Here is a 126,714-nt window from a genome sequence, read left to right as displayed (position 1 = left end):
CCATCCTGTAAAAGTCAGAAGCGAGCTTGATCTGGAAATAAATGGTAATGTATAAAAATACAATAATGAATATTATGTAATCAAAAAGTTAAATTTACCTTCATTTCGTTTCTCTTTTTTTTTTTTATAATATTTCCTAGCCAATTCATTATCGGATGGCTTCATAAATCAGACGCACTTGACGACGTATGTATTTAATTGAGCTTAATTATATAATAAGTAATCGAATAAAAATATTATTACGACTTTTACCTTGCCGATTGCGGTTAGATCTTCTTGGCCTGTCCTGCTTCTACTTTTACTATTGTCAACTAACTCACTTCGATCTCGACCGTCTATTTCTATCTCTACTATATTTTCTCATGACTCGCTTCTTTCGATAAGTTTCTCCGACCTTCGACCGATAACCTTCGTTTCTTTGATCACGTTCAGTAATCGGGTAAGAGTTATTGTATTTACGAGCTTATAATAAGTTGATTAAAGTTATAAGGTATTTAGTAACTAACTTTTTTCGGTGCCTAAAAGTCGGTCTTTATAACTTTCTCGAAAAAGCATAATCAGAAAAAGATACTTTTTGGCGTGAGTATCTTCTGCTTGCATTAAATTTAAATTTAATAAGCTACAAAATAAGCTCTTTACGTATATACATTTAAATAAAAAATATTAAAAAATCATTAAAAAAAAAATTTCTTATTAAAGTCCAATGGACTATATATACTTCTAGCGCGCAGTAACACAACGTAAATGCTCTCGCCCGGCGCGATGTCGACGTATCAATGTATTATCCTATCTTCCGATGATAAATTTAATTTTTTATTAACTATATCAATTCGATCTATTTCTAACGTCACGCGCGATCTTAATTGTGAAAATGATTGTTAATATTATTCGAACGATATAATCATAATTGGAACAATAGCCCATAATTACTGAAATTGGAACACAATTCCAAATATCAATAAATTTTATAATTAATTTGAATTTGCTAAGTATCTACAATTGAAGTATATTTTTTTAAAAAATATCTAATCAACGAAAATCTAGAAAGTTAAAAGACGTACAGCTTCATTTGCCCAGTACTAGTTCTTTGCAAATTACGTAATGGCTAAAAATTCAATGGGAGTCCCTAAAACTGGTAAGGCTTATATAAATTGGCAGAAAATCCCTTCAAGACTTCAATTACTAAAATAATGGTGCGGAAAGAAATTAAGCAATGGAGGAAAAAATTCGTCATCAAACCCAAAGAATCATCCTGAATCTGCTTCAGCTTAAAATTCGATCGAACGTATCCCCGACGTATGTCGAACTTTCCTCAAGATCTTCACTGGTAATGACAAGATGCAACAATAATTCGATCAAAGAATCAACATGGCGAAAATGCCGGTTAGATTATTAAAAAAGCGAAAGTAAGATATAATCGATTTCAATTTCGTGGAAATCGATGCGATTTCATTCCTTCGACGAAGCAACCAGTAATCAACAAGTTTCGATTCATCTGGCGACGGCTAAGTGTTCCCGGCAGATTTTAAGCTGAATTTAATTTGATTTAAGCTGAATTTAGCGTAAACAAGACATTTAACTTAACTGTTTTTGTTTACGATTATTGATTGGAATTAGTTTATTTGCAAGTATCCTCGCTTCTAATTATGATTGCGGATTCAAATCCGGGCAACAAGTACGGATGATGCGTGGATGATTTATGGATTCTTCTTCGGATCTTTAAATTCCAAGAAAGTGTTCCAGTATAATCTGATTGCCTCAGCAATCGATACGTCGATTGGCTTTGCTTGTTTTAAAAGATGCCTAATTCACATCGGTTTAAAAAATTTCCTCCAACTGTTGCATGACGGCGCTATTATATATCAAGAAAAATCAAAACCTTTGCCATTTCGTACCGGATTGTTGTAAGCTAAATTATTTATTAATGTAGCATCAATAATTCCAGTAAATTCAAACGCAGTAATAAATTCAGGCATTTAAATGTATTTGTACGTCGGGAATTTCTTCCCAAAACATCCAATGCAAAAATATCGTGAATGCTGTGGATCCGAATTACTTATGAAGGTCCCGGTAAATAATGGATACATTTGGCGTCCAAAGATGTTGTATCCATTATCATGTCTTAAGTCACAACTATCTAATGATGTACCCAAAGACGAGGATTCGAGAGAACTTTTAAAAAAATGGATTAATCGGTATAATGTGAATTGTTCGGATATTTACTGATGGAAATTTGGAAGAATTTTCCATCACGAATTGAGATATTCGGATCCTCCAAAATTCTTTACATCCTGAAACGCGGAATCAAATCTAGGAATTATGATTAACCCTAAACCGGTTCCAACCTTCGATTCATCGATATATAGTTGTGCAGCGATATATGGGGTTATATGCAACTTACCCCAATGTGGAAGCAAGGTTTAAAAGGAAAATATATTAACATTAGGTGCCTGGCATATGTCCGCCACGCGAGTTAAAATTGCATCAAATCAATCATTATCTTGCGCCGATAGTATAGAGACGAACATTATTAGAACTGCGTAATGGTTTTACTTTTGCCACCAACTTGATAAATATCCAAGTCAGTAGTTAAAATTCAACTAACAGTAATATTGTCAAGCTCATGCGAGCATCAGCCATGAAAACTGCATGAAATCATTGATATATCCTGCATTAGCGGATTGCATAGATGTTATATAAAAGAGCAAGTTGCCGTATAATAATGCCAAAGAAACAAAACTTCGGAAAATTCGACGATCATGGCAGAATTGGCTTTGGGGTAATCGAAAAGATCTGGGTAATGAGTATTTGCAATAATTGTCCACGTTTCAAGCATCAAAACGAAAGTTAAGTTCTTGGGTTTACTGACCACGTTAGCAAAACACATATTCGCTTCTGGTCGGAATTATTACGTGCCTAGTTCTACTAATCCGATAAGATTCTTAGGGCGTCGATCCACCATGACTTATCAAATTTATTTGGATCAGTCTTTCTCATTGGATCGTAAAAAGATGATCGATAAGCCATTCTAATCTGACTTTGAATCAATGGAAATTGTGACGATGAATCAAACCACCTGCCGACCCTGAGGTCAGTATTCCATGTAATTTAATTTGTACTGGAATGCTTTTTCTGGCATTCATTAACCGATCAGGCGTTAAATTATTTATTACGATTATACCCAACTTCCGATCATGTAGGATCTTTTGTATAAGGACAATTTGATCGTTATGGTTTCGTCTGCATAAGGCTGCCACTATTCGTCGATCTTCCAAATTATCGATGAAGAAAATTAAAGTGAAGCCATAACTCCGAATTGTTAAAAGTTGCTCGCTTAATAGAAAACAATTATGGACCTGGAATAGGTAACACCAAATATCCATTTGTCCTTCTTCACTTATCTGAGTGTCCGTTAAGATGACAGGTCCCAGTATATTCGTTCTGTGTTATTTTTTTTCGAACGAACGAATGAGATATTAGGTAATTTATTTATTATCAAATAATAAATTTAAGTACGAATTCTAAGAATTTTCTAACTATATTTAATCGATCACTTCCGAACCTTGACCGTCGCTGATTGAACCGGAATTGTTATGCATTATTATGCAAAACTGGCGGTTAAATGAACTGATATCCTGTCATTACATAACCCTATGCTTTGAATCACATAGGATTGATCAAGTCCTCGCCAATCAACGGGAAGTTTTTTAAGCGGCAAAGATTGATTAAACTTTCAATAATGCATTTGAAATTGCACCGGCTTATGCTTACTTTATAATCTTCGGTTGAAGATATTATAACGGTATGTCGAACAATTCCCTGGAAATTGATGATTACTCCAAGAAATAACTTCAAGTAATTCTATCCAAACCGAAATATATAAACTTCTGGTAGATTACTATAATAACGCCATTGCGAATTAGAATTTATTACTATAGCCGGATCTGACGGTTATAGCAATCTAAACCAGTTGTTATCTGGCCTTAGCAAGTAAATCCAGTTCGGCGTATTCGAATCGGAGCAGAGATATTCGGATCGATTTGAATACACCCTCGCCTACTTAAAAAATTTGTTATTCTTGCAAAGTTCGTGCGCAAAATGATTCAATAGAAATATACCGGCCAAGCTTTCAGATATTACTTTCGAACACGAGCCAAGATAGGAAGGAAAAAAAGGTAATACATAAATTGGTTTTCGTAAAATGGTTCATACCGGCTCCAAATCATCAAACGAGATTTCATTTTCAAGTTGACGATATCGAAGCCTATAATGCAGAAATCTGGACAAATAATTTTTTTGAAATCGATGTAGCACTCGTAATAATTCCGGCAGCAACAATATACTTGGCCGATTTTATACGTGGGTATATAAAATCGGAAAAAGAAATCCTAAGTAGTTTATATATGGTCTGTTCTTCCTATAGGAAGAAAATTTAACATATAATATTATTAATATTATTATAATGTAAATTATACAAAATCGTTAGTTATTTTTGTTAAAAATTTATTAAATCTGGATTGTACAGTTGACGACCAACATAATATTTAGCAATAAACATCAATCAAGCAAAATCCAGTCGCTAATTTTAATTTAAATTGCCAAATAATCTCGAATCAACTGTTTTATTTAAGCAATAAACATCAATAGGCAACCGTTCGCTACTTATTTTACTTTAATTGCCAAATAATTTCGAATCAATTGTTTGAAAAATCTTAGTACAAATAAATACCAATCGTTATTTAGATTTTGACAATAAATATCAATAGGAAATTTTTCCGATTCCATCTAATTAATTGCGATGAATACTAGCTACGCTTAATATTATATCATATTATACCATCGAACGACTACGGATTGACAAATATACTCCAATCGGCACGATTGCCAGTTGGACAGCATTTGCCGGTGCGATAAGTTACTGAAAATAAACTTAGGCCGGAAGGAGTTTATTTTTTTTCAGAAATGTTAATCGCAAATAAAAACTTGTTGCTGATAAAAAAATTCAACGTGAACTCATAATTTCAATATTACCCGTGATTGATGTGTTCGATAAATTGCAGATTTTTTAATTGCAGTCTTCGTTGATCATTATATTTTATTGCGTAACGTATATGAATTTTATATATGTACAGTTTTATTAATTAGATTCATTATTGTGTAACAAACAAGTTGTCCCCCTCCACCCCTTGCCAGTGTATAACTTTATTTTTCTCGAAAATAATCTAAGTCCCACAATCTCTCCTCGACCTAGGTCTATATATGTATTTTACTGCGCCTTATCACGTGACTTATGCTTTTCTCTGGTAACATCAATTACAATTCTCTTATTAACATCATTTTCTTTATTATAATAAATAATCTTATATTTCTTCAGTAACTGTTAATATCATTAAATTTTCTTTTCTTTCAGTAACCCATATCTACCGGGTTGCCTTTTTACTTTCATTCATCAAGTACGGCAGTTTACGGGTTTATCTACTAACAACTCCTTTGTTTCATTTATTCTTTTTATTCACGTCCGAATTAAATAACAGCTAATCTTTTTATATTTCCTTTGTTCTTTTTATTCGAAGCTGACGGATAACAGCTAATCTTCTCTTTTTATCTCATTTGTTCTTTTTATTCGTAAGGGCCAAGAATTAACAGCTTCTTCTTTATTCTATTTCCGATTCCTTTATTCCAACTGCGGAATCTTTACAGTCTTTTATAACTTATTATAATATGTTGAAATTCTCTCTTATAATAAGTTTCATATTTCTTATTTTTCTCAGGGGTCTTTACATAACAATACTAAATCTGTTTATCATTTTCATTTCTTTAGTAACTCGCAAATAACCTACGCATCTTTAAAATAATCAACTACTTCTTATACATTAGTTTCATGTATAAGGTTCTTGTCTAAAGATAATGTTTTATTGACATATTCGCTGGCGATTGAACCGCTTATCACATCTTTTGATAAACCTTACTCAACCCTGTTCTCTTTTATTTCTTATGGATCTTTCCTATACCATATTTCAATTAATAACTTGTTTTCTTGGTTTATAGTACACAGACATCTCTCCTATAAACCCTACTCGATCCATATTTCATTCATTTTCTCATTGTACTTTTAATAACTTTTCTTTTATATACTTGAGTCCAGATTCTCAGGAATACCACACAGGTACCCGACTATATGAAGATAGCCAGAATGATGACACACAGTCAATCATTTCCTTTCTCGGAAGCATTGCATTAAATTGTCACCGATACCTGCCACATATCAGTAGACTAAACTCATACTCAGTTCAATGTTATGCTTGGTTTAGATTTTATAATTGTCTTAACTTCTCGCTCTCTTTCATTCATATCTCTTACATTCTCATAATTTCTCTTACAAACTGCGAGAGTTCTCTTAACTTCTTATTACAATTCATATAATCATCAAACTGGGATAATTTCCCTTACTTTACTTCTCTGGACCTATAATATAATATTAATTAATTCTCAAACGTACAATGAGCATATTCATATTTGAATAACTTTTAATAATTAATATTTTAACATTATTTTATTTGAACCAAAAATTGACTGCAGAATTCCTATCGAATCCCACCTATATTTATACATTTTTAAGAAAATTATTTTTACTATTTCTAACACTTTTCTAACTTTTCTACTAATAAAAATTTAAGAATAATAAGAAAATAAAGATGTATTATCATATGACTATCTCGTGACTAAACTAAACTAAACTATAAATATTATTTCATCGGTTAATTATTTATCCTTCGGCTAATTATTTATCTGTATTATATTTTCAGTTAACTAATTATCACTATCTAACATTAATTTCTGTGTAATCTATCCCATATCTTCAGTTACACCAGGACAAGAAAATAATAAACTGAACGTTGGACAACGTCCAGTATATAAAAAATATTAGTTTCGAAGTTTTACCTTCGAAATAGTAGCCAGAACTGGTCTTTGGCGCTCTGGACTTACAAAAAAAAAAATAAAACGAACTTTAGCTAATGTTTCGTTAAATTTTTTTTTAAAATGGAAGTCAGGGACGTACCTTTTGTGTTCTGGATTAATAAAATGAACATTTTCTAATGTTCGTTAAATAATATTAATATCAAAGTTTGAAATAGAATACCTTCGGCGTTCTGTAAAATGTATTTTTTGAAGGAGATAAAGGAGTCCGACATCTTTTTAGTTCGAATCTCCTGCATGTTGCAGATTATATGCCGAATGTTGGACGAATTTGCCTTAAAGACTCCGAACCTTGCAAATAAATTTTTTTTTTAAAAAAAAAAATTTCTCTGATAAGTTTCAAAGCTTAAAAAACTATAATAGAAATATTTTTTCTTTGAAATCTTTAACAGATTATTTCCTAAAAGGTGTTGTAAAAAAAATTATTTCACAAAGTTTTTTCTTTAGTAATAAGTGTTGTAGAAAAATTATTTTTTAAAGTCTTGTAAAATTTTTTTTTTAAAGAGTATTGTAGAAAAAATCATTTAGGTATTAAATCAAATTAGAGTTAATTAAAGTTTAAATGATGAAATTGCAGATCGAACTGATATTTTAATGAAAAAAAAGCAAATATCTGCAAAATTGCAGACTTCCGCAAAAATTTCACATAAAAAAAAGCAGAAATTCGCAAAATCGCAGACTTTCTGTAGAAATGCATACATAAAAAATCAGAAACATGCAAAATTGCAAATTATTGCATAACTTTGTAAAAAATAAAAAGTGAAAATCTGCAAAATTGCAGACTTCCGCATAAATTCACAAAAAAAATGCGGAGATCTGCTAATTTTACAGATCTCCGCAGTTCTGCATCTTAAAAAATTTCCCGATAGAGAGGATCTAACCCATATTTTTTCAGGGCCATTTCTCGGAAATTCTGAAATATATCGGCTAGTAGGAGGACGTCAGTTTTGAGATAAATGTTATGATAATCTTGTATTGTTTTACATCCTGCTTTTTCTCATACATACTGTGCATATTCGTATTCTTTATCACTAATGTGGGTTTCATTAAGTTTGCTATAGAATGTTCCTTTAGGTGGTAAACTAGTTTTCTCGAACTTTTTCCAGTCATCCATATATTCATACAGGTAGACATCTTTCTTAAGATAAATCTCGAGTAATTCAGGTGGTATTTGACTTCGTGTTATCTTAAAGTTTTCGGGATGTGCAAAGCATCTACCTGCATCAATTCGCCATAAGTGTTATGGATTACTACATTCTTTGCGTCTACATTTTTTCTGCACCTGTATGATGCTAATTTGTCAAGACTTGATTTCATGAATTGTAGGTGTCTATAAATCGAAGTAACCTAACTTGAATGCCATATACTTTTCCACGTTATAATGGGATAGGATCAATATCATCCTCACATTCTATTGCACCAATTTCTTGCATAATTATTGTGCCCTCCATCATATCCTGATAAATTGCGAAAGATTGCTGGTAATATGCATTTCGCGAGGTTTTATGGATGAAGTCGTATTGCATCCTTTAGTGCTGCATCTCGATACCTCCCTGTAATATGGCAGTAGTCTCTTACTTTATTTCCATCTAAGGGGTTACGACATATCCAGCAGTTTATTGCATTATCATAACTTACTTGCTTTTGGGTTGTTAATAGCATCATTTCCATTGGATTTCTGAATTCATTACGAATTGCTTCAGCCTCATCATATCTTACCTTAATATACGAGTATGAGCAGGGGATTTGCTCTTGTACTTTCTTGGTTTTCTTATCTTTGTCTTCATCTGTGGGTGGTATATTCATTACTAGGGCTTCAAAGTCTGCAACAAAGTAATATGAGACTTGCATGCGGCGTTTCCAGTTCTTGAATTCATATATATCATTTCCTTTCTTTACTGATGGCATGCGGTCTGCTTGTGGAGTTTTCTTTAATCCTCAACATATTGCTACATGTTTATCATAGATTTCTTGTTGATGTGTGAAGTGGGAGATACACCATCAGCAGACAAATGTTGCATGTCCATCTTTTGTACGTTTATTTACTAAACGGCTCATATTCTTAATCCAGCAATAGTGCTGCTTTTTCCCGTTACTGATAAGTACTAAATCTATTATTTTACGTCTCTCTACTTCATCCCTATTAGTAACATATATTGGCATAGGCGGTGGTCACGCCATTCACAGATGCAGAGGGCAATAGTTGGATTCTGTCACTCAAATCTTCTTAGAATTACCTCATCAGCTTGTACTGGAAACTTGATACCTTCAAAGTTTAACTCGTTTATATACTCCTTATACTTGAAAATTCTTTTTGCATTCTTTTCTACTGGATGTAATGCTACTAGGATTGCTCACTAGAAGCATTTGTCATCATCATTAGCTGGATTTACTACTCCCTTTTTCATGGCAAGATCTTTTGGGAGTGATATGTGTCCTGCTCCTGTGGGTGGTTGGAATTGCGAGATTTCTATGAATATTTTTTCTACACGATAGAATTCCCAACCTGATCCGTAATTTACATAGTCTTCTACTTTCTGCATGATTCTTGCTAATGCAAAGTTAAATGTACCATTAATATCTGTTGATGGTAGGATTGGCATATTGCGAGTTTTAAATGGTATATTATATCTGTAGATATACTCTACTCTATCATCTTCACTAAAGTTACTATCTCCGAATAATCCTCAAGGTAAGAATCTAAACGTCTTATTGTCAGTAATATTCCAATTCTTACCTTTATTGATCCCAATCGATTTCATTCATCCCAAAGAATATTCTGGATTGTTTGACTGTGTGCTGTGAGAAATGAAGCATAGTCATGCTCTCCAGGTGTTCCTATAGCAATATCGCCATAAAGTTTGAATCTGTTAACTCTTTTCCTATGCGTACTTGATCACGACGTTCAAAGACTACCTCATAATGTGGGTCTGAGTCGATTTGCATCATGCGGGTTATTTCTTTATTGGTTACCACCGCTTGTGCTTCACGGATTTGGCGAATCTCATCCTCATATCACTGGTCGAAATAGTCCAAATCGGCTAAAAATCGGATGTCCAATTTTAGGCTGAATTTGGTGATAAAGATGGCCGATTTATTAATTTAGGCAAAGTTCCGATTGGCAGGCCGATCGATGCTGATCAGAATATCCAAATTGTATCTGAATTGCTTAGTATTTTTAATCCGAATTGTTTAAAAAAATATATTCATAAATTTACTGAATTGCAGTGAATTTATTCTAAATTATGATAAATTTTGATAAATTGCGATAAATTTTAATCTGAATTGCAGTAAATTTTAATCTGAATTGCAGTAAATTTTAATCTGAATTGCGGTAAATTTTCTATTCTGAATTGTGGTAAATTTATTCTGAATTGCGGTAAATTTTAATCTGAATTGCAGTAAATTTTCTATTCTGAATAAGGTTGCTTGCCGAAACCTAGGGGTTTAGGCAAGATGATGTTTCGCCGAAAAGTGAAATTCTGCCGAAACTATATTAAAGTTATATTAAAAAACTGGCAAAACTTTGGAGAAAGGCGAAACTGCTGAAACTTTGCCGAAACTATAATAAATCTATAGTAAAATTTTGACGAAACCAATTGTAGGATTTTGAAGAAGTTTAGACAAGCAACCTTAATTCTGAATTGCGGTAAATTTAATCTGAATTGTGGTAAATTTCTATTCTGAATTGCGGTAAATTTATTCTAAATTGTGGTAAATTTTATTCTGAATTGCAGTTAATTTTATTCTGAATTGCATTTGAATTGCAGTAAATTTTATTCTGAATTGTATCGCAAATTACAGTAAATTTTATTCTGAAATTTAAAATATTACATATACATATAAAACAATTTCGCCCAAAAATCAATATTCCAGTTGCCTGAAAACTTGAAAGGTGAAGTAGCTGTTTAAAATCACCTTACTGAATTTCCATGCGTCTAAAAGACCCAGAATAATGTTAAAAATGTTTAATTGCGTAAATAATAAAATACTTTTTTATAAAAGTTTCAAATTTTTTGTTTCGAAACTAACCTGGGAATCCGGTATATGTTAAATTCCTTAATTCCCAGAAAATCAAAACGTTACCTGTAGGATGGCAAATCGGAGCTGATTTTCCTACAAAAAAAATAATAAAAATAATAAAAAAACGTTAAATTAAATGTTTTTTATTAAGTTTCGTCAAAAAGTTTCAAAAATAGAAACTTTACTTGCGGGATTCCGGTATCCAAATTGGAGCCGATTTCCCTGCAAAAAAAAATCAATAAAATATAATAAAAAACGTTAATGTTTTTATTAAGTTTCGTCAAAAAGTTTTAAAAATTGAAACTTTACTTGCGGGATTCCAGTATCCAAATTGGAGCTGATTTCCCTGCAAAAAAAAAATAAAAAATAATTAAAAAACGTTAAAATAAACGTTTTTTTATTAAGTTTCAAAAATTCGAAACTTTACCTATAAGATTGGCCAAATCAGAGCCGATTTCCTATAAAAAATATAAAAAACGTTAAAAATAAACGTTTTTTATGAAAGTTTCGAAGGAAGAAACTTCAAAACTTTACCTATAGGATTGGCCAAATTGGAGCCCTGCACTTTGGTGTTTTGGACCTACAAAATTAAGAACGAACGTTAGTTAACGTTCATTAAAATAAAATAAAAAAAAATTTTTTTTTGAAGTTTCACCTTCAAAATGCCGCCCAGGAAGCAGAAAACCTAAAAAAAAAAGAAAACCGAAACGTTAGTAACGTTTCATTTAAATAAAATAAAAAAAAATATTAGTTTCGTAACGAAAAGTTCGTTACGAAACTTACCATGTTGAAATCCAGACGAGCCGAAAATCTAAAAAAAAAGAATAAAAGAACGTTAAAAAAACGTTCTTTAACCTTTATAAAATTAAAAAATATATATATAAAGTTTCGCAACGAGACGTTGCGAAACTTACTATTTTCGTTTCGGGAATCTTTGGAGTACCGAAACTACAAAAAAGAATAAAGAACATTAGAAACGTTCTTTTATAAAATAAAAAAAAAACTAAGCTTCATAACGAAAAAATTCGTTACGAAACTTACCATTTAGTTTTGGATTCGAGTATCAGAATCTACAAAAATAAATAAGAAACATTAGTCAATGTTTCTTAAAAAAACGAAAAAAAAATTAAAGTTTCATAATGAAAATTCGTTACGAAACTTACCCTCTCTTAGTATCCAAGAAAAAAAAAATTCGAAGTCTTTCGGCTTCCTTCACCTAAAAATAAAAAGAAGTACGAATGTTAATTAACGTTCACCAAATTATTATTAAAAAATAAAATTTTCGAAGGTTTTACCTTCGATATGGAAGTCCGGAACTAGTTTCCGGCTTTCTTTACCTAAAAAAAAATGAAATACGAACGTTAGTTAACGTTCGTTAATAAATTAATTAAAAAAAAAAATAATTTCGAAGGTTTTACCTTCAAATGGGTCCGGAACATACCTTCGGCGTTCTGGACCTAAAAAAAATAAAATAACGAAACGTTAGTAGAACGTTCATTAAAGAAAATTAAAAATAAAGAACTTTGAAGTGCTATTATCTTCGAAGTTCTTCCAAGTTCTCCAAATGGAAGTCCGGAACCTAAAAATAATAAAAAATGAACATTAGTAGAACGTTCATTAAAACTAAAAATAAAGAACTTCGAAGTGTTATTACCTTCGAAGTTCTTTCAAATGGGAGCCAGGACCTAAAAATAAAAGAATAGCGAACGTTAGTAGAACGTTCGTTAAAGAAAAAAACCACAAAAATATAAAGATTTTTGAAGGTTTACCTTCAAATTCTTTTGTCCAAGATCCGGAGAACCAAAACCCTACAAAAAAAACAAACTGTTACTAATAAACGTTTTATTAAATTAAAACCAAAGAATTTCAAAGTTTTACCTTCGAAAAAGTTTTCAGAAGTCATGGACCCACAAAAGTAAAAAATCAAAATGTTAATAAGAACATTTCGTTAACAATAACAAAAAAAAATACAAGGTAGTAAATACCTTTAAATTTTTGCTCAGGAACCCATCTGGAAGGCCATAGGTCTACAAAAAAGAAAAAAACAAAAATGTTAGCAAACATTTCGTTTAAGAAGAAATAAAATAAAATTCGAAGTTTACCTTCGAATTGGGATTCCAATCGGCTTTCTGTACCTAAAAAGATAAAGAACGTTAGCAAACGTTCATTAAACAAAAAAAAAATAAAAGAAAATAAAATTAATAATTTCAAAGTTTTTTTTTTACCTTCGAAATTCCGTCCAGTCTTCTATGAATGGCCAACTTTTTTACACAATTCAAAAGTGGCAAGGTAAAAACAGCATCCGGAAAATTAATTTTTCGAAGGTAAATACCTTTGAAGTTCCACCCAGGAAACTGCCAGAAAGACAAAAATCTAAAAAAAAAGTGAAACGTTAATAAACGTTTCATTAAATAAACGAAAAAAAAGAAACAATTTCAAAGTTTTACCTTCGAAATTCGTCTAGAAAGCACCGGAACCCTACAAAAAAATTCGAAAAAAAAAATCAGAACGTTAATAAATGTTCCGATAAAAGAATTTTAAAAAAATCAAAACGTTAAAAACAGTTCGATATAAAGAAAAATTTAAAAAAAAATTTCAGAACGTTAAAAACGTTTCGTTTAAAAATTAAACTAAAAATTGAAACATTTTTTAACGTTTCGATATAAAGAAAATTAAGAAAATTAAAAAAAATAATTGAAACATTTTTAACGTTTTGTTTGAAAATTAAGAATAAAATCAAAACGTTTTTAACATTTCGTTTGAAAATTAAGAATAAAATCAAAACGTTAAAAACGTTTCGTTTGAAAATTAAGAATAAAATTGAAACATTAAAAATGTTTTGTTTGAAAATTAAGAATAAAATCGAAACGTTAAAAACGTTTCATTTAAAAATTAAAATAAAAAATGAATCGAACCATTTTTAACGTTTCGATATAAAGAAAAATAAAATTTCAAAACATTAAAATACATTTTGATAAAAAAATCAAAAATCGGAACATTTTTTAACGTTCCGATAAAATTTTTTAAAATAAAATTTCGAAATGTTAAAATCGTTTCGTTAAAAATAAAAATAATAAAATTATTGAAACGTTAACAAACGTTTCGATAAAAGTAATTAAATTAAAAACAATATATTTCAAAATGTTTAGAAACGTTTCGTTTAGAAGTAAATGAAAAAAAAGTAAAATTTTGAACTTACCTTCGAAATTTTAAAAAAACTTCAAAGTTGGACGAAATTACTAATTTCGTTCATCCTGTACTTCGAAACTTTCAGAAACTTCGTAGGGCTGGTGTCCTACGAAAATTAATTTTTTTTAAAAAAAATTTCGAATTTTAGCTTCGATACTTTTTAAAAGAAAAAAGATCAAGTTTTTTCTTTTAGTTTCAAAACTTTTCAAAAGGAAAAAGATTAAGTTTCAAAACTTTATCAAGTTTAAAGTTTAAATAAATGTCAAAGTCTAAATTCGGCTAGTAACTGATCATCCCATATGACCAATCAGTGCAATTCTTTTTCTAATGTACACTGGAATTACCGAATTGCGAAGAACTGCTCCATAAAAAATTTCGCAATATTGCTATTTTGCAGAACTTCGCAAGTCTGGCTTGTTTTAAATTTTCTGTTGAATGAAATTCTGCAAAATTGCAGAATTTCGCTGATTTTATAGATAAAAATATTCAATTATCTGCGAAGTTGCAGAACTTCGCAGAAATACACAAAAAATGACAAAAAAAAGCTAATTTTGCAGATCTCCGCAGTTTTGTACCTCAAAAACTTTCCCGATGTACTTTTATTAATATAATATGCGTCGCGTCTTATTATAATTGATCAGCAAATAGTAAATGTTATAATAGTTTAATTTTGATTGATATCCAATTGAAAAATGAGCAAATTTCTAACTATTAAATAAATCAGGTGGCAGATTATGATTTAGACTATTATATAGTTTAAATCATCCAACAATAATATTAGGGACCGTTCATGCAATTTTTAATAAGGATAACCGAATATTTATTATTTATTATAAATTACATATATCAATAATATGAAAAGATTCAACCATAAATCATTAACCAGTATGCCACAAATCAGAAGTGCCAATTTGTAATTTTAACCAATATTGGGGCAAATTTTAGGCTGATTTGCCATTTGTCTGATTTTTTTGATTTTTAACTAGCATCAATCAGCCGTCAATCAAATATGATAATTTTTTTGCCGAATTTTTATCAAATTTTTATCAAATTTTTATTGAATTGTCAATTTTCCATAAATCTGAAGTATCATATTTGAATATTGGGTAAATTTTAGGTTGATTTGCCATTTTGTCCGATTTTTTTTTTTGATTTCAACCAGCATCAATCAGCCGTCAATCAAATATGATGATTTTTTTGCCAAATTTTTATCAAATTTTTATTGAATTTTTATTGAATTGTTAATTTTCCATAAATCTGAAGTATCATATTTGAATATCGGGTAAATTTTAGGTTGATTTGCCATTTGTCTGATTTTTTTTTGATTTCAACTAGCATCAATCAGCCGTCAATCAAATATGATGATTTTTTTCTGGATTTTCATTAAATTGTCTGATTGGCATCAATCAGATGTGCCGATTTGTAATGTCAGTCGATTTTGGTCTGATTTTTAGCTGATTTTCCATATGTCCGATTTTTTTGATTTCGACCAGTGTATTCCTGCAATTTTGCATTTGAGCGGGAATATGGGATGGACTTGACAGGTACCTGCTTGAGTTCAGCTAGAACTGATCGGATGACTTGTCTGTGTTGAGCACTTCTTGCTTGATATGTTGACATCTTGTAAACTTTTTAGGTTCCTCTTTTATTCAATTACATTTTTTCTGAAATAAAAATTAATTGTCCGCCTACCCTATGAGAGTAAAAAAGAGGGAGACAGATTAGTACTGTCTTCCTAAACTATTCCTCACCATCTGAGTCACCAGGGTCGTCATCTGCGTCACTGAACTCACCAGAAGTATCTCTATCCCTAAGTAACTTATAGTTGTAAGTAAAGCTCCGAACGGTTCAGGCTAAACCGGGGAACTGATCCGAAACCGGCTCAAAATTCGGTTCGGTTCAGTTCGGGTATTAGAACCGAAAAACCAGCGGTTCGGTTCAGTTTAATCTGATTTTTTATAAAAATGCAAAAAATCAAATAGCCGGCCATCTAGTAATCGTATAAAGTCGAGCCATATATCATTGGATTCGTCTCGACGAGACGCGTCGAATGGTGCTAAGATCATGTCTCTAGCACCGATAGATAGCTTGCTAATTCCAATTATTGATAAATTATTTAGCGTGGGTTAACGTGTGATCTATCGATGCTAGAGACATGATCTCACCACCATTCGACTCGTCTTATCGAGACGAATCTAATGAGTCCTAATTCATATTTGTATGACCATTGGACGACGAATAAATTCATGTATCGGAATTTTTAATTTTTAACGCTCGAAAATTTTAAAAAAATGCGAAACTTGATATTATTCGCCATCTAGTGGTCGTACACGAACGAATTTATATTCATTGGATTCGTCTCACTGAGACGCATCGAATGGTGCTAAGATCATGTCTCTAGCACCGATAGATAGCTTGCTAATTCCAATTATTGATAAATTATTTAGCGTGGGTTAACGTGTGATCTATCGATGCTAGAGACATGATCTTACCACCATTCGACGCGTCTCGTCGAGACGAATCCAATGATATATGGCTCGACTTTATACGATCATTAGATGGCCGGCTATTCGATTTTTCGCATTTTTATAAAAATCGGATTAAACCGAACCGAACCGCCGGTTTTTCGGTTCGGTTCTTACGGATTTCGGCTCTAATCCGAACCGTCTATAATCTGGACCAAACTGACCCATTCGGAGCTTTAGTTGTAAGCCACAACAGAGAATAGCTTCCCTTATCATAATATGCTCTATTGCGGCATTTGTTCTCTCTTTACAAGCCTTTTGATACGCCTTCCATTCAAGTTCACGGAGGTCACGATTTCTATTACCCTCCTCCTCCAATGATCAACCAAGAGCATCATTTGCTTTTTTCTTCTTTTCTACTGCCCTGTTGTATGTCTCCTCAGCTTCTTTATGCCGCTTCTAGAGTACTCATTCAGCTTCGGCTTTCCAGATTGGGCTGACTTCTAGAAGATGCAGTCTGAAATTGCTACTTGGAATGCATTCCAGGATATGGCCTACAAGTTCAGGGATTACTGATACTGCGTGCGGAATTTGGTGGCTTTTTAGGATCTTTCTATTGATAGCTATAAGATCGGAAACTGTGCAGCCAAAGATTGTTACCAGCTTTTTAGCGGTATATGCCATGTTATGTACTGTTTATCTATATAGTTACTTGGTACCTACCTTTTATTCAATTACATTTTTTCTTGGTATAAGGGTAATTGCTTGCCTTGCTATTTCCGCTCTATTGACTCCATGGCTGGTTTTCTGGATGGGTTAATACTTTCTTACCTTTTTTGGCTCTGTTGGCTTTGAAATCCTATTTCTTGTTCGGTTAGTAGTAAGTAGGTGAAAATATAAATAGGTGATTTAAATTATGAAATAAGTAGGATATAAGTGAATTAGATTATGAGATAAGTAGAATATAAGTAAGTAAAAATATAAATTGATGATTTAGGTTATAAAAAAAGTAGGATATAAGTAGGTGAAAATATTAATAAACGATTTAGATTATGAGATAAGTAAGTGAGCCAGAATTGGGGTTTTCATACTACTGTTACATATCTTATTTGTAACATCCTTTTTTTTATTTTTTTTTAATAATAAATTTAATATGTATTTCACAAATAAAATTTTTATATTCAAAATTTAATTTGAAAAACTTTTACTTAATGTATTTAAGACAGTTTCATAGACAAAATTTTAAGTTATAAGCAGTTTCTTGAAATTTTTTAAAAAATTCTTTTGTCTTAGTTACATGACTGATCTTTTGTTTTTATTTACATTATGCCTGATCTTAAATTTTAATTGGATAAAATTGGGAGTTGTTACAAATAAGATGCGTAACAGACTGTTACAATTAGATTTATCCTTTAAAAAAAATGTTTTGCAACATTTTTTTTTTTAATATTTTAATAAAATTTTGAAAATTTTCAGATTTCAGTTTAAGTCAGGTCAAATAAATAATCTGATATAATAGGATTTCACTTATTCCTAATAGAGATCTCTAGGAAAAATTTCAAATTTACTAGTAATTTTACCAGCAATCTTATTAGTTAATTGATCTAAAAAGGAAAAAAATCAGAATAACTTAGTGTAATATTTCTTTTTTTAGGTGTAATTTATTTATATATAGTAGGATCTTTAAAAATTCTCAATTATAAATTTTACTTTAGGTTTCTAATGATCTATCTTATAAGTAAATGGAATCGATCCTGATATAACCTAATCTGATCTGACTCACTCCTATCACTCTTCTTCATTTCCATTACTTCTTTTGTCTTTCATTACTTTTTTTTATCTCTTATCACTTCCTTTTGTCTTCTATTACTCCTTTTTGTTTTCTATTACTTTTCTTCATCTTTTATTACTCCTTTTCATCTCTTATTACTCCTTTTTACTCCTAAAGATGATTATTAGTTCTATCAGTTCTACTCAGTTTTAGACCAGTCAGTTCCAGGACTTGTAGGACCAAATTATTTTTTTTTGGCACAGTAAGCAATGGTCGAAATAAAAACTTTCGGTCATGTGACAAATCGGCTGATCTGTCACACATTTCGGCCAAATTTCGGAAATTATTAAAAATCAGCCAAATTTCGACATATATGATTTATGGTCGATTTATTGAATTATTTAATCAAACGTTACGCATTATGCATTACGCGTATTAAAAGTTTAAAAAGGATCATCCTTTTTTAAACTTTTTTTTAATTTTTTTCTTCCCCTACCCTTTCCTTTCCTTCGTTCCCCTTCCCTATTTCCCCTTCTTTCCCTTTCCATTCCTTCCTTTTTTCTTCCTTCCCCTTCCCTCTTTCACTTTTTTTTTTATAGGTTCGGCTTTCAGGTGGACTTCCGAAGTACAAAAACTCCAAAGATTCGTAAGTACGAATACTTTGGAGTTTATTTTATTTTTTTTAATACGAACGGTTACTAACCGTTCTTTTTTCTTTCTTTTTTTTTAAGTTCGGCCGTTCGGGTGGGCTTCCGAAATACAGAAACTCCAAAGATTCATAAGTACGAATACCTTGGAGTTTATTTTATTTTTTTTTTAATATGAACAGTTACTAACCATTCTTTCTTTTTTCTTTTTTTTAGGTTCGGCCATTCGGGTGACTTCCGAAGAATGGAAAAAACCAAGTTTCGTAAATTAAAACTTGGTTTATTTTTTTTTAATATTATGAACGGTTATTAACCGTTCTTTTTCTTTTATTTTTTATAGGTTCAGCGTCTCAGGTAGGGCTTCCGAGTTCCGAAGAATGAAAAAAACCAAGATTCGTAAGTAATCTTAGTTTTAATTTTTTTGTTTTTTTTAATTTTATTAATGAACGGTTACTAATAACTGTTCCTTTCTTTATTTTTTAGGTTCGGGTGGGCTTTCAAAGAACAAAAACCCAAAGATAAAGATTCGCAAGTACAAATCTTTTTTTTATAATTTTTTTTTTTGTTTTTTTCTTTATTACGAACTAAGCATAATAACCGTTCTTTTCTTTTATTTTTGTGGTTCTAGTGGACTTCCGAAAAACGAACCCAAAGGTAAAGATTAGTACGAATCTTTACTTTATAATTTTTTTTTGTTTTTCTTTATTACGAACGGTTACTAAAACCGTTTTTTTCTTTATTTTTTAGGTTCGGGTAGGCTTCCGAAGAACGAAAACCCAAAGGTAAAGATTCGTAAGTACGAATCTTTACTTTATAATTTTTTTTTTGTTTTTTCTTTATTACGAATGGTTACTAATAACCGTTTTTTTCTTTATTTTTAGATTCAGGTGGGCTTCCGAAGAATGAAAACCCAAAGGTAAAGATTCATAAGTACGAATCTTTACTTTATAATTTTTTTTTAATTTTATTAATAAACTGTTACTAATAACCGTTCTTTTCTTTTTTATATTTGGGTGAACTTCGAAGAACGGAAGAAGGAGATCTTTAAGATTCGTAAGTAATATACTTACGAATCTTTTTTATCGTTATGAACGAAACATTAACCGTTCCTTTGATTTTTTTTATAGGTTCGGGTGGATTTCCGTCTTTCCAAGGAACGGAAAAAACTAAAGATTCAATATGAATCTATTTTTTTATTTTTGTTTATTATTACGAACGGTTTCTAACCGTTCTTTTTCTTTTTTTTTAGGTCAGTGTCTTCTGAAGAATGGAAAAAACCAAGATTCGTAAGTATGAATCTTGGTTTTATTTTTATTTTTTTTTTATAATATTAACGAACGGTTACTGATAACTGTTCTTATTTTATTTTTTTAGTTCAGTGGGCTTCTGAAGAACAACAGAAAACCAAGATTCGTAAGTAAGTACGAATCTTGGTTCTTTTTTTTATTTTTTATTTTTATTTTTTATTACTACGAACGGTTTACTAATAACCGTTCTTTTCTTTGTAGGTTTCGGGATCTTTAGAAAAAGTGGGACCAAGATTCGTAAATACGAGTACGAATCTTGGTTTATTTTTTATTTTTTTAATATTATTATGAACGGTTATTAATAACCGCTCTTTTTTTCTTTTTATAGGTTTGGTGTCTCAAGTGGATTCCGATAAACAGAAAAAACCAAAGATTCGTAAGTAGAATCTTGGGTTTTTTTGCTTTTTTTTAATATTATGGAATGGTTACTAACCGTTCTTTTCTTTTTTATAGTTTTGGTGGATTTCCAAAAGATCAAGATTCGTAAGTATATACGAATACATGAATAATGTGATTGTGGAATTGTAGATTAGCAATACTTATTTGTAATATGCATTTATAAATAAAGTTGTGATTTTATTGCGAATATCAAATAAAATGAGTTGTGGCTGAATATTAGTAAATAAATTTAGTACAAATTTGCAATATAAATTAAGTAACATTTGGAAAACTATTCACCAAAATTTGCTATCTGAAATTGTTCCGAATGTTAACTGAATTTTGGCCAAAATTTCAAGCCGAACTTTAGGCGAGTGGCAGTGAATTGCAGCCAAAAAATCTGCTAAAGTTCGACCAGCATTAGACCATAAATCAGCCTAAAATCGGCTGGCTGAATTTTGGCCGATTTGGACTATTTTGACCAGTGAAGACTGATCTTGAAACTAATTTGATCTTTATATCAGTCTTTATATATAAGTTATTACATGCATATTAAAACTTTACCTTATTTCTAGAAAAGATTATCTCCAAGAAAAAAAAAAATTAACATTAATAAAGTATAATAAATCCATTTTTATATATAATATTTACTTATAATATATGTTTAGAATGGTTCCTATAAATTTATACAATTAGTGTTCATTTAGTAAAATAATAGAAAAAATTTTTTATTTACAGAAAAAAAAAAAGACTGATCAGTCTTAAAAAGATTGCAGTCCTTAAAAAAAACTATTAATTTTATTGTATGTATTACAGGGCTGAAAGACTGTGGTCCTATACTAAGATGGACCAGTCTATCTTTTTAAGGTGTAGAACTGTGAGACCGTGATCTTTTAGGACTGATGACCATTTTTAATCACTCCTTTTTGTCTTCCATCACTCCTTTTCATCTCTTTATTTCTCCTTTTTGTTTCCTATTACTTCTTATTACTCTTTTTTACTCCTTTCTTTGCTAAAAATAGCTATTTTTTTTGAAATACTTTTGATCTAGCTATAATATTATTTTTATATAGTTTTAAATTTTAATGCATTTCATGTGCATTTCATCAACCATAAAAGTATATTACCATAAAATCGCAAAAATAAGCACCCCTCGAAAATAAGCACCTCTTTATTTTGCACGATCTCATGCAGCAATAAAACATAAGAATATATATAAAAAAATATCACAAAAATAAGCACCTCCCCAAACTTTTTATCCAGAACCCTTGCAAAAAAGGGGTGCTTATTTTTGCGATTTTACGGTATCTAGACTTATAATTTCATTGCAAAATAACGTGAAATAGTTCTGCAATTATTTTTAATTATTTTGCAATAGTTTTAAAATAGCTTATAATTTATTATAATGAATTTATAGTGAATTTATAATACAATTTTAATATATTTTCAATTGATTTTCAATTAATTTTTAATTGTTTTACAAAATTAATGTTAATACAAATACTATAACACTATAGTAAAATTTATCCTAATCCAATGGTTAAATTCGTGTATCTGCTGATCGTAATTTCCCCAGTACACGTTCAAATTATTTGATCAAATTTTCTTGCATTTATGATTTACAATTTCACTTTTTTAAATAGTAATATCATCTTAGCTAAAATATCCATCTTAGTAATTTTTTTCATCCCCTATTAACTTTTGTATATTAGTATATTATATTAGATGTTATATAATGCATTATTAGATAATACCAAATTTACTCAAAAAATAAGCAATTGTAACATATGACTTTTCAAAAATTCTAGCAAAACTTGAAGAGATATTATAATTTTTCACATAATTTATAATAGTACATGTTGTTCCATGATTACCAGTATTAATTATTCTGATCTAAATCTATTTTATTTTTGTTCATCATCTTTAATAAATTTTTCATATATTTTGTTGCAAGAGATGAAAGATGGTACTAGAGAAATGAAGAAAGGAAAGTTATTACATTGATATTTATGACACGCAACGCTTTTTAAAGATTTACTTACTTCATGTTCAGAATTGTGATCGTCGACAAATTTATGTGCTAATTCATGACAGATCATCATGTACCAATATGTTATGGCGTCGATTGTGGATTCATTTTTGTACAAGTCAAGATAAATTTTGAAATTAAAGAATAGTACACGATCCTTATTGAATGCCATTAAATTAGAATTATCATAAAAGACACAAATAATTTTTGGTGCACATTCAAAAACTTCAGTTAGATATTTTAATATATTGACAAAACGGTCTAATGAATCTTGATGTTTTGGAAATATCTCAGATTTATTGATATTTTCTGGAATATGAAATTCCATACCATCTATAAGTTTCTCAAATTGTAATGAATAACCTGAATAATAATAAAATAATTCAAATATATTAGAGTTAATATATGTATGATAATATTCTTAAGTTACAATATAATCGCTATCATTACCATTGACGTCAATATTTTCACAGTAAATTGTTTGGTTTTTCAAATAACTTCCTAGATTGGGCCGAAATATTTGAATTATATTCATAAAAGTTTTTCCAATTTCTGCAGTAACCGGTGGATCATACGGATTAACAGGAGTTTTAATCTTTGGGTAATTTCCTTCCATCAGATGATTTTCAACATTGATTAATTTATCCTCTTCTGCTTGCTCCAGACATTGATAGATATAATCATGTTTACAATCTGGAAACATTGCGTGTAATGGATTAAATAAATGTTCTAAATTAGGATAATTTTGCGTTTGATATTGATTTATCCTGATTTTATCAATTTCATGTTGTAAATTTACTTGTTTAGAGTCATTTTTAGAATAACCTGAATTCGTTTGTAAAATCATAGTTAGATGATTAATGTCCATAGGTTTATGTGATTTGTAAATATACTTGACTAAACAATTTGAAATTTCAAGATAATTTAGTTTTGTCATGTTGATATAGAGAGTAACTTCTCCGTCATCTTCAAGAATATATGCGGTTACAGAATTTGTTTTGTTTCTATTTTTGGTTTTCAAAGAATATTTTACTTCAATTTTGCCTGTCTCTTTTACTATGAGTTTTTTAAGCCATTCTTCACTTCTTTTAATGACATGTTTAGGATAATCACGGTAGAATAAATGAGCTTTTTCATTGATATTTTTTTGTAAATCTGGAAAATTTTTTGATTCTCGAGTATTCCCCAATAATTTTGCCTCTTCTTCGATGGAATCACTTAATCGTTTACATTCCAAACACTGAATTTAAAAATTATTATGATTAATACTTTCTTTTTTTTAAAAAAAAAAATATATAATAAAATAAAAATGACAATTATAATAACATACTTCATATAGAAATTTGGGATAATCCTCTGGAACTATCAATAGATCAGAAAATATTTTCATATACGTTGCATTATCATTTATGTAAATATTTTTAGCAGAATCCAAAGTTTTTTTATTTCCTTCGGATACGCCCAATAAAATAGGTTCTTTTGTCATCCTTATAAATAAGTTTGGATCTTTATGTTTTACGGTATTAAAATCCTCAGCAATTTTTTGTAAAATAAATCTATAATTTTCATATTTTTTTTCATCATTTTTGAACGAATCCCAAACTTTATATGACGATTCCACTAGTAATTCAGCGATTTTTATGGCTGGTGGTTCGTTTTTGACACCACACTTTCGTAAAAATCTATTGGCTGCCTCTCCAAAATCTATAAATGAAAAGAATTCACCAAAACTGAATCAAAAAGAAAAAGCATTAATTTGGGATGTATTTTAAATAAGCGCAACTTTTTTGAATAAAATAATTATAAATTCATACACTTCTTCCGTTTTTCCTTGTGAATTTTTAAAGAAACATTCATGCGGGTTCTTTTGAATGATATTGTGCTCTTTGTTATAAATAGGGATAAACTCGGATTTACTTAGGGAATTCCATTGTGACTCAATAAATGCATCTCGTGTTTCTAAATATTCAAAAGTGACTCTTGCCTCATTTTCAGTCTTTAGTTTATTCTCAATTAAACGTTCAAAAAGCTTTTCACTGTTAGGATGATGATGCACACCAAGTTTTTCAACTTTATCTCTATAATCTTTGTCTATAACATTAAATCCCATTATTTCGCAATCAGGATTTATAAAACATTCTGATGGTTTAGCATATACACCTGATTTGGAACAAGGCAGGAATTCAATCTCTATTGTAGCTGCATAATACTTATCAGAATATTTATCCTCAAAATTCTTAATAAAATATTCTAAAGCATTATTACGAATTCCCTTTTCAGTTGGTGGTGCAGATAACTCTAGAATTTTTGAAAGGGTCGGATATTTTAGTAAGCCCAATTCAAACAACAACTTGGCTAAAAAATTCAAATTTATAAGTATATTTAAAATAAATATTAATAGTAAATTTGTATAAATTTGTATAAATTAATGAACAATAAAAATACCCTCTTTAGTATCATGATCCCATTTTTCTGCCCATTCGATAACGGGTAAACAAAATTCACGATATGAACCTAATGGTACAAATAATTCTCTCGCCGCAAATTTTTGCCTAATATCATCAATTTTATCATCCCTCGAAGTTACCGGCTTTTCTTTAGACCAGATTTTTGCTTTTTTTAATATTTCCCATTCATCGTCTTGGAGATTATCCGACATTGAGCCAAGATATCTTGCAAGCTGCATATAATCGAAATTCTCACCTGAAGCACACTCCAAAATAAGATCTATTTTAATAACCTGTCAATAAGTTATAAATTAAAATTAATTATAATTTAGTTTAATAATCAAATCACTTAGAATAATCAACTTATAAATATTACTAAAAAATTCTTACTTCGTTAACACCAAGAATTTTCATTAAATTCTGGAAATCAAAGAATTCTTGAAATTGAATCACCGGTAGGTTAGGAAATAAATTGACATCTTGGAAATAAGTTTCATCGGGCTTCTTCATGCCACGTGTCGTTGGAATACATTCCTTACAAATAAATAGATCATGTATTTCATTCTTGTCATTTTGAGAAGTATCATTCATATTTTTTGCTAAAATTTTATGAACACTTTCAGCAAAAGTAGGAGTAACTTCTGAATCAAATTGCTTAACAATAAATCTTGCCCAATTAACCAAAGGTAACTTATTCCACTTAAAGTATTTTTTCATATCGGAATTTTTAAAATTTTTGGAAATTTTATATGGCAAAACGTCATCAGGAACCAAGGTTTCTGTTTCCGATGTAACAAAACTCGCGTCTAGAATGTAATGAATCGTATCCAAAGCTTTGAGCTCATTTATGAAGCGAATAGTAGCCGATTGCATAAATTGCGTGAATTTGTCCAAATTAGTGTTATCCTCCACAGATATCCACCATTCTAAGAGTGCAATTATTTCAATTTCTTCAGACAATGACCGTTTACTTAATTCAAGCAAAACATCTTGAAAAGATAGCTCTTTTATAAGTCCCATTTCATTTGCTTTCTTAAAAAAAGATTTACAGTCTTCTAATACCATTTTTGGAACAATTGGAACTTTTTTTATGAATGGTTCCATTTTTGGATTAGGAATTCGAACATCAGTTATTGGAAGAACCCCCTGCGTTGAGAGAATCGGCAATTTTTGGTCTAAGCGTTCAAAAAATTGTTGTTCGATGATTTTACCAACAAAATCATTCGGAGTACTTTTATTAAACGTGAAATGCCTTAGAACATATGCAGCACGTTTTTCAAACTGGTCCATATTTTCGACATTAAAGCCTTCGTCTATTTTGTTCATCTCGTTCTCATATAAAATACTGCACAATATCCCCGCTGAATTTAATATTTCTTTATTAAAATCTTTCAAAGTATTGTTTACCAAATCGACTGATTCACGCTCTACACTAGGAATTACATGAGCTGACAAATTCAAGCAACATCCTATCGTTTGTTGAGTTGGAAAACCAACATACATTCTTCCTTGTTCCGGATACGGGAGTAATTTTCTAAAAATTGATGGAACTTGTTTACTAAGGTCTTTAAATTCAGGGAATATCATGTGTATTTTTGTATCTTCTGGTAGGTCTTTTTTAGTAATTCGCTTCATCTCATTAGAGAACTCCTTTTTAGCTGTAATTTTCAAAATTCCATCGGCTACTTTAAAAACTATAGAAATTTCTTCTTCTTGATAATCAGTGATTAGTGATTGTCGTTCGGAGCCATTTTTTAGAACCAGTAATCTTTTGACGTTCATTTGAATATATTTAATATTTAGTGAGGTAAGCTGAAGCTGAAAAATCTTATCCGGAGAATAGGTATTAAATTCTGATTTAATATCTATCGATTTTGTCGCTTGCTGTACCTCCTCCTTTGACAATTTTATTATTTGTGTATTATTAAAATATACAGTTATTTCTTGAATTTTGCTCGTAAATGCCTATTTATATGTAAGATATTATAAAAAATGCTAATAAAAATATCATTTTCAAAATTTCATAAAAACTTACTAATGAATCAGACAAGAATAGTGTAAATTCTTCGACATCTGGAAACTGATTGATATAAAATTCAAGTATTAATTAATAAATAAATACGTACAAATAATATATACGGCATATCATTTTGGTAGCTACTTTATCAGGTTCTCTTAGACGCATAGCGAACGTTGTCCAATTTCGATCTTCTTGATCTCCGCCATCAATTTCACCATACACCGTAAGTAACTGGTCGTGGTCCCAAATGAAATTCATCCCTTTTCCGTTAGATATTACGCTAATAATAACAAAATTTTATTAAATTCAAACGATTTATTAATTAGACAAGATTTAAACCGCTCTTACAATGGTTCTTCACAAATTGAAAACAATGAATAAAAACCAACGCCGAAAGCTCCTATCTATAAAGAAGAATCGGGAAAATGAATAAATTAACAAACAAACAAACAATAAACAGGCAAGCTAATTTTAATACCGTACTTTTTGTTCCCCAGGATTTCCTACTGCGATTTCTTGGATCCTATCCCAGTCTTCTTTTTTAAAAGCGAGTCCGTTATTCTTGTATATAATTGTCTCAATTTTGTCATTCAGTATATTTTTATCTGTGCTTGGATTCTTAGTTTCAAATATAATCTTGACCTTTGATGAATTAGCATCATCTTTACAAAAATATATATATATAAAATTAATTTATCTAATAAATTATAAATTGAAAAAGACTATTAATTAAAAATTTATTACCAGAATTTTGCATTAGCTCTCGATATATTACGAATTTAGTAGAATATCTATAAAATATGATGTTAAAAAGTGCACATATCCTTTTCTATTTTAAACAGCTAAGAACTTACCGAGCCAAAATTTTATCAATCAAATATCTTTGATTGACCATAATATTTCCCTTACTTGGATTTAAAAAAATGGATTTTTTGAAAGCGTTTTTAGACATTTTTGGAAGATACAGTATAAAAATTAAAAAAAATTCACCGTCTACATATTTATTTGTTATTTTCTTTTTGTCCAATTCGGCAAATCCATCGTCGTAAAAAAAGAATTGATTTGCAATTTATGTAATATGCAGTGTATAATAACAAAGTACAAAAAGAATAATAAAATGAATGATACGAATTGTAAAATCGATTTTAAATGTCTGCTAAGTTGACTAAAAAAAAAAAAGAAGGAACCGAGAAGGTCGACGTAGCTGTTTGTCTATCGGCGGAGAAGTATATTATTCCACTGAGACTTGAGGATAGTTTAACAAAAGTTCGTGAAGAACTTGTGAAAATAAGTGAAATTAATATGAATGAAAAATTATTTGATAATGGTATTGGTATTATACCATTCAAAATGGAAGATACTTTCAAATTAAAAGGAATTGTTAGAAAAACGAAGTCATACGAGTTATTATTAAAAGTAAACTTATGGAAACATTTGAACGAAACACTTAAATTTAAATTAGATTATGGATTTAAAATGACTTTAAAGAAGGCGAGCGAGAGAGCATTTGCAATGAGTGATTGTAATGTTTTTCCACTTGCCACAAGACAACTGACTGTTAAGAATGAAAGTAATGATGATCAAACGGCAGGAAAAGAATTATCTTTTAACTCGGATCTTGATACAGCTGGTATACCATTATCATTTGGAATATCAGGAAATAAGAGCAGTGTAACTGGAACAAATTCATCTGATGAGACCACTTATTATTATAAAAATCGTTTAGAATTTAAAGAATATTTAGAGCCAACTGAAAACTTCCTTGCAGAAGTGAAGAATGCCATGAATTTAAATGATCCTGATCCTAGAAAATTTAAAAAAATTGTTGAAAGGTATGGCCAAATTATTCCAACAGAGATCATTATGGGTGGAAAAGATTATAAAAAGGAATTTGGAACGTCAAAAGATAAATCTCAAGGTTTTATGGCAAATATTAAAATACCGTGTGTTGAAGGGAGAATCTCTTCAAGTGATTCAAAAAAAAGTTCATCATTACATACAGAAGAATCAGAACAAGACTGGGTATGCATAGAATATAACAATTGTATTAATATTTTTCAACTTTTAGTTGACTATCTAAAACGCGAAGATTTACGCGAAGATATATGCAAAGTTTTAGACGAAGATTTACGCAAAAATTTACGCGAAAGAATATTTTCTATTATTGGGGAAAGAATACTTCATTCAGGTATTGAAACGTGCATTTGTACATTCAATGGAGGAGGTTCATTCATTGAAGAATTTAAGACTATACCAAAAAAGATTTTAGATATGATAAGTGAGGAAGCTGATATTAGTATTTTTGCGGTAGTTTTTGATACTAAAGATAAAAAAAAGAGTTTTCTTAACGTTAAGTTTAAGGCGTTTTCAAAAGATAAAGATGACGATTTTTTTAATTGTCAAATCATTTGTCATCAGGGTCAAAAGCCAAAATATGTTATATGTTGTAATCAAAAAGATTCCGAATTAAGCGGATGTGATTTAAAAATCAAATATATGATTGTTGGAAAATATACGAATTTTAATTCTATTGATTATGACGAATTGGATTCCGATATTCAATTAAAAGTCATAAAGAATGATATTAATCAAAAATTTAATAAAAGTATATTACCGGGGGATTCATCAGATCACTTTATTGGAACTCCTGTTTTAAAAGATTCAAAAGGTTTAAAAGGTTTAAATCAAGGTTCTATTGTCGGTCATTATTTTTATACAGAACAAGATAACGTTGGAGTATTTACATTTAATTATTGTCCGAGACAAAAAAAGTATGTTGATTTACCTACTTTTAGCTTTTATACTCTTAAAATTTCTAACATTTATGGTACAAGTAATGGATTTAATTATAAGTATAAATCTGAAATTTATAAGGAAATTGATCATCCAAAATATTTTAGCCTATACTCAAAAAATAATTTTCGTCCAATTTTTTTTAAATATGCGATCAACGAAATTGGATTAAAAAAAATTAGCTGCAAGTGTAATAATTGCAATGTTTGCAACGATAGTTCAAAATTTTCTAAAGAAAATTTTGATTTTAAATATTTTTATTTGCCTAACTATGAAAAAATTTAAATTAATATATTTTATTTTATTTTATAAGATTTAATAAATGTATTTAAAAAAAAGTCGTGTTACAAAGAGATTTCCTAATAATACATTTGGATTCTTATTCCAAAACTCGCAAAAATATTCCAAATATTTGTCTTATAATCTTTCGAAATAAAAAATCAAACCTTCCCAATTAAAAAAAATGTTTTTTTAGGAGTTTCGCAAGACATTTTATGTTTCTTAAAACCATCATATTTCGGATAATTAAGCATTCCTATTGGATTAGACAAAAAAATCTTTATTGCTATATCACGTGCACTATTAAACTCAAATTCTGCGGAAAATCATTCACAAAATTGCCAATGTAACATAGCACAATTCAAAATTTATATATTACTTCGATATATATATAAATTAAATTTTGAATAATTTTAAATTCACGCTGATGCGACTCTTGAACTGATTCTAAATTTGGACCCGACATTGTTCTCTGACCCTAAGTACTATTGTCTTCACAAATGTGGTAGCCGGATAAATTTTGCCGTCGTTTCTATCGCCTATTTTGTATACTTAGAATTTTTCGATTTTCTAAGATATACGAGATAAGGTTGTTGATTTCAGCCAGAATGCATGAGTCGATCCTCCTTAATTAAGGAATTCTGATTCATCACACAAACGTTCTCGTCACACCATCTCTACATAATTATAAATATGTTATCAGTTATAAGATTAAAAAGATACCGTCTGCTTCGAAATATTTTAAAATGGCAAATTCAAGCTATATAAGTGATCTCGATTATGATGAATTTCAGAATATAATCGAAATTGGTAAAGGGAAGAATAGCGTCATTCGTAGAGCAGATTGGACTAAACATAATAATAGAATCGCGTTGAAAAATTTAAATTCTAAAGAGGAGTTTATTCAAGAGGTAAAAGTAAATACTTTATGCTAAATATTCTGAATTTATTAGTAATAATACATTTATTTATATTAGATTAAACAACTTTGTAAAGTGAATTATCATCCAAATATCAATCATCTTCTTGGAACGACAAAAGGTTTCATTTATATATTTAACTACTTTGAAAAAGATTAGTTACGCTAAAGTATTGATTTTTTTGATTTAAAAATAGATACATTTGGAAATGATATTATGGTATTAGAATATGCAAATGAAGGAAGCTTGAGAGATTATTTAAAGAATCAATTTTCTACACTAAATTGGAGTCAAAAGATTGAAATGGCGTTAGACGTTACTCGAGGGTTGATGTGTTTACACTCCGAGAATATAATTCATAGGAGCTTGGTAAGTAATACTACAATTAATCGTATTATTGCGCCATTTAGTACCTTATTAATTATACTGTTATTTTTTAAAAAGCACGCAGAAAATGTATTAGTTAATGATGGTAAATTAAAGATCTCTGACCTTGCACATTCTGCACAACAGTTTGAAGATTTAACATTATCAAAAGTGCATGTGATGGTAGAATACGCTGATCCAAAATATCTTTTTGATCCCGTGAATTATAAACTTAGTATGAAATCCGATATTTATAGCTTAAGTATTCTTTTGTGGGAATTATCAAGTGGACGTCCTCCGTACTCGAAAGTTCAAAAATCTCATAACAAATTAAGACACGATATTCTTAACGGCCTGAGAGAAATACCTGTTGAAAATACACCCATAAAGTATCAACAGCTTTATCAAAAGTGTTGGAAAGAAAGTCTTAACCAAAGATCAAATATTTTTGAAGTTTTTGAAGTTTTAAGTCAATTAAAGTTTGAGAATATAGGTATGTAAACTAATTTATTCATTAATTAATTAATTATTTATTTTTTACATTTGTTAACTTTAAAAAATATGTCCATTTGCAGGTGAGGCCATTGTAGAAAATGTAGACGATGTAGAAGATGAGTCAACTGATCAGGAAATAATTCAAAAATTGAAGTTAAACCATGGATTATTCTTGAATGATTACACTGTGCAACCTAGCGAACAAGCTATTTATGATGATAATGGTGAATTAGATGTAGATTTATATGATGAACCTTTAGTATATACGGACATCAATTTATCTTTTGATGATAATTTTGATAATAATTTCGAAACTTCCTTTCAACCTTATGATGCTTGTATCAATTTTCCATTTGCTAAAGTCTCTTTTAATGGGGATTTATTAGGTACCTTTTTGAATTATGAGAATACGGATGGAAAATTGAATGATTATTATGGTCATTTTTTTTCAAAAAAAGTTTTAGTTGGCGGTCAATTATTTATTAAAGATTTGAATACAGCTACTACAACACAAATTCATCTTTTAAAGATGCATTTAAACTGGGCATATAATTTGGTTAAACGCGAAGATCAAAATCAATTATACAATATTAACGTGCAACTTGAACCTACAATAGAAACTTTGGATGGAAAAGAAATAACAACTACCGAAGAGTTGGTTAATTGGATGAAAAATTTGTATCAAGAGAATATGATTGATGTAATTTCTTATATTAATCCTATTCCTATTCTTAAATTAAAAGATGATCCTCAACTTGTAGATAATATTCAAGGTTTTGATGAAAAAATAATCAAAGTTGCTAATTATAAAGATAGATTGAATTTTGGCGAATGGGTAAAAGATTCAATATATGTCAATCTACCTGAATGGATCGATAGCTTCAATCTTTTTCAAGGCTTAATCATCAATAAAAATTCTGAAGTAGAGATTGCCCACAAAGCTTTTATTGATTTAATTAAAAAATATCCTTATTTGGAGTCAAAAGATAATTTTCATTTGAAATTCAAAAAGCCAACAAATGAATTAGAAATTTCCTCAAATAAGTTAGAGATTTCTTCAGTTAAAAAAATAAAGTCACATATTTTTAATAGTGTATTTGATGATGTGAATGGTGAAAAATTGAAAAATTATGAAAATAATATTTGTTTTATAATCAATTATGAGCAATATGAGATTTTTTTACCTCGGGATAATATTACACTTTCAAAAGGGTTTAGACAAGATATAGGAAATGCAATTAAAGATATGAGGCCACGTGAAGCTTTACAAGATGTATTTAATAAATACGGTTATCTATTTCCACAGAAAATCGTTTTAGGGAAATCTTTTAATTATATTTCAACAAGATTTTCTCCAAAATTTGATCGAGTATCTTCAAAAATATCAACAATTGAGTCGTTAAAATCTTATTTGAAACATCTTGAAATGCCGGATTTAACTCAAAAAGAAAAGATCGAAATTGAAATTCCATATTTATTAACTAAAGAAGAAAAGATTGAAATTGATGAATTGCCAGATTTTATTCGAGAGAATAAAGATGATTTGGAAATTATTGAATATGATAATATCATTAATTTGTATGATATGCTTCAATATGAACAACAAAAGCAAATTGACATCATTTTTGATGAAGGTTACAAAGTTATAATGGTTGGAAGAAATGATTTAAAAGATTTAAATGATGATAATACTGAAAATTATAAATATATAAGTATTAATTTATCATTAAAGGATCAAGATTATGAAGTTTTTGGTTCAATAGTATCAGATGATATATTAGAAAAATCAGGAGAATTTTCTGTAAAATTTAAATTTTATGATTTTAAAGGATTTACTGCAATTATAAAAAACCTAGAAGATTTAAAAAATCGACATCTTAAAATTACAAAATGTTATATTTTATGGGTAATTGTTGGAAAACCTTCAAAATTATCAGTATTTAGTCCAAAAAATCGAATATGTCAAATTGATTGTATTAATGAATCAATTTTATTACAACCAGATAAATCTTATTATGAAATTAAAACTCCTTTTCAATTATCTCAAGGATGTGTAATTTCCATTAATACATATCATCCACCAATAAATAATGAACCTGCAGATTTAATTAAATTTGTTAAATGGTCACATAATTCTATTATTTTCCATTCCAATCCAATTTTAAGAGCTTTAAATGTGAATGAAAATAATTATATTGATTATGAAGTTGATGTTTTAGTAGAGAATTTTTCCATAGAATTACATATTTGTATCTTTACTGATTTTAAGAAATTAAAGATTGATAATGAAGAAAATGAATTTTCTTTGAATTTGATTGGAAATATTTTAACAAAAGAAAATTTTATTATTGATAAATATAATGATGCTAATGAATTTAATATTAATGAAAGTAATATTAATGAAAATAATATTAATTATGATAATTTAAACAATATTGTTAATCAAATAATAGATTTTCTTATAAATGAAAAATATTTTACTTTTGATGAAAGCAAACGAATTCAAGTAATAATTGAAAAGTTTTTTACCAATGATATAGATTTAAAGAAAATGCTTAACTGGTTATTAAGCAATCAAGATAATTTAAATAATTTGTTTTTACTTGGTTATTTTTATTATTTTATTATTAAAACAAATGAAGTTTATAAAAAAGCATTTAATTTATTTTATAATGTGATTAATAGTAAACATATAACTTTTTATGAAAATGCAAGTTATTTAGCAAAGTATTATACTGGAATTTGTTATTTAAATGGAAAAGGAATAGAAAAAAATGATGTTAAAGCATTTAAATATTTTAAACAATTATTTAAAAATAATAAAAATTATAATAATGAAGTAGTAATATTAGGATACTGTTATATGAATGGAATAGGAACTAAAGTTAATAAGAAAAAAGCATTTGAATTTTATGAAAAAGCTGCTAATAAGGAAAATATTTATGCACAAAATAAACTTGGATTATTATATAAAAGTGGAATTGGAATAGAAAAAAACTCAGATAAGGCAATATTTTGGATTGAAAAATTAGCAGAAAAAAGTACTGAAGGAAAGAATATGCTTAATACATTGCATGTATATAACATAAATGTAAAAAGTAATATAAAAGATTTATTTCATCAAGTTGAAAAAGCAGCAAAAAATGGAAATGAAAAAGAAATTTATAATTTGGGTAAATATTATGAATATGGAATAGGTTGTAAAGTAAATAAATATAAAGCATTTGAATATTATAAACAAGCTGCTAAGAAAAAGTATTTAGAAGCAATATTTAAGGTTGGAAATTGTTATTATAATGAAATAGGAATTACTGTTAATAAAAAAGAAGCATTTAAATATTATAATGAAGCTGCAAATAAAAAACATAAAATTGCACAAAATAATCTTGGAATATTATATGAAAATGGTGATGGTATAGAAAAAAATTTAGAAAAAGCTATTGATTGGTATAAAAAATCAGCAAAAAATGAATATAAAGATGGATATTATAATTTAGGTTTATATTTTGAATTTAAAGAAAATAATAAGAAATTTGCATTTGAATTTTATAAAAAGGCAGCAGAATATGAACATTTAGATGCATTATTTAAACTTGGATATTTTTATTCAAAAGGAATAGAAGTTACAGTTAATAATAAAGAAGCATTTGGATTTTATAAAGAAGCTGCAATAAAAGGACATAGAATTGCACAAAATAATCTTGGAATGCTATATGAAAATAGTAAAAAAACAGAAAAAAATGTAAAAGCCTTTTATTGGTATAAAAAATCTGCTGATAATAAATATAATCTTGCATATTATAATGTAGGTAGATGTTATGAAAATAAAATAGGAATTGAATTAAATGAAAGTAAAGCATTTAAATTTTATAAAAAAGCAGCTAAAAATAATCATTTACTTGCAATATTTAAAGTTGCAACATATTATTCAAATGGAATAGGAATAGAAAAAAATTTAAAAGAAGCTTTTAATTGGTATCAAAAAGCAGTAGAAAATAATAATATTAATGCAATGTATAATTTAGCTGAATGTTATAAAAATGGTGAAGGAATAGAAAAAAATTTAATAAAAGCTTTTAATTGGTATCAAAAAGCAGTAGAAAACAATAATATTAATGCAATGTATAATTTAGCTGAATGTTATAAAAATGGTGAAGGAACAGAAAAAAATTTAGAAAAAGCTTTTAATTGGTATCAAAAAGCAGTAAAAAATAATAATACTAATGCAATGTATAATTTAGCTGAATGTTATAAAAATGGTGAAGGAACAGAAAAAAATTTACAAAAAGCCTTTAATTGGTATCAAAAAGCAATAGAAAACAATAATATTAATGCAATGTATAATTTAGCTGAATGTTATAAAAATGGTGAAGGAACAGAAAAAAATTTAGAAAAAGCTTTTAATTGGTATCAAAAAGCAGTAGAAAATAATAATATTAATGCAATGTATAATTTAGCTGAATGTTATAAAAATGGTGAAGGAACAGAAAAAAATTTAGAAAAAGCTTTTAATTGGTATCAAAAAATAGCAGAAAATAATAATATTAATGCAATGTATAATTTAGCTGAATGTTATAAAAATGGTGAAGGAACAGAAAAAAATTTAGAAAAAGCTTTTAATTGGTATCAAAAAGCAGCAGAAAATAATAATATTAATGCAATGTATAATTTAGCTGAATGTTATAAAAATGGTAAAGGAATAGAAAAAAATTTAGAAAAAGCTTTTAATTGGTATCAAAAAACAGCAGAAAATAATAATATTAATGCAATGTATAATTTAGCTGAATGTTATAAAAATGGTGAAGGAATAGAAAAGAATTTAGAAAAAGCCTTTTACTGGTATCAAAAAGTAGCAGAAAATGGACATATTGAAGCACAAAATAATATTGGTTGTTTATATGAAAAAGGTGAAGGAACAGAAAAAAATTTAAAAAAAGCCTTTTACTGGTATCAAAAAGCAGTAGAAAATGGACATATTGAAGCACAAAATAATATTGGTTGTTTATATGAAAAAGGTGAAGGAACAGAAAAAAATTTAAAAAAAGCCTTTTACTGGTATCAAAAAGCAGCAGAAAATGAACATAAAAATGCAATGTATAATTTAGCTATATGCTATCAAAATGGTAAAGGGATAGAAATAAATTTAAAGAAAGCCCTTGATTGGTATAAAAAAGCAGTAAAAAATGGACATACTGAAGCACAAAATAACATTGATTATTTATATAAAAAAGGTAAAGAAAATTTTACTATTGTTATAATATTTACATATAATTTAAACTAATTAATTTCTTTATTTAAAAATTATTTTGTAATTTTTTTTAGTTGGTAAGTTATTTATTTAATTTTATTATTATTTATTGTTATAATATTTACATATAATTTAAACTAACTAATTTTTTTATTTAATAGATCGTAAGTTATAATTTATTTATTTAATTATGTTTTATTATTACTTATTGTTATAATATTTATATAAATTTAAACTAACTGATTTTTTTTATATTAAAGAAAAAGCTGAAAATTTTACAAAAAATAATCCACCTATAGAAGAATTACCACCTCCAGAACATATTGCTGAGATACAAAATATTGGAGGAGTAAAAGCATGGCAATGGATTAATGATGAATCAGATCAATTAGTTTCAATTCAAGGAGAAGGAGAAATTATTGAATTTTTAGATAATATGGATATTAGTATACAAACCAATTATCCTTGTTTTATACCTATTTTTGAAAAAGGTGAAGGAGTTATTGTAGAAGGTGAACAAATTAGATATTCTGAAACGATGTTTGTACAACCTCAAAAAACACCACATAGAAAATTACATTATTATGAAATAACAGTAATAAAATATATGGATCCTTACAATACTAATATTGCTATTGGTTTAGCCACTAAACCTTACCCTCATTTTAGATTACCTGGTTTAAATTTATATTCTGTTGGTTATCATTCTATAAATGGTCAAAAATTTAATAATGATAGTATTGGTATTGAATACGGACCTGATTGGACAAAAGTTGAGGACACTATTGGTTGTGGGTATTATTCTGATAGTGGAGATGTTTTCTTCACTAAAAATGGAAAATTTTTGGGTTGCGCTTTTACCAATATAAAGCATATTTGGTTTCCTACAATTGGTGCTAATAGTCCTTGTACAATTGAAATTAATTTTGGAGATAATCCTGATAATGAATTTAAATATAAAGAAGCCATAGGTTATGGTCCTGGTGGATCTATTCTATTAAGTAAAAGAAGAAGTTTAAAAAGTCGTAATAATATTAAAGGTTCATCTAGTGAAAGCAAAACATAAATAGAAAATCAGTAATAGATCATGTGACATTTTTTTCAAAGTTTGATAATTTAATAAAATTACTTTATTTTTATATTATTATTTTATATGTATTTGCAGTATATTACAATTTTTATTAAATAAAGTTACATTTATAATATTTATATTGTATATTTATAATAAATATTAACATATGAATTTTTCTTAATTTTTTTTGTTTTATTTTAAATTTTATTGATTAAAAAAATAAAAAAATCTGATTTACTGATTTCTTTTTTTTTTCATTATTTCTTATTTTTTTATGATAACCTATTTTATCACCTGGCTACTAATTGGTATTTAGGATTTTTTCTGCCAGTTATAAACTGGCGAACCAATTAGTATATCTAGGATGATAAAAAAGTTATTTATTGATTTAGTTTAGTATATAAATGGATCATTATTCTTTAGATGATAATCCATTTATATACTATTAGATTAGTAAATAACTAATATATAACCAGATATGTAATTTGTATAAATACTATTCAAATAATTTTGGGTATAATTAAAATCATTTTTAGAAGTAAAATAATATATTGGAAAATTATAATATGATAAATTATATGGTGTTATAATAGGAGAAGAATAATATAATGAAGTAATAGAATTTGAATTATAATTTTTGGTATCATTTTCATCAGCTTTAATTTTATTTTTTATTTTATCAGCTTTATTTCTTTTTTTTATTCTGTAGTATTTTCAAATTTTACATCCAATCATAAATAAAATAATTATTGGTACTAATGCAACTATAAGAATACATAAATTATCACAAAAACATTATTTATTTCTACCAGAATAAAAAAATATTCATGAATAGTGATACAAGTGAAATTATTTTTTGTAATCTAAAACATTTTAGATTTTTTTTTAAAAAACTAATTTCATTTTATAATTGAAATCTTTTCCAAAACTTAAATTTATATTTGAAATCTAAACTTATATTCAAAATAAATTATGCATTTAAATTAACCAAAATTAATTAGATTTTATAAATAATATATTACAGTAATTACACAAAATGAACAAAATATGCAAATATTTGTAATAGACGTAACATTAATAATAAATTAACAATTTTATATTTTTATTTTATTGCACTTTATAATCATATTATATTATTTTTTATTTGAAATGTCAAAGTGTTCTTAAATTTCAAATTTATCTAAATCATTATCTAGTAAATGTTGTTAAGTTAATTCATCAATATTGTCATTATCATTATCATTTTTACTATTATCGTTACTAGTATTATTATTTGAACTTTCATTATTAATATTATTATCATTGCTATCAATTTTATTATCAGTATTATTATTTTTTAAACCTTTCACCACATCTTTTAGATCAATTATCTTTTTAATAATTAAAACCTGAATTATGTTAGGAATATCTGAAACAGCTACATTTTTTATTGTGTTTCATTAATAATTTTGTTATCCTTTTTTTCAAATTGTAAAAGTATTGAATTATTAATCATTTCATATAACTCTTTTTCTGTATATCATTAACTAATATAAGTAAGTTTATTGTTAATATTAGATACATAAAATAAATGAATTTTTGCTATAACTTCAACTTTTGAAAGTTCTAAACATTGGCCTTATTTACCATATACCCAATCAAGTGTAGAAAATATTTTCTCACAACTTGCGTTATATGAAGTAATAGAAATATCATAATAGCTAATTCATAAAAATATTTATATTTATTCTTAATTGAAAGCTACTAACTTATTAGTGTTTTAAGATCGCTATTAAATTCTTCATGATATGGACTATGTTTTGAATCATAATTGCAAATTTGTATTAATAGTCAATTATGTGATTTTTAACTGAAACTATTATTTATCCAAATTTGACTAGTAGTATCATACTGGTTAGAATATTCCATTTCATTCAAATTTTAAATTGACAAATGTTGGACGAAAGTTGGTTTAAATTTGGCTAATCATTACCAAAAAAATCATCAAAATTATTATGGACGATTTGCACAGTTCACCTCATCAGAAAATTTGTTTAGGCGTAATTTAATGTAATATTTTGGAGGTAGTGTAAAATTTTGAAATATTACACTAAAAACGTAATATTACAAAAGTTTATGCTGTTAACCGATTCAGTACGTTGAATAGATTAACTATGATTTGCAGTCAGAAAGATTAAGTTCGTTTAACTATAACTGAAATCCAATTAAATAAAACACGCTTAAAATAGTAAGTTCGTTTATTGTGTAAAAGGTTATAGAACTTTATAATTATAAGAACTTAATATGAACTAATCATAACTAAAGAACTAAACTTATAACGAAGAAAAATACCAACGTTATTTATATAAAAGTTACTACATATAAAGATATAATAAATATAATAAATATAACTAATATAAGAAATATAACTAATATAATAAATATAATAAATAAATTAAATAATATAATAAATAAAATAATTATATCATTTATATTAAATATAATTAATATAATAAATATAATAAGCTAAATAGGCTGTGGCCTGTGGCTAGGTCGACTTGACACATTTGGGCATAATAGATTCTAATTTTCTACATGATTTTTTGGCGACTAAGGGTAATAGATTCCTCCTTTAATTTGCAGCTTCTGCAAAAATCAATAAATTATTTCTAAGTCTTCTTATCTGAGATCTGGTAATTTTTCTAATAGTCTGGATATCTAGTTTCTTCATTCTTAAGATTTGTTCTGAAAAAAACTCAAAAATATTAAAAGTCTTTTTTATAATTGTTGCATAATGTAATGACATTTTATGCTTGTATCTTAATTGTTCACTAGAAGTTGATAGTTGGTCTAGAAGTTGTTCCAAATAAAAAGAGTTAATCATTGCCAATTGTGTGTTTTTTAAACAGATTGACTTTGTTATACTTTTTAACGTTGCAGAAAATTTAATTTGGAAATCTTCTTCTTCCAAATAGGGTGGTGGTGAAAAATTAATTTCTTCTGAAGTAGTTTGTTGAATATCTTTTAATATTTCTGAAAAATCCATTTTTCTTCAAACGGTTAAACTCTTTTGTCAACTTATTTACATCTATATATATATTTTAAATTTTTGTAGATCATTTTACTGATTAGATTTTTATTTATTTTAGATGAGATTTATGTATTACTTGTCATATTTTACCACATCTATCAGTTATTTTTAGCGCTTAAATTATTTAACCGTATTTTTCTAATTTAAGATTATTTTTCCTTGTTCTAAAAATATCTTTACATTTTCCTCTAGAAAGAAATATTTCCATAAGAAATTTTACACATCTTACATGTCCAAATTTTTCATGTAATTTCTACTTTTTTGTGATTTTTTGCATCGTGATTTTTCATAATATTTTTGTTGTGCCTGATCTTAACATGTTTTTGCGTCATGCCTATTTCTTATATAAAATCTAAATTTTCCTTTTCTCTTTTTCTTATCTTCACATAAAATCTTCAAATTTTTTCAAAAATTTTTTTCATCAACCTATCTATCTATTTATCAATTTATCTGACCTATTGTTATTCTAACATCTCATGTCAGAAATCTTGAGCAAGATTTCAAAAACTCAAAGAAGTGTACAAGATAAAAGTTTATCAACTTAAAGGTAGGTATCGTACACAAGGTTTTTAAAATGTTTCTTAAATGGTATAATTGCCTGTAAATAGGGTTTCGACTTTATATCCAGTTCTTGAAAGGTTGATTTTGCACAGCTTGTAAACAGGGTACTTGTACTTTTAGGATATCTAAGTCTTGAAAGGCCTCTACCTGTGAAATTCTTTTGTGCTATTGACCTTATCTACTTAATTTTTAACTAATTTGGAGTGACCATAAATCTCTATTTTTATTTTTAATAGAGAACCTTACAAAAGTTAAGAAAGAAAATGAAGATCTTTAAAAAAAATTTGAAAGTTTGCTAGAACTTGGGATCCACAAAAATCTTGTTACTAAGTTTCATAATAAAATCTGAGCCGAAAAGCAATGAAAATTATGGGAGGCCCAAAAATTAATCATCGATCAGCAACAAACAATAGAAGGTCTTGAAGAGGAAATATGTAGTTTGCTTGAATATAATATGAACTTGAAAAGTAGTAAAGGTCATGCTAAAGCAGTTTATAAAGAGGCGAAGGAAGTGCTTGGCTTTTTGAACAATGTAATATAATTTTGACGAACATTTCTATTTTTTGTTCTAGTTTTGAAGAACTTGATTAAATAAAATTTTCCTCTTTTTGATTTTCTCTAAAAATTTTTTAATGTATTTTATAACAAATTTTCATTAAGTTTTTCGCAATAAAATTTTTAAAATTTTTCATCTTTTTAATAAATTTTTCTAGGGCATTGAGTTGCAAATTCATTTTGATCATCTGTAACACTTGTAAATTGTACTAAGTAAAATTAACTTTTTGCCATGAGTTGTAGATCTTAATCATAACTAATTATACTACAATTATTAGTTTTTAATTTTATCGATCATGATACAATTTTAATAAACTTCTATTTACAGGAGTTCGTAAGACTTTTCTATCTATAGTTCATAATTTGTACGCTCCTTTTTTTTTAACTTAATGAATATAGTATAGTCCTTTCCATTTTGGATTTAATTTTCCAGTCCATTGCTTTTCTTTTGCTGCATCATAATATAAGACTTTTTTTCTAATAGAAAATTTTATTTGATGACATAATTTTCTATCATGTCATTCCTTTTGTTTTTGTTAGGATATTTCAATATTTGTCTTAGCTATTTCAATTTCTTGAGGTAGTTGGTCCACTAAATTTTCTATATGATTTATTAAAGTTGGAGTTTTATTATTTTCTAATGAATCAGTTAGTAGTTTAGCATTTCGTCCATATAATAAAAGAAAGGTGCAATTTTGTAGTTGAATATTTTGTAGTACAATAGGCAAATAAAATTGGTGCAATATAATTATCCCAATTATCAATATGATCTGTTAATAATTTTGCTAAAGATTTTGATAAAATACGATTAAATCTTTCTATAAGTCCATTTGTTTGAGAATGGTAGGACGTTGAACATAAATGTTTTATTTGAAATTTTTTTATCAATTTTTCAATTATTTGATTTCTAAAATGAGTTCCTTGGTCTGATAATATTTTTGTTGAACATCTATGTCAACAAATTATATCTTCATAAATAAAAAGTGCAGCTTGTTCTGCAGTAGCTTTTTTGACAGATTGTGCTTCTGGCCATTTCGTTAAATAATCTATTGCTGTAATTATATATTTGTTTCTATTTATATTTATAGTAAAGGTTAGAGCTCTGAATGGGTCAGGTTGGGTCAGGTAATTGACCTGACCTGACCCATTTCATTTTTTTGGGTCAGGTCAAATGTCAACCTGATTATAAAAAGTTTTAACCTGACCCAACCCATGGGTTAATATTTTAGATCAGGTCAGATACACTACAGCCAATCTGTAAGTTAAAAATTATAATATATTTATATTTTTTTAATTGATTTTATAATTTACACATCAAATAACATACACTACCCTCCCAAAAGTATCCGGTCAACCAATAAAGATCATATTTTATTAATAATAATTAATATTTAGTTGACCATCCATTGTTTATAATGCATGCTTCAATTCGGCGTGGCATGCTCTCAATTAAATTAATGTAAGTTTTGGATGGAATTCTTTCTCACTCTTCTTTTAGCCGTTAATCCAGTATTAAAATTTTTGTATCGAACAATCATGTCTGTAACGGTACTTTTTGGAAATTTTAGGACACGACTGATAGCTTCATAAGTTCTCATCCTTTCCAAAGGCTAATAATTTTCTCACGCTCACTCAATTCACGAGTTTTTCACATTTTAAAAGTAACCGAATGGCACAGTAACAAAAAAAAGCAAAGATCGGCGTTGGCAAAATTGAGGTGTTATTATTTGTTTTATTTCTAAATCTGGTACAAGCATCATAACACAATAAAAATACATTCATTTTAATCGTTAGAACCAGGGGAATTGTTTTTTTTAAAAAAAAATAATACTTTATATATTCAATCTTGAGAAAATCAAGTTGAGCTTGGCCAGATACTTTTGGGAGGGTAGTGTATATAAATTTATAATAAATTTAAGAATTAAAATTCACAGTTTGATTTTATTTGTCTTGTATTGGCTATTACATAATAATTAATAAATTTAAAAAAATAGAAAGAAATTACTAATTTAAATTAATGTTATAAAAGAAAAAATATGAATAGAAAATTTTCTGAAAGATTATAATTATAATAATTAATAAAATTTTAAAAAGTGATCAGCTCAGTTATCTCCATTTGTTAATTTATCAAAGATATTTTATCCAATTTTTTAAGCACATGTACATCTGAATAGTTTCTAGTTTCAAGTTAGAGCGTCTTTTTATTATTAAATCAGATCTACCAGAAAATATTCGTTCAACTGGTATACTAGTCCCTATTATTAAAAATTATAAAAGTTATAACTTAGAAAAAGTTAAATAAAAAATTCAAATAAATACTTACCTGGGATCGTTAAATAGTCTTGTGCCATCTTTGCCAGATGCGGATAGGTTAAGGTTGCTTGTCTAAACCTCTTCAAAATCCTATGATTAGTTTCGTTAAAATTTTACTATAGATTTATTATAGTTTTGGCAGAGTTTCGGCAGTTTCGACATTTATAATAAGTTTCGGCAGTTTCGCCTTTCTCCAAAGTTTCGCCAGTTTTTTAATATAACTTTAATATAGTTTCGGCAGAATTTCGCTTTTCGGCAAAACGCCATCTTGCCTAAACCCCTAAGTTTCGGCAAGCAACCTTAGGATAGGTAGCTTTGTGTACCTATAATAATATAGTTACATTTAGATTAATTTAAAGTATTAGATGCTAATAAATTAATTATAGAAAATTTACTTACTTTCCACCATTGTAGTGAATCTGTCTTAAAATTAACTGCAGGTTTACGAAGATACTCTTCTAATTCATCTTCATGACTTCATTAGAAGAATCATTATCATCACCTATTTCAAAAAGACTAAAAAAATTATTTGAATCAGTTTTCTGAGCTCTAAGATTATTATTAAATGAATCATCTTGATAATTTTCATTATACTGCTTCTTAATAATTTTTATTGCTTCATTAATATACTCTTCTTCCCATTCTTGTTGTTTATAATATTTTAGTTTTATTCTTGGATCCAGAACTAAAAAATGATAAAATACATATAAATAAGTAATAATCTGAATTATCATTAAAAATATAAATATAAGATTTAAAACTTAATTTTTACTTGTTGCAATTGGGTATACAATTGATTCATCCATCTTAAAATAATATATTTGAAGTTTTTTGTATTCTTTTTTTATAGCAGATCTTAATTCTGGAATTGGGCAATAATGGTCTTTATTATTTTTTTCAAGAAGATTTTCTAAATGATCAAGTAAAACATTATATATTGGAATGGAAGATGAAAGTGTAATAAATTTTGACTTTGACATTTCTTCAGTTGCTTTATAAAAAACCTAAATTTTAAATTAAAAATAAATAAAAAGAACCAATTGCAATAAAATTTAATAAAAAACCATTACCGCAAATACACAACATAATTCTTTTAATGTTTGCCATTTATTTGAGAAAATTGAAAATCCTTTCAATTCGGGTTCAATTCTAATTGTTTCGTCAAAAGGCTATAAAATTAAATAAAATTCAATAATTTATTACAATTTTATTAGTATTTATTAATGATTAAAAATTTTACTTACTTTTTGAAATTGAAGAGCATGTTCTATCATTAAATATGTAGAATTCCAGTGAGTCTTGACATCCAATATAAGATTTAAATCTTTAACAGTTGGATAAAGATCACATTAGCGTGAAAATCTGTCTCGATGCTGTGGTAAAGCCTGAATTTTGACTATAAATTTTCTCAACTAATAATTATTTTATATTAGTTAGATTTTTTATATAAATTATTTTTAATCATAATTTAATTTACCTTAGGGATTATGTCATTTGTTTTGTTATTTTTTTCTAAAAGTTCTTCTAAAATTATATTCTCATTTTGTGCTTCTCCAGCTCTAATGTGTTTTAATATCTCCTAAACTGTAAGGTTCAAGATATGTGCAATACACTTAACGTGATTTTCTTTATGATGAAAAGCAATATGATTTTCAACACAAGTTTGTTCAAGTAATTTTAAAAAAGTATTATTATTGGCCACGTTATCTGCTACAATTGCAAGAATTTAATGATAAATAGATTTATTATGTTTACTGACTTTTATTAATATATAAAAAATTAAAAATTAATTTGTTTACAAAGTATAAACCTTAGTTAATATTTTTTTTTCCTTAAGGCATGTTACGAACATATTTGCCATATTTTTACCTGAATGAGAACCTGAAAGATTTACAAAATTGACAAGAATATCTTTAATATTCCAATCAGCGTCAATATAATGACCCGTTATGCCAAGAAATCCAATGGCATTTGGTGAAGTCCATGCGTCCAAAGTGAAGTTTATCTTTCCTGGAGTATTCTTTAATTAAAAATAGGTTAATTTTATTTAAAAAATATTAATTTTAACTTTAAACATAAATTATCACCTGGCTACTAATTGGTATTTAGGATTTTTTCCGCCAGTTATAAACTAGCGTACTGTTAAAATAGAAATGTGGCGCAGTAATTTTATGTAGATCAATTTTGTAAATCATTTTGTAGATTCCTTGATTTTTTCGATTTTCTTGATTTTCTTAATTTATTTGATAAATCTGATAAATCTGATAAATTTGATATATTTGATTTATTTATTTTATTAATTTTATTTATTTTATTTGTTATATTTTATTTATTTGATATATTTATTTTATCTTATTTATTTTATTTTATTTTATTTATTTATTATATTTGTTTTATTTATTTTATCAAATATTCTTGATTTTTATTTTATTATAAATAGTGATAGGATTTTACCAAGTGGGAGGTCAGTTAGTTAGTTAAGAATTGTATTGTAGTTTTCGAGTTATACAAAAAGAGTATTATTCTCAGTAGTATAATTCAAGATAGTTAATTTCGCAACCAAGAGATTATCTATATTTTCGTCGTATCCAAAATCTTACATTATTTTAATAAAAACCTATTTTCTTTAACTGAACATTTAACGTTATTTCACGTAATTATTTGTGATCAACTTAAGACTCTCCTATTAAGTTAAACTCCAGTTAACCTGTTAAAGCATTAAAGTTTTTCAGTCAGCTTTAATTATTAACAGGATAACAATTTGGTGCGAGTTGAGTGGAAACTAAAGAAAAATAGTAATTGTGAATGAATAAGGAATTTCAGTATTTACAACAGATTTTTCAACATATAGAAGATCATAACCAAGGAAAACAGGATTTAATTGAAGATTTATCGTGTGCAAATTGCTATCCAGAAGATCAGAATTTAGGATTATTGGAGAATCCTAGATTTAGAGAATTTTGGCAATTCGTTATTTCATCCAGATATCCAGATAGTGTTTTTACACAAAATACTATACGAATCTTTAGGAAATTACAGCGAAAATGAGATAGCCAAGAAGTTTACAGATTAATTCAGGAGTTAGTACAAACTATTAGGTATATAGTAATACCAGCATTTGATACATTAGTTGAAACGATACAATTCTATTGGGAAGTCACAGACCGCTTCAATAATTGGAAAGCATATTATTCAGAACAATTATCAGATACAGCCAGTAATACAAGCAAGATGTCAGGAAACCAAAATAAGACAGATAAAAATGATGAAAGTTCAGGTAGTGAACAACAATTTGGAGGAACTGAATCTACAACAAGTATACAAGACAAAGCGTGGCAAAACCAACGAAATGAAGAAAAAGAAGAAGCAGAAAGTATAATATCACATGATACAGTACTCAAAAATGATGGAAATAGTAGTTTTAATCAATTAGGTATAGCTGATACAACAAATGATCACATTTACAATTCTAGAAAAAATGAGAAAGATAAGCAAAAAGCTACAATTAGCGGTAGTTCAAATAAATGGAGTACGAAACCATTTTCAACTTATAAACGTATTCTGATACTGGATTATCATTCAATTCTAAATCATTTGTAACTACAAAGCCGTTCCAGGATTCATTTAGTTCTTCTAGTATTAGAATATCAACCTTGAAAACTTCTCGACAGAATAACCTTCTTGACTTTTCTAGTAATAATTTACAAGGTGATGAAGAACCAGAAGAACAACAAACTCCTATTACTGAAAATGAACAAAATAAAATTATGTTACAGTTTTTTCAGCAGGCACAAAAATTTTATGCAAAAGGAGTTGAACCTAAAGAATCTAGACTGGTTGATTTTCCAGTTTTTAAAGGAGGAAATCAGGATTCTGTCGAATGGATTGAAGCTTTTAGTAGAGCTTGTATAGCTAATAGAGTCAGCGAAAAATGAGCGATTGTTTTAGTAGCATCCTATCTTAAAGGGACAGCATTAACTTAGTACAATTGTCAAAATATTACTTTTTGGGAGGATGATAATAACCCTCAACAATCATTTATGCACTTATTTAAGGATCATTTCTGTAATCCTTTTAGAATTAGTCAGTAGAAACATCAACTGCAAAATAGGAAACAAAAGCAAGGTGAAACAATTGAAGAATATATCGCAGCAATTACAGAATTATGGAAAAGAGTGGATCTTACAGATAGACGAATGGAATTGGATAAAATTCATGAATTTATCGAAGGTTTAAGACCTGAATTTGTTGTACCTGTACAATCCGCTATGCCTCAAACAGTAGAAGAAGCAATGGAAAAAGCACAGGCATTAGAAACTGCTTTTTCAATGGGAATGGACTTATCAGTTTATTTGATGATGCCAGGTTATTTACAAAATATGAATGGAGGAATGATTCCTGCTCGAACTAACCTAGTCATGTATCAACCTGCCTATTCAATGAGTTATTCACAACCAGAAAGTGTAGAAAAGATGGTTGAATAAAAAATCAGCGAAGGAATTACTGCAGCATTAAGCCAAATGCGTACAGAAACTAAACCAACCAACTCTACTCCAAATAACAACAATAATAATAATCAAAACAGAAATAATTCAGGATGCTATGTCTGTGGAAGAACTGGACATATCACGAAAAACTGTCGTCAAAGAAATAATCAACAAAATAATAATAATTGCAACAATAATGGAAGAGATTTAAGGAATGTTGATTGTTACAATTGTGGAAGAAAAGGACATGTCTCTAGGAACTGCAGGTCACCACCATCAAATAATAATAATGGTAATAATGGAACCAATAACGGTTTTCAAAGTAACGGTCGTTTAAACTACTAAACGCTTCTCTAGAGGGAGAGAGTGCGAATTTTAGAAAACCCTCTAATGAAAATAGTGCAAAAAGAGTGAATTGGAAGGAACCATTAGAAGAAATCAGGCCAATTGAAAAGCCAACCCAACTATTAAAAAGACCTACATATGTTCTCAATATTTTATATAATAACTTTGGAATTTGTTTGTCGAAATGACTACAGAAAAATAAAATAATGTATAATTTATGGCAAGTAGCAGGAGGAAAAGTAGAAAATCGTGAATCTTTTCTTCAAGCTGTGCTTAGAGAAACAAAAGAAGAAACAGCACTAGATATTAAAAAAGATGAATGTTTATTTCTATTTAACGATCCAGCTTTTAATTGTGATGTTTATTTAACGAAAGTACCTGATTATCAAGAGTTACAGCGAACTGAACCTGAAAAACAAGGAGCTTGGACAATTACTTCTTTCGAACAATTCCAATTTATGGCAAAACATAATGAATTAACCCCAACACTAGTTAATTATTGTGCTGATATTCTTAACCAATTGATTAGAGAAGAATCAGCATATCTTAATCAAAAAGAAAGAGCTGAAGAAGCCTTATATGGAGAAGCGATTGTATATGGACAACCTGTTAATGTTTTAATAGATTCAGGAGCTGTAGGTTGTATTATTTCTAAAAGATTCCTAGATAAAGTCAATAAAGGAATTAAATTACCTACAAATATTAAAATCATTGATGTAACAGGACAAAAATCATCACCACTAAGAATGGTTCAGCAAGTCCCAGTGCAAATGAGGGATATTAAAGTCTATGTCAATATGATAGTCACAAACTCAGCCGAATATAATGTTCTGCTTGGTAACGAATGGTTGAAGAAGGTTAATGCAAATATTGATTATGGACAGAATACCATCACCATTAAATATGAAGGAATCTAACAACAAATTCCTGTCACATGTTCACAAAAATTGGACCCAACAAAATATACAGTCATTGATCCAGTAGACGAATTAGAATTAAAAGATGAGTTAGAAACACCATAGCCGTTCCATTTTATAAGGCAGAAATAACTAAAAGTACTTTTCAAATCAATAATCGAGAATATCACTCAGGGTATTTGGAATATATTAAGCAACAAATAAGTCACAATAGTACTGGCGTAATTAATAGTAAAGGGCCAGGAAAATGCCTATGTAAGACCTCAGGAGATCAAGAAGTTTGTAATAATTGTCAAATAGTTCAAGAAGATTGGAACATTTATCACGTGATGCAAGGATCAGAAAGTCCAAATGTATCTAATATTCAACTAGAACCAGAAAAAGTTGTACCAATTGGAAAATTAGAGAAAAGTCAATATCAATTACTCCATCAATTACTAGATAAAAATAAAGACTTATTCACTAAATCATTACAAGAGTTAAAACAAACTACAGAAGGGGAACATATTATTATCACTGAAGAAGTGCCACCTATCAAAAAGCGAGCTTATAGGACAGCACCAAAGGAAAATAAATTTATTGAGAGTGAAATTAATGACATGTTAGAACAAGGGCTAATGGAACCTTCAACTAGTCCCTGGTTATTTCCAGTAGTGATAGTGAAAAAGAAGAATGGAAAACTTAGGTTTTGCGTTAATTATAAACCTCTTAACGATATTACAAAAAAGGATAATTACCCGCTTCCAAGAATTGATGAATTATTAGATTCTCTACAAGATGCACAATGGTTCACCACTTTAGATTTAGCATCAGGGTATTGGCAAATAAAAGTAAGGACAGAAGATCAGGAAAAAACAGCCTTTATCACAAAATTTGGAACATACGAATTCAAAGTCATGCCTTTTGGACTTTGTAACGCACCTGTGACATTTCAGCAAACTATGGACAAAGTTTTACATGGGATAAAGGAAAAGTTCATTTTAGTTTATCTTGACGATGTCATTATATATTCAAAAACTTTTAAAGATTATATTCAACATTTGGAAGAAGTTCTAAATAGAATTCGTAAGGCGAATCTAAGATTAAAAGCAGAAAAATGTCATTTTACAGCAGCGGAACTTCAATTTTTAGGACATGTTGTGGGGAAAGAAGGTGTTAAACCTGATCCAGAAAAAGTCAATAAAATGGTTAATTATCCAGAGCCTCAAAATATTAGAGAATTACGTGGAATCCTAGGATTATTCTCTTATTATTGACGCTTTATCAAAGATTTTGCTAAAGTTGCTGATCCAATGTACAAGTTGTTAAAAAAAGATGCACCCTACGAATGGACGAATTTACAACAGAAGGCATTTGAGAATTTAAGAGATAAATTAACAACAGCACTGATCGTACAATACCCAGATTTTTTAAACCTTTCTTTTTATATACTGATGCTTCAACTATAGGATTAGGCGTAGTACTTGCACAGAAAAATGATGATCAAGAGCACGTAATCACCTATGCTAGTCAAACTTTAATACCAGCGGAAAAGAATTATGCCATCATAAAACTGGAATGTCTTACGATTGTATGGGCAGTTAAATATTTTTGACATTATCTTTATGGAAGTAAATTCACTATCACCACCGACCATGCAGCACTCAAGTGGTTATTAAATTCAATAACAGAAAATAATAATAAAAGATTAGAAAGATGGAAGATTGCTTTATCAGAATATAAATATGACATTATATATCAGAAAGGGACTAAACATGCGAATGCTGATGCATTCTCTCGTCTTGACTCAACCTCAACTAATAATCACACCAATCCTTCAACCTCACATAACGATCATGGATGAACAACTATATAACGAATTAATCTTATTTTTAACAACTCTCACTTTTATGGATGGTATAACGGATAAATGGAAAACCCAAATTCGAAAAAACTCAACCCAATATATTTATCAAAATAATATTTTATTTAGGAAAACAAAGGATGGTATAAGAAAAGTAATTCTATGTGAACAAGTAGAACCAATTTTATACTACAGTCTCCTCTCTCTACAACGAACTTCGATATAACGAATAATATGATATAACGGATCATTCAATGTAGTACCAATTTTAAATATAAAAAAAACTTTGGTATAACGAAGTTTACTATTTATTTACTGTATAACATAGTACGAAGTAAAGTGTGTGAATTACTTATATAAATATGCCATTTGGTATAACGGATTTTTTTACAACGAATTTTTTTTTCATTATAACGAAGAATTTTTGCGGTTTTTAATTGAACATTCTTTAGTAATACTGGTAAATTTTTTGTAATTTTCTATTAAGATAATTTACCCCTTGCTATTTTATTAAATATGGTAATTATTTATATAAAAATGGATTTTTACACTATACTTATCATTACTTTCATTTATTCCTCCTTTGATATTAATAATATGCCAAAAGAAACTCCTAGAAAATGTAAATCACTCACGTCAGCTCAAAAGAAGGAGATTTGCTTAAAAAAAATATCCACTCCTTTTTTAAAACAAAAGGATTTAGCAAAAGAATATGATGTTAGTGAAGGAATGGTGAGTGATATTTTGAAAGAGAAAGACTGATGGCTTGCAATAGATAATGATTCATATCAAGCCAATTTAAAACGCGAAAAAAAAATTCAGTTTCCTATTATTGAAGAAGCACTTACTGTCTGGATAGATAAAGCACTTCAAGCTGGACTTATTCTTACTGAAAGTATTCTAACAACAAAGGCATTAGATTTTGCCTTATTGTGTAATGAAGAAAAATTCAAAGCATCAAATGGGTGGCTTGATAATTTTAAAAAGAGACATAATCTTAAGCAGTATAATATTCATGGAGAAGGGGGTAGTGCACCAATTCAAGATCTTGATTCAATGAGAGAAAAACTTCGTCAAACATTAAGAGATTATGATCCAAAAGATATTTTTAATTGTGATGAGACGGGTCTCTTCTGGAAAATGAAACCGAATCGTACAATATCTAATAGTTCTGTAACCGGAACTAAGCAATCTAAGGATCGTGTAACTATTTTATTTACCTGCAATTCAACCGGAACTGAAAAATTGCGCCTCCTATTTATACATAAATATGAAAATCCCAGAGTGCTTAAAAATATTAACAAAAATTCCCTTCCGGTCAATTATTATTGGAATAAAAAAAGTTGGATGCAAGTATCTATCTGGAATGATTATCTTAAAAAATTAGATTCTTATATGAGAGCACAAAATAGGCACATACTTCTACTTGTTGACAATGCTCCAACACATGCTTTATCTGAAAATACAACTCTCACAAATATTGTTATTGAATACCTTCCTCCAAATACCACATCTCACCTTCAACCCTGCGATCAAGGAATCATCAATAGTTTTAAAGTAAGAAGTAAACTTTATTTGTTCACTGTAATTGTTTCAAATTTAATGTATTTGTTCACTGTAATTGTTTCAAATTTAATTATTTTAGGCACAATATAGAAAGTTGTATTTGCGTAATCGGGTTAAAGCTTTTGATAATTTCAATGAACATGGCACTGAACTTGGTGAAATTGACATTAAAAAATGTATCAAATATATTGCACGTGCGTGGGATAATGTTACGAATGATACAATCAAAAATTGTTGGCTAAAAGCAGGTATTATACCTGAATATGGTGAGCCAAGTGATGATGAAAGTGTCAACCGTGAAGCTTACGAGAACAATGTTGATATACAACTTGAACTTGAACGCCTAAGGGAGTTGGAAGAAGTTCAAGTCTTAATAAATAAACTTGATTTCAAAAATTCTTTCACAGCTGAAGAATTTGTTCTTTATGACGATTCTGAGGTAACAATGGAAATGATTTCTGATGATGAAATTTTAAAAGCAGTTCAACCTAACAATCAAGAAAAAGAAGAAATTGAGGAGGAACCTTTACCAACAATAACTCATAACGAAGTTATTGAATGTTACGATAAAGTGATCTTATATTTACAACGTCAGGAAAAAAATTATGGTTCAAATAATGAGGATATTAAGTTTATAAAAAAATTAAAAAAAGAAGCTTTGAGAGAACGCTTTTGTTCTACAAAGCAAATCAATCTTGATAATTTTGTTAATGTAATCGAATAATTCTATTAATAAAAATTTATAATTATATCGATTCTATACTGACGTAATTAATTTGCATTATGACGTATTAAATTGTATTGACGTAATTAATTTTATATTTAGACGTAATTATTCAACAAGCTAATAAAATTTTAAAAAATAATTCTTCAAAAAATATAGAGTATTTTCCGATCAAGCAAAATGGCATTATGCGGTTCTAGTTTTGATACCACTCAAGTATTCATTAACGGCTACAGCAAAATCATTTGAAATAAATATTTATTTCCGCTTTAATAAATCATTTGCTAATGAAAACATCATTGACTGATTCTTTATTAATAACACTGCATCAACCATAGCTTTTCTAAGGCTATTCCCTATAAAAATAAAGAAAAAAGAAACGTTAGAACATTTCTTTAAGTCAATCTACAAAAACTCCCTCCATTCAACTTACCCGAGGTCTCCAAAACCGTTCCCAAGTCATTTCCTACAAAAATAAAGAAAAAAGAAACGTTAGAATGTTTCTTTTAAATTTATTTTATAAAAACTCCCTCCTTTCAACTTACCTGAGATCTCCAAGACGTTCCCAAGTCGTTTCCTACTAAAATAAAGAAAAAAAAAGAAACGTTAGAACGTTTCTTTAAGTCAAATCACAAAAATTCCCTCCATTCAACTTACCCGAGGTCCTCCAAAACCGTTCCCAAGTCTTTTCCTACAAAAATAAAGAAAAAAAAGAAACGTTAAAATGTTTCTTTTAAATTAATTCCCAAAACTCCCTCCATTCGACTTACCCGAGGTTTTCCTGGTGTTTCCTGCAAAAATAAATTAAGAAAGAAACGTTAGAACGTTTCTTTTAAGTTAATTCCCCAAACTTCCTCCATTCAACTTACCCGAGGTCCTTCAAGACCGTTCCCAAGTCGTTCCCTACAAAAATAAAGAAAAAAGAAACGTTAGAACGTTTCTTTACCCAAACTCCTCTTTAGAACTTTACCATTTTTCATTTTTCCCTAAAATCTAGAAGTCCATTTCCTACAATAAATAAACAAATCCCATTTTTTTTAAGAAAAAACTGAAAAATCGATTAAAATAATTTAAATAAAAATCTTATTAATAAACCTATTTTTTTTTCAGTTTTTTAAACCGAATTTGTATTCGGTTTTACCGATTTTTTTTTTTTACATTTTTTTTAAAAAAAAAAGATTATCTACAACGATCAGTGGTAAATCGGTATAAATCATATGACCGAAACTGTAATTATTTGACAGGTTAAAATTACGGCATATCGGCATTTTCAAAATTTGTAAAACTATCAGTGTAACATATAGTTATACATTACAACGAAGAATTCGCTATGTTACACTGAATAATTCGTTATAGTGTTAACGAAGTTGCTTATAACGAAGGCCTGATCGGCCAGAACGCAGGGTTCGTTATATCGAGAGGAGACTGTACTTTCATACAGATATGAACGGTGCTCGTTTAGGGATAGACGCTATAATTAGAGCTCTGAACAGGTCAGCCAAATTCAGGTAACCTGACCTGACCTGACCTGAAATTCAGGTCAGGTATGAGATTTTTAAAAAAAATTCAGGTTAGGTATAAAGATTGACCTGACCTGATTGACCTGTTGACCTGAAACTATTGATTCTACTATATAATAAAAGTGAGTTGCAGTATTGCGATTCACTTTTTTATATAGAATCTATATAAAAAAGTGAATCGCAATACCGCAACTCACTTTTATTATATGAAATCAATATAAAAAAGTGAATCGCAATACCGCAACTCACTTTTTTTATATAGAATCTATATAAAAAAGTGAATCGCAATACCGCAACTCACTTTTATTATATGAAATCAATATAAAAAAGTGAATCGCAATACCGCAACTCACTTTTTTTATACAAAATCAATATAAAAAAGTGAATCGCAATACCGCAACTCACTTTTTTTATATTAATTCTATATAAAAAAAGTGAATTGCAGTATTGGGATTCACTTTTTTATGATTTTAATATAAAAATGTTGAATCGCAATATTTCGAGAAAAAACGTTGCGAAAACGTTTTTTCATAATATTATATTAAAAAAATGTTTCGTAACATTTTTTTTTTGATATTTCAATAATAACGTTGCGAAAACATTTTTTTCATAATGTTATATTAAAAAAAAAAAGTTTTGTACCGTTTTTTTTCAATACTTAATAAAAATAGTCCTGAAATTTTTCAGGTTTCAGGTCAGGTCAGGTCAAACAGACAACCTGATATAACCTGACCTGACCTGACCTGAAAAAAAATTTCAGGTCAGGTTTATCAATTAACCTAACCTGACCTGACCCATTCGGAGCTCTAGCTATAATTGGAAAAATCAAAGATTGATATTATTGGCCACAATTAGGAGAAGATGTAAAAGAATATATAAGAACTTGCGATATTTGTCAAAGAAGAGGACCTACCAATTGGCGAGAAGAACTGATACCAATACCAGTTAAGGGACCATTTCACAGAATAGGAATTGACATTAAAGGACCATTACCAATTGCCAGTAGTGGAAATAGATATCTTATTATTGCTATGGATTATTTTACAAAATGGCCAGAAGCAAGAGCGATATCCAATATTAAAGCAGAAACAGTAGCTAATTTATTTATGAAGAAATTATTTGTAGACATGGAGTTCCACAAGAAATACTATCGGATAGAGGAACATCATTTATGAATGAACTAATTGATGAATTATGTAAAAATTATCAAACTAAACATCATCTTATCTTAGCTTATAGGCTTCAAACGAATGGAATAGTTGAAAGATTTAATCGAACAATTGGTGAATGTATTGCAAAATTAGTTCAAGATAATAATAAGGAATAGGATCAATTAATCAATGCAGTACTTTTGGCATATTGAACAAAAAAACATAACACTACGGAAAAAACACCATTCTATTTAACTTATGGACAAGAAGCAACTTTACCAATTGATTTAAAAATCCCATCACAAATATCTCAAAATGAAAAGGACCCAATGCAGGGACGAATTTATCAATTAATAGTTGAATTAGAAGAAGACCGAAATGATGTTTCGTTAAGAATTGAAAGAGAACAAGCAAAGCAAAAAAAGTGTATGATCAACAAGGAATTTCAGAAAAATTAAAAATAGGAGATCAAGTCTTAGTATAACAAACGTGGCTTAAAAATAATTTCTCAGCAAAATTAGAAAATAAGTGGATAGGACCTTATTTTATTCATGAAGTACTTAATGATAATGTTTATAAACTTAGAAATTTAGACGGAAAATTAGTTAAACATGTAATTCATGGGAATAGACTTAAGAAATATCATGAGCGAAGATTAGAACCAATAATTATAATTTAAAAAATTATACAAAGTTTAAAAATAATTTTATTAAAATAGAAAATTATAATTGTTCATTATTATTATTATCATCAACATATTCAAGACCATCGGCAACAAATATCTAGTCATAGGAAGTAGTAGAAAAGGAGGAATCAGTCAAATCTTCATCAGACTTATATTCCATTAAACGCTCTGGTATTTGAAAAAAATGACTAACAGGAGCGTGCCAAGTAAGAGTAGCTATTTCATAGTCTTTTTTTAGTTGACCTAATTTTTTCTTTAGTTCGACGATTTCTTTATCTTGCTGTATAACCTTCTTCTGGGCTTCCCAACATTCTTTTTGGACGATAGCCCACAGTTCATTATGGAATTGCGTTTCTTCTTCTTGTTGGCGAATTTGCTCAGATTGTAAAATTTCAAACTCCGTCAGAGTTGTAACTTCTTTTTGTAAGGATTGAACTTGATTTTGTGTTATTAAATAGGAAAGTAGAAACACCAAGTTAGTCAAAGACTAAGTGAATAAATCGATAGCCCAAAAAAGTTCTACAGTGGGAATCCATTCAAGACTAAATATCCTAGAGGTACAAGTATCCCGTCTGCAAGCCAAAAAGAGAAATCAACCATTCAAGAACTGGATATAAGATCAAAACCCCGTCTGTAGGCTATCCCCGTTTAAGAAACATTTTAAGAACCTTGCGTGCAATACTCACCCTTAAATTGATGAACTTGTGATTTATGAGCAGCCTTTAGAGCCTTAAATTGAGCTTGTAATTTTTTGGAGGAAGTTTTTGAATGACGGCACGGCATTTTAATATAAGGTGTTCAGGGAATTATATAAGTTTTGACAAAAGTAATATAAGCAAAAGATTTTGCGAAGAAGCGAAAAAAAGGGGAAAGGAAAAATTAGGTTCTTAAATAAAAAAAAGACACGATGCAAAAAAATACATTCTAGTTGAAATAACAAAAATAACGCGAAAAATTCAGTAACAGCTGATAATAATTATACGTGGAAATAATTAAGGAGAAGAAAAAGTTATTTTTAGAACAAGAAGAAATGTTTCAAAATAGTAATACACGATTAACTAATTTAAGGGTAAGATCAATCAAACTAAATTAGTGAAACAATAATGTCACGATCTACTGAAATTAGTAGTCAATCATTAATAATATTAATTAATTAAGTGCGACAATAAAATTCTTATTTAAAGACGCATTTTATTTTGTTATAATTCACTTTTTCTCATCATGACGCCTTACGAAATTGTGTTACAAGACTTATTAACTGAAGGAAATAGTTTTCACGAATTACAAGATGAACCTTATTCAGATGAAATGGATGATAAAACAAAAATTCATGTGACATACCGATGTTTGTTAAGAGCTCAATGACTAAAACAAAGAATTCCAGTTTTAGTTTTCGCATATTTCTTAGGACAGCTTATTGAACAAAAGGAACTAACAAAGAAGCAAGTTAGGCAAATAGTCTCAGAATATTATTACTGGATTTCCGTTCGTGTTTATTATATTTTTGAGACAAATTCTATTCAAATTTATTGTACTGTTAATACTACTGTTAATTTAATAAGATCTTTAAGACAAAATGAAATTAAGCAATTGGTATTGGAAATTTAAAGACTCACAGGAGTTTGTTCTTTAAGGGGGGAAAGTGTTAAAATAGAAATGTGGCGCAGTAATTTTATGTAGATCAATTTTGTAGATCATTTCATAGATCCCTTGATTTTTTCAATTTTCTTGATTTTCTTGATTTTCTTGATTTATTTGATAAATCTGATAAATCTGATAAATTTGATATATTCGATTTATTTATTTTATTTTATTTATTTTATTTATTTATTATATTTGATTTATTTATTTTATCAAATATTCTTGATTTTTACTTTATTATAAATAGTGATAGGATTTTGCTAAGTAGAAGGAGAGGTCAGTTAGTTAGTTAAGAATTGTATTGTAGTTTTTGAGTTATACGAAAAGAGTATTATTCCCAGTAGTATAATTCAAAATAGTTAATTTTGTAACCAAGAGATTATCTATATTTTTGTCGTATTCAAAATCTTATATTATTTTAATAAAAACCTATTTTCTTTAACTGAACATTCAACATTATTTCACGTGATTATTTGTGATCAACTTAAGACTCTCCTATTAAGTTAAACTCCAGTTAACCTGTTAAAGCGTTAAAGTTTTTCAGTCGGCTTTAATCATTGACAGGATAACATCATAGATTGCGACTGTATTGTAAATTTTATTTCAATACTTAGTAATATTATTTGATTTAGTTTTCTATCAACTATTTACTTTTTGCTTTAATATTCTACTTAGCTTTCTATTTAAAGTAGACAGGTAGTATCCCTTAATATTTATAAGAACATTATCTCTAATTAATTTAATAATTAAGAAGACACTTTTTTATTATAAGAAAAAGGCTAAAAAAATCAAAAATTTATAATTATATAAAATTTGATTTTTTATTTTTATTTATTTAAATTTAAAAAAAAATTGAAAGACTGATCTCTAACTAAAGTCCTCTGAAAATGTTTCAGGAATCTCAAATCTACCCTTTAACTTCTCCTATTTCTGAGAATAATGTATTAGTCTGCCAAATGCTATCATAATCTTCACATTATCACAAAATTAGAGTTAATCACAATATATTCATAGCTCTGTAAAATTGGTAGACCACCTTATGATAGTTAGTATTTCCATCCCAGTAAAAAGTCCTGTATTGAATTCATATTAGGTTTGTATTGAATTTATACATGAACCCATTTGGTATGAAAAATTGGACCATAAATGGGATAAAATTAAATAAATATGACCAAATTTTATACCAAATGGGCTTATTTCATAATTGGCCTATATTTGATACAAGAACTTTTTACTGGGCACCTATACCATTATAACCTCTAAAGACCAATTTGAGTAATTTGAGTATTAAAATGCTATAAGACCTTATGAACTATTTGGTAATAGTCTTTTATCACATTCTAAACACTCTGATTAGAGTAATAGTTCAACTTGAGTCAGTGACCATTTCTAGAACTTATCATACCAGTTTACCAATGATCTTATCTATCATCTCACCATCAATAGGCATCTTTTCAGTTCTTCTTATAAGTATAGAATCTTTAATGCAGTTAATGGCTGCACATGCAGTAATATTCTAATAATCCATTAGCTATGTAGATTGAACATGCATCCTATTGATTGGTCAAATTAATAGGAAGTGTAGATACCTTAGGCCATTACATTATTAGGAATGCTAATTCCAACAGATTAATATATAAAAATTAATAAAATTGTATTCTGGTATAACCTTTAAAGTCATGTGACTGAAAAAGCATGCCAAATAAAAAACAACTTTTATATATATATTATAGAATCCAAAGACCAAGCATATAAAGAAATATAAGCTTCAAAACAAATAAGTTATATAGACTTTATCTGCTTCTATAAATAATCCAAAATCTAATAGGGCTTTCAATAAATTCCTTGTTATCATTCTATAATAATTAACCAATTTCTTTATCATAGAATATCTATTAACCAGGTTTAAAATTTTTATAAATACTAAAAGTTTCCAAAGGGCAAAAGTTAAATGTTTTAAGTTCTAACCACCAAAAGATATAAATAAATTACTATTATGTAAATATCTCTGATATTTTTAATATGAATATACTTAATAAAACCCGGCCCAGCCATACTATAAATAAAAAAAAAAAAATATGAATATACTTAGATAAGTTATAATAAACTCATTTGCCGCTTATTTAGGATAAAAGAGTTCCGGTAATGGAAATCATACATGATTTCAGGTTTGTTTAACAACCACATCCGTTTCACGTGAAATTAGCTCGCGTCTATATAAAATCATTTAGTTTTTAATAAGAGGAGTATATCTTTGGTTCGCGCTTTTAATGATTAGAAATGGCTTCCACGTTTTCAAGATTTGAATGCATTGAGAAGCCTCTCGACATCGCTAAATATCTGTTTGGTAATAAAAATTTTATTTATATAAAGAAACCATATGTAGTTTAACTTGTAAAGCGCGTATCTAAATAGGTTATATGATATAATAAGAACTTGAATCAAATTCCGGAAACCAGATGGCTGTTGATCAGGCTGACGAGCCGGTTGATATTCCTGCATACTTTAAAACTATTTTCGCGTCTGAAGAAAGTGTCAACCAGGTTCAAAAAATATATATATTATTATTTTTTCGTCACTATGTTGCCTCTAAATAATTAATTATTTAAACAAATCTTTATTTCAAAAAAAGATACCTTCGTTGAATGATGTTTCAAATGTATATGATATTCCGCAGAATACTCTTATACGGTTTCGCTCTATGATTCAGAATACTGGATTTGGGCATGAGGTGTTCGTTAGTTCTTATGAAATAATTAATCGTGATGGTGTAAAGGTTGATACTTATATAATTTAATTCTTTATTCAGGAAATTCTAAGTTATTAATTAATATTTCATAATTTTTAATAGCAAAGGAAATTTCATAAATATTCAGATGAGATTATCTTTAAGGTAATATAAAAAATTCTTGATCATTTTATTGATTTTTAACTTTAATAGATAATAAAAAATTACGTATTACCCTAAATAATATTTGAAATTTGTTATAGGATGAGAATTTGAACGATATGCTAGAATGTATAAATAACAAATTTAGCGAGAGACAATTATTTTATTGTACCTCCGTACCCGGAGAAACATCATGGGCCAAGCAAATATCCTTAATAATTTATAATTATTTTATAATGTAAATATATTTCTTTGACTTTCGAAATACGTTTATAGGCAACAAAATCGGTTTCAATCAAGCTCTGAAACAGATATTGAAGGTTTATATCAAAGTACTTTTAAAATTTTGATTACTTCAACATAATAAAAAATTTTTTTTTAAGACATAGTAATATCAACTGCGAATATTAATTTGAATAATGAAAAAGTCAATATTGATTTGAAGGAAGTCGCGTCAAAATATCCATTTCCGAAAGAAAGTCATATGGCAGCTATTGTTAAAGTAAGGCGAATATATATATATATTTTTAATGTTATCGTTTATTTTGATCTTTATTTATAACTATAATAGATTTATGAAAAAGATGATTCGTTGAAAGTTACGGATGTTGTTGAATTTATTGGAGTACTTAATCATCCAAGGTACAAACAAACAATGCTTGTTCTATTATCAACATTTTTTTCAATTTCTCAATCACATAACGTTACACGATACTTATATTATTAATATCCCAATTCTTTATAGGAAAGAAGCAAAAAATACAAATGAATTGCAATGCAAAGAATTTAATGTGTCTTGTGAAAATACCGCATCATACTGTATTCCAAGTGTTCATGTAATATTTTATAGAAAGCTTCATCCAACAGGAAATCCACTAATATCTTCTACTACAAACTTACTTGGTATTTTATTTCCAATTCTTTATGATGTTTTTTTTTTATATTAATTGTTATAAGTACTCATATATCAAATTTTGTTACGAAAGTGTCACCAAACGACGCTATGCATATTAGAAGCGCCTTAATTCATTATATTGCTTCAGCATTTGGTGGGGATGATTTAGTGGCAGAATTCGTTTTGCTACAACTTTTATCACGAATGTAAGAAAGCCAGTTGGGATGATCTTTTTTTTAACCAACTTTCTAATAAAGCTATTTTTAATTTAGACATCTTCGGCAAAATGGTCTGACGCTTGGAAAATTCGTATTAAATATCAGCAATTTACCTTGCAATAATATAGTAAATGAGAATACGCAGAGCCATCATTTATGTCTCGAGCACAATAATTCATTTGCAAAACGCGTAGCTTCTATTCTCGCTTCACTTTTACCTAAATACCATGATCTTCCACTTACTTTATCTACTCTTAATGAAATATTTTATTTCCCGCATAGTAATAATGATCTAGATTCTGGTGTTTTACAAGTCAGTCAGGGTACATGGTTTTTAGTTGATGAGACAGTATTAAAAGAAGGAAAATTAGGTGACATTGGTATGTTTTTCAAAAATCATAAATGAATTTTGTATATAAATTTAATCTTATATATTTCATGCTAGGGGTCCGTAATTTGAAAGCTTTGAACGACATAATGGACCACCAGAAACTTAACTACATGTTTCCTTTTAACAATTATGAATTCAATACGGATATTGGAATAATTATATTATCCAATGCAAAAACATTTCTAAGTGTAAGTATTTAACATTAAACATTGAATTTATTACAACTTTTTACTTAATATATTATATTTACGATTATTTTTTCGTTGCATAGTATGATTGTAACATTCCTCTTATTCAAAAGTCAGAGAACACAACAATTTTAGATGTGTCGGAAGATATGCTGAACCAATTCAGGAACTATATTAGTATTCTTAGATATATTGATTTTAATATACCTGAAGATATTTCAGATGTATATATGATATAAGATCAGCGCTTCAATTACTTTTGTTTTAAAAAAAATTTGTTTTAACATGAATAATTTTTTTCAGTATATTCAGGCAGATTATGTTGCTCAAAGACAGAATGCTTCAAGGAATGGAACACCTTTGATGACCCAACAAGACTTAATGCTACTACTAAACCTATCAAGGTATGCTTAGAAGTCATATACATCTATAAGTTAATCTCTAATAATAGCCTTTTTATTGGAAATAGATTTGTTGGTCTGAGTTTTGGTTCGTTGAAATTAACTAAGGAATTATGGGATTATACCAAAAAATTGGATGAAGCTAGGAGACATCGTATCAATCAAAAAGCGTAAAGTACATATGAATTTTGTAATAAACATATTATTATTCGTAAGTTTAATCTCAGGAATTAAATATTGTTCCAAAAATGTGTTAGGCTATTGTAGCTTTGACTTTTTGTATTTTCTTTGCCTTTAATTTTTCCTTCTTTCTTTCTTTCTTTTTCATTGAATCCATATGTACTTTGAGTATATTACTATATCCTGTAATAAATTTATCTGTATCGGATGGTGAAACCTAAAGATAAAATGTTTAATTAATTACACGTTGAGTTTATGCTAGAGATAATTAAAATTCTTACCAGAGTACTAATTTTAAAATTTCCATACACAGCTCTAACTAAACAAGAATATTCCTTATCATCAACTTCTTTTTGTAATTCCTCTTGTTTATCTGATGCATTACTTTTTTCTGTTTCTTTTCTTTCCTTTTTCGTTTTAAGTGATTCCCATGTATCTAAAAATAAGAAAACATGAGTTTCGAAAAATAATTACAATTTATTAATTTATTTATGAACAAACTTACATCTTTTCATAGTAAGGTATACCTTTTTTTTTGAAGTTGGTTTTGTTTTTTCAAAGAGTTTAACGAGTTGCGTAAGAAACTAAAGTCAAAATACCAATCTGTAGTTAATGATAAATTGACGACAAATGTAAATGAAAAAGTTGAAAAAAACTTAATACCAAGTCATTATCTAAAAAAGTCATTTTTTGTATGTATAAAATACTTAACGAAATTAATAAAGCATAAGGTAAGAATCCATATTTATTCATTTTATTGGCTAATTTTCACATGATTATCAACACTGACTTTACCGCGCTTAGAAATTATTATTTATTTTTATATTATTATATTTTTTTTTTACAATAATTTGAAATTATTAATTGTATGCCACTAGTCTATTAATGATTAAAATTTTAATGTTTTAACAGATTAGCTAAGTAGTGAAAATAAAATAAATGTTTAATTAAAGGAATTGGATTTTTATTAAAAATAATATAGGATTTACAATATAATAAAAAATATAATTAATTTCTTATTGGTAAAATTAAACTATTTTGAATTATATCACTATAGAATAATATTTTTAGAATATAATCCAAATATTTCTTATAATTTAATATTAATTTACTTATTAATTTGTCTTTTAATTAAATAAAATTCTAATACTATTTATAATAAAATTTAAACAAATAAATTAAAGAAATAAAGAAATTAAGAAAATTGAAAAAATTAAATAAATTTATTATATTGCATTTTATTTTTTAACATTACTGAAAAAAAATTAAAACAAAAGATGTTTTTATAAAATTATATACTGTATAAAATAAATATCAAAATATTATTAAAAGTAAATTGGTTTACTAAAATTAATAAAAAAAATAACTTGTATTAAATTAAATATATATCTTAGTTTTTATTTTTGAAAATTGTTTAAGTATTATTACTAATAATTACTTTACAAAAACTTAACATTTTTAATCAATATAGAATTGATATCATTAAGTTTATCTTAATGGTATTAGTTTTGATATTATTTTAATATCATTTCAATATTAATTTAATATCAATTTAATATTGATGCGATATCAAAATGAAGTATTATTATTTCAATATTATATTAATATTAAATCAAGAATTAAAATAACATTGAAATGACATCTTTAAGTTAAACTTAAATATGTTGTTTCAATGTCATTTCTATTATCATTTTAATATCATTTTGATATTAAAATAATAATATTTTATTTTGATATCATATCGATATTAAATTGATATTAAATTGATATTGAATTATTATCAAAATAATATTAAAATAATATTGCTTGAAAACTTGAAGTTTCTGTAAAATAATATTATTATATTTAAAATAAAAAATAATATTTTTCTAGTAAATATATAGTTAGTTGTTTAAAAAATAAAATTTTTATATATTTATATAAAATTATAAAATTTCAGTAATATAAAATTATATAATTAGACTTCTATAATTGCATACCCTTTAAGACCATATGTATAATTTTCAAAATAATGCATTTAAAGAGGATGTGCATTTATAAAGGTAAAATAATTAGAGATTATATGGGTACTTTGCAGTAGAAAGGGACGAAACTACTAAAAAAATTCAAATTTTCTTTTATATGTCAAAAATATTTTAAATGCTATAAATTGTTCAGATTTTATATTAATTCATTTTTTATTTTTTTAGTAGTTTCATCTCTTTCTACTGCAAAGTGCCCATATAAGCTTGGGATTAAACTAAAAGGTGCATTTAGAGAAAATATACATAGTGGATGCAATTATGAAAAGTGTAATTATAGAAGTTTGATTACTTATATAAGACTAATTTTAACTTTAGGTGATTTAACTTATTAGTAAATTTTATTTAATTATACAATTTTACCCAAATTTTCAAAAAAAATGTAAATTATAATTACAATTAAAAAGAAACATTATTAAAAATGTAAGAAAATTTGATCATTATACTTTATCCTTTAAACAGTATTGCAGGCAAATTTGCCTGTAATTTCTAAATAACACTATAAAAAATTCTTTAATTTTGGCCAGATTATCATATAATTTTACAGCCAAATTGATCTACATTCTGGTCATAAATTGTATAAGTTAGATATATGGTTGATTATTAAAATTGGATGAGAAATTAATCTGTAAAAATAGTATTAAAATTTTTATATGATAAAATCTAAACTTTTCTTACCATATTTTTTCTTTATTTGAAGATTTATTATAATTTTTTTATTTTTATTATAAAAATTTGCATTATAATAAACAAAATAGAGATAAAAAAAATTAATTTTTATAAGTATAATTATAATTAAAATGTATTCCTTAAACTGTAAGCAATTGCGAGCAAATTTGCCCGCAATTTTACCAAATTTCAGCTCTCATCTAATTTTATGAAAAATAAAGCAATTTTAATAAAATTTTTTTCCAAGATAGTTTAAATTATATATTGTGCAGCAATTATTATCATTTATTAATTATATATTAGAAAATCAAAAATTACCCATTGGTCAAAAGTTGTATTTTAAGATAATCACAAAATTTTAAAAAACTTTGCACTTAACTTTGACGATTTCATTGATAATTAATTGTAGCTATATAAAAGCTTAATAGAATATGTAGAATTTGGTATGAGAAACGACTTTTGTTAATATGATTTTTGATATTTAAAAGTAGGATTTTGACTTTATATAGAACCTTAATGAAAATTTTATTATGCATTTTAATTATATATTCATAATAATTGATTTTTTTTTATCTCTATTTTGTTTATTATAATGCAAAATTTTTATAATAAAAATAAAAAGTTATAATAAATATTCAAATAGAGAAAAAATATGGTAAGAAAAGTTTAAATTTTATAATATAAAAATTCTGATACTATTTTTGCGGGTTAATTTTTAATCCAATTTTAATGATCAACTGTATATCTAACTCATACAATTTATGGCCAGAATGTAGATCAATTTGGCTGCAAAATTATGTGACGATCTGGCCAAAATTAAAGAATTTTTTATAGTGTCATTTATTCTAATTTAGAAATTGCGGGCAAATTTGCCCGCAAAACAGTTTAAGGGATAATAAAATTTTCATTAAAGTTCTATATAAAGTTAAAATCCTACTTTTAAATATTAAAAATCATATTAATAAAAGTTGTTTCTTATACCAAATTCTGCATATATATAGTTCTATTAAGCTTTTATATAGCTACAATTAATTATCAATGAAATCATCAAAATTAAAGTGCAAAGTTTTTTAAAATTTTGTGATTATTTTAAAATACAACTTTTGACTAATAGGTAATTTTTGATTTTATAATATATAATTAATAAATGATAATAATTGCTGCATAATATATAATTTAAACTATTTTGAAAAAAAATTTTATTAAAATTGCTTTATTTTTTATAAATTAGATGAGAGCTAAAATTTGGTAAAATTGCAAACAAATTTGCCTGCAATTGCTTACTGTTTAAGGGATAATGTTCAAATTAATAAAATTTATATAAAGTAAAATGAATAATAACACAAATAATTTTTTTTTTTAAAAAAAAATAAATATAAATTTTAAAGGAATGATTTAAACCAAATTATTTAATCTAAAGAGCAAGTTAATAAAACTCAAAAAAAATAAAATAAATTCAAAATAAAAATGTTTATTATTTATTTTATATTATTTTTTATTATACAGGAGAATGCATACCTAATTTTGTATTAAATTCCAATTTAGATCTTTTTTGAAATCTATTATATTCTTTTTTATCATGCATTTTTACTAATTCTTGTATAGGTATAAATAATATAGGTGATAAAAATCCAATAAGATAAATATAATATGGAAGATTTTTAAGTAATGAAAGTGGTCCTAATACTAATGATATTGTAGTAAATATTATTTGAAGTAATAAACTAATAGTAAATTGGTAAAGTATTAAATTAATATTTATTAAGAATATAAAAATATATATATATATATTATTACAAATTACCTTATAATTATAGCAAATATCCAAACTCGATTTTTAAATGGAATAAATCTTTTCAAAGATAATGTGCGATGAATAAAAGTGGATGATAATATAACTATAATAATAATAATTTTTTAAAATTTTTAGAAATTAAATAAATATACAAATAATAAATTTACTTACTCATATACCATACAAATATAAATAATGTGCAATTTTGTGAGTATATTACAATCCATTGTTGTTTATTTGTCCATCTTAACCATGTATTTTTTTCATGAAATCCAAATATTAAATTTGAATCTCTGTTATCATCCAAATAATACAAACATCTATTTATAAATTATATAATAATATTAATAAATATTATTAAAAAAAAAAGTTAAATATACATATATTATATACATACCCTAAAAATACTAAGAGACATGTTAATATAGGTAAAATAAATCTCAAAAACCAATATAGTACAAATCTTTTAAAGTCTTTGAGATGCTCTATATTTTTAACTAAAATTTTTTAAATAATTTATATTATATACTAGTATTTTTTTAAATGGTTTACATCAATAATAAAAATTAACTAACCTGTCATAGTTGTCATAGTATCAGGTTCATGAGGGTTAAATAAAAAAGAAAATGCTAATATAGGAGAAATTATCCAAGTAACCCATAATATTTGATATCCTGTAAAAGCAGGTGGAAGGAACAAGATATATGAAAATAACAAAAGTAATGATATAGATAAATAACATCCTAATATAAATGCAACTCCCTAAAGTAAAAATAAAATAAACAGTCAATGCTTGAAATAATATAAAGTAAATTTAAGATAAAATATATTATATACCATTCTTAAACAATTGATTAATCTTCTAGCTTCTCTTATAACATCAGTTAATGCATATAAACTAGTGTCATAATGCATGAATAAACCACAAGGTAAAGTAGTAAAAGCAGCACCAAGGGCCATTGGGGATTGTCCTTTACCATTATTACCATTATAATGGCATACTCCATTTTTGGTTTGTGCTCTAGTATGTGTTGGCTCCATTGCAACACTTACATCTGCCTAGAAAAAAAAAAATTTGATCTTTTTAGATTTCAAAACAAATTCCAAATTTAATTTCTGGAAAAAAAGACATACAACAGCAAATGTATGAGTATTTGAAGCATTTAATGCACTTCCGATACAACAAACAACTTCTCCATATTCTTGAAATATTTTAATCATCTCACGTGTTGCTTCAGGAGTACATTCTGCGAATAAAGATACATGTAATGGAATGTCATCTACTTCTCGTAGATGATCTCTTATTTTATCTATACCACGGGGAAGACGTGCTTTAATATCATGTGATTCTAAATAACCATCACCGAATGAATTTTCATCACCTGGTGATGATAAAAGTATACAGCTATTCCAATCCGTTTCAAGTCCAAGCCGTTCAGCATAAGCTAAAATATATGTATTTTATATTATTGGATGGAACAAAACATTATCTTTAAAATATTAACATCAAACCTTTGCTTTCTCTTTCATCTGTTGGTGAAAAATATACAAAGCGTATGCCAGCAGAATTCAAATCTTCAATAAAATTACAGACATCCTAAAATATTTAAATTAATTAATTAATGATTTGTATTTTAAAATAATACATAAATTTTTTCAATTGTTTAATCTGACAATAAAAATACATATTTTTACTATACCAATTTAGGCTGGTGACAAAATGTCGCCATAGCTAGAAAAATTTGTCCTTGAATAACTTCCTGATAAAATCTTTCTTTCTCTTGATTAGTAGGTGTACTCCCATCAAAAGAAAAATCATGCAGATTCGCTTCCAATTGGCCGGCCTTCAATCGTTCAAGTCTAACTTTTTGTGATAAGGAGAGATCATCATCTTCAGATATACTTATTTGATCTGACTCAGGAGAACTTGGTAAAATAATACAAATTTCACTTGAATCATTAGGCGAATCCAACAAAAACGGAATTTTGTTTTCATTTTCAACATTTATAGGTCGATATGCATATGCGATACATTGCATATCATTTATAATGGAATTCTCATAGAAATCATAAATCTTATTCATAATCTGTAAAACAAATAAAACTTCAATAATATGTAAAAAAAAGATTAATATAATTTGAGAACTATTTCTTACCACTTCGCTCATAACATGTAATCCCTGACCATTCCAGTAATCAGAGCAGTTATCAAGTATAATTTCTATATTACCATCAGAAAGTAATTGAAAACTGCCTATAGAAATAATAATAAATCAATAGCTTTTTTTTTTTTGACAAAATATTAATTTGTTGTATAAGTGTATACCTTGTTCAACTTCTTCGTAAATAGAAGAATTCATAATAGGCATTTCCCATTGATCATTCCTTATTCGTTGTTTTAAAGAAGGATGACATGGAGTTACAGTAAAAATTTCTTTTCTCTTTGCAAATGCTTTTAAAGCATCATCTGTAAAACCTATTTCTTTACCCAAACGACATAAACATGCTAGAAAGAGTATTCAATATTTAGATATGAATAATAAAATTAAATTTTTTTTTTCTAATTAAAGACTTACATTGTCGAGCAGGTTTTGTCTTAGCACGAATATGAAGACTTGAAGATTTACGATGCTGTTCCGCACGTTTTTTTCCTTTTAATACACCACAATTAGTGTTTAACAAGAGATTAAGTCCCAAAGGTTTTAATCGACTAAAATTAAATATTAAATTATAAATTAATTATAATAATTGTTAAAAAATGATTTTTGATAATAACCAATAATAAACATACGACAAATGCTGATCCCAATCTTGATCTTCAAATTGAACTCCAAATGAAGTACTTGGATCTTCAGCAATATCAAGAACCGCAATATCTTCGCTTTCATTAGGAAAAATTATTTGTTCAACTGAAGCAAATGGCTACAAAATTCAAAATATTCAAACAGTAAGAAAATTAAACATATCCATACAAGAGGGAAAGAATCCTTAAAGTTTGATTTTTACAGATGAAATTGTCCCTTCTCGGTCAATTGAACAAATAACTGTAGTGCTTCCAAGTGACTCAAACAAATTAGTTGATCTTGCTAACGAAGATCCATCCAATTTTGTAAGTAAGTATCTGAATTTATTCCACAAAGCACCTACAATAGACTAATAGTTAAAATTTAAATATAAAAATACAAACTTGTTTTCAATCTTAAATACCAGTATCAAGGTGCACATTTTTTGTGGGTGGAGGCGCTTCAGCATCAAATTCATCTACTTCTTCATCATCTTCGTATTCAGTTTTTGAAATCTGTAAAGTTTCAAATAACACCAGTAGTGTAGCATTTGCAAAACTACGAACAATCAGCCAAAGCAAAGGAAAAGCTAGTGGTATTATGGGAAGTATAGCATAAATAGGCAACACGACCAATATTTCAAATAACTGATCTGAATTTTCATTTCCTGAAATTTTATATCTTAAAAGATTGATTATAATAGCTAGTGCAAGTATGATAAAAAGTATTCGATAAAGAAATATGTTCTGTAAAACTTTTGCTTGTTTATAAATAACAGTATCAGGTCTTTCTTGATTCAATGCAGATTTCAAGCTATTAGCCCAAGGAGTTTCCAAAAGGACAAATTGATACCTTCCCTTATTTTGAATATGTTGTTCATACACTTCTTTTGATGTCATATCACTAAAAAATGATGGTTTAAACAATTGACCAGATTCCAAAATATTATTGTTTGAAGATTCTTGTTGTATTAACTTCATCTTACATGGTGCTACATCACCATATAACATTTCAACAACATCTCCTTCTACTAATAAGGTTGTAGGAAAAATTCGAACAATACCATCACGGATAACTTTTGCTACCGTAAGTGAAGGAACAATTGGAATTTTTATATCCTAAATAAAATAAATATAAAAATTAAATCCATAGAAAACAAAATAAATAAATTACATTAAGTACCTGAATAGTGTCCATTCTGCTCTGTTTTAATTGGTCTAATATATTTTGGGCACGTTTATTGATCTCATTCATACCCAATTTTTTCTCCCTAGTATAAATAAATCCATTAAGTATAAATATCACTAATATTAAAATAGCTTCAATTAAAATTGTAGTAAGATGTATTTGATATAATTCGCTTTTTAACGTTCCAAATATGTAAAAAGCTATCAAAAGATTGGATGATAAAATTGTAAGAACTGAATCAGGACTAATTAAATATTCTTTTATACCTATTGTAAATGAAAAAAAAGGAATTTATTTGTGGTTCATTTTTTTGAATAAATAATATTTACTTAAGTCTCATTTATTATAGATCATTTACATGTTGAAATCGGAAAATGATTTTGATGTCCCTCGAGTATTTCACTTGCAACTTCAACAAGTTTTCTAGAAGAAATATATTATCTGAGTAAATTGGAATAAAAAAAAATAATTATTTGAAAATAAATACTTGCTCTAAAGCTTGATCACTTGATAAACCACGTTTCTTTGAGCTAGAACTATTATCGTCTCCTACGACTAAATCATTTGGTAATTCCGGTACTTCCTCTTCCTCAGTATAACATCGTATATTATTACCACCATTATTAAACTCCAATTCAACATATTCAGCAACTTCCTGTAATTTTGTAGTTCTTAAAGGTGTAGTATCACTTATATTAATTTGGGTTTCCGAGGAAGTTGAAACATTAGTATTTGACTTTGAAGATTTTATACTAATGGTTTCAAATCGAGTCGAATTTTCGATAGCTTGAGAACTATTGTGAGTATTTTCATTATTGGTTTGGGAAATACCAGATTCTTGGGAGCTTTCTTCCATATGCGATAAAAAAAAAGTAAAAAAAGTATAACGGATTGATCATCATGAAAAAACTTCCCAGTATTATTTTTCACACCACGTGACTTGTAGTTTTTAATTTTCCTTCTTTTTACTTTTTACTTTCTTATAATATTAAAAATAAAATAAAAAACTTTTCTTATAATATTTACTGATCATGGGATAGAATGAAAAACATCCATTTTACCATCCTGCTATTCCTATCATGTACGAAGGTTATTAACTTAAGTAGTAGTGCTCGACATTATTACAACTAATTTTCCTTTCATTTTATTTAAAGTAGTATAGCGCTTTGTTATTATTTGCAATCACGTGTATTGTTTGATATCAAATTAATAAAGTGATTGATATCATATATCCAACTTATCAATTATTCAATCATTTCTTTCAATTCCTCAATTACATCAATTGGCCGATCAACCCTTCGTTATGAGAAAATTCGTTAATGCTATATTAACGAATTATTCGAGATTTTCCTATATTTTACCGCATTGTACCAAATTTTCTCACTATACAAAACGTCATGATCATGACTGCGAGACATAAATCAATAAATCATCCATCTTTTGATAAAATAGATTAAATTTCCCTTTATGGAGGCGGGCGGAGTCACGTGATCTTGGTAAAATGTTTTGTCACATTCGTAATTTCTTAACGCCGTAATTCCGGCCAAATCTGCCCGCTTCCCCTTTATGTTAAAATTTATCTTCTTTATACTAAAAAAAATTCGGTTTAAAAAATTCGGTTTAAAAAGGGTTATTTTGTATATGCGAGTTATAGGAATTGCTTTGTTAAACGTGATATTCGGGAATAACGAGAATTTTTTAATATCGGTACGAAGATTCGTTGTATTGTGAAATTTGTTATATCAAAATTCGCTATAAAAAGCGCTCATTGATTGTCCAATTCATCACATTATTTTACGGATTCAATTATAATTTCATCACATCAATAGAATAAGATAGGTAAAATAATAATTTAAAGTGTATGTGAGGTCTTGCACGTGTATTCTCAAACCAATAGAGAATTTTACCTTCATCCATTCACCTAATCGGATTGGGTGATTTTTTTATTTTCGTTGCAAATAAGATTGGATCTACATGATAAAATTATTTTTTTTTTAAGTTTAAACTAATACTATTCAAGTTATCACTTATCAGACATTAGTCGATCTTTTTGTGTAAATTAATTAAATAGTGACGTGATTATTAATTAATAAATTTATATTAACGAGAGGTGATTTCATAATACGCAAATAATATCTCAAAAATATATAACATGGTTCATTTTCATTTTTTGTTTTCAATTTCTTTTTTATATATAATCTCTCTCTTCACTCTTCATTCTTTAAGAAATGGCAAATATTTTTGTATTAGCAAATCGATTTTATTCAACAAATTATCAAAATCATCCTTCAATAACATTAGCATTTACAAATGCAGGTTTAGCAATAACGTCAGATTCATTAGCTCAATCGATATCATTGCTTCGATCTAAAAACGATTCTTCAAATCTTTCTTCACAACAGTTTGATTTTTCTCGTTTAGGAAGATTTACAATATATGGATTTTCGATTGCTCCACTAGTTAATAAGTGGTTCACATTTCTTGATAAGAAATATCCTTTTAATACAGATGTTAAAGCACAACAACCTCCTCTTATTAAACAAAATGTATTATTTAATAAAAACAATTTAATAAAACAAAATCAAATGATTTTCAAAAGAGTTTTATTGGATCAATTTCTTTTTGCTCCTTTTGGGTTATGTTTATTTTTTGGTGGTATTAGTGTATTGGAAGGAAGAAATTTTGAAGGGATCAAAGAGAAATTTGATGAGGTAAGAAAAAGAAAATTTTTGTTATTATTTTTTTTTCTTTTTTTGTGGTAATCATTTCAATTTTTTTTTTTTTAAGACTTATATTTCCGCATTAAAAATGAACTATACTATATGGCCAATAGTTCAATTTGTAAATTTTAGATTTTTACCTTTAAAATATAGAGTTCCTTTTGTTAGCTCTGTTGGTGTTTTATGGAATGCTTATCTTAGTTTATTAAACAGTAAAGTTCCCGAAGTTAGCACTATATAAAGTAAATATATGCACTTTCCATATTTAATTTTGCTATATTGTAAGTTCTTTCTTTTAAAATCATATTAAGTTGATTAGGGAATTAATAAAGGGCTTAGGTATTATCTCATTCGGAAGAATATATTAACTACATTAGTGTCATCGAAATATTTCACCAAGTTTTTTCTTTGAAATTGATTTTAATTTGATATGATATTTCATTAAATCGTGCACTATTATGTTAATAATACATAATTGGTAAAGTAGTCCATTTATAATAATTAAATTTCGTATATCATTTAATTATAAATTAATAATTCAAATGGTTGATAATATACAATACAGCTGTACATATACATAACTATAAATTCACTTTTTGTATCTTATATTCAAAAAAATAAAAATACCATTCAAAAATAAAAAAAAATACAATATAAATAATATCAAATTGTTAGAATAAAATAATAATATTGGATATAATCAAAGATAAAAAAATTGCTTCATATTAACTTCCTTATTTATAATTTTAACTACCAACAACCCAATCTGAAACATATGAAAAGCCTTTAAACTCTTCCTGTGCTTCAGCATTTAAATGACTGTGAACGGGTGTAAGAACCGGTACCTCACGTGTAAATTCCTCATCAAAATTTGATGTATCAGTGGGAGATGACTAAATTCATTTAAAAATAAAAGGGTTAGTAAATGAGAGAACAATAATGAAATCCGAGATACTGAATTTAAAATTGCTTACAATTGAAGGATAAAATGGTGGTGGTACTTTCTTGGCAAGCATATCATCCCAGTTCACTCCTTTAAAGAAAGGATGTCGCTTTATTTCTTCGGCATCACCGCGTCCCGATCCAAGACGTTTTTCAGGTTCACGAGTAAGTAACTAAATATTATAATTTAATTTATATATAAAACTATTATATATTAAATGAATAACACTTTAATCTAAAACTTACTTTCTGTAATATTGATACTGAATCTCGAGACATATTAATTGGGTAAAGGATTTCATCCTCTAAAATAGCATCAAATATTTCATCCTCGTCATCCCCACGGAATGGTGATTGTCCAAGGAGCATTTCATAAATTAAAACACCAAAAGCCCACCAATCAACTGCACGACCATATCGTTGTTCCAAAAGAATCTATATGATGGATATTGATATTTAATTAATTAATTAAATTTAAATTAATACACTTTATCAAATGTAACCAAAATTCCTGACATACTTCAGGAGCCATAAATTCAGGTGTTCCACAGAATGTGTTGGTAGTACTGCCCCACCACATTTCTTCTTTACAAAGACCGTAATCAGCAATCTTAATATGGCCATCCAATGTTAGCAGTATATTATCGAGTTTAAGATCTCTATATATAATACCCGATTTGTGCAAATATTCCAAAGCAAGTAAGACCTCGGCAGCGTAAAACCTTATATAAAATTTTGGTTCTATTTAGTAAATCTTCATGAAATTCTTTTTCGTTTTAACTCCATTAGTCAAAATTTATAACTTACTGTGCTCGTCGATAAGTAAATTGTTCTCTTTGGATATGCAACATCAAGTCACCACCGCTAACATATTCCATAACAAAGTAAATACGAGTTTCTGTTTGGAAACATGAATGTAAGCCAAGTAAGAACGGATGTCGTTCTCGGTTAGCAGCTTGAAAAACTCGTTTTTCGGATCGTGTACTTAAAGTTGAGTAAACGAATAAGTATTACGAGTTAGTTACATTTAATCATACTATGTAAAAAAACTTTTAACATATAAATGACATAAATACCTTTCTACTTCATCATTTTCGATAATGAACTCCTTTTTAAGCACCTTAATAGCATAAAGTTGTTTTGTATATTTTTCTTCGGCAAGCATAACCTATAAGAATTCAAAGTTAACAAAATTATCTTATTAAACGCAAAATTTCTGAAGTGTTAAACAAACCTTCCCGAAATTTCCTTTACCCAATACGGCAAGAAAATTAAAGTCATCTAACCCGACTCTACGATTTTTTTGAATTATGGATTCGTTCGGATTTGGAGGTGGAGGTGGAGGTGGAGTAGTAGTAGGTGTATTTCGAACCTATTTTGAATAATAGAAAATTAAGTCGATAAATTTTTTTAAAACAAATATATACCCATATTTTCCAATATAATGATTATTACTTGATGTTGCATTGGCGGACTTTGTTGAACGTAGGTCGCTCCTTGAGACGGAGGTTTTTGTTGAACCGGTGAAGATATCACCGACACGTGACTCGGCTGATTATATGAACTAACCGGACCTTGTAAATTATATTGAGGTTGTATAGGCTGAACACTATAAGTGTTTTCTGGACCTTGAGGAGGAGGATAAGTTGGTTGTGGTGGAGGATATTGAAATTGTGTTTGGTTCGGGGAAGGGGGCAATGGTGGATTTGGATTTTGTAATGGAGGATGTTCTTTGAGATGGGGAGAATCGGTGCTTATTTTATTAGTTTTAATAGATGTAGCGCGTTGGATTTGATCAATCATTTCACTCGCACGCTTCATTGTCATTCCACAGAAATCAGGAACAAGATGAGTGCATTTTGCGTGACAAGTAGTATTACATTCTATATTGATCACAAATCAAATAAAAAATTAATTTAAATATTTATATATAACAATATTTAATAATTTGTATGTTCATATCATACACACCAGTACATCTTTTAGCTCCCTTCTTGACTAATGGAAGAATATAACCACAATGACAACACCAATTGGCTGTAATATTAGTTATACCTTCAAAGCGATGAGGAATGCGATGATTAATAAGCTGCAAAGATTCCTAAGAAAACAAAAAAAATTTTTTTTTTATGCATTAATTATTTAATTAAATATTTATCAATAAAAGAAAAGAAAAAGTTATTTACCACTTCGTTATTTGATTTAGAGATGCATTTTGTGACGATTTTGGTGTAACATCTCTTGTGACAAGTTAATTTACAATCTAAATAAAGAAATAAAATAAACACATATACTTTCATAAAAAAAACGAGAGATAATTTCAGAATTATATTACATACCATCACACTGATAACCTTCGTTCACGAACAATTCTTCACAATAAGCACATTTCATAACCTGATAAAATATCTGCTGAATAAATTTGTGGCCATTTTGTTCATGAACTTCTCCCTTTCGCTTACGAACAGCACCTTGTCTACCAAGATCAGGTCTTTTGCGAGCAATTTCTTTAACTGGTAATTATAAATAAATTGTCAATTTAACATCAAAATATAAGTGCAAAAAATAAATGAATAAATAAACAAAACAAACAAATAAAAAGACTTTACCGAAGTCTAATTTGAGCAATATTTGACCAGCTGGCTCAACCTCAAACCAAGCTTCGATACCGTCGGGTAAATATGTTGTTCCGATTCCTTGTTGAGTTCTTGCAACAGCATACGGAACGCTATAAGTATCTCCATAAGGTCCGTTATTATTAGTGGCAGTGGGAGAACCCGTCTCAAATTGAGCATTCGAAGCCGTGACCCATCCAGGACCGCTTTCGGCCTCAATTCTTTTCTTTCTAAGCTCTTCAGCAATATCAGAAATTTTTATCCATAATAAACCAATAGGTACTTGATGTTGTTCTGAGGTCTTATCATATAATGTAATCTCAATTTCACTTGCTTTCTCAACATGAAATTCGAAGTCCTCATTCCATTTATCATTGCGGGTAACACGTGTTTTCCCTTTTGTTGTACCATCAATTTTTACAATTACTGTGGTATCTGGAGCTTTTCCTGGTGTACGCAGTGGTGTGTGAGGAACATTTCGAGCTTGAAGTATACGAATATCCAGTTTTCCTGTTACTGGACGTCGCATCCCGGGGTTTATTCTCTTTGCCCTTTCGTCTTCGTCCTCTACAATAATTGTAAAATACTTTCAGATTATGTAATATTCAAGAATTCAAAATTAAACCGAACCGTGATTTTTTTATATGATCAATACTTTTCTCATTATGGAAAAAAATAGTATACTAAATTTTTTTAAATAATATTTTTTTTTTAAGTATATGTACATATGAACAACTTACCATCATCATCATCACCTTCACCAATATATAATTGTTTATATTTCTGCAACGATCTCTTAAGTATCGAAAGTTTTTCTTGACTTTCCAAAGTTTTTACCGTTACTTCTTGGATACTTTTTCTGTCTTTTGGATTTGATAAAGTTACCGCTTCCATCATCTTTTCCGAGCCTTCTTTAAGTTTCTGTTCGACTCCGATTTTAAATTCGAGTTCATGTAGTTTCAAAGATACCTTCGTATTCGTAATAGGCGTATCCGATTTGATAAGGTCTGTTGATATTAGAAAGTAGCCGGCGAACACACTTGATCAGTCGAATGGTTCGCAATTATAATTTTAGTGATGATGCAAACAATTCAATTCACTGGCATAAAAAGAAGAGAATTCGCCAGGAAGTCCCACCCAAATTTGATAATACGGGCTTGCGGCCTGAAACAGGTATTGATTCTGGATCTTCGTAAGGAGGCTGTTGTGTCAAAATGGAGCGGCTGTTTCCGTGAAAATTTTGCTGACCGCCAGGAGCATGAGGATAATTGAAAGCATGTGGCTGTATTTGTTGCGTTTGGTGATGATATCCACCATATTGACCCGGTGTTTGTTGTACAGGATATGGTAAACTATTTCGCTGTTTTATTTGCAATTTTTCTAATTCTTTCGTTAAATAATCAATATGTCTTGAAGCGTCTACTATACTCTGCTCAGCCTGAGCTTGAACCATAGAGTTTTGAGTAGAGGACTTTACCCGTACGGCAGCTAACCGCATTTGCTCCTCCTTTTTAATTTTTTCATTGATAGATTTTATCCTAGAGTCAATATCCTAAAAATAAACATAAATATGTTTTTTTTTTTAAGTTCATCTCTCCAAGTTTTTTTCTTGCATTACTTAGAGGATAAAATGGTTAAATTAATAACTTACCCCCATAGCCTTCTTCCTAAAATAATTATAAAATCAAGAGAAAATTTAAATGGAAGAAGCACGACAAGAAAAAAATTGATATGCAGAAATTTTAGAGTAGATCAACAATTTTTTAATAATATGCCGGGTTTTGATAGTTTGTTCGATAGGGAAGAGTAACTCAACAGAATGGTTGGTTGATCTGCATATTGTACACTAATTGTAGAAACAAGAAAAGGGCGGTCACTATTTAAAAGTGGCAATGCGACAATGTGGAATATTGTGGTAAAGCACTAATTTTTTAAACATAATCCTAAGGTGTTGCACGTGTAATTTATTCAGGTACCAATATTCCTTTATTTGGAGCGTAATGCACAAAATATTTCTCTTCTTATCTTTCAGTTTTGGTGATTGCGCAATTAACTATACATTAAATTACATTTATAATAATAAATTAAATTTAGCATATGAATCTATTGTTCGATAAAATACGCATATACAATAAATCTTTTGGTTTTATCACATGAAAAAGAAACCATTTCTTCATTAAAGTTTCCGAAAGAAAAAGCCCAAATTATGATTTGCGTTATGATTGTAAAATGATTAGAATGGATTTAGATGATTAGAATGTTTAGAATGATTATTCTAATTCAAGTTACCTTAAAAAAATTATTAAGAAATAAGTAATAAAATATTGGTTATACAAATGAGTCTTTTAGTATAAACTTTTCTTATATTGTAAAAGAAATCACTTATTGGAATTAAAAGTTATTACTAAAATAGACTTAGATCTTTAACTTCTGGAAGTTAATTTTAAATTAATCTAATTTCTATGCTAACCATATATAAACATTATAAAATTTGTATGATATGAAATTTAAAGCCCAATATTTAGTTACACGAATTGATGTTATATACATTATACAGTACCTCGTGTATATATCGAAGAAATTATCGTTTCGATTACTTTGTAAAAGAAATTTTACACTTTAATAACGTTAATGAATTATCCTCCTGGTAAAATAATTTTGTTAGATGAATTTGAAGATAATCCAGAAAAGTGGATCGGAGATTATTTCCGCGTCGTTGGCAAGTAAGTTTTTGTTATAAAATAAGTTAGTTAAAGAAACGCGTTTTTACGCGATTTACACATTATTTTATGTTTTAGATTAATTTATCATAATATGAGTAAGAATTTAGCTGTGATAGAACAAAATGTCAAATACACAACAGATAAAGGAAAACAACACGAAGGACAACCGCATGATAATGTTAGAATAAGAAAATGTTTTTTAATTGTCGATACAAAGCTTGTTGAAGATGAACCATATATTGAAGGTAAGACTGTTGAATTTCTTGGACTATTGATTAACGATGTAAGTATAATTTTTTTTAATCCTTATTACATTTATAAAGATTTTTTAAAAAGTATTTCACTTATTAAAAATTAAAATAGAATATTTATGATTCGAAATTTTATCAACTTCCACAAAAAATCAAAGAAATGATTACTGCAGACATTCAAAGAACAAGATTTCCTTTACTGGAAGCACGTATTTTTCGTACAGTCGATTTCATGGATATGGATTTTTATCAATACGTAGTAAATATAAGAAATAAATATGAACAAGAATAATAAATTTATAATTGATTTTATAAAAGAAAATAAAGTGATATAAAATCTATATCTGATATATAATAAATATATAATCTTGCACTTAATATAGTGTATACTCCTTATATCCTTTCATTTATCCGACACTTCTGGACTTTGAATACTACTAATCTCGGTTTGTAATTGTTCTATAAATAGAGGAAAAAATGTTAATAAATTTTTATTGTAAAGGACTTGGAGTTATAATTTGAATTCAACCTGCAAGAAGATAATCTTCGCGTTCTACGGCCTCCTGTAATTGTGCTTCCAATTCTTTAAGCCGCGTTGAATTATTAATAAATGAGTTTGTTGATTCATAAGAATCTACTTACATACAAATGAAAGATCATTTATATGATTAATATTAAATATACGAAAAATAAACAAAAAAAAGTAGTATTCACCTTCATTTTTCGCAACTACTTGAAGGTTGTTTAATATATTAGATTGAACGTTTGAATTCAAAAGCCCATATCTTACTTTAATTTGATCGATACGATTTTCTAACCCTTTTATTTCATTCTGTAATAAACTCATCAAAGTATGAAAGTTCCGTTGATTGGCTCTAAATTAAAAAATTGATGTTATTATAACACATCAAGTTGAAATTTAATATAAATCAGTGCATACACGTCGTATCTTGATCTAAGTTGTAAGAGTGATTCATTCAACTCTTCATACAATTCTGATCCTATCATATGAGTATAAATCATGATTAATTATAAAATATATCTAAAAGAAAAATAACAAAATGAACTCATCCCAATTAATACCAATATTTTTTTCAACTTCAATAAATTTTGAATTGTATTCTTCCAATTTTTTTCTTGCCATTTTTAAATCTTCCTGGTCGCGTTCTAAGCTTGCACACTTAGTTTCCAAAAATTTAGTGCGCTCGTCACGTGTTGACTTAAGATCCTTTATGCGGTTAGCTAGGCGACTTGCTAATCCAAAATCTCGTCCTAAATTTTAAAGCAGTCAAAAATTTAATAAATAGATTTTGTAAGAATTTATCAAGGTGTAAGAATATAGTTAATTACCAGCAACGGCTAGCTTTTTTTGCTCTTCCAATGCAGGTATTTGCGTATCTATAGTTGATATGTCCTGCTGAACGTTCGAGTATGTTTGTTTGTCATGCATTACTTTAGAAGTTAACTTTTTAACCTCAACATCGCATTCCTCCATTCGCACATGGTTCCTATAAAAGTATCAATTAAAATAATTTGACATAATTTAATATAATGATATTAAAGGTCATCGCTTTATTTACATACTCTGAGATTTCCTTTTCACAATCTAAGTCTCTTTGAGCACGATTCCTTAAATGATCTATTAATTTTTCAACTTCATTGGCTTCCTCTCGATTAATTTTCGATATAGACCCCATCTCTTCGATACGCTTTTCTAATGAAGCTAATTCTTCCTGTGATAATTCATGTTGTTTTTTGTAATAGTCGAGTCTACTATGCAATTGATTTTCCATTTCTTCCACATGCCTCTTTTTTATATAAAAAAAATTATTATTTTATCCAAGTTTTATTTAATTTCTCATAGTTATACTTAAAAAGCAAAGCACTAACCGATTTATTCTCAATGTCTCGTTCTTTGTTGTCTAGTTCATTTTTTTCCCTTAATAATCCTTCTTTTTCAGGATTATATTCATTTATAATATTTTCTATTTTGATATCTATCTCGTTAATCTGTTTGCTGTAATTATCTTCTTCGGCACGTAACCTTTCGACACGTAACAATAACTCCTCTATTTCTCCCTGAAAAGAACAGTTTTTTTAATTACCATTTTATTCAAAGAACGAATATATTATTAAAATGTTTGTAGTAGCATACACGTATGTTTTCTCGTTTTTTAGAAAGGGTTTCGCGTTCAGATTTTTCCTCTCGACAACGGTCCTCAATTTTTTCGTTTAATTCAGCCTCATTATTACTCAAAATTTCCTTATTAAAAACAATATCACTGCATAACATAAAATTATTATATTAGATAATAGTTTTAGCGTAAGGAATTTTTTTTAGGTATTATGTTAAACCTTCTCGCTTTTCCAATTTCTTCTCTTGTGGTATTTATTTGTTCAGTCTCCATAGTTCGTAAACTATCCATATCAGCACTGTATGTTTTCCAAGTCTCAATATGTTCGTTCTATGAAAGAAACAAACAAAATTAATGATTTATTTAAAATAACGAATAATGATTCGAAATTATTCACCTTTTTTGTCTTTAACTCTTTTTCTAAAATTCTACAAGTTTCTGATTTACTTTTTAAATAGCCAGCTTGTTTTTCTCTCAATTCATTCAATGTCTGATCCAATCCAGGTAATACACCGCAAAAGTTATTAATTTTATGATGAATTTCTTGTATTTCATGTGTCAATTTATCTGCTCTAGCATAATCCTCACTAGATAAAGCATTTGATTGGTCTATTTCAAGTGATTTCACTTTACCAAAGTTCTGTAATTTAAAATAATTAGATTTGGTGAAACATCACATATATTCCATATTATTATCCTTACCTCAGCCAATTGTTCATAAATCGAATTCCTTCTCTGAAAAACGTTTGATTGTATATCGATAATTTGTTGCAATTCTTTTTCCAACCTGGATAATTCTGATTCCGTTTTACTTTTATTATTCTTTGTCAAAGGAGGTGGAGAATTCAATATGGAAGTAGTTGCCATTCCACCTTGTATATTTGAATTTGATTCTGTATCAATAGCAAGTTCTTCAAGGGATACTTTATTGGCCTTGGAACGGGATTTTATAGAATTCAAAGAAATCGAAATTGGCCGCTGAGAAAACGAAAGATTTTGAGCTTGTGATTTAAGTGCTGGTCTTTTTTGTCCATTATTTGGTACAGCGAAGGCCAATGTATCTATATGTTCAGAAAATACTTTATATTTGAACATAAATTTACTTTTTTGGTTTTAAATTTATACAAACCTTCGTGATTGAAAACGAAATTATTTAAACTTGATTGTGATTTTTCACGTGGAGTGGAATTATTGAACGGGAAATTCGGAATTTTTTCAGTTGCTTGTGGCGATTTCTTGCTTGCTTTTCATTAAGGATATTTAGGAATGATGGGGATTCTATTGCAAATCATATCGCAAGTTCGATTTTTACAAAAAAAAAATCATATAGACAAAAATTAATTTTGTTTATGCTCACCAGAATCGGAAATAAACCTAAATGCCGAATTCTGCATCGTAGTAGCAGTTGAAATCGCTGGAGAAACATCATTGGATTTTAAAGAAATTTCAGAGAGATTACCAGACATTGAAAAAGATGCAATCGAATTTACTGTATGTATGATATAGAAAAACACAACGATCATCAGTACAAATTGTGTATTTTAATTTTGTTTTTGACCCACTTGATGGAAGATTTCTTAAACATCTCCAAAGCAACTTTCAATCAAATTTAACTTATGAAAACAGTTTCTAATAATCAAGAATACACCTCGAATAATTTGATCCAATTGCTTTGAAGTCATTCAAAAAAATTTGACTAATCGTTTTGCAACAACTTAAGCTCGTTGAACTTTTCAAATAAGACCCAAATATATTTTCCCAAAGTTTCATTATTCAGTTATTTTTTTTATTAAATAACTAACCCATGCGCTGGTTAGAATTTTGCCACCTATGATTCGTCTGTTCTGGAGAATTCGGAACGGACGAAACCCGCTGGTGTTGTGTAGGTGTCTGCCGGTTATTCTTTATATCTAAGCCGGTAAACAAATCGGTTTCCTCTGGGGGAACTTCTGCTCAAAAAGAAAATTTTTATTAAATTATTAAACGAATAAAGTTAGAAGTTTTATCTATCTTACCTTGTTTAGAAAATGGAATGTTCATTTTCCAAAATTTGTTTAAAAGATGTTCAAAAGTTCTAACGAAAGTCCCACATGATTAGGACATTTATAATTTTTCAAAATCAAAATGACCGAATTATCTGATTTGAAGAAATTCGAATCTGGCCAGAGTTAGGTCATAGTGCGAACCAGAATTATAAATATTTCTATACGGAATCGGAATAATTAATACTGTATAAAGGATATTCTAGAACTAGAGCAGAGTTAATAACCTTTTTGAATATATAGTATACAATAATATTTTTACTATAAATAAGTTGGGTTTTTGATTTAATTTGGCTAGTTTGAAAAAATCATAAAATAATTAGACAAAGTTTAGTTTAATTGATATTTAAAATTATGAAAAATTTATTTCCACCCTGGTGATTTCTCACTTCCCTGAATTTAATATATAAAAATGACGTCATGCCGGTCATTTTCAAAAAAGGAAAACGTAAGTTTTTTTTTTTTAAAAAAAAACTTTATAAGCTTCGTATAGCATTCAAAATTACGACTTATAGGTGATTTGCCTGCTTTACAAATTTACTTAATACCTTAAGAAAGGTTATAAATACCATCTTTGAAATTTTTGACAATTTATGACTTGGGGAGGTGAGAAACCCAATAAATTCACCCTAAAATAAGATTTATTATATTATTTTAATTTTATAAATAGTATAAATCTAATGTAAAGTACTAATAATAATACTTCAGGTATTTCTTATAATACCTAAATATTTACTTTATATGGAAGTTACAAATTGATTTTTACAATTATTATATATATATATTATATATAAAAAAAGATATTTTATATAAGAGGATACCATTGTTAGTACTTTACAGTAATTAAATATTATGCTAATATTATCAAACTATAAAGCAATTTAATTAAGGGCATTGCTAAATCTATCTCACCGGTGATTCTCACTGCACCGGGAAGAGTTTTATGACATTTTTAATTCTACCTAATTCTGATAAGGTGCCAATTAGCAATGCTCTTTGATTAATATACGTCATATTTAATTTAAAAGAAGAAAAAATTTATTTCTCGCCAGCTTTTCTCACCCGGGTCGATTTATTTAATATATAAAAATGACGTCATGCAGATCATCCTTCAGAGTCATAACTTATAAGTAATTTTGCCTGCTCAACAAATTTACTTAATACCTTAAGAAAAGGTTATAAATACCGTTATGACTTAGGATAAATTCACTCTTAAAAGAATATATATTTATGCAGTAATAATATATCAGAAATTTTAAAGGGTTTTAGATAATTTTCAATTAATAAAAAATAATCATTATTATAACAAAGAAAATATTTAGATATTTCTAAATGTGATATGCAACTTATTTATTTATTTTTTTTGGCTAATAAAATTATGAATGTTAAATTATCATGAAAATGCGATTTGCTACTAATAATACAAATAATTAAATAATTAATGAATTTAAATATATATATAATTTTTTTTTTTGTTTAAGATGCCCAAGGCATCGCCCTGCGTAATTCTTCTATTGAAGACATTGATGCGGGGGACCCTGGAATATCGCTATATGGAGTAACTGGCTGACTTCTACTTACCATTCCTTGTACCTTAACACCACTAATTTCTACACCCGCTCCAACACGAAAAGGGTCTAATCCACTGCCGTTTATAATTAAATTTGAAACAGCAGCAAGACTACGTACTTTACGGAGTGATGGATATTTAGGGGGACTTGATGGACTTGATGGGCTAATAGGTGTATCTGAAGATTCAATGGATCCGCTCATTGAAGATGACATCGATATTGTTCCGTTTTCTACTGATACATCTCTAACACAATCTCTTGGTTCATAACCTTCAAACATCAGATCAAATTGTTCTATTGCAAGTTTCATGAGTATTCCGACACCACCACCAGAATTTTCATTATTTCTACTTAAAATACACATGCTAACATCAAGCATTGGGTTACCACTATGAACTAAATTAGGTGCAAACATCACTGCAAGATTATATGCAGTCATTAAATTAATATCTTTATATTTTGAAATTTCGTTAAGAAGCGAACAAACATATTGAAGAAGAATGATCGAAGCCGGTGATAATAATGGAAAAATGCTACTTCGTATAAATTCAATGCGTCCCAAATAATGTTGTTTTCCTCGTATTTGTTTTAATACATCATATGTTTGCATAGGAAAAATAGATACTGGTAGGTCGTTAAAAAACATCTTAAGAAGAACAGCTGCCGTGTGTACACCATAATCCGATAAATTAATTGGGTTTCCTGTAGGGATAAAATATTAGTATATTTGAAAATTTGACTACGTAATAGAAAGTCAGCTTAAGTATTACCTCGATCATATGCTTCTTTTGCTTGACGTAATAACGTTGAACTAGGTGACCTACGAAATACTCCTTCAACTTGCAAACCTGTCAGATAAATTAAATTTTAGTGCCAATTTTAGTCAATTTAAGATTTAATTAATTATTTCTAATTTACCCTCTGCCCTTAAGTACGTAACACAATCTCTGACTACTCTTGGTAACCCATTCTCGCCTTCTGTCCCCATCAAAACTTCAAGAGGAACCCCAAACATCAAACGCTTATTCTCTTTGTAATTAACTGAAGATGGTAGCGTTATTTTGTCTTCATATTTCAAATTATGTCTAAATAATAATTATATCAGTTAAGATTTTTTTTATTGTTTTTTGTTTCAGTAAGAAAAACTTACTCGTATACGGCTGGTGGTATGTCAATTTGTGTAAGCGGAACAAAATTAGCCAATTCTGATAAGGAATGAATGTATCTTATTTTTTTTGCAAATTTTGGACTAAATTAAAAGAAAATTTTGATTAACTCGTTATATGTATAAAAGATCAAATTAATAAAATATTAATAATAATTACCTGATTATTGCATTCATGAAATCAAAAGATATACGTGCCCATGTTGTCGCTTGAACTATGTACAAAGACTTAAGATTCTTCTTATATCTATTAAAAATTAGTAAATTATTTAATGATTAAATAAAAATAATAAAAATCATAAAAACAGTAAACTTAATATATACTTTCTACTGAGACTTTTATATGCTCTAAGCATCCAAGACCAACCAGGGTTATGTTTTGCTCCGCCCGCAAAGAGAACAACTGTATAATCGCTCTCAACAAAAAGGTCTAACTTAAGTAAAATTCGTCTGTATAAATTTAAAAATTTTAAAATTTAATTAATTCACAAATAATTCACAAGAATTATGAAATTTTTATAGAATTATTTTACTTACGATAAAATTCTATCATAATCGACTTCTATGGGATCTGGAAGATTGCTTGCACAAATTATAACCATGGGTTTACTTTCAAAATCAACGCCTTCATGCGAAATAGAAAATAATAATAATAATAATAAAAAAGAGAGAGAAAGAAAGAAGAAAATAAAATAATTTTAGTAAAGAGAGGAGATATATATATGTATATATATATACACATACACATATATATATACATATACACATATAGTATTTATGAAAGTAAAAAGTTTAATTATACCAGCTTGATAAATAACTTTAGAGTATATATAATCGGCTAATGCTTCTTCATCGGCTGACGTCCTTGAGGCTTGAGGTTCAGGAGAACTATTATAAAACCACCACATTTCGTGGAGTTTGTTTACTGATAAGCGAGGGGTAAAAAAAATTATTTATAGGTAAAAATAGGTTAACAAAAAAAAAAAGAGTGGGAGTTTAAAGGTTGTTTGTCATTAAAAAAACAAGTACTTGGCATGTTGCGTGAACTTGTGTGAAGTGTAAATCTTTCAATCATAAACTAAAAATATTATGTAATATTGAAAAATATTACACGCGTTTCCTAATTAAGAAAATGAGTATAATATTTAATATTGCAATTAACCAGATTTCCCCGCGCTGCAAACAAATGCAATGATTCAACTTTGGCATTATCTCAAAAGATCAAAAATTTATCTTAAGCTAACTTATTTTAAAAACTCATAACCTGATAATTACCAGAATTAAGAAAAAAAAAGATTAAAGCGCTATTGTATTTTTAAAAAATTGCAAAGAAGCAAAATTCCCTTAAAAGATATGGACTAAAATATAGAAAAAAAATATTTATTAGCTTTATATGCAACTTAACGTTTTATGAAAATATGTTATGCTTTTTTATTGGGGAAACAAGAACATTTAAGAACACCAATAGTAAAAAATTTGCATTTGAATTGAATTATTTAAAATATAAACTAGTTATTAAGACTACAAAATATTGAAGAAACATAGAAGGAAGAAGGAATATGAAAGAAGAAGAACATAAAAGAAGAACATGAGAGAAAAAAAAACAAAGGATTCGCCGCGAGAGTCTTATAACATGGGAGAAAGATTCGCCGCGAGGGTCGTATAACATGTGGAACAAATAATGGATACAAATTATGGAGAAAGAAATAAGAAAAAATTTTCCCCGTAAAATCACTAATAGTAATGTGATTATATTGGCTAAACTTTTCAATAATTAATTAATTAATTAATTATTACACATATTAGTGCCATTTTCGTTTATCGCATTTTTGATTTTTGATTTTAAGACCAATTAAGGAATTGTAATGGGAAGTTGACGTGAAGTTTATTCCTTTCCAATGATTGGTCGATATTTGAGACAATGTAAAAAATAGGTAAAATAACTAAATTTAATTATGATTACTAATTTTATTATTACCAAAGTTTTAAAATAAAATTGACACTAATTATAGTTTAAGTTTTGATGTTTAAAGTGAAGACAGCATTAATGACAAATTAGCAAAAATATGCAGGTAAAAAAATATATATTTAATACCTACATTGTCTATATTAAAGATTTTCGGATTGCCCGTGATTGAGTTCTAATGTTAATTACGCGTTAAATTATCCTAATGCAAAGCGTCGGAATAATAAAAAAATGTAACCAATAAGTTTTGATCTAACACGTGAGATAAAAGGTATATCCGTATATGACGAAGGTTTAACAAATCATATTTCTTATCACAAATTAACTTGATTTCAAACCAGTCATTTTACAATAAAAATAAAATTAGCTTTAAAGAAAAATACGGGTTGAAGCGTAAACTAGTACATTTATTCTTAATTGATTCTGTGTCTCGAACGATTTTTCTGATTTCATACTACACGTCTACACCTGTATGCTTCAACTGTCTCAGCCATTATTCTGTAATTGGTAACACGATCTCAATCATATGTGCCCTTTTGGATTCCTTTTTTTGGGTTTTGGTCTAATGACTTTGGAATTTTAATGAACATTCCACCACGTACGTCATCTTTAATTGCTAAAATCGGGTCCAAAAATTACAGAGAGAGAGAAAAATCAGTTCATTTCGTGTAGCCAAAAAATGCAACCTCCTTGGCGTCTCATCGTGTAATTTGATGGTTGCATAAAAAACTGATATGAACACCACTAAGCAGCACCCAAAGTAAATCCTAACCACTGTTGTGTTTCCTATATACTTGATAGTATCCAAACTTTGTTCTTTTTTTGTCGGTGTTTATCATTGTGCTTCTTTTCGTTTACCCAATCTTTTTTGATTTTGTTTTGTTTTGAAGTTTACAATTTAATTGTTCAATTCCTTTTCTATTATATTATTTCGAGTACACCTTTATTAAATATCTTATATAGCTTTTCTTTTTTTTCATTTCTTTCTTTTTTCATTTCTTTCTTTTTTTCATTCTTAATTTTTTTTTCATTTTCATAATTTCATTATTTTCTGTTGCGGGTCCTTCGGTGGTTCCCCTTTGTCAAAAGGGTTAGATACTTTCGGGTGGGACACGGCAACTTTGATATATTGTAATCTATTAACATAGTATTAACGTTGAAATAATTCATTTCTTCTAAAAACTTTTTTTTTTTTTATTTAGTTGTTGCCTTTAGGTCGTCGTTAAACCAAATTTTTAGTGACTAATTAGTTAGATTCAAAGATTTAGAACTTAGTTTCAAACTCAAAAACTATTTTTTTTATAGTGTTATTTCTTTTACTATTATTGTAGATCTTTATTTTTCTATTTTTTTTTTTCCATCCCAAAGAACGAGACTATTAATAAATAAATTTTCAAAGCTGGAACAACAAATGGCAAACGGAGAAAAGAGATTGATTCCAGAGGATAGAATGGAGAGGAAGAAAGGTTCTAAACGACGACAAACGGGCACAACTGCAAAAGACGATATTGAGGTAAAATAAAAGATTATTTTTGTGGCTAATAAACACTATCAACAGATTTCGAATTTTCACGTGAGATACAATTATTATTGTTCTTTTTTTTCGATAGTTATTTCAATCACCACCTAGTTCACCGCTACTTACACCAAAGTCATCACATCTGACATCATCATTAGAAGCACCATCTCAATTACAAACACCTTTATCTTCACCTCCATCTTCACGTCCTCCCTCACCTAATCCAATTGAGATACCTTATCTTACACCTTTACCAACTTCACGTTCTCCTACTCCAACTTATAAAGAAATAAGTAGTAATAACGTTGCTACTATAACTATAATTACGAATGATCATAATTTTATAGATGATGATGATTCAAATTATATTAGAAAAAATATTTCTCATTCACCTATGAAAATTGTTAATAGTTCTATACCTCCATGTGCTCGATGTCCTCCTGAAATAATATATCATATTTTTGAAATATTACGTACTTTATATCAACCATCACTTTTCTCTTGCATTCTGGTTAATCATCAATGGAATGCCATAGGAACAAATGTTCTTTGGAATTCCCCAAAATTTACTCATATGCGTTCACTGGATAAATTCATTAAAATCATAGAAAATTCTCCTTCATCATCAAATTTTCAACAACAATCAACCGTATATCATCCTTATGCAACTTATATTCGTACATTGGATTTAACATATTTAACAGAACATGATCGTAATAATTCATCTCTTTCATCTCATCTCCTTCGCTTATTACCATTAATTCATATAGAAAATCTTCATACACTTAATTTAAGTTTTGTTAAAGGCATCACTAATAATTATTTAACTAAATTATTATCACCATTTTTTAATAATGTACGTACATTGAATCTTGCAGGTGGAAGTAGGTCTGACACATGTTTATCATCTATTATACCAAATTGTAGTAGAATACAAAATCTTTCACTTGCATGGAATACTTCATTATCTGATGCATCAATTAACAAAATTGCGACAATATGTGGTGATAGATTACGTACACTTGATTTAACAAATTGTGAAAAAGTAAGTGATAGATCAATGTACTCAATTTCACAATATTGTTTAAAATTAAGAGAATTAAGAGTAAGTTATTGTCGTGGTGTAAGCGAAGAGGGTGTGAAAGCCGTTATTGAAGCTTGTGAAGGTCTTAAATTATTGGATTTAGTCGGTTGTTTAGGTGTTGATAAATGTTTTTTACTAAAGTGTAACGAAGAATTTGGTTTAACGAGAAGAGAATTAAAAGTTATTTGGAGGAGGGTTACTGATGGTAATACTTCTTGGGCTGATGAGAATTAAGAACAAGAAAAAAAAATTATTTCTTTGATTGAACCAAGGGTTATACCCGTGAGGATATAAATGGGAGAGTGAAATGAAAGAACGTTAATTAGATAGTTAGGTTTTTATTTTCATAACAACCATAAACCATATTAAATGTACATTTTCTAGTTCTCGTTATTTGTTTTTTTTTTTTTACTGTCTTGGGATAAATCATTCATCATTATTTGTGATTCCATTAGGGTTCGGAGTCTCTAAAGATTTATAGTTAAAAGAGATTTTAATTAGTTGTAAGATAAAAAATCACTTAACAAATATTCATCAAACAAATTTCCAAATTCAAATTCAAATCAACTACAAAAATGAAACTTTCGACATCAAAAACAATAAATTTAATCATTGTAATCATTGTGAATCATACATAAAATTTAAAAAATTTATAATGTTTATAGTCGTAAATAATTTATTTAAAGGCTATAAAATATATCTGATTCGTATCCAAGTTTAGAACATAATTAGTAAGAACATGACCAACCAATTCTTAATTTGTACAATTAATGAATGAATCACAAATTAATTTTTGTTTATTCAATCCAAAGAATTCAATCACTTCTATAAATTAAATTTTACTACTAACAATGGAAAATCGTTATTAAATTAATCTTCATCAGGAATTTCAAGTAGTTGAGTGCTTCTATATGTAATTAAATAACCTAATTTTAAGAAAATCTTGAACACATTAGCCTGGTTCGTCGTAAAGTAATATAATATAACGGTACTCGTTTTTTTACCTGTTTTGTCTAATATCTCCTTTTCTTCATCTACAATTTCTAATTCTGGTTTTTGTGGATTTTTTTCAAGGAAAGAAAAATCTAACAATCTGCTTACTGTCCAAGCTTCAGGATGTTTGGCAAATCCTACAATTTGACCCTTCCCAGCACCTCCATGTCCAATGTTAAGTCTATACTCTTCAGCGGCAGCAAAAATTTTTCCAAATTCCTCTTGTTCTTTTGTAAGAGGTTTGTCAGATCTATAAAGAACATAAGCCGTATGCCACTCAAAAATAATTTCTCTGACTTGTTGAGCTGTCGGCCTTTTTTCAGGATTTGCATCCCAACATTGTTTCATTAAATTTGCATAAATCGTTGGTGTACCAGATAAAATTTTTGGCCTCAATCCATTTTGAATATCTAAGCATAATTTTAAGTCATGAGCTCTGTCACTAAATGGAGGAGCGTGCGATAAATATTCCCATAGTATCATTCCAAAACTATAAATATCTGCAGCTTGTGTATAAGGTTGTTTATTTAATACTTCGGGTGCAACATAAGGTAATATACCAAATATTTTTTCCTCATTTCCATAGCTTAGATTACGTGATAATCCAAAATCTGCTAGATAAGGAAGGTCAACAAATCCACACAATATGTTACCGGAATGTATATCTCTATGAATTAATCCAGCTTCATGCATTAATGAGAGACATATCGATAAATCACGTAAACTTAATAAGACAGAAGACCATTCAAATTGTGGTAGATCGGGGTTTTGTAAGCGAGTACGAAGAGAACCTCTGACCATATAATCTGTTACCAACGTAAAATTATTTGTTGAAGGTTCTCGAGTTATTCCATGGATTAAAAGCCTACTAGCTTTATGTTGAGAGGTTTCATCCGAGAAGTAATGGAGATATTTAAGATGATTTTGTAACTTCGCGTAAAAATCATAAAAGCCGTAAACGTAAGTTATATATATGTATAAAGTTAACAATAGTTACAAAAATACAATAAGGAAATATCTACCTCTTCCAAAAATTCTTTTATAATATTTCTGGAATCGTTTATACTTTTCAAAGCGACCTGAATAGTTCTATCCTCTCTCCACCATTTTGTAGTTTTAATACCAGAACAAATAATTCTTCCTTTAGGCCAATCTGCTTTAAAAATTTTACTAAATCCTCCCTGAGCAATATATTCAACATTTTGAAATTTTTCATATGGTATCCATTCTATTACTTCTTCTCTATTTCGAGCACTTAATTGTGCATTTTGTATGAATTTATCAACAAACTCATTTCCACTTGTCCATTTTGAAAAGTCTTCTCGAAAACGTTCAGCATTACAAGGCTTACACCACCATGTGTTGTTAGTATCATATTTTGCACAATTTTTACATTTAGATTTTTTTTTGTTGGAAGACATTCGAAATAATTTCAGTGGATATAGTTCTGATGAACATGCAACAATACTAACTCTAATAAATATTTGTGCACGTGAAAGCGTGAAATGCATTACAACAAAAAAATTTCCTGGCGTATTTTGCGTATTTCAACTCAATACGAAATGGAACATCCACGATTAAATGATCATACTGAAACATCTCAAACATTTCGACCAGAATCTCCACGATTAGTGGAACCTGTTTCGTCATGTATTAGACGATCTGCTTCTCCTTCACCTGAAGTAAGGTATAATAATATGTATTCCCTATCACACTGCTGCTTCACCACCAACTTACAGAACAATATATGTTTATAAAAAAATTCTATTTATATATTTAACTATAATAAGATAGAATCATTCATACGAAATAAAGCGACGAACTTTGTCAAGTTTATCTTTTCAAGCTATACCAGACTTAGTTGATGATAGTGCTGACCTTGGTGAAAGCTCTAATTTTTACGAATATAGTGACGAAAACAATCATGACCATCGTGATCTTCACGAAAACCATTTTCATGATATCGAGGAAGAAAAAAATGGGCATATCATACACGAAAACTATTACGAGGATGGATCATATTATCATAATGATAATATTAGACATTTACCGAATTTATCATATATTTTTTCGTCATTGCCTTCTTCACAAAAGACTTTATTTGCTTGGGGAACAATACATCTATTTATGGGAATTTTTTTGTGGCTAAAAGGTCAATGGGGTTGCGGATTAGGTAACTTTTTGTATATTTTTCATTTCAATTGACAAATATAGGCTGATTATTAATTTATATTTTATTATTAGCACTTACTGGGTTTGCTTATCTTGTAATATTCGATGCTTTGGGCGTGTTTACAACTTTCATTTCGTCTGTTATAGCGACATATCGACCGTTAAGAGAATCTACTATACGAAACCCTTTTGGGTAATCACTCTTCTATCTTAAAATATGTTATATTATAATTCAAACCTTTAACTTTTTGTTTATGTTTTAAGAGTTCAGCGGTACGAAATATTATTTGGATTTATAAACGCGTTATATCTCTTGTTTGTTGCTTTATATATGTTGAAAGAAGGATTGGAACATTTCATGTTAGAAACCAGCGAGGAACATGTTGAAGGTCACAGGTAACTCTTTATTCCTTATTAACTTTATTTGTGTATCTTATTCTAATCAATATATCATATTTAGTCCAGATTTTCCAATGGGTTGGGTTTTGTTGGCTTTAGGAGCAACATTAATTTCGGCTATCTACTATCGTAACCATATAAGATTTTCTGCATGTAGTGTACTTATAATTTTATATCATATATATAAGTTTACTTTGATTCACGATACCATTTTCGTTCACAGTATTACGGTCGGCATCATCAGTCATAGGAACACGTCCGTTAAATTATTGGCAATTTAATGATGGATTCACAATAGTGCTTACAAATTTATTTACGTTATCAACTTTATTGTGTGGTTCTAGTGTTATCTTAGTTGGAGTCATTACGGAACAAAAGTGAGGAAATTATATATATGAGAATTATGTTAAAATTTTATTAACTCGATCTCTCAAACTCTTATCAACGTTTATAGTCATTCTTTGGGATGGCTAGATAAATTGGTATCGATATTGGAATCGATATTAATGTTTTATCTTGCAATACCCGTTTCAACTGCGTTAGGTAAAATTTTGTTACAGACAACACCGGATGTAATACTAATTAGTTTAGAAGATCGTTTACGAGAGGTATTTATAAGGAATTTCGAATGATATAAGTGAAAAAAGTCTAATTATTGATTAATTCTTAAAATTAGATCCAACTTGATCCAACAATATTATCGTTGACAGCAACACATTTTTGGGAAAATTCGTACGGACAATTAGTTGGTACAATATGTGTACAGGTTAATCCTGATGCTAATGAACAGGCTGTTTTAGCGAATGTTTATTCTCGATTAAGTCCATTATTTGATGGAAGTGGAGAATTAACCATTCAAATTGTAAAATAAGGAGAATAATGACGTAAAATGAAAAAAATCTAACATTTTCTATTTGTTAATTTCTAAAATAATTATCATTCCTACTTTATTTATTACGAAACGATCAGAAAAATGTCAGTCCCGTATCTGTCCAAGAACATCAGACTTTGATGCCTGGTCAACAGAAGACTTGTTTAATATATGGTTCATTTAATAATGACGACATCTCTAATAAAATCAATTTTAGACTTCATTAAAGTGCCTTGAACCAAAAATAAATAAACTAATTAATAGCCTAAGTTTATATAATTTGAATTAGAATTGGTTTATTTATTCAATGTGTACAAATGTGGTACATCCAGTGTAACTATTATTATAAGGTATATATATTAAGAGTAGTATAAAAAGATTAAATATTAAATTTACTCTATTGTCTATAAAATTTTCATCGTATAGTTTCATGCATTGCAAATTCGACTGTTTTAAACGGGATATCATCATCAGAATAGTCTTCATAGAAGAGCGGACTAATGATAATTGATAAAGTGAGATTTTGATCAAGTATAGCCGAAATAGAAAAGGTAAACAAACACATACAGTTTTGGAGCAAACACCTTAATCTGCCGTATATGTGTATCTTTCCCGTTTTGATGATTTGCTTTAATTGCTATTTGAAAAAGGTGTGCACCCACTGGACGACTTGTTTTACTACGTAATTAAATAACAATTATTTGAAACGTATGAATAACCAATTTAAAAAATTTTTTTTTTGATACCTCAATATTTCGTCTCCACTGAGCTGTATATCGACCCATCTAAGCGGCTCGTCAAGTTCAACAGTCCTTAAATCCTAATAAAATATTTTCCAATAAAATTTTAATGATGTAAATTCAGACAAGGTTATTTTACCTGAAGATCTCCATTATGAGTTCCAGCCCTAATTGTTATTTTGTTTGGTGTATAACTTTCATCACTTTTGTAATTAAGCCAAAGTGATATTTGCTATATATTACAAGAAGTATTAAATATTATGTAATTTCCCAATGGTGATAAATATTTCCTAATTCATACCACAACATTGACTTTCTGTGGAAATTGGATATTGACAAGGTGGGGTAAAGTACCGTCCGATCTAAATATATTATCCTGTTTTAATCAAAATATTAAATAATCAAAAGATAAAAATTTAAACTTACTGCCAATATGTCAAAAAATTATCATCACGCAATTTATCTACACCATTACCATGTTTCCAGCTTGATAGTGACCAAATCGCTGAAGAACCAATTTCTCGTAATTCTTTTTATAATTAATCGCAAAAGTTAAAACATTATCACGTAAAAATGCTTTACAAGACGCGAGTTTACCTTCGTGTTTGAATTCACTTTTTATAATTTTTCTCTCTCCTCTTCTTTGAGAGTATGAATTTTCTTCATCGTCAACAATATCTGCCATTTCCTCCTCTTCTACGTCGTCCGCATCTGGCATGTTATTCAAATCGTTCATAGTTTTGAAAATTTAATAGACGAATAGTATTGTATTTGATTATTTGATTGATAAAAACTCTGTTTGCCAAAAAAAAAATTTTGTGAAACCAACTATGCATTAATTAGTGCAAGTGCATTAATTATACTTATTTTTTTTTACCTATCGCATTTGAAGAACAACACTCATTTAAAACTTGTCAGGTTTCATTTTAATTTGTAATTTTAAAAACTTCGTTCATTCTTTATTTTGTCTCTTTATAAACGTGTCAAACAGTGGAAACTTATCAAATAGTAATGGAAAATTGCACGAATGACACGAATGTCTCAATAAAAATTATTTGTTATTCTTTTGTAGGATTCACGCTACTAAATTACGTATCTTCAATTTGTGTTGCTCCTATAACAGTAGGTGATATTTTGAAATTGATTTCTTTCTCAATTAAATTCGATTGACTGCAATTACTAATGGTTTTGTTTAATTACTTTTGCTTTTTGAATAATATAGGTATTTTACAATAAACTAGATAAAAGGAAGAAAGCGGTATGGAATAACACGTTTGTTAGTTATATTCACGCTTGGATTTGTTCGGTTATAACCCCGATATGGTAATTACCATTTATTTCATAATCCCATCATTATCAATTATTATATTTTTTTTTTACTTTGGTAGTTTTTATTATTATCCTAACGCGTGGCATGATATGATATACGCGGATGTAGCATTATGCAGATTTCAAATTGCTCTTTCAATCGGTAAGAAATAGTCAATACACACAATTTTGTATTAATTTCTATACTAATTAAACTAATTTAAATTATATAATATAGGTTATTTCTTTGCTGATTTGTTTGACTTTTGGATAAAGAATATTTTTATGGATTCTCCTGGGATATGGCTCCATCATATTGTGGTCATTACAACATTTGTTTTGTCAGTTGTAACTTGTAAATATTCACCTTATTTAGCTGCAACATTACTTGTTGAAATAAGTAATGTTTTCCTTCATCAAAGGAAACTTTATCTTATTTCCTTCAAGACAAAATTCACTCCTTTTTATCAATTTAATTCTTTATTACTTTTCTTAACTTTCGTTTTTGTAAGATTTACCGTTCATGGTTATCTTGTTTTAAGGGTTTGGAGGGAATATATGCTTTTTGGTCATATTGCTTATTGGAGAATTGCATTCTTGGGTATGGTCGCCATGAATGTTCTAAATTTACAATTATTCATACAATTGTGGAGTGCTGATTGGAGTAAAGCTTTTAAGAAAAAAAGTTCAAGTGCTATTGCAAGGTCTTCATCTACTGAAGACCATAAAAAAATGAATTTATAAATAAATTCATTATCTATAATATAGATAAATACAATAATCTTAATAATCTTTATATCACTATTGAATTTATTTTGTTTGAATAAAATTTATTATTTTACATAAAAATATTTGCAATTTACAAGAGAATAAGGTAATAAAAAAAAAAATTTTTTTCTATAGACAAAAAAAAATTAAATTAACATATTAAGTAAAATTTATAGAAAAAAACATCATTAACTTACATTTAGCCTTTTTAGCTTATTTTTTACATTTTGTTCTTCGTTTACGAAGCCGTCTCTTTTGTTCTTTCTGAACAAAGCCTTTCAATGCATCTTCAAAATGAAACATGTTCCACTTTTTACAAAACTCGGTCGCCGCAACTTGAGGATCGTCGTCCTTTTTTTTGATTACAATGATTGCATTAAGTTATAAATTTACAGGAACACGAACTTTAAATAAATTATTATTAAAACTTACATAACGTAGACGTAATATTTGTCTTCCATTTGATGGAGTTTCAACGGTAAGATTAATAATAAAGTCTTTATCGTTAGGTGCCGTTTTTGTGGAATTCGAGTTAGGTTCATTTGGATCTGCTGCACCTTGAGGTTCGTTGACGGAATCTTTATATTGATCAAGTATTTGACTTTCGTTGACGGAATCTTTATATTGATCAAGTATTTGACTTTCGTTGACGGAAGCTTTATATTGATCAAGTATTTGATCGTTTTGATCTAGATCTTGCCTATAATCATTATGCTCTAATTTTTTGTCGTTATTATCAATCGCGGATGAAGAACTCATAGATTCGACATTTACTTGTGACGAATTCTCGCAACGGTAAGATCTAGATGGTGGCGCAAATGAACTGAAATTATCAGACACTGTTAATGGTGTCGTATAATGTGAAATAGGTGCATTTTCTTTATCATTAATACTAAAGACATAGGGAAGAACTGGCACTTTTTCCTGCGACTCGTTCGAATCTTTAATGATTGCATCAGGAGGTTTATAGTTGTTGTTCTTAAGAAAATCTTCTAAAACATCAAAGTTATATTGATTGTTTTTATTATCTTTATTAATATCTTCCTGGCCAGCTGATGATTTTGATATTTTATTCTCATCATCGTCAAATGTCAATAAACTTAATTCATCATTCAATTCATTGTTTACAATATCCACATTGGTCATCTTGGCCATATCGGCCGTGTTGACAGAATTTGTAGAATCAAATATATCATTTAGATCTTTTGCCATTTCATTATTGATTCTACCATAAAAGATCGGAGGATGGGTGTTAATTATTGTTGATTCTGCAACTTCATTATCATTATTCGAATCAATATTAATTAATAGATCTTGGTTGGAAGTATCATCTCGTTGTTTCGGCATATCATCAGTAAACCATGCATCATCCTTAAACTCTGCAATTTCTTCAGAATTATCTTTCCATTTATCCCAACCGGATATTTCTTCATTGGGTTCGTCAACCTCTCTATCGCTTACAACTGTTAAAGTTTCTTTTAACTCTTTCGATTCGGGTAATTCAAGGTTAATAAGGTCACCGCACTCTACTTCCTGCTTAAATTGTTGAGGTTGAGAATCGTGCCGCCATTCTTCTTCAGTTTTCCATTGAGGATTACCTAAGCGTTCTCTAGAACCTTCTGAAACTATAGGTACAGGTCCTGTTGTGGTATCGGAGCTTGACCGATAATTTTCAACTTCCGAACCATCACTATTGTCATTTGAATGATCTGTAAGTTCAACTATTATATCATCGGTTGTATTTCCATTAATTAAACCACGTTCCATCTCACGTTCACGTCTTGTGTTTTCACGAAGATCATCCCATGTAGCTCCATTATCCACATTAAGAGTCCCTTGGCGTTCATAGCGTACTTGATTAATACCATCGGATTTAATTTTTACCGTCTTTGAATATTCCTCACTTACATTGACCCAACTACCATTTTGCTTAGACCAAAATATCGTTTCTTTTTGCTCTTCTATAAGGTCGACACAATATCCTTGCCTCATATCGTTCCATGGAATAGTATTCGTTGGAGGAGTACCCCATCCATCAGAATCGTCAAGTTCAAATTTTGCGGGTTTCTTTTTATTAATGGGCGGTTTTGGTTCCTGAATAGGTTTCCATGTAAGATCTTCATTATCAGGATTCCAAGTAGAAGTAGTAGCGGGAGGTTCAAATGTATTTGTTTCTGTTTCTGATACCCATTTTTTAGGTTTACCACCCCAAGCAGAAGCAAAATTTACATCCATTTGGCCCCAAGCCCCAAGGTCTACTCCAGAATTCTTCCTTGAGTCACTCATTTTGGAAGATTCCGAAAGAGAAGGAAATTCGGATAAGTATGTTTCCGAAGGGTTGTTTTTTATTGGACTAACTACTTGTGAAAATGTTTTATTATATGGATCCGGAACTTGATTTGCTTGAGATTCTCTCCGTTGTGGCTGACTATATTCTTCGGGAAAATCAGCAGCAAATTTATTTTGTCGATTCTTACCACCAGGCGTAAATGAATCATACGTATCTTGAAAACGGTTAACTTGCAAGTCACTTCGTTGTCTTTGAATAGAAACATCATGTTCAATTTGTTGATTATGGTTATATGACTTATATTCATCTTGTTCTCTTTGTTGTGGACCAATATATTCTTTAAAAGCATCAAATTTAGAATCGTTCTGTTGGTTTTGAACTTCATGGTTAACTCTCTGTGATGGTGGATTATATTCTTGACTTTGAATCAAATTCTCATTGTTTGATCCATTATAAATGTTCTGATCATCATAGTACTGAGGTCTATTTAAATTTTCATCAATTGGACCTGACGATTGAGGACTGCTTTGACCATTCGTCATTTCTCCTTGAACTGTTGGGGGCGGAACGTGTAGGCTAGGCAATTTAATATTAATAGACGTTGATCCGCTTTGTGTTATTTCAATAAGGGATGATAAAGAATCTAAAAGTTTGTAAGGCAAAAAAAAAATGCAAAAACGTTGTTTAATAAATTTACTAAATTTGAATTTTATTGATCATTTTTAAAACATAATATACCTTTACGATTTTTTTTGTATAGCGGAGAAGATTCTTGAGTTATATGATTTTTTGAATCTATATCAAGAAGTGATGGTTGATTAAAACGGGGAGAAATAAGTGCTGTACTTTGGCTTAGTTCGTCAACAGGTTTTGTTTCTTGTATGCCATTATGTAACGGGGAAGGGAGAGCATTGAAAATATCTGCACTATTTTGCTCTATTGCTTTTATTAAAGCTTGTTCAATGACGTCCGTTGGTATACCTAAGTGTGGGGCTAAGGCTATACTTAAATTATAAACATTCTTGTTTCTATTAGATCCGACCATATTTGGTCGAAATTCAGAATCTGACATTTTAAGCTTTATCAACGGGCCTAAGTTACAAAGTTTACAACTAGACTACAATATAGTGTCTTTATAAAAAAAGTTTTTTTTTCTTATTGAGATTATTAAAAAAAAAATAAAAAGGTAGTAAAAAAGAATGAATTATTTTTTAGATAAAAATTTTTTTATCTTATAAACTGACAAATCTATCACCCCTATATTTTAAGTGACTATTGAGCGTCATATATATTTGACAAAAACTTGAAATGACAAATCAAAATACTCAATACGTGACCTAAGTAACAATGTTAAAATTTTTTGTTCCTTTATATAGCAATTAAACATTTGACAGTACATTTCATCAAGTGATATATTAGTATGCAGAATAACCTGACTAACTGTCATTGTTACTAAATTTGAAAGAAGTTAAGGCTGTGTGTGATTGTGTGATGTTAGCTTAAAATTGACCTTTGTTGCAATATCACGCTATAAAAAGTAAACAAAAGAAATAGAACATAAATAGTAATATTTTCTATTTTATTAGTATTATTTGTATTTATTGATGTATTTGTCTAATTCGCAGCAGAAATACATGGAGCTACCACTATATTCTTTAAAACATCGCAAACAGATAAGCTTGCTTTAAAAAAGTTTTTGATTAATTATTATTTAACTAATACCTAATCGCTTTTCTTTCTCCTCTTTAATTAAGCATTCTAAAGCAGGCATTACCACAGGATTTGTAACCTTCCATAAGTCACAAAAGTCTTTTGCTAAATCCATTGGATCATCATGTACATGAACTTCGATGGCCTGTGTTTTACCTTCTGAAAGTTCGACATTTATAGTAAGAAGTAGTTCACCACGATCATAGCGATCAACGCGTGATGCTTGCTCCTTCTCTGGTTCATTATATCTTGATATGTGACCGGATTTATTCTGTTGTCCTTCGAAACCATTTTCATCATAATCATCATAATATTCATTCCGTTGATTTTCGACATTATTACCCTGTTCATAATATTTATTACCTTTCCAATCTGGGTCATTATATATATGTGGTTTATCACGAACAGGTGAAGGAGATGGTTGCTTTCGGTATGGAGTCGAATCAAACTCTGGGGGAATATACGGCAAGGTATAATCTTGTACAGGTTTTGCTGGTCGTGGAGAACGAGCAGGTGACTGATGTCGAATAGGTTGGGATTTATTTGAAATCGCCTCATTTGCATATTGTCTTGGCGAAGGATGTTGAATAGGTGGAGGACTAGGTGGAGGACTTGAAGATTCCCAAAAAGGCGTATTAACCAATTGCGGAGACCATGAATTTTGTTTTTGAGGTTGCTGGGTTTGCTGAGACAGCTGAGGCTGCTGAAGCTGTTGAGAACGCTGAGGTCGTGAAGATGGTGAAGGATTCCGTAAAGGTCGTGAAGTATCCCGAGAAGGTTGTGAGACATCTCGAGAAGGTTGCGAAACATCTCGAGAAGTATCTCGAGAAGGTTGTGGAACAACATCCCGTAAAGGTTGACGTTGTGAAGATTGTGAAGGTGGTGGAGATGGTTTTTTTGATGTTTGTTGGGTTTGCTGTTGCGCTCGATTCGGAGGTGTTGGTTGTGTATTTTGTTTTTGATTTTGAGGAGCTGCCACCTTAACTGGGACAGTTGCATTAAGAATTTTCTGAGTAGCAGGTGGTTTTTGTGTTGGAACATTATTAATTGGTTTTGTTGCCATGGCCGATTTTATGGGTGGTTTTGTAAAAACTTTGGTTTTTGGTATAGGCTTTCCCGAGACCCCCCTACTTGGTCTCCTATGGCCACCACCTTTTTGTTGTATAGCTAAAACGGTTCTCTCATCCACAGGAATATAATTTTTACCGCGACGATGCAATTGACCTCCACCTAAACCATCGCCTCGTTCTTTTGTATTTGGATCAGCAAGACTATGCCATGCTGATAATTTCATTTTTATATCATCTGGACTGATTGTTTCGGAATTCTGATCCGTTGATGTTTCAGATTCTGACGGTGAAGGACTTTCCTGAGCTTCATAATTTGAATGTTGTTGTTGTCCATGAGTTTGATTGTCATACTCCTTATGAGTTTTGCTAAAATTATTATTATTGTTCATGTGCATGTCATCATTATTAACTTGATTCGCATCTGTAGATTCATAATATCTATTATTATTATCCGTATATGAATTTGTTTTATTTACATCTTGGTAATTTCTTCTATCATCCGTGTACCCAGAATTAATATTATTAGTAGGATAATTTTGATTATCATCATTTCCCCAACCACCACTATTATTATTATTATTATCCCAAGAACTACTACCATTACCCCAAGAATTCCATGAATTTTCACTCTCATCTTGATTACTGGTGGTACTAAAAGATCCTCCCCAGGACGATTTTGAAGCGACCTCACTGCCTTTTGTCTTAAGTTCAACATTTTTCTTATTAGACGTATTCCAACCAGAGCCTAGGATCGCATCAGAGTTAGTGGAGATAACACTATTAAAAGCGTCAATCACTGAGTCGATCGTATCGTTCTTTTTCGAACCACCATTTCCGATTATATCGTTCCAAGCATTGTCTGGGTTTTCCATAACTAAAAGTCAAATAAAGAGATGACTTCGTATTGAAAGTATAGTAAGTGTAATAAATTTAATTTATAGGAAAATTATTTTTTGAATCCTTATTAAATCTTCAAATGAAGAAATAAAAGATGAAAAATAAACCAATAAAATAATGCAAGCGACCAAAAGTAGTCTAACGCTAGTATGACGAACGTCAAAATAGCAATTCCTTTCTTTTATGTAAAAGATTTTCCCATTGAGATGAACCGGATAATATTTGTACATCACGAGATTTGTGTGGCACAAAACACAAGTCACGACGATTGATTTCTCACATCTTAATAAAAAGAAGATAGTCCATTAAAAATTTGTGTAGTAAATGGATCATTTATGATTTGTGGAGGTAAAACTGTGATTCGATTCAATATGTAATCATTATTGATTGGTAAATGTCTTTGAATTCGTCGTCTTCTATTAAAATTTCTTTGACGACGTATTTGACCATTAATATTTATAAATGAAGACATTATGTATTCACAAAGAAAAAAAGAAAAAAATATTAAAATAAATAATAAAAAAAAGCCAAAATGTCATATTTATAGTTTTAGAAGTGATACCAATTCATAAATTATCTTCATAAAAATGGTTGCTGATTACAATAATCAAAAAGAACTTTAGACCGTGTATCACTATCCACTAGACGTCTAAACGTTTTCGTCTTGTTTAAGATATAAGACGAGATTTACGAAATTTTATCACGTGGCATGATTAGATTAATTACCATGTGACATAGGACTGATCATCATGCGAGAAACTTATTCCCGAAGTCCGAAACTCCGAAAACATACCATCCTATAAATAGGAAAGAATGACATTGTTGTTCATAAAAATGTAATTTAAGCTATTTTGATAAGAACCTGGTAAAGTACAAAAATTATTGCATTTCGTTATAACAACTTTAGTTTTGTGAAATGTAAATGAACGATCATTTATAACGATAACCGGGTAAAAACATTTAAATTAGTCATTGTTTCCGAATAGAAGGTCAAATCGTGACGTGAAACAGAACTTTAAGTTCTTCCATTCTTAAAAGACGTAATCTATTAGAAATCTAAATATAGAGAAATTAATGTTACTCAAACTTAGAAAAAAAATGAAATGTTTGTTTATCAACAATTCTATAAAGAAACTTACCAGAGAATATTCTTTTTATTCTACACGAATTCTCGGTATTCCTTTTGATAACCATTTCCGTTAATCTTATCTGTCAAAAAAAAAATTCATATTATTTTTCTGAATAACACCTGTTCAAGGAGGTTCTATTCGTACAAAATGTTTCCAATGCGGAAATCCTGTATTTATCCTGGTTTTTTTAATTTAAAAATATAATGAAAATTGGCAATATGTTCGCTGATTATATTTTTTCCTTTAATATTCTTTATCGGAATCAATTCCGATTTATTGATTTATTAAAATTCCAGAACTTTTCATAAATCAAATATAGAGAGAAAACAATGAATATTGCATTGTGACCATTTTATATTATTTCTATTTTCGCATGGTTTTGTAATTTTGTAATAATAATAATAATAATACTAAAATATAATAACTACGATAATAAAAATAATCCGGGATTAGCATCGCTCCTTGTTATTGTAGAGATGTGTCATAATTATAACAAAAATTTAGAACAAGAACATAAATGAACATATTTAATTGTTATTTTCATACGATCCTGACGTAAAGATGAGTAATACCAACGATACGGCTATATAAAATAAAATACGGTAATATCCCCCCTTCCGATTAGCCTAACAGCGCCAATATCAAATACGCCGTTAGTATTGTAAATATATATAAATTATTTACCAAGCCACAATTAATATATTGTAGCCACACCATCTATTCTTTGGGCCTTCAGCAAAAATGAATTTTAAATTAAAGAAATTAGAGAATCAACTGTTGTGTACGGTGCCAGAAATGACGAAAGAATTTTCTATTTAACACATATTTTTTTTGTAGAGCTCAAAAATCTTTAAAATGCCCTTTCCCTCTTTTTTTTCTTTTTTTTTTTTAAAAAAAAAATTTTTTTTTCTCGAACAAATCTAATTGTAAATAATATCTCCAAAATTTTGGTGGCATCTTTTACCACGGAAATTTCGCAATCCATCAATCATCAAATTATTTTTTTCTAAAAAAAATTATTATATTATTTTTTTTTTCATTTTATCATTTTTAAAACCTGTAAGTAAAAATACTTAATTTATATTTATTATAAATAAATTTTATAATAGCTTTGTTTGTATATATATATAAATTAATCAAACTGCAGTAGTAAAAATTATTTATAATGAGTAGTGTATAGATAATATTTGTACTACTTACGATATAATAAGAAAAAAAAAATGTTCTTTCTCTGAAGAAAAATTCCGCAAAAAAAAAGCACTTCTATTCTAAAAGGTATACTGTAAAAGTCCGAAATAAAATATAAAAAGTATAAAAGCTAAAAATTTTGGTTTTTTGTTTTAGCTTATCTTGTTGGAAGCTTTTGCGAGTTGGAAAAAAATTAAAACTTATTAAACTTTGAACCTAACTAATAAAATAATTTTTAATAATTTTTTTCATACCTTAATCTGTTTCTTAGAAATATTAATATAATAAATAAACGATAAAAATGGGTCAAACACTTTCAGAGCCAGTTAAAGAGAAACATTCAGACAGTGGCCATGACGATCGTCTGTTATTTGCTTCGTCTGCAATGCAAGGCTGGCGTATTAGCATGGAAGACGCGCATACTGCCGAATTAACACTTGCAGATAAAAAAGGTTATAGTTTTTTTGGTGTTTACGACGGTCACGGTGGTAAATATTTTATAATATAGTCATAATTATTTTATATTATAATAAAAAATCGTTAATAAATTTTTTTTTCGTTTTGTGTATTTTAAGGACAAAATATTGCTAAATATAGCGGTGCTCACTTACATGAACGAATTGCTAGAGACCCTGCATTTCCTAATAATATTGAAGAGGCTATAAAAAGTGGATTCTTGGGGACTGATGAAGACTTGAGAAATGGTATAAAAATCAATCAATGATTTATCGATGGAACTTTATTCTATTTAATATGTTGATCGAATTTATTTTTAATTTTAGATTCACAATATGCTAATGATCCCTCCGGCTGTACCGCCGTTACTTCAATAATTACGCCTCAAAATCAAGTCTATGTTGTATGTTTTCATTTATTTAATTTACTTATTAATTTGAGCAAATATTTTATACTTTTTATCTTTTTTTTAGGGGAACGCGGGTGATTCTCGTGCTGTTATCAGCATAGATGGAATTGCAAATCCTATGTCAAATGATCATAAACCTGTTAATAAAGGTAGGTTCCATTTAACTTTAAGAATATTAAAAATATTATGTATGTTATATATATTAATAAGCTAATTTTTTTTTTTTTCGTAGAGGAATCTGATCGTATTACGAAAGCCGGTGGTTTTGTTGAATTTGGTCGAGTGAATGGTATGATTCTCTTTATTGTCTTAAAGATTGTTTTCTACTTGTGGTTTTATAGTGATTGACTAAAACTTTCTATTGTCAAAAATCACGAAAGACTAAGACCAATATCGAAGCTTTATATACCGATTTTTTGCATAAAAATTTATAATTTATAATTTATATTTTCAATAGGAAATTTGGCCTTGTCGCGTGCTATTGGCGACTTTGAATTTAAACAAAATCCAAGTCTAACACCAGAACATCAAATCGTAACAGGTCTGGTTATAATTCCCTTTTTTATTTATTTATTTATCTTGTATTATTTTTGTACTTAATAATATTATACCATTTACAGCATATCCTGACGTCAGAAAAGAGGATATTACAGAGAAAACAGAATTCTTAGTATTAGCTTGTGATGGTAATTTCTAATTACTGATTTTTCGCACTGAATTTATTTAATTTGAAAAGTTAGTTAATTTTAAATATTCCTATATATTATCTAGGTATATGGGACTGCCTTACCTCGCAGCAAGTTGTTAATTTTATTCGTCGAGAGATCTCCGTACACCGCAATCTTCAAAAAGCTTGCGAGAATTTGATGGAAAGATGCTTGGCTAAAGATAGTGAACTTGGTGGAATCGGATGTGATAATATGACTGTTATCATTGTCGGTTTTCTCAATGGTAAAGTTGTAGATGATTGGTATGATTGGATGGCTTTAAGATACGGAAAAGTAGGACACGAATACGAAGAAAGTGATAACAGGCAGCAAAAAGGTGATGACTCTGAATATAATGATGATGATTCGGACGAAGGTTTAGAAATCCCTGCAGATACAAGTACAGAAGATTACGTAACTGACGATACTGATCTCGAAAATCAAAATGAACTAACTATTGATGATATTCCCACACAACATCGAAGAGATAGTAGTAGCAGCTTTAGTAGCGTTGAAAGTGGCAATTCAAGTCGTAGCAACAGCACCGATAGTGTCAGCAAGGCTGATAATGATAAGTCCGAAACTATCGATAGTCCTATTTCTAATCCACCACAATCCCCACATAATTCAAAATCACTTACGGATGATAAAACAACAATCAATGCTCCTCTTAGTCCGGGTGGTAAAACAAAAACATATGATTCAGCTACTTGGCCTTCTCTACCCAAAAAGGACCAAAATAGAAAACAATAAAAAGAAAAAAGAAAAAGGAAGCTCTCTCTTACTTTGCAACATTCACTTAGGAAATGCAGAAAATGACTAAAAATACTAATGGGAATGAATTTTTGTTTCTATTGGTTGGCAGATACAGGAGTGACAAATATTGCATTACCCGGCAAAAAAAAATAAACAAATTATCTAAAAAAAAGAAATTTATACATACTAAATTAATCAATATATTTTATCATTAGTAATTAGTATGTTTGTATCTAATAACAAATGTAAAAAATAAATGATTGTTCTTTTTTCTTTTTAAAAAAAAAAGAACGAGAAAAAAAAACAAATTCGAAATTTATCACCAATTCCAGTAGCAATTAACTTGTTTGGTTTTAATAGCGCGATTGCTCTAGTAAGTTGTCACAAAAAGTTCCAAGTTTAGTTGCGTTGTTAAGAATCCTTTTTTATTATTAATTATACTTTCATATTCTTTAATATTACATATCTGTATATTTATGTTTTTTGAATAAATAAATATTAATAGTTAAAGAAAAATTGATAACAATAAAATTTCTCGAGATTTGGTTTCGTGTATAATGATTATATTTATAATATGGTTTATAAATGAGCTCTTAACAAGGTATGATAGATACATCCGTTGACGTCGGATACAATGGAGAGTCAGGTGAAAGATTTCTAACCAGAGTTATTTTTAATAATAATGGCTTTAATGAACTGTCTTATTTGAAAGTTCAGCGAACTCAAATTACTGCAACTCAAATCATTATTAAGTCTCTTAATTGAGTGATAAAGTATATTATGATATATTCAGTAAATTTGATTACATACCTGATAATCCAATGTGTAAACTTTTGACATTTAATTTTATTTCTTATCTGATCTAAAATTAAGCAAATAAGCAATTGAAAAGATTCCTAATTGGAAATTAAACCAAATCATTAACCATTTTTTGATTATTTTCATGATTTAATTTGATAGTTTATAAAAAATTATGGAATTTTAGGATCGTGTAACCAAATACACGTGCGGAAAGCTCATTGGCGATCTTAGTGCATTAATTTCAGACACGATATACAGACATAATTTCAGAGCGAAATTGTAAAGTATTAGTTTTGCGTTATTTTTAACTACAATGATATTGAAGCGGATTTATGATCCTTTATACGTTTTACAGTCAGTTCCATGGCAAGGAATTTTCATTTACCCATCAATGATCCTGCTTCAAAATACAGGCTTGAAATAATTGTAAAATGATGTCATAATCGTGAAAAATTAGCGTATTCACATGAATAATAACATTTTTTCGTAAATGCTCAACCGTAAGGCGATTTGATTTGTAAGAGAAAGTTATTAATAAAATTTATTGAAATAATCGGTTGAGTTACATTATAGAATCCACTCTCATTCCTGTTCATTTATTTCATTCGTCTCGAACTAGAATAACTAGTATATCAATCAAAGTAAAAACTAAAAACAATAGAATTTTTTTCTTACTTCGAATATATAGGAAGGCAGAACTTCTGTGATATTTATTAATTGCACTTTTAATTTGAAATCTTTATATTAATAAATTATACAAATTGACAATCATATTTTGATAGATATAATGGAGACTATAAAAAATTTTATATATGATTCTTTAGATTGATTATACACGGGTGTTTCAAACACGCATCACATGTTCTTATAACAATAAAAAAACTTAATAAGCAACCTTATTTCCATTGGCCAGTTTATTACGTGACGTTAAAAAAAACAATCCTGGTGCGAAGCAACTACAACTAGTATAATATAAAAAAAAATAAGTGTATTTTTACCTATTTTGCAAGTTTACTTTAAGTGTCAGAAATGGTTTCAAATGTCATTAAAGATGTTAAATTTAATTCCTAAATGATCAGTGCAAAAATTTATCTTTTTTGAAAACCTGTGTTTAACATAAATAAAAATTGCCTTGGTATAAATATCAGTGAGTGGAAATATTCCATTTTTTAAGGGTATCTTGTAATTACTAATAAATAATGATTTTCATGTTTTATATTAACATAATTTTCTTAAGTTATATATTATAAAAACCTTATATATTTTTATTTTTTAGGATTTATTTTACTTATTTAAATACCTTTTTTTTTAATACAATACTTATAAAAAATTTACATTGAACTAACTTTTATATTTTCAATTCCAATATGCAACTTATATATTAGTAGAAGCCTAAAAGGTAAGTATTATTTTTTTTAATGTATAAATATATATGAGGAATCAGTTTACTTATAGCAATAAAAAGCAAAAGCAAGTTTCTTAATAAATTTATAGTAAATTTTAGTTTTATAAAATTAGCCAATATTAAACTTGCCAATTTTTTTATATAAATATAATTTTAATTGCAAATTTCATATTATAATAGAATAATATTTTATATATTTACCATTTTTATCAAATTTTATTTTATAATTTAACTAATTTTAAAAAGTTGTTAATAATAAAAGTATTTTAATAATTATCTACTAATTTTAATATTCAATCATTTTAAAAGATTATAAAACAGTATGTAAAATTTAAGGACATGTTATTTAGAATAAATTTACTATTATACACTCCCCTACAATAAATTACCAGATTTGACAAAATTTACATAGCAATTTTCATGTTGCATATAAGTTTACGAATTTTTAATAAAATTTAGCCAGAATTTTTTTATTTGAAAGTTGATCGTAGATAGTATTTATGTATCAAAATAAATAAATATGATTAATTATAAATATAAAAAAATTTTCTCACTGCAAAATAATACAAAAAATTATGAAATTCTCACTTTTTTTCAGCAATGGGTCAACTTTTTAAAATTTTAGAAAATTTTCTTTATTTTTTAATACATGAAAACTACAATTGATTGGCTTTCAAATAAAAAAATTTTGACTGAATTTTATTGAGAATTCATAAAGTTTCATATAGCCCGAAAATCAACAATTTTACTAGTAAATCTTATAAAAATTTGTAATTACATAGTAAAATTAACAATAATTGACAAATTTTAGTCTATATGAAACTTAACGAATTCTCTACAAAATTCAGTCAAACTTTTTTTGTTTGAAAGCCAATCAATTGTAGCTTTCTTGTATTAAAAAATAAAGAAAATTTTCTAAAATTTTAAAGTTGACCCAATTCTGAAAAAAGTGAATTTCATGATTTTTTGTATTATTTTGCAATGAGAAAACTTTTTTATATTTATAATTAATCATATTTATTTATTTTGATACATAAAAACTATCTATGATCAGCTTTCAAATAAAAAAATTCTGGCTGAATTTTATTAAAAATTCATAAACTTATATGCAACGTGAAAATTGCTATGCAAATTTTGTCAAATCCGGTAATTTATTGTAGGGCAGTGTATAAAATAAGATCTTACTGTATCACATTCCGTCATTCCCATGTATTAGTTTTAAATCTACTAGGTCTAATTTGAAATTTTCCTTCCCTCTTTTTAATATATGGTCTCCTAGTAATTTGTTCAGTTATTTTTACATCATTATTTATTAGTTGTTTTCTAATAATTAGGTCTCTGTTAAATAATGTTTTATTACCTATTAATGGGTTATTCCTTATTTAACTTCTAGTTGTTTTTTCTGATAAATAATATCTATTATTTTAATAACATAACTCATTTTGGATTTCTTCATATTGTTGATAATCATAATTGAAATAATAGTATAATCCTATTTCATTATCATAACTAATAACAATCTTGATTATTTTCTTCTATATCTATTACATATATTATATTGTTGTATATTTTCTCTACAAAATCTGACAGTATGTTCTATTTTACTACAGTTATAACAATTGATTTTACTCCAATCTATTGGTGATCTTTACTAAAATTGAAGTTTATTCATTTGACATCTTTGTGGTGTTTCTGGATGTTATTATTAATCTTATTTTTAATACTTAATATTTCTTTTTCTAATTTAGCAATTTTTAATTCTTTTAACTGTTTAGCTAAGTTATCTACTTTATTTGTGATATTATTATCAACTGTAGCTGTTTGAAGTTTACTTATTGAACTTTTATTTATATTTAAATTAAAGATTCCTAATCCTTGTAACATTAAATTGTTACCTACTTCTATATTAGCAATTGCATCAACTAGGATACCTGAATTTCCTTCAAATATTCTTTCTGCAATTATGGAATTTAATTTTTGTATAAAATAATTTACTTTAAATCTATCATGTAAATTATTATTATCTGATACTACTCTTTTCAATAATTTGTTAAATTTTGTTGCATATTCACCTACTTTTTTTCTTTTCTTTTGTTTAATAGATTGTAATTCTCTTGTTCATTGTTGTTATTTAATAGTACTAGTATATTTACTCTCCATCTGATGTGACAAACTAGTGTTATCAGCTGCTCCATTAAAATTAGTTATTCCATTTATTCCTTTTAACCAATCTGCTGCTTTGTCTTTTAAATATGATTTTACTTTCCTTAATTTTTCTATTTGATCACCATCATAACTATTTGCTGCATATACATTATTGAAGTCTCTAATCCAATCATTAGCATCTTATTCTCCTTTATAGAAAATTAGTAAATTTGCTATTTTCACAGCTCTATAGATTGGATTTAATATACCTGTTAAAGTAGTATTAATTGTATTGACTGAGCTGCAATTAAATTCTATCTTAGATTTATTAAAGATATCATATAGTATTAATATTCTTCTCACTTAATCTCTAGTAGCCATTATTGGTATTGAATTATTACTTCTAGTTGAATTTCCTAAGGTTGAGATATTTATTCTTAAGGTATTATTTAGACTATTATTTTCTGTTATATTATTACTTGAGTTTTCTGATTCTTCTGAACTTGAGGGATTTGGTGAGATTTTTATAATATTTTCTTCATCATTTGATGAAAATTCATCATGTGATTCTTCAATTTGGTATTCACTTATCCATTTATCCAATATTGTTTTTAATATATCATTAGGACCCCGGAAACTATATATATAGGTTGTTTCAAAATTTAAAAATTTACTATGATCTTTACCCAAGTTAAGCCAAAAATTTACTAATAACGTTACCCAGTTTACTAGTAACCTTAAATCTTTCCTATAAGTGTTACCCAAAATAAAAACAACCTGTTTTGGTTTTTATAACCTGATTTTATTACTATTTATTATAGAAATTAACCAAATATTGTTGCTATAACATTAATTACATGTTTTTGTGAAAAAAAATTAAAAATTTCCCAAGAATTTCCTTCCAAACATAGACGACCAGGTAAACTTGCAACATTATTTATATCCAAACAACTGTTATCAAAATGATAAATAACTTGCTTTGGAGTTATATGAGCAAATATATTACCACCAGATTTACATATTTGAGAAAATAAGTTGCCGTCGGTATTGACAAATGTAGCAACTGAAATGTAAGATAAAGAATCTATATCTTGAGAAAAAGAAACATAAGCATGTCGCATAGATATTGATCTATATAATAATAATATTTTTCCTAAAAATATACTTTCCTTTGATATATATAAAATAAATCCGTTTTCTCTTAATGGATTATTATCAGTTACATTTGCACGAGAAATGTTTGGGACTATAATGAAAATCTAATAAATAATAGAATAAATTATTTACTATTAAAAACTCATTAAATATACCATTAATATATTGAGGTAATCCAATATTTTCTAAATTTTTCCTTCCTGTCCATCTTTCTTTTCGCGATCTAATTGTTGGTTCTGAAGTACCATCTTTTCGGAAAAATTCTGAAATTAACAAATTTGCTGAATTTCTATTGAATTCTTTTTAGTTATTAGATGATTGAATTGCATTTAATCTACGATTTTGGCAAGGCCTTTCAGATCGAGAAAATGCATTATGAGATGTACGAATTTGAATTATTTGTGATACATTCATCAAACCATTTGTATAAAATAATTCATTTTGTTGAAATTCAATTAATGAAGAGAATTTTGTAGTATTTAAAATATGGTTTAATTCCACTTTTGATGAATCTGAAATATCAGATATTTGTTTCAACTCTGATTCTGTTAAATCTACTAATTTTGATAATCGTGCTACTTCTGAAGCTGCATCGGTAAAAGAATTTTCATTCAAATTGTCCAATTCAAATTCTTCATTGTTAAAATCTAATCCACTAATATTATCTATATCAAAATCATCATTACAGTTCTTTGAAAGATCGGAAATTACCATTGATTGATGTGATGTTGAAACATAAAAATGTGGAATCGTTTTATCATTTAATAGTTTAATTCCTAATGCTTTAATAAATCCAGCCGCATCATTATATGCTGTTTTGATTGCATCATAAATAGCATTATCATCAGGCCATATTCGCAAAATATCAATATTTTCATTTGATATAGAATTTGGATTAAAATCAAATATATAATCTAATAAATTAATTATTAATTATACATAATTACAAAAAAAAAATTTATTAGTTTACGCTTTATAGTACCTGACGCTGATGTCTTTTCCTTTTGGATTTGTATACCTTGTCTAATAATTTTATCCCGATAAGCAACACGTTGTTGAATTTTAAAAAATTCATAAAAGGAAAAATCATTTGTTATTTGGCGTGATATGCCAAATAGATGTTCTATAGCTTCAGTACCGTGTTCCCAAGGATATAAAGGATATAATGAATAAAATTCACAGTGAGATATAATTAAAAGTATTAATGATTCTGCTAAACTAGTAAAAATTTTAAAACTTTGTGGAGAAATAAAGTTTTTAGAAATAGAAAATATTGAACTATATAATTGATTAGCACTTCTATGTATTCAGCCCACATATTTAAAAAAAAGTATCCACACATAGCCATAATAATTCATTCTTTATGAAAAATATTACGATTCAAATATGAATCAAAGAGATCTCCTATTTAAATTAAATAGTTTATTAAATATAATATAGATATAAAATATTGTATCAATTTATTTAACAATTATTATTTTACACACCTAATACAAACAAATAGACAAATAAAGATTGCATTTCGTTGTTTTCCAGCTCATTTTGATACATTTGTTCTAATACATCTGAATGAAATAATCTATACGCGGCACCATCATCTTGTTTATCAACATTGACGACATCTCGAATATAAATTGCATGATTTTTAGCTTGAGCAAGAGTTAAAAGATGCCGATAAAGCATTACATTATTTCCAAGAACAAGTAGTTTTGCACCTGAATGAAGCTGATTGCGAGCTGTCTTCTTAGCATGTTTAGGATCTTGTACGGTTATAATGGGTAAATTTTGGTATATTGGCATCTGCACATATTAATTTAATTAATTTTAGTTTTTTTTTAAAACAAAATACATAAATATATTATATTTTAATTACCTTAAAATGTACATTATAATAATTATCATGGAATTCAAAAAAACTCTCAGCCTTTTCACAATTCATTATTAATCGTTGCGCATTAAATTCAGCAGGAGCACCATCTGATCCTAAACTAACTAGATTAATACTTGCATCTCGTGACATAATTAATACATTCATTAAAAGATCATATATTTTCGTAGCATTTGATTCTCCATTTGTTGGCAACATAGCAATTACAAGAGGTGGAATTTTTTCGATTGGAATCTAAAAATATAAACAAATACTTTTATTAACTTTTATTTATAAGTAAATATTCAAATATAAAAGTTATAATTAATTTATACCTTTAGTACCACTACCCTAACTTGAGTTGCGATAGCTTTTTTTTGCTTTATAATATTCACAATTTTATGTATATCATCATATGTTTGAACTGAAGTTTCTGATAATTTTAAAGTTGACCCTATAACGCAACCTAATTCATCTGAATATGTAAGTTTAGGCCGAATTTTTGTACAATCTGTCATCCCAACAATAGGTCCGTTCCAATTAAGTGCTCTAGTTAGCCGGGCAACTTTAAGTATATTTTCATATACTAACTCTGGATTAGATACAATATCACTTTTTTTTGCTCGCATATATCTTATAGATCTAATGCTCATTCCTGCAAACATTTGTCTAAAGATTTCATATTCACAGCTACTATCTGATAATAAACAAAAAAATTGTTTTAAATATTCAGAGTAACGAAGACCTGTCATTTTTTTATCCTGTAATTTCTTTTCTTGTATTTGTATCATTAATGATGCTAATTCTTGAAATGTTTTTTCTCCTTTAAATAATCCATCTTTTCCAAATTGAGCCAACTTAAACCATATTTCTGCGTCACTATCACTATTATCAGCTGATACCCATAATGATTTAAGATTTGTATTAAGTAGTAATTTACTTAAAGGATGTTCAAGATACCATTTTGGAATAAAGCGAATATTTTTTCCAGTTGCTCGTTGCTAAAAAATAAACATAAAAAATTAGATAAAATTTTTAAATGAAATACAGATAATTTAAATACATACCTTCTTCGTTGCTTGATTTAAGCGACTATTTTTTCTTAATTTGTCACATTCGTCACAAATACTCGATTCTCTAGTTGTAAAATTTTCACACGTTTTACTTCTAACAGAAAGAGTAGTTTTATCTAATATCCATAGTATAGCATGTGCACGTAAATAATTTTTAAGATCAGCACATCTCATTTTACCAAGACTTTTTAGTTTAAGATTTGCTTTAACAATTTCTGGAAATAACTCTTTTGCGGCTATATCAGGTCTGATTGATCCTCCAAATTCAGCTGGACTATTAAGCACATATTCTCGATATTTATCCTCAAATAATCCCTTACATGCAACATTTTTGACAATTATATTTTCCTCTTCAACTCTAATTTTTTTAGGTTTAAAAAAAACTTTAATACTTTGCTGTCCTTCGTTACTATACTTACAATTACTCAATTCACCATGCGTTGTAAGATTTTATCTCTAAATTTTTGATCTAAACGGATTTCTTTACCACATTTACAACAGACCAATTCTGGTGTTATCTCTTCCATAAAATATTTATTAGCGTGTAATTTATTCCGTAATTTATCTATGTCTGTTTGCAATATGATTTTTTTACTACGTTTTCTCTTTCTTTTCTGTAAATTAATATCTATATCATCAACTATAACATTATCTTCAACATCTTCAACATCTTCAATATCTTCAACCATAATATCATCATCAACTATAACATCATCTTCACCTTCAATTATAATATCGTTTTTTTTATCATCAACTATAGCATCATTATCTTTTCTCATTTTTTCATTAATTATCACTTCATTTTGTTCCGTATTTATTTCATCTAACTTTTCAACTAAATCATATCCTAAAAAATCAAAATCATCAGAATCATATTCATTATCGGGTAAAAAATATTCTAAACTTGGAAAAGTAGAACTATTTTTGGAACTTTCGGCTTGCATTTTTTTAAAATAAAATCAAAAAAAAAAAATTTTTTTCAATCATTTTTAACGTTTATATGATTTTTTTTTTTTTTTTTTTTTAAAACTTTATTATAGATGCGATCATGTTTTATTATAATCACACTTACTTACATATATAAACTTACAAAATATAAGATAAACAAATACATATAAGAATTAAGCATTATGAAACAAGACTACTTTTCATAAAGAACAAGTCGACCTGTCACCTAAACGATCACATCATTGTTAAAAACCATGATGCGACCTCAAATTCAAAGGTGACTGTCATGATCTACCTAAAAATTTGCCCAGTGACCACCACGATGGAATGCCAAATCATTCCATTTATTCCAATTATTTTCTAACATATTACAGTCAACATTTTTAACACCCACTTCAGTGCATTTACTATGTGACTTAGCTTTTTTATCTTTACCGCTAATACCGCAACACTTTTCTTCCTTTATTTGTAAATCGTTCCTTGGTTCCCAAATAAGCACTTTGAATTTTAATAAAACTCTACCAGTTATTTGTTTCAGTACCTTATACAACAATTTTTCTTCAGTTATTTTATAGCACCTTAATAATTCCATTAACTGACAACTAATTTGATTCTTCATTAAAAATGTAAAATCATATAAGCGTCCAATGTCCCACATATCGAGCTCATTAATTTTAATTTTTAATTCATGTATATCTATATCATCTCTTGAATATTCTTGTATAATTTTAACTAAGAAACTTTTTAATCGTGTGAGTATATCTTGCACCACATTTTGAATCTTACTACATTTCCAAAAATAGTCAAAGGTTTCTTCTTCTATTTTACAAAAATTACATTTCCAATTTTCATCATATAGATCTGGCTTTCGCTTCTTTAAATTAGCACAAGTTGGTAATTCATTACAGCAAATTTTAATCCTAAATGATTGTAAATAGTGATCCTCAAACAATGTATCATATTGATTTATGTTATTTAACTTTAAAGATATTTTCCAATCTATCAACCTTAATAGATCTGATTGTCTATAGACTTCATTATGATGTAACATTAAGAATTCTTCTATAAATTGAGCATCCTTTATTCCCTTTATCATAAGGATAGGGTTACGTTCTATAGGCATATCTCTCCAACAAACCGTACCATTGTGTAATAACAATTTATCCTCTATTATTAATACGTTTTTCTCAGCACCAAATTTAGCGAGCTTATCTGCTTCTTTATTATAATCACAATCACTATGCGCTTTAACTTTAGTTATCTTTACTTTGAGACTATAAATCCTAATTATTTTGAATAAACATAACCATAAAACCTTATAATTGACTTTTGATCTTTCTATATCTTTAATCGTCAAAAAGTTTAAATCATCAAATATATTCACTACCCATTGAGAATCACTATATATTTCGACATTTGCAGTTTTAGGACAAGTCATTAAACTTAAAATCACTGCCATTAATTCCGCCTTATTAGATGAGGGATTATCTGTAATTCCACAATTAAAACTTTTCTTTATGGGAGCGCTAATTACAAATGCACAACCCATCATTATTTCGTTAGTTGCTATATTTTTCACTGACCCATCTGTATAAATCTCTATATCAGTTTCTTGCGTTAAATTATTTGCAATTTCTATCAACGTATTACGATAATCACTTGGATGTATATATTTGAACAAGCCGTTCACTTTTTCAATAATACGTTCATTCATAGACGTTTTTCCGTAGTATTTACATTCCGCTTGAGCTAACGCCTCGTAAATAGCCATATCTGCTATATAATGATCATTTTGTATTGAATTTGCATTAACTTTAACACAATTCTCTATACTAATATCTGCTATACATCTTACTTTAGTATTACTTCTTTTATTTCTGATCTGATTCGTTTTCACTTCACATCCTCCACATTTCTTAAGAATAGGTAACTGTACTGATGGTGATATTTGATCATTTTCTAGATCTTGTATCCAATGTTCTATACGAATTTTGTCCTCTTTTGGCTTGTTTAAAACACGCCCTATTATAGGTTTACCTATTTGATTATGAAAGGTTGTTATCCAATTTTTTATTTTTAGATTATCAATTTTTGTATTTACACTATATATATTATATCCTAATTGATAATCCGTCTTCACTTTCTTAGATTTTAAAGGATCTTCAATTAGTTTAGTTTTTATAAACTTAAACCACCTAGAGATTCTACCCTGTGTATTTATCTTAGTCCTATATTTCAAATCTTTATATCTCTGAAGACGTATACCATCTGATGACATTAACTGACTAACGAAATAAACATTTTTCCCTTTCAGACCCTTACTAATTCCATTTAAAAATATTTCTTTATGTGTATATATTTCTACTATTGGTAATAATCCCCCTTGAATCTGATTAACTTTCACACCACTTGATTTTATGGTTAACATATTATCATATAAAAGTGCTAAAACACGAGCTAATAAACAGTGTTTTACTTGTAAATCTTTCAAACTGATATTCCATGTTGCTAATGGAGATTTATTAGACAATAATTCGCTTTGCAATTGTTTACAATCTATTTCAAAAATGTCTTTCATCATACCTTTTGATGTCACTTGATTGTATAATCTACTTAATTGTCTTTGAGCTTGAATCGTATTAATATCTTTAATAGCATAACCCAATGATGAATGTATAATACTATTAGGAGTAGTAAGTGGCAATGACGCTTTTCTTTTAAACATATATCTACAGGTAGAATTTAATTTATCTGTTTGAGAATTTGTCCAAACTAACAATTGTGCTTTATAGTCAACACGAGGAATGATCACGTGATTATATATATATTTCATCTGTAAATCCGTTATTTGTTTGAAGCTAATTGTTTTATTATATCTTTTAATAATATCCTTGCACTGATTAAAGACATAATTAGTTTTTAAATCTAGATTAATCCAAACACCTAAAATTCTCACAGATTCTTTTGATGTTAATGGTTTAATCATTCTTTTTGACGATCTGAAATTAACTTCAATAATATCTTTATCTAACTTTTTGTTCGTTATCATTTCAAACTTATCATAATTTGTTTGTATATTATTCATAATATTAAATTCGTCTGCAATTTTCAAGATCTGCTCTAATTGAGCTTTACTTTTAGTAATCCACGTGACATCATCCATGTATGACTGTGATGATATATTGATCTTAAATTTTTCTTCTTGGTCTGATTGTACATTACTTTTAAAGCAATAATCAATTTCATATCCCATTTGTAATGAATTAATTTCTGCAAGCAATGGATCATAATAAATTGTCCATAGCAGCGGTGAAATAACCTCACCTTGATCTATTCCAATAATAGACGTATATTGTTTCATTATTCCTTTTTCTTTTATAACACTTTTTTTACTATTCGTAAATAAATTAATCATCAAACAGATCAAAACCTCTGGAATCTTAATTCGTTGCAGTGCTAATTTAAGCATCTTAATATCTACCCTATCATAAACTTTAGAAAGGTCCTGAAAAGTCAACCATAACTCTTTATTATTCTTCTTTGCATCTTCGATACAAGTATTAATGATTCTTAGAGGCGCCTCTGTAAATCCACCGGGGAGTCCTGCATGGTTGCCTCCTTTTAATATATTACGTTCTGCAATAACTTTAGATAATCTTTTTGTAATAATTTTCACTAACACTTTTCTCAAAGTTTCTAGGAGTATTATTGGTCTAGTTTTTGTTAATGAGTACTCCCAATCCATTGTCTTTGGGATAGGATACAATAACGCGTGTCTCCATTCTTCAGGGATATCACCAACTTGTAAACATAAATTTGCTAATTTTAGCATAGCACTTTTCATTGAAGTTCCCATATGTTTGAGCATTTCATTCGATATCTGGGAGATTTCTGGCGCTTTGTCATTTGCTAGCTGTCTAATCATATGGTCCCATTCACTCTCACTAATAGGTTGAATAACCTCATTATACCAACATTCATTTATATCTTCTTTAGGACTATATTGACGAATCCATCTTCCTTTTAACGTTTCATTTGAATTCAACTTTTTTTCCGCAAATGATTTGAAATGTTCGATCAACTCATTTTCTATCAATTCCTCATCCAAAATTAATTGTTTTACTGAATTTTTTTCTATCACTATTTTATCCAGGACAATTTTACTTCTTTTTCTATTCAATGTGGAATCTAGGAACCTTTTTTTATTGTCTTGTAGATCCTCACACCGTCGTTGAATATAAAACTTCATTTTCTCTTCTTTATATATTTGACTTTCTTCAACAAAATTTACCTGAACTAATTTAAAGGCTATCTTGACTATTTCTTTGAACTCTTTTATATTTTTATCGAGCAGTCCATCTATGTCTATTGCAAATTTAAAACATATTTCTGATATTGTTTCATAATGCTTTTTTATAAATTTTTTACATTCTCTATAATTAGTTAAATTCAAACTCATGATCTTTTTTCCGTTAAATTTGTTAAAATAAATGATAATTTATGTAAAAATCTCTTATAAAACACGATAGTTTTAGGTAACACTTCTTTATTCGGGTTACCTTTCTTTTTTGGCAATTCATTATTGACTTTTTTAAACGTATTTTGGATTGTGTTCCATATTCTATTTATATTCTTGATCGAAATTTCTACATTATCAATTAAATCTTTTTCTTTATCCAATAACTTTCCTAATTTTTCTGCGTATGTTTCCCATAATAGACTATCTATTTTCTTATAATCCACTTTCAAATTATTATTATTATGTTTTTTCTTCTTAAATAATTGTTTTGTACGAAACAGATCATCTATTTGAAAATATACTGTAACGGCTGAATGATCGGTTTCAAATATGTGAACTTTATTCGTAGACGCGTATATGGTATCTGGTACTAAATCTTCTGTGACCCATATGTAATCAATTCTAGATTTTTTATCTGATCTATTCCATGTATTCAACGGTTTATCATGGTAAATTAAATTAATATCAATTATAATGTTCTTTTTTAAAATCTGAAAAATTCGATCTTTCCAGAAAATTTTTTGATTTGCTTTTTGTTGAACTATCGCTGTATCATAACTTGCATTAAAATCTCCAATACAAACTATTTTAGCTTTTAATTTTTTCTCGGCTGTTAAAATTTCTTCTAATTTCGTATAAAATTCCAAAATTTCATCTTTATAACTATTATTCGAAAAGTTATAAATTGCGATAATTGTAAAACGAATCTTTCCTTTCAAAAGTAACGTAAGTTTTAGAGCTCGTTCTTCAATAATATCTTTTTTAATAATATATTTTGCG

At 28.1% G+C, this 126,714-nt stretch overlaps 23 protein-coding genes across 25 annotated transcripts; 10 read left to right on the top strand and 13 right to left on the bottom strand.

Annotated features, from left to right (window-relative positions):
• Positions 1-10,842: 10,842 nt before the first annotated feature.
• On the bottom strand, positions 10,843-13,971 carry OCT59_013424 (uncharacterized protein; the record flags this gene model as incomplete). The annotated part of the gene is made up of 18 exons (XM_066140788.1): positions 10,843-10,916; positions 11,011-11,094; positions 11,187-11,223; positions 11,311-11,347; positions 11,536-11,581; positions 11,657-11,686; positions 11,785-11,812; positions 11,916-11,949; positions 12,043-12,071; positions 12,443-12,458; positions 12,524-12,580; positions 12,656-12,686; positions 12,771-12,809; positions 12,987-13,028; positions 13,104-13,136; positions 13,227-13,248; positions 13,334-13,374; positions 13,917-13,971. The coding sequence occupies 18 exons, from the start codon at positions 13,969-13,971 to the stop codon at positions 10,843-10,845; spliced, it is 735 nt and encodes a 244-aa protein (XP_066001633.1).
• Positions 13,972-18,806: 4,835 nt separating this feature from the next.
• OCT59_013423 (uncharacterized protein) lies at positions 18,807-19,830 on the top strand (the record flags this gene model as incomplete). Its single annotated transcript, XM_066140787.1, has 7 exons — positions 18,807-18,809; positions 19,026-19,072; positions 19,158-19,208; positions 19,290-19,331; positions 19,414-19,469; positions 19,557-19,605; positions 19,821-19,830. The coding sequence occupies 7 exons, from the start codon at positions 18,807-18,809 to the stop codon at positions 19,828-19,830; spliced, it is 258 nt and encodes an 85-aa protein (XP_066001632.1).
• Positions 19,831-22,637: 2,807 nt separating this feature from the next.
• On the bottom strand, positions 22,638-28,206 carry OCT59_013422 (uncharacterized protein; the record flags this gene model as incomplete). The annotated part of the gene is made up of 13 exons (XM_025315496.2): positions 22,638-22,727; positions 22,801-23,150; positions 23,238-24,027; positions 24,118-24,517; positions 24,602-25,142; positions 25,233-25,527; positions 25,625-27,199; positions 27,270-27,314; positions 27,396-27,534; positions 27,603-27,658; positions 27,738-27,916; positions 27,999-28,045; positions 28,109-28,206. The coding sequence occupies 13 exons, from the start codon at positions 28,204-28,206 to the stop codon at positions 22,638-22,640; spliced, it is 4,605 nt and encodes a 1,534-aa protein (XP_025182781.1).
• Positions 28,207-28,285: 79 nt separating this feature from the next.
• On the top strand, positions 28,286-30,431 carry OCT59_013421 (uncharacterized protein). The gene has a single exon (XM_025315495.2). The coding sequence runs from the start codon at positions 28,404-28,406 to the stop codon at positions 30,330-30,332; it is 1,929 nt and encodes a 642-aa protein (XP_025182780.2). The 5' UTR covers positions 28,286-28,403; the 3' UTR covers positions 30,333-30,431.
• A 641-nt stretch (positions 30,432-31,072) lies between these two features.
• Positions 31,073-38,421, top strand: OCT59_013420 (uncharacterized protein; the record flags this gene model as incomplete). Its single annotated transcript, XM_025315494.2, has 6 exons — positions 31,073-31,237; positions 31,304-31,367; positions 31,443-31,615; positions 31,691-32,105; positions 32,188-37,338; positions 37,616-38,421. The coding sequence occupies 6 exons, from the start codon at positions 31,073-31,075 to the stop codon at positions 38,419-38,421; spliced, it is 6,774 nt and encodes a 2,257-aa protein (XP_025182779.2).
• Positions 38,422-55,122: 16,701 nt separating this feature from the next.
• OCT59_013419 (uncharacterized protein) lies at positions 55,123-56,076 on the bottom strand (the record flags this gene model as incomplete). Its single annotated transcript, XM_066140785.1, has 8 exons — positions 55,123-55,164; positions 55,242-55,274; positions 55,354-55,388; positions 55,466-55,499; positions 55,579-55,599; positions 55,678-55,711; positions 55,779-55,794; positions 56,064-56,076. The coding sequence occupies 8 exons, from the start codon at positions 56,074-56,076 to the stop codon at positions 55,123-55,125; spliced, it is 228 nt and encodes a 75-aa protein (XP_066001631.1).
• Positions 56,077-62,085: 6,009 nt separating this feature from the next.
• Positions 62,086-65,204, top strand: OCT59_013418 (uncharacterized protein; the record flags this gene model as incomplete). The annotated part of the gene is made up of 15 exons (XM_025315491.2): positions 62,086-62,152; positions 62,239-62,348; positions 62,438-62,581; positions 62,657-62,698; positions 62,797-62,901; positions 62,964-63,015; positions 63,079-63,197; positions 63,267-63,337; positions 63,441-63,598; positions 63,682-63,796; positions 63,863-64,188; positions 64,254-64,387; positions 64,471-64,611; positions 64,691-64,791; positions 64,857-65,204. The coding sequence occupies 15 exons, from the start codon at positions 62,086-62,088 to the stop codon at positions 64,960-64,962; spliced, it is 1,791 nt and encodes a 596-aa protein (XP_025182774.1). The 3' UTR covers positions 64,963-65,204.
• Positions 64,398-65,685, bottom strand: OCT59_013417 (uncharacterized protein). 2 transcript variants are annotated; one of them, XM_066140784.1, is made up of 4 exons: positions 65,632-65,685; positions 65,474-65,571; positions 65,250-65,404; positions 64,398-65,185 (listed from the first exon to the last, which is right to left on the bottom strand). In XM_066140784.1, exons 2-4 carry the CDS (start codon positions 65,481-65,483, stop codon positions 65,042-65,044), a joined length of 309 nt encoding a protein of 102 aa, XP_066001630.1. In that variant the 5' UTR covers positions 65,484-65,571; positions 65,632-65,685; the 3' UTR covers positions 64,398-65,041. The 2 variants fall into 2 exon arrangements, with proteins under 2 accessions (XP_066001630.1, XP_025182773.1); XM_025325141.2 differs by having other exon boundaries at positions 65,474-65,552.
• A 3,471-nt stretch (positions 65,686-69,156) lies between these two features.
• On the bottom strand, positions 69,157-74,280 carry OCT59_013416 (uncharacterized protein; the record flags this gene model as incomplete). Its single annotated transcript, XM_066140783.1, has 19 exons — positions 69,157-69,382; positions 69,463-69,556; positions 69,625-69,773; positions 69,851-69,950; positions 70,029-70,215; positions 70,291-70,512; positions 70,588-70,763; positions 70,836-70,898; positions 70,966-71,050; positions 71,154-71,540; positions 71,610-71,707; positions 71,780-71,959; positions 72,030-72,163; positions 72,245-72,375; positions 72,460-72,596; positions 72,661-73,354; positions 73,419-73,690; positions 73,783-73,847; positions 73,916-74,280. The coding sequence occupies 19 exons, from the start codon at positions 74,278-74,280 to the stop codon at positions 69,157-69,159; spliced, it is 3,765 nt and encodes a 1,254-aa protein (XP_066001629.1).
• A 1,278-nt stretch (positions 74,281-75,558) lies between these two features.
• On the top strand, positions 75,559-76,499 carry OCT59_013415 (uncharacterized protein). Its single transcript, XM_025315490.2, has 2 exons — positions 75,559-76,135; positions 76,212-76,499. Exons 1-2 carry the CDS (start codon positions 75,653-75,655, stop codon positions 76,383-76,385), a joined length of 657 nt encoding a protein of 218 aa, XP_025182771.1. The 5' UTR covers positions 75,559-75,652; the 3' UTR covers positions 76,386-76,499.
• Positions 76,500-76,635: 136 nt separating this feature from the next.
• On the bottom strand, positions 76,636-81,413 carry OCT59_013414 (uncharacterized protein). The gene is made up of 15 exons (XM_025315489.2): positions 81,353-81,413; positions 80,839-81,253; positions 80,442-80,708; positions 79,696-80,268; positions 79,426-79,599; positions 79,273-79,349; positions 79,058-79,187; positions 78,542-78,969; positions 78,321-78,458; positions 78,163-78,254; positions 77,894-78,070; positions 77,607-77,808; positions 77,333-77,521; positions 77,119-77,259; positions 76,636-77,037 (listed from the first exon to the last, which is right to left on the bottom strand). The coding sequence occupies exons 1-15, from the start codon at positions 81,356-81,358 to the stop codon at positions 76,891-76,893; spliced, it is 3,156 nt and encodes a 1,051-aa protein (XP_025182770.1). The 5' UTR covers positions 81,359-81,413; the 3' UTR covers positions 76,636-76,890.
• An 805-nt stretch (positions 81,414-82,218) lies between these two features.
• OCT59_013413 (uncharacterized protein) lies at positions 82,219-83,083 on the top strand. Of its 2 annotated transcripts, none has more exons than XM_066140781.1 (3): positions 82,219-82,420; positions 82,500-82,707; positions 82,788-83,083. In XM_066140781.1, the coding sequence occupies exons 2-3, from the start codon at positions 82,516-82,518 to the stop codon at positions 82,965-82,967; spliced, it is 372 nt and encodes a 123-aa protein (XP_066001628.1). In that variant the 5' UTR covers positions 82,219-82,420; positions 82,500-82,515; the 3' UTR covers positions 82,968-83,083. The 2 variants fall into 2 exon arrangements, with proteins under 2 accessions (XP_066001628.1, XP_025182769.1); XM_025315488.2 differs by having other exon boundaries at positions 82,219-82,424.
• Positions 82,943-86,850, bottom strand: OCT59_013412 (uncharacterized protein; the record flags this gene model as incomplete). Its single annotated transcript, XM_025315487.2, has 16 exons — positions 82,943-83,134; positions 83,205-83,309; positions 83,390-83,550; positions 83,616-83,676; positions 83,759-83,947; positions 84,026-84,183; positions 84,260-84,483; positions 84,566-84,754; positions 84,831-84,957; positions 85,031-85,140; positions 85,208-85,450; positions 85,513-85,871; positions 85,940-86,053; positions 86,168-86,299; positions 86,613-86,759; positions 86,826-86,850. 16 exons carry the CDS (start codon positions 86,848-86,850, stop codon positions 83,079-83,081), a joined length of 2,400 nt encoding a protein of 799 aa, XP_025182768.1. The 3' UTR covers positions 82,943-83,078.
• A 1,413-nt stretch (positions 86,851-88,263) lies between these two features.
• Positions 88,264-90,496, bottom strand: OCT59_013411 (uncharacterized protein; the record flags this gene model as incomplete). Its single annotated transcript, XM_066140780.1, has 9 exons — positions 88,264-88,266; positions 88,434-89,125; positions 89,194-89,271; positions 89,342-89,508; positions 89,574-89,672; positions 89,749-89,835; positions 89,913-90,038; positions 90,126-90,213; positions 90,391-90,496. The coding sequence occupies 9 exons, from the start codon at positions 90,494-90,496 to the stop codon at positions 88,264-88,266; spliced, it is 1,446 nt and encodes a 481-aa protein (XP_066001627.1).
• A 2,086-nt stretch (positions 90,497-92,582) lies between these two features.
• On the top strand, positions 92,583-94,806 carry OCT59_013410 (uncharacterized protein). The gene is made up of 3 exons (XM_066140779.1): positions 92,583-92,659; positions 92,757-93,067; positions 93,165-94,806. Exons 2-3 carry the CDS (start codon positions 92,966-92,968, stop codon positions 94,389-94,391), a joined length of 1,329 nt encoding a protein of 442 aa, XP_066001626.1. The 5' UTR covers positions 92,583-92,659; positions 92,757-92,965; the 3' UTR covers positions 94,392-94,806.
• Positions 94,807-96,712: 1,906 nt separating this feature from the next.
• OCT59_013409 (uncharacterized protein) lies at positions 96,713-98,592 on the top strand (the record flags this gene model as incomplete). Its single annotated transcript, XM_066140778.1, has 8 exons — positions 96,713-96,832; positions 96,945-97,323; positions 97,395-97,515; positions 97,587-97,718; positions 97,783-97,874; positions 97,945-98,098; positions 98,176-98,329; positions 98,398-98,592. The coding sequence occupies 8 exons, from the start codon at positions 96,713-96,715 to the stop codon at positions 98,590-98,592; spliced, it is 1,347 nt and encodes a 448-aa protein (XP_066001625.1).
• Positions 98,593-98,868: 276 nt separating this feature from the next.
• Positions 98,869-100,089, bottom strand: OCT59_013408 (uncharacterized protein). The gene is made up of 7 exons (XM_025315483.2): positions 99,930-100,089; positions 99,759-99,861; positions 99,634-99,694; positions 99,472-99,564; positions 99,339-99,412; positions 99,160-99,270; positions 98,869-99,089 (listed from the first exon to the last, which is right to left on the bottom strand). Exons 1-7 carry the CDS (start codon positions 100,066-100,068, stop codon positions 99,008-99,010), a joined length of 663 nt encoding a protein of 220 aa, XP_025182763.1. The 5' UTR covers positions 100,069-100,089; the 3' UTR covers positions 98,869-99,007.
• Positions 100,090-100,211: 122 nt separating this feature from the next.
• Positions 100,212-101,486, top strand: OCT59_013407 (uncharacterized protein). The gene is made up of 4 exons (XM_025315482.2): positions 100,212-100,454; positions 100,555-100,655; positions 100,721-100,803; positions 100,879-101,486. The coding sequence occupies exons 1-4, from the start codon at positions 100,344-100,346 to the stop codon at positions 101,382-101,384; spliced, it is 801 nt and encodes a 266-aa protein (XP_025182762.1). The 5' UTR covers positions 100,212-100,343; the 3' UTR covers positions 101,385-101,486.
• Positions 101,424-104,869, bottom strand: OCT59_013406 (uncharacterized protein). Its single transcript, XM_025325139.2, has 4 exons — positions 104,437-104,869; positions 101,841-104,341; positions 101,606-101,759; positions 101,424-101,537 (listed from the first exon to the last, which is right to left on the bottom strand). Exons 1-3 carry the CDS (start codon positions 104,768-104,770, stop codon positions 101,622-101,624), a joined length of 2,973 nt encoding a protein of 990 aa, XP_025182761.1. The 5' UTR covers positions 104,771-104,869; the 3' UTR covers positions 101,424-101,537; positions 101,606-101,621.
• A 382-nt stretch (positions 104,870-105,251) lies between these two features.
• OCT59_013405 (uncharacterized protein) lies at positions 105,252-107,471 on the bottom strand. Its single transcript, XM_066140777.1, has one exon. It carries the CDS (start codon positions 107,348-107,350, stop codon positions 105,410-105,412), a length of 1,941 nt encoding a protein of 646 aa, XP_066001624.1. The 5' UTR covers positions 107,351-107,471; the 3' UTR covers positions 105,252-105,409.
• A 2,371-nt stretch (positions 107,472-109,842) lies between these two features.
• Positions 109,843-112,544, top strand: OCT59_013404 (uncharacterized protein). The gene is made up of 8 exons (XM_025315480.2): positions 109,843-110,181; positions 110,269-110,397; positions 110,476-110,552; positions 110,623-110,707; positions 110,791-110,847; positions 111,016-111,099; positions 111,179-111,244; positions 111,330-112,544. The coding sequence occupies exons 1-8, from the start codon at positions 109,995-109,997 to the stop codon at positions 112,016-112,018; spliced, it is 1,374 nt and encodes a 457-aa protein (XP_025182759.1). The 5' UTR covers positions 109,843-109,994; the 3' UTR covers positions 112,019-112,544.
• Positions 112,545-117,196: 4,652 nt separating this feature from the next.
• On the bottom strand, positions 117,197-121,411 carry OCT59_013403 (uncharacterized protein; the record flags this gene model as incomplete). The annotated part of the gene is made up of 8 exons (XM_066140776.1): positions 117,197-117,618; positions 117,683-117,790; positions 117,866-118,441; positions 118,510-118,528; positions 119,401-119,649; positions 119,730-120,395; positions 120,462-120,782; positions 120,902-121,411. The coding sequence occupies 8 exons, from the start codon at positions 121,409-121,411 to the stop codon at positions 117,197-117,199; spliced, it is 2,871 nt and encodes a 956-aa protein (XP_066001623.1).
• Positions 121,412-121,710: 299 nt separating this feature from the next.
• On the bottom strand, positions 121,711-122,073 carry OCT59_013402 (uncharacterized protein; the record flags this gene model as incomplete). Its single annotated transcript, XM_066140775.1, has 1 exon — positions 121,711-122,073. The coding sequence occupies one exon, from the start codon at positions 122,071-122,073 to the stop codon at positions 121,711-121,713; it is 363 nt and encodes a 120-aa protein (XP_066001622.1).
• Between the last annotated feature and the right edge of the window lie 4,641 nt (positions 122,074-126,714).

This window comes from Rhizophagus irregularis, chromosome 20 (genome assembly GCF_026210795.1).
Source record: "Rhizophagus irregularis chromosome 20, complete sequence".
NCBI classification, from domain to species: domain Eukaryota; kingdom Fungi; phylum Glomeromycota; class Glomeromycetes; order Glomerales; family Glomeraceae; genus Rhizophagus; species Rhizophagus irregularis.
Note: the sequence above shows the minus strand (reverse complement) of the source record. Positions and strands in the feature narration are given on the sequence as shown.

Coding starts and splice junctions, on each gene's coding strand:
- OCT59_013421 (XM_025315495.2), top strand. CDS start 28,404: ATGTCTGCTAAGTTGACTAAAAAAAAAAAAGAAGGAACCGAGAAGGTC.
- OCT59_013417 (XM_025325141.2), bottom strand. CDS start 65,655: ATGACTTTTTTAGATAATGACTTG. Junction 65,405..65,473: donor ATACCTTACTATGAAAAGAT/GTAAGTTTGTTC, acceptor TCTTATTTTTAG/ATACATGGGAATCACTTAAA. Junction 65,186..65,249: donor ATTTTAAAATTAGTACTCTG/GTAAGAATTTTA, acceptor TTTTATCTTTAG/GTTTCACCATCCGATACAGA.
- OCT59_013415 (XM_025315490.2), top strand. CDS start 75,653: ATGGCAAATATTTTTGTATTAGCAAATCGATTTTATTCAACAAATTAT. Junction 76,136..76,211: donor TCAAAGAGAAATTTGATGAG/GTAAGAAAAAGA, acceptor TTTTTTTTTAAG/ACTTATATTTCCGCATTAAA.
- OCT59_013414 (XM_025315489.2), bottom strand. Junction 79,600..79,695: donor ATTGCTCAAATTAGACTTCG/GTAAAGTCTTTT, acceptor TATAATTACCAG/TTAAAGAAATTGCTCGCAAA. Junction 77,038..77,118: donor CACCATTTTATCCTTCAATT/GTAAGCAATTTT, acceptor AAATGAATTTAG/TCATCTCCCACTGATACATC.
- OCT59_013413 (XM_025315488.2), top strand. CDS start 82,333: ATGAATTATCCTCCTGGTAAAATAATTTTGTTAGATGAATTTGAAGAT. Junction 82,425..82,499: donor TATTTCCGCGTCGTTGGCAA/GTAAGTTTTTGT, acceptor TTTATGTTTTAG/ATTAATTTATCATAATATGA. Junction 82,708..82,787: donor TTGGACTATTGATTAACGAT/GTAAGTATAATT, acceptor AAATTAAAATAG/AATATTTATGATTCGAAATT.
- OCT59_013410 (XM_066140779.1), top strand. CDS start 92,966: ATGGCAAACGGAGAAAAGAGATTGATTCCAGAGGATAGAATGGAGAGG. Junction 93,068..93,164: donor CTGCAAAAGACGATATTGAG/GTAAAATAAAAG, acceptor TTTTTTCGATAG/TTATTTCAATCACCACCTAG.
- OCT59_013408 (XM_025315483.2), bottom strand. CDS start 100,068: ATGAACGATTTGAATAACATGCCAGATGCGGACGACGTAGAAGAGGAG. Junction 99,862..99,929: donor AAGTGAATTCAAACACGAAG/GTAAACTCGCGT, acceptor AATTATAAAAAG/AATTACGAGAAATTGGTTCT. Junction 99,090..99,159: donor AAGGTGTTTGCTCCAAAACT/GTATGTGTTTGT, acceptor AATTATCATTAG/TCCGCTCTTCTATGAAGACT.
- OCT59_013407 (XM_025315482.2), top strand. CDS start 100,344: ATGGAAAATTGCACGAATGACACGAATGTCTCAATAAAAATTATTTGT. Junction 100,455..100,554: donor TTTGTGTTGCTCCTATAACA/GTAGGTGATATT, acceptor TGAATAATATAG/GTATTTTACAATAAACTAGA. Junction 100,804..100,878: donor TCAAATTGCTCTTTCAATCG/GTAAGAAATAGT, acceptor TATATAATATAG/GTTATTTCTTTGCTGATTTG.
- OCT59_013406 (XM_025325139.2), bottom strand. CDS start 104,770: ATGTCAGATTCTGAATTTCGACCAAATATGGTCGGATCTAATAGAAAC. Junction 104,342..104,436: donor ATACAAAAAAAATCGTAAAG/GTATATTATGTT, acceptor ACAAACTTTTAG/ATTCTTTATCATCCCTTATT. Junction 101,760..101,840: donor AAATATTACGTCTACGTTAT/GTAAGTTTTAAT, acceptor ATCAAAAAAAAG/GACGACGATCCTCAAGTTGC.
- OCT59_013405 (XM_066140777.1), bottom strand. CDS start 107,350: ATGGAAAACCCAGACAATGCTTGGAACGATATAATCGGAAATGGTGGT.
- OCT59_013404 (XM_025315480.2), top strand. CDS start 109,995: ATGGGTCAAACACTTTCAGAGCCAGTTAAAGAGAAACATTCAGACAGT. Junction 110,398..110,475: donor TGATGAAGACTTGAGAAATG/GTATAAAAATCA, acceptor TTTTAATTTTAG/ATTCACAATATGCTAATGAT. Junction 111,245..111,329: donor CTTAGTATTAGCTTGTGATG/GTAATTTCTAAT, acceptor TATATTATCTAG/GTATATGGGACTGCCTTACC.